The sequence below is a fragment of the Staurois parvus genome, unplaced genomic scaffold (assembly GCF_062004578.1).
Source record: "Staurois parvus isolate SC_StPar_1 unplaced genomic scaffold, SC_StPar_1.0 ptg000137l, whole genome shotgun sequence".
Classification (NCBI taxonomy): Eukaryota; Metazoa; Chordata; class Amphibia; order Anura; family Ranidae; genus Staurois; species Staurois parvus.
The window spans coordinates 13,526,860-13,648,755 of record NW_028317933.1 but is presented as its reverse complement, the minus strand read 5'-3'; the positions used below and the strand labels follow the sequence as shown (position 1 = coordinate 13,648,755).

At 43.7% G+C, this 121,896-nt stretch overlaps 2 protein-coding genes and 1 non-coding gene across 3 annotated transcripts; 1 reads left to right on the top strand and 2 right to left on the bottom strand.

Moving 5' to 3' along the window:
* Positions 1 to 3,028: 3,028 nt before the first annotated feature.
* LOC149465839 (lipopolysaccharide-binding protein-like) lies at positions 3,029 to 71,108 on the bottom strand. Its single transcript, XM_089673375.1, has 7 exons — positions 70,975 to 71,108; positions 28,730 to 28,850; positions 23,948 to 24,073; positions 21,089 to 21,247; positions 13,536 to 13,599; positions 9,252 to 9,312; positions 3,029 to 6,348 (listed from the first exon to the last, which is right to left on the bottom strand). Exons 1-7 carry the CDS (start codon positions 71,075 to 71,077, stop codon positions 6,326 to 6,328), a joined length of 657 nt encoding a protein of 218 aa, XP_089529501.1. The 5' UTR covers positions 71,078 to 71,108; the 3' UTR covers positions 3,029 to 6,325.
* Positions 71,109 to 112,744: 41,636 nt separating this feature from the next.
* On the bottom strand, positions 112,745 to 113,962 carry LOC149465838 (chemerin-like receptor 1). Its single transcript, XM_089673458.1, has one exon. The coding sequence runs from the start codon at positions 113,960 to 113,962 to the stop codon at positions 112,745 to 112,747; it is 1,218 nt and encodes a 405-aa protein (XP_089529584.1).
* Positions 113,963 to 118,898: 4,936 nt separating this feature from the next.
* LOC149465837 (U6 spliceosomal RNA) lies at positions 118,899 to 119,005 on the top strand. Its single transcript, XR_016312219.1, has one exon. It is a non-coding gene; the product is annotated as a U6 spliceosomal RNA (small nuclear RNA).
* Positions 119,006 to 121,896: the final 2,891 nt, after the last annotated feature.

The following is a 121,896-nucleotide window of genomic DNA, read 5'->3' as shown; positions in this document are numbered from 1 at the left end:
ATCTGGCCCAAAATATTTTAATTTACTATACAGCATTACCATCTACTGCTACCGATGCTGGCCTGCTACCATTACTATTTCCTGCCACCATTATGAGCTTCTACCTCTGCTGGCCTGACTCCATAATCATCTCCTGCCACCATTGCAGGTCTACCAGCATTACTATCTTGTGCTGCTTCTAAGCTCTAGTCTGGTGTTTCATCACTGTCACAAGCGCCACAACTAACGTTTATACAGCACTCCTCGGTTGTCAAATATGGGCAATATTTTCTGCAGGGTATTTGCTGTGTTGCACCTCAAAGTTTTCATTGTATCCTCCTGCTCTGGTATTGTTAAGGTGCCACACCCAATGTTTCTGCAGCTGCTCCTCAGCAGTGAAATGTGTGTTTGCTGCAGGCAGGGGCGGACTGACCATTCGATCACTCGGGCACTGCCCGAGGGCCTAGAGTCAGTAGGGGGCCCCATGAAATGCCCCTGGTACCTTTTATAGGCTTTTTGGGGTGTGCTTTGAGTGTGGTCAAGGACCCCAAACCACATCACCCCAAACCCTAGATGAAATTCTCTTCACCTAGCAATCTGGAGATTTTCCAGAGCAGGGGATCTGGCTCCTGTCCCTTTAAATAGGTGAGCAGTCACTAGTAGGGGACTAAGCTGATTTTCCACCAGAGTGCTCCTTCTCCTATCCACCCAGGGTGTGTACGTGTACTCACTCAGATCCTCTCCTGTACCACTTGTGGGTGGACTGCTGCTACCAGGCCTATCAGCTGGGCTGCTCCTTCCCTGCCATACAGGTGGTCGGTCCTCTCTCAGGGGGCCAGTGAGTTCCAAGATTTCCACCTCTCCAACTCCAGGTTTGCAGGCAGACCCCATCCCACTAGGCCTCCTAGCAGTCCTGGCCTCCTGGCTTCTTCACAGCCTCACTCACTCATCTTCCTCTCTCACTCTTCCACCTCTTCTTCACACTCCTGCCACTGAGCAGGCTCCAACACTTATTAAGGGTGTCCATCCCCTTGCCAACCTCTTGTTGGGGATTGGCTAGGACCCCTCAAAAGTGTAGCCAGCCACTTCTCAGATCCACCGTCTGCATCCAAGGCCTTCCTCCAAAAGCCCCAGAGCAGAGGGAATATCCAGAGAGGCTGGCCTGCACAGCCTCTCAGCCCTGACCACAATCTGACCCCTCAGGCTTTTACACCTGAGCTGCTATTCAGCTCCTGTCTAACCATTAGGATCTAGCTCCCCCTAGCTAAACTAGAAGGGTGCTACATACAATATTTGTGGTTATTACCTGTCTTATATAATGCAGTCTAGGGACTTGTTCAGATTAGCAATGCCCTCTGAAGAGTGATCCACATTGGAATCGCTCTTCAGAGAGCATTCGGACAAGCGGAAAGCAGGCATTGTATCGCCTTCGTATTGCCTGCTTTAACCTCTTGAAGCCCGCACTAACACATCACAACTGCATGCATTGCATGCAGTTGTGGGGCAATTGCAGAGTTGCCCCATTAAATTGAATGAGTTATGCCTACCGGAAATGACAGGGGGCATAATTTCTGCTGCAGCCACAAAGCATCTTGGCAGCAGGATATGTACACCCTCAGCCGCTTCCTCTGCAGCTAAAAGGAAGTAGCAGATGGGGGCAGCAAAAGTAATGCTCAACTTTGGGATTGTACTACCCCACCCCCCTCTGATCTCCTAGTGTGAAGGAGACCTAAGGCCCCATTCACACTAGGCAAAGTGGAAATATGCATTCCCGACAGCATTTTTTTTTTCTGTTACAAGACATGCATAGGGCAGCCCATTCACTTGTGACAAACGCTCTAAAGAAGCTTCTGCACCTTTACAGGGGGTTCCCGAATGCAAAGCTGTGAATGAGGCCCAGTTGGGAATCCTAGTGTGTGCATGCTCTAAGACTACTTTCACAATGAGGAGTTTTTGAAGCGTTTCTGCGTTAAAAAAAAGCACCTGAAAAGCTCAAGAAAAATGCTTCCCTGTGTATGTGAATGTATAGTTATGTGTTTTCACACTGAGGCGTTGCGCTTGTGATGGGGTGTAAAAACTCTTGCATGTTTGGTGAGTTAAAAAAAACGCCCCAAAAAACCCTCTTCCCATTGAAATCAATAGAAAATGCCTGAAAAGTGTTTTGGTGAAGTTTTTAAGTCACATGTCCTTTAAAAACTCTCAGAAAGTGCAGCAAAACCGTGATAAAAATGCCTATGTGTTTTTGCTGTGTTTTTGGGGTGGGTCAGTGTAAAAGTAGCCTAATAGAGATTTCCTCATTAAAAACTACTTTGTTTCTCTTCACTAAAATGCTGCGCACACTGTGTGCATGGAGTCTGACAAATATTTTGCTGATAGTTTTTGGTTATATAATACAATCAGGGGCGGACTGACAACTCATGGGCCCCCGGGCAATAGGGGATCATGGGGCCCCTGTGTCCTTGCCCAAACAAAAAAGCCTATGAAAAAAGGTACCAGGGGCATCTCATGGGGCCCCCTACTGGTCAGTCCGCCCCTGAATACAATCTAATGTTGATGTTTTTATTAAAAACTGACTGGTTTGTCTCTTGTTCAAAATGTAACCAATTAAAATTGTAGGAGAAGAATGTCAGAACTGAGAGTGGGTAAATGCTGACCGTGGCTCCTCCTGTTCCAAATGCAGTCTGCCAAAAGTGCTTAATGTGGTTGTAAAGGCAGAAGGTTTTTTTTTTCTACCACATTGTACAGGGAAGCAGGTAAGTATGATATGTTTGTTATTTTTTCAAAAATAAACATTTTACCTTTAGTGATTTTAAAGATATTTAAAAAATAAATAAATATTCTCTATTAAGTAATTGATTTTATATATGTGTGTATATATATATATATATAAAGTATATACACCCCCTTTAAATGTAGATTTTTTGGCTGCAAAACTGCATGCAGTCATTCATTTCCAATGTGCAGCTTAACAGAAAAATAAACAGCCTTCTGCTGAGAGAATCCTAAAAAATCCCCCATTTCTATATGTTCCCAAAAAGCAACACAGTACTGTCAATGATAATTTTATTTTTATTAACAGGAAAATTTCAGGACAAGCTCTTGGGGTATACGATTCAAGCAGTACTGTGTATACTTGCACTTGCAAGATTGCCACCACCCAATCACCTTTAAGACCCAATCACCCAATAAGCTTTAACAGACAATGATTAAAAACAACAAAAATGAAAATCAAGAGCTATACCATGCATATTTTTAAGATGCATATTTTGCATATTTTTGCCTATTTTTAACATGATACTACTAATAAAGGGTCCTTAATCATTTCTTGAAGGGGATTATGTACTGAAAGAAAATACACAGAGGAAGAAAAAAAGAGAAATGGGAAAGAGGAGGGAGAAAATTGTGCACACTGCAGCCAACATTTTACAGCTCATTCATAAAATGTAATTTGTGGAGTCTGCAGTGCCCAAAGGAGTTCTCTCTGCTTAGAGCACCATAGAGAACTCCTGGACTGGAGGAAAGTTAGTCATGTGACTTTTTTCCCCTGACTTCCATTTATTTCTGTTGTGCTTTGAACTCCAAAGCCAGCTAAGAGCAATACACATTTATGAAACACACCACTGAGCTTTATAATTGTGCTCTTTTTTTTGTTTGGCCATAATGCTGCTTTTTAAATGTATCCCCCAATGGCCAATTACTAGGCCTTGAGAATAGTCTTTTTGCTGTCACAACAATGGTAAAGTGAGAAATGTTCCAGGATGACAAAACTGATGGAGATAAATATACACTCCCTTAGACATTAGATCCTCTTCCAGTCTGTATGAAAATTGCCACATTAGGAGGCTGACACTAATTCTCTCTGTAATCCTAATACTTCTCCCTAACCATCCTTTTGTGTCCTAACATTAACCCACCTTTTAACACTAACATACCCTGTAGCTGCAACCGTTATAGCCACTTCACACCAATTTTGGTGCGGGAAATGAGTTCCCTTGTTAGATGCATGTGGATGTCATTAATTGTTAATAGTACCCCAAACATGTTCCAGCCACCAAGTCGGACCAGAGTACCATGTGTTTTGCTGTGGGGCACTTATAAAAGTCACACCTGCTGTAGTTTCTTGAGCATTCATGTGATTTGGCAGCCCATTGAAATATATAGGCTGTCATAAAATCTCCTTGTAACCCTGACACTAACCATCACTACAATGTCTGCCTTAACCCACCCTTGCTATCCTTGCTTCTCTATGTTTGGGGCAATGCAATTAGGAAAAAGGTTGTTTCCTCTTACCTGGTCCCCATGACCCCAATCATGGGAAACCCAGAGTTTCCACCTGGGATGGACTGTAATGGCAGGTATCAAACCCTTCCCCTATCCAACAAGCAATTGGCTCTACTGGGTTGAAACTCTTGTGGGAAATCATGGCCCATCCCCCTTATGCCAGGGACAGCGGCTATGCTACTTTCAACTCCAACACTTTTATGACAAGCACAAAGCTGTAGGACTTTATAGGGACCTGACCCCATTTGAGGATTTCTGTTTATCTGACATACACCGCATCCAAACTATATGCTTTCTTACTAGAGTGCCTTCCCTATTCATGCATTTTATGTCTTAGACTGGGAGCCAGAACTGGGACATGTCCTTCCTGTAGAAGCCTGGGATGACGTTTTTTTATTCCCTTTAAACTAACCATGGACTCTCAGAAACAAGAAAGGAACTTTAAAATACTGACTGGGTGGTACAACAGTCTGGTCATGTAACACAAGATTAACCCGTCAACACCAGACCAATGTTGGAGATGCAGAGAGCCAGGTGGTATGCATCTCCATGTGTGATGGTCTTGTCCTAGGATCTTGGAGGGCTATTTTCCAGTTAAATCATCTCATGAAGGTAGAACATGGTAGCCCTCCTGTCTATGATCCCACGGTCCATAAAAAATATCAAGAAGGGAGTGTTTCTAATCTTGACAGGCCATGCTTTGATCGCCAGGCACTGGAAATAGTACCTACACTCCGGGAATGGGTGACTGAGCTAAATTTCATTATGAGGATGAAGGAGCTACTTGCTGATGCCAATGAAAACTTCACCAAATTCAAGGACCTGTTGTTCACCTTAAGTCTTAACTTTCCTCAGATAATGAGGCACTCTGACCCCTTTTAATGGCCTAACTAGGTTAACCCTCTTGTCGGACACATCTTTCCTCCCCTTTTCCTCTCTCTCCTTTCCAGTCCTCCCTCTCTTCCCCTCATCTTTCCTTTCCTCTCAAATGGTTTTTGAAAAATGGTCTTCATCGAAGACTAACACTAGGCCGCTTTTGGCACATTGTCACTTTGGAGATACACATCTTCCACTGTCTATCTAGAGCCTGAGAAGGTATCGGCATGGCTTCTCTTCCCTATATCTATCTTGAATTACGTACTGATGCCAACCAAGTGATTGCTTGAGCCTGACACCTGTAGGATTTTTTTCTATGTTTCAGTTCATCTCCCCTAATGTTCATACATCTTTTACATTACTAATGGAAAATTGTAACTACCTTTTATTTTGACATGGATGCCAAAGCTGTTTGTCTTCTATTGCTTACGTGTCCCAACTTTATTAAAATGTTATTCTTTAAAAAAAAATCCCTGTAATACAAATCTTCCCTGTAACACTCAAATTAACCCTCCATGTTACCCCAAAACTAACCCTCCCTGTAAGTCTACTGTGACCGTCTTTGCAATCCTAACACTAATCCATCATGTTATCTTAACAGTAGCCCTCACGCTGACCTTCCCTGTAACCCTAATATTAACTTGTACCCCTAATTCCTTATCAGTTATTACCTAAACTTCATCCCCTTCATATCCACTTTTATTTTGCTGGTATCCTCTGTGTGGAAAGACAATCCTTCTTATTCAAAAAAGATGCCAGGTATCAAAGTCCCAATTGCCAGAATCCTAGTGAATCTACAGAATCTACTAAGTATGTCAAATCTAAAATGCCAGAATCTACTGTATTATTTCTGGAACTGAATTTTAAAAGATCCAAATAAACTATTTGATTTGTCCCCCTAAAGTGCACCTTTTACTAAACCTCCCCCCCACTCCACTATTTACACAATCATGAATATTTGCAGTATTTTTACTACAGATTAGAAGACAATGCTGGTCTCCATGGACTAGGAAGTATGTTTTTTTATATCATGCAAGGAAGTAATTGGAGCAGTGAGTTATAGTTTTTGGTGAACATGTGGAAGTTCCTCTTTAAAGACAAGCCTATCAGCAGGCTGGTAAACAGCACCCAAAGCATTAAACATATAATTTGCATCCAGAGCTTGACAACATATGGAGACGTTGTTCTTTCATAGTGGTTGTTGGCTTTCCCCTGGAAATAGAAATTATAGTTAGTTCCTATGTTCTTTACAAGAAAAAAATTTTTGTTAGCTGGAATGAATGTATATGGTATTGTGACTTGGAAATTAAAGTGTCAAACAAACATAGAATTATATACTTTGTTATATGCAATATCAACAAATACACTCACCGGCCACTTTATCAGTTACATCTGTTCAATTGCTTGGTAACACAAACTGCTAATCAGCCAATCACATGGCAGCAACACAATGCATATAGGCATCTAGATGTGGTGAAGACGACTTGCTGAAGTTCAAACTTAGTAGCAGAATGGGGAAGAAAGGGGATTTAAGTGACTTTAAATGCGGCATGGTTGCTGGTGCCAGATGGGCTGGTCTGAGTATTTCAAAAACTGCTGATCTACTAGGATTTTCATGCACAACCATCTCTAGGGTTTGCAGAGAATGGTCCGAAAAATAAAAAATATCCAGTGAGCGGCAGTTGTGTGGACGAAAAATGCCTTGTTGATGTCAGAGGTCAGAGGAGAATGGGCAGACTGGTTGCTGTGTCATTCAGATGGTAGGGTCAGAATTTGGTGTAAAGCATGGATCCATCCTGCCTTGTATCAACGGTTCAGGCTGGTGGTGGTGGTGTAATGGTGTGGGGGATATTTTCTTGGCACTAGCAAGCTGTACCTAGTAAAGTGGCTGGTGAGTGTACATTTAAAGTGTACCTCCACTTTTGTGGAAAATATAGGAAATAAACAAAAATATATACTATACAATTACTGTGTAAGACATTGGGGTTGATTTGCTAAAGGCAAATAGATTGTTCACTTTGCATGTAGATGAGGGGAAGCTCTGTTGGCTTCCAATCATGTGCAAGCAAAATGCTGTTTTTTTATTCTCCTTGCATGTGATTTTGTATTCTTTGCAAAGTGAAGCTTTGCCCTATTTACTAAGCTCTAGAGCAGGGTTTACCAACTAGGGTTCCTCAAGACCTTGCTAGGTGTTCTCAGATAAGTTCCCACTGACACCATTGATCTTTTTAGTTATCTGTAAGACGGAAATTCTTTCCAATGACCACAAATATCACTGGCCACTGACTATCACACTAATGTATCATGTGTTCACAAACAAACATAAAGTCCCCTCCACATCATTATCAAAAGACTTAAGAAGATATAAAAATCATTAGAAAGAATATTTATAAATATTGTAGTAGTTAGTTTGTATTTTTTTTTTTTGCAACATTGTTTATATTTTGGTTTGGATTGTTTTGTGTGTTAGCATTCAGCTTTGTACATGTGGGAGATATTGGTTTCACAGTCCTCATATATTGACACATTGTGCGAGGTTACTATAATACGGGAGCTGAGTGCCGTTTCACATTTATGCGGATTGGATGCGGTTTGAACTGCATCCAATCCACATGACGTGAAATACAGCGACATTGCTTCCTATGGTGTTCACATTACATCCGATGCACTGGCATTGTGGATTCAGTGAGGATTGAAAAAGAGTCCTGTCCAAATTCTGAGCAGTGCGGTCCAGTTCAGGTACAGATTACAGGCATTGACTTCTATGGGGGTCGTTTCTAAATCGCACATGTCATCAGCTGTAAACAGGATAAAATCCTGACCTGAACCTGATCTAAACCTGTACTGAATCTGATCTAAACCTGACCTGAACCTCTGAACAACTACTATATTAATTAGCTGTAAAACCTGAGCTACAATCCGCACTGCATATGTGTGAATCGGCACTGAGGGGAAGATTTCGATTTTATGAATTGGTATACAGTATATGAATTTTTATTGGGAGGGTTTACACAGCTAATGATTGCTACCATAATGCCATGCAGATTGCGCATACTTCTATACAGCCTTGATAAATTACTGCCACAGTACTTTTCAGCAGCTTTTCTGGTTTTGGAAAAAAAAAAAGATGTATACCCAACAGAAAACCACATGAACCCAGTGGAAACTAGGCATGCGCAGAACGAAAAAAAAATGTTTGATTTTGATTCATTATTTAAATCAATGTGCTTAGTTAAATTTGTTTAATTCATTTTTGGAGTTTGTTTAGTTTCATTTAATTTATTCATTTTCAAATCTGAATGGAAAAGTATCAAATTGGAATTTGAATTCGAATTTATTCTATTCAAATTTTGAATTTCAGAAAACAGTTATATTTTCTATTTTGTTCTATTCTATTGTCATTTCTATTATTTTCTATTCCATTCTATTCTTTTTTATTCCATTCTATTTTTTTCTATTCAAATTTATTCTATTTGAAACTAAATTTATTCTTTGAAATTTGAATTTTGGAAGATGGTTATTTTTTTCTATTTTATTCTATTATTTTGCTTTATATTTTCTATTCTATTCTTTTATATTCTTTTTTCTATTCTATTATTTTATATTCTATTCAAATTTGAATTTATTCTGTTAGAAATATGAATTTTGGAAGACAGTTAAATTCAGTTTTTATTCTAGTCTATTCTTTTGAATTTTTTTCTTTTTTATTACTTTATTTTCTATTCTATTTTATTCTATTCTATTATTTTATATTCTATTCTATTATTTTATATTTCATTCCTTTTTTTCTATTCTATGTTATTCTATTTTTGTTTTCAAATTCAAATTTGAATTCGATTTGAATTTGATACAAATTTTGGATGAATTTTGTTTCATTATTTCAGATTAGATTAAATTTGTTACTATTGTAATTTGTGAATTTCCGAATAACAAAAAATTTGGAAAAATTTTGATTTGGAACAAAATGAACAGCACACGTCTAGTGGAAACACAGAAGCAGATGGTACCTTTGGTGGGAAATTAATGCAGGATCCAGCACTGCAAGTCAAGAATACTAATCAGATAGCCAACGTACCAATAACGTCTTTATGCTAAAGCAAAATAAAGTATCATACCTGATAAAGGACGGATACATTCCTCCAGTAATGGAGCAGATTCATAAACCTTACTGCAGATCTAAATGGAGGAAGAAGGAGATTTTAAGACTTTTAAACAGTTCACCTTCACTCAAACATTTGCTGTACAACAAAAACATTAGCGTTAGTATGCTGTAGCAGTCCATGAGAGCACAGTGGGGCTTTGATCTGCATTCCTTGGTCCCTCAAGTGTTCCGGACAGTGAACCCAAAGAAGCTGTACTACTGGGACTGGTGAGAGGGCATTGTTACCATTGACCTGTTGTTGCTAGCAGAGACTGAGCACATATGGACTGGACATCTAACTAGCAGCCTTTATTACTGCATTCAGACTTTAATGGACTGTCCTCACATGCACCACTGTAAAGATTGGGCCCTAATGATAGCCAGCTGAAGAACCAGGGCAGAGGACTGTCCCCTCAGATAGCCACACATACAGTTGTGTTCAAAATAATAGCAGTCGGACATCACTAACCTGATCAATCACTGTTTTTGGTAGAAATGATATTTCTACATGGCAAATAATTTACTAGCAGGTGTAGTAGAGTAATAGAAATCCAACAGACCCAACAGTCATGACATGCATGCTGCTGATTCTGTGTAATTGAATCACTAATTGAAAGGGGCATGTTCAAAATAATAGCAGTGTGGAGTTCTATTAGTGATGTCATTCATTCCTTGAAAAACAGGTGGCAATTATTGCCCTTATTAAAGGAAAGAAGGCAGCAAATGTTGTACATGCTGGTTTCAGTGCATGTCTCTCTGAAATTCTGAGGAAAATGGGTCATTCCAGACATTGTCCAGAAGAACAGCGTACCTTGATTAAAAAGTTGATTGGAGAGGGGAAAACATATAAAGAAGTGCAGAAAATGATAGGCTACTCAGCTAAAATGATCGCAAATGCTTTAAAATGGCAACCAAAACCTGAAAGATGTGGAAAAAAGCGAAAAACTACCATTCAAATGGATAGAGGAATAGCCAAAATGGCAAGGACTCAGCCAACAATCCGCTCCAGGAAGATCAAAGAAGGTGTAAAGTTCCCTGTGAGTACTGTTACAATTAGAAGACGCCTATGTGAAGCCAAGCTATCTGCAAGAAGCCCCCGCAAAGTCCCACTGTTGAAAAAAAGACATGTGCTGAAGAGGTTACAATTTGCCAAAGAGCACATTGACTGGCCTAAAGAGAAATGGCGTAACATTTTGTGGACTGATGAAAGTACGATTGTTCTTTTTGGGTCTAGTGGCCGGAGACAGTTTGTCAGATGACCCCCAAACACTGAATTCAAGCCACAGTACACTGTGAAGACAGTGAAGCATGATGGTGCAAGCATCATGATATGGGGATATGGATCAGTTTGAATACATCAGAATACTTGAAGAGGTCATGCTGCCTTATGCTGAAGAGGAAATGCCCTTGAAATGGGTGTTCCAACAAGACAACGACCCCAAACACACAGTAAACGTGCAACATCTTGGTTCCAGACCAACAAGATTGACGTTATGGAGTGGCCAGCCCAATCCCCGATCTTAATCCAATAGAAAACTTGTGGGGTGACATCAAAACTGCAGTTTCTGAGGCAAAACCAAGAAATAGAGAAGAACTGTGGAATGTAGTCCAATCATCCTGGGCTGGAATACCTGTTCACAGGTGCCAGAAGTTGGCTGACTCCATGCAACACAGATGTACAGTAGTTCTCAGAAACAGTGCTTATACAACTAAATATTCATTAAGTGATTCAAAGGAAAGCAAAATCTTCAAACATTTTTCAGTTTATATAGTGAATGTTTGAGTTTGTAAAGAAGAATACAAAAACTGCTATTTTTTTTAAGTCTAATATTCACTTTTCTTCAATTTTTTTAGAGGAACAACACAAATTTGATATATTTTTCTTCATGTTTTGATTTGGAATAGCATATGTAGTGTTCCCAATGCATTTGTGTGTATGGAAATAAAAGCTATTAGAAGGATTTTGAGCTTTATTCACTTTTTTCAACACACTGCTATTATTTTGAACACAACTGTAAGTGCCCCACAAGAACTTCACTTGCTGTTCATAAATAGGTCATTTTACACTACTGTTGCACTATGGGCTTGTATGTTTGATTTAATATGGTAATCGAGAGTATATGAAGAATCATTGAGGAGAGGAGCAGAGTGAAGTATTGAAAGCACATATCGATGTATGCAGGGTAAGGTGCATGCCTACAGGAGAAGGGAAGAGCATGTGAATTTGTTTGCACACTGGAGGTGGATGGTGCATGGTTCCACTTCAGTCAAGAGTTTAATATATATTGATAGGGAGTCATATGGACATTTTCACCCTGTGAGGGTAAGAGTAATTAGTGTGGATAACGGTGGATACTATTCACGAAGTGTTTCAAATTTACACGGTTTTTGTTATGCATAGTTGGTACACGGGTGTATCACGTATGATGTTATGTTTGGAATTACTACTATGTGGCGGAACCAGTCTGCCTGGGCTTCCTCTGGCGAAGCGATGCAGCATCCATGGCACAGTCTCAGCTAATGGTCCTCTTTTCCGGCAAGTCTTCCAGCGCTCTGCCAAGGTGGGTATTAAAGATCAAAGACAATCCTTCCCAGATATCCCAAACCACTGTCGGAACTTCGTGTAGGGTGAATGAATGCATCGCTTTATTGAACACAACTCAAATTATACAGTACATATCGGCAGTAATCCCTGCCCCCTCCACCCCCACCAGAATGTCTAAAGTCTGGTTCCCCACCCATACCCAAAACTCTACGGTACAATACAGCAGTAATCAGCACAGTATGAAATCTGGATAAGTGAAAGGCTACAAGTCCCCATTACCCAAGCAAACTGCAGAATGCCTGTCTACATAAGAGCTGCTAAACATACAGTTGTGCTCAAAAGTTTACATAGCCTAGCAGAAATTGTGAAATTTTGGCATTGATATTGAAAATATGACTGATCATGCCAAATAATGCTCTTTTATTGAAGGATGATAATCATATGAAGCCATTTATTATCAAATAGTTCTTTGGCTCCTTTTTAAATCCTAATGATAACAGAAATCACCCAAATGGCCATGATGAAAAGTTTACATACCCTGGAATGTTTGGCCTTGGTACAGACACACACGGTGACACACAGGTTAAAATGCCAATTAGAGGTTAATGTCCCACATCTGTGGCTTTTTAAATTGCAATTAGTATCAGTGTATAAATAGTCATTGAGTTTGGTAGCTCTTACGTGGAAGCACTGACTAGGTTAGATACTGAGCCATGGAATCAGAAAAGAACTGTCAAAAGTCATGCGTAACAAAGTAATGGAACTTTATAAAGATGGAAAAGGATATAAAAAGATGTCCAAAGCCTTGAATATGCCAATCAGTACTGTTAAATCACCTGTTAAGAAGTGGAAAGTTTGGGGATCTCTTGATACCAAGCCAAGGTCAGGTAAACCAAGAAAGATTGCAGCCATAACTGACAGAAGAATTGTCCGGGATTCAAAGAAAAACCCACAGGCAACCTCAAAAGAAATACAGGCTGCTCTGGAAAAAGATGGTGTGTTTGTTTTTAAGGAGTACAATACGGTTACACTTGAACAAAAATGAGCTGTTTGGCCGAGGTGCCCGAAGCTTTTACTGCACCAATGCCACAAAAAAGCCCAGTTACAATATGCCTGACAACACCTTGACATGCTTAACCAGACCTTTTGAAAATTTGGATTTTTTTTTACCAATCAATGCCTAATGATGCTTGCTTACATGTGAGCACAACCATACTTTAAATAATTGTTGTGATTGTGGTTTTACACTATGTGGGGCGTTCTTTCTTTGCATGTTTTCCACTGTGAGTCCAAGCCTTATCCTGAGTAGTTTAGCTACTCTAATTAAGGTCCATTGTTTGGAAGACCCTTATCTGCTCTTTTGGTGATCTGGAGGAGGATTCAAGTGTCCGTTTTTCTGGATTTTTTAACAAAGCGTGATTGACCACTCTAAACAAGGGATCATGCCTTTCTGGTAAGCCTTCTGTAGTAGCGGTTGGTGACACAACAACTGTCCTTGGATTTCTTTTGTTTCATCACAGACTCAGGGACTTTTCTTTCATTTTTGGATGGACTATTTTTTTACACACTTTTCACTGTTTTCTTATGATTATTTGTCACTTTTTATTTAAGCGCTGCACTCTTATGTATTTAAAGATTATTATCATTGCAGTAACTTGTCCTCCCATGTGTTTTTAACTTATTGCAGATTTTTGAGAAATAGTTTAAAAGTACCTCGTCCTCTATGGATTTCCTGAGAGATTTATCAGCTCGTGTCCTGAAAATATTTTTCAGCCATCTATAATTATAAAACATAAAACAAAAAGAGCAAATTAGAACAAAGTCACTTTTTATTGCCTTTCATAAATTGTAAATAATATGGGAGAACCAAACATAGAATAGATTTGCAGGAAGAGATTAGGCTAGATCATTCCCCTGCAAGTTACAATCCAGAGCAACCATTCTCAACCATAGTTCCTTTGACTGACTAATCTCTCAATTGATGGTACCTGCATATATCGCATAGTTAGCATCAGGATGGCAATTACCTTTTTAGCTATCTGTAAAAGTGACATTCTGTGGAAATTGTTCCCACTGACCCCTGGTGAATTGGGGTTATTAGGGGTACCCCAAGACTTGGAAATTATTTCCAGGGTTCCTCTGGGATAAAAAGATTGAAATTGGGGTAAGAAAAAAATATGTTTTTTGTTTGTAAACCCTGCCAACACCTCAATAAAAATCTATCTGGTAAAAAAAAAGGTTGAGAAAGGCTGCTCTAGAGGATCAACATTGTATGAATATTCCATGTAGACCATCCTGAGTACCTACTGACACCCTTTGTTTCCTCCACTTGATTCTTGATTCTGAACATTGTACCATATATTGATATGAGTAAGAAATTAGTCTGGTGATCAGTAACGACTATTTATAAATATACAAATTGTAATTTGTCCCCATTTTAAATCTGCTTTTTTATAATAAAAGCAAAATAGATCCCAGGAGTAATAATTAGAAAGACACCAAAAAGTCATTTTCTGTTACTGTAGAAGGCTGACAGGAGTAGTGACAGTGGGAGTGATTTTGTTAAGCGAGTGATTGCTGGGTGTAATATCCCCTAAGCTTGCTCAGTTTGCAATCTTTGCCCTGGGAGCTGGATGACCTTGTCCTGGCACTGTGTCTGATTTATAAAACACAAGTCTCAGTTTTAATGTAGCATTTGTGCTGGATAGTTTGGGCTCGCTCCAGGCATATCTGTCCTCAGTCTATCCAATATTATATATGTGCTCCAACTTTGAAGACTCTCAAAATGTATAGAGTTAAGACTGCCATACACTGAGGTGCCATGACGTGGCCTCTGCAGCCTACACATATATTTGCAAAAGTAACCCCCTTGTTTTAATGTGAACTGTTAGACATGGTTATTTCAGTTTGTTTCAGGCTGGCTGGGAATTTTCGTTTGTTGTTTTTTGACTAGTTTGGAGCACTCCCCTCAGCTCTGTGCTGTGGACCATAACAGAAGTTGGCATCTGCATAAGTTGCCTTTCTGAAGGTGGTTATAGCGGTGGCCAGATAGAATGAATCTTTGCACTGCAACTCAGTCAGGACGTTATCCTCATCATGTTGCACAGAATATGACAGCACAGCAGGCCCCATTCCCTTTACACACTTGGTGGTTACCCCAGGAAGCATGTAGGAAAGGTGCTGCATGACAGATGCCCCCATCCCAACAAGTTGAACTACCTCATTAATGGTAAGAAGTAAACACAGCAATCACCTAATTGCTGTTTTCCTCTGGCACTAAGGGAACTTTGCAGAGGACTATGTGTCCTCTGCATTGGACTCCCAGTGGTCAAACTGGGGGGATACAGAGCTTTCCTGAAATATTGGCAGCCATTGGACCCTGCTGGGTTATTCTGGTGCATCATGCATTGTAGGGAGTAGAATTAGTGTAGTGAGAGGTATGTAAAGAGCAGGGACAACTTTGGGAGTAACTCTGGATGCTTCTTGGAGTTTTGGGACACTTTTATCAAGCCTGCTTTTGAATTGGTGCAAACTTGCGCCCTATATTGACAGCACAGCACCTTATCTGGAAGCCTAAGGGGACCTGTTTAAGAAACAATACTCAAGCATGATGCACATCTACGTTTTGCATATTTATACATCCTTTCTGATGAACAGTCTAAACATGTACTTTGAGATTAACACCATATTGTTATACTGTTTATTATTAATTACATTAACCAGAAATTTCTTATGTTCTTTACTTAACTGGCAGGAGAGGATCCCTTTGGAGATACCTTGTTGTTCAGATGAGGACTATTTTTGTGTCATTTAATTTGTTAATCAGCTCCTTTTTCTGTGTTTTATGTTATAGCAGATGCTAGCATCTGCCATGTGGTCATTGCATATATAGTGACTTGAAAAAGTATTCATATCCCTTGAAATTTCTCCACATTTTGGACACGTTACAACCACAAACGTAAATGCATTTTGTTGGGATTTTATGTGATGGACCAACACAAAGTGGCACATAATTGTGAAGTGGATGGAAAATGATAAATGGTTTTCAAAATTTTTTAGAAATAAATATCTGAAAAGTGTGGCATGCATTTGTATTCAGCCCCCTTTACTCTGATATCCCTAACTAAAATGTAGTGGAACCAATTGCCTTCAGAAATCACATAATTAGTAAATAGAGTCCACCTGTGTGTAATCTCAGTATAAATACAGCTGGAACAAACAGCATCATGAAGGCCAAGAAACACACCAGACAGGTCAGGGATAAAGTTGGGGAGAAGTTTAAAGCAGCGTTAGGTTATAAAAATATCCCAAGCATTGAACATCTCATGGAGCACTGAATATGGCATAACTGCAAACCTACCAAGACATGGCTGTCCACCTAAACTGACAGGCCAGACAAGGAGAGCATTAATCAGAGAAGCAGCCAAGAGACTCATGGTAACTCAGAGATCCACAGGGCAACTATTAGTAGTGCACTCTACAAATCTGGCCTTTATGGAAGAGTGGCAAAAAGAAAGCCATGGTTGAAACAAAGTCCTAAGAAGTCCTGTTTCCAGTTTGCGAGAAGCCATGTGAGGGACACAGATGAGACCAAAATTGAATTTTTTGGCCTAAAAGCAAAGTGCTATGTGTGGCGGAAAACTAACACTGCACATCACCCTGAACACACCATCCCCACCGTGAAACATGGTGGTGGCAGCATAATGTTGTGGGTATTCTTTTCTTCAGCAGGAACAGGGAAGCTGGTTAGAGTTGATGGGAAGATGGATGGAGCCAAATACAGGGCAATCTTTGAAGAAAACCTGTTAAGAGTTTGCAAAAGACTTGAGACTGGGGCAGAGGTTCACCTTCCAGCAGGACAACGACCCTAAACATACAGCCAGAGCTACAATGCAATGGTTTAGATCAGAGCACCAATTGACAAGACTTGAAAATTGCTGTTCACAGACACTCTCCATCCAATCTGACAGAGTTTGAGCTATTTTGCAAACAAGAATGGGAAAACATTTCACTCTCTAGACGTGCAAAATTGGTAGAGACATCCCCAAAAAGACTTGCCTCTATAACTGCAGTGAAAGATGGTTCTAAAAAGTATTGACTAAGGGAGAGTGAATACAAAAGCACACCACACTTTTCAGATATTTATTTGTGAAAAAATTTGAAAACCATTTATCATTTTCCTTCCACTTCACAATTATGTACCATTTTGTGTTGGTCCATCACATAAAATCCCAATAAAATACATTTATGTTTTTGGGTGTAACATGACAAAAATTGGAAAATTTCAAGGGGTATGAATACTTTTTCAAGGCACTGTATCCCCCTCAGATTTTTTGACCTCTCAGGCTCTATGGTATTTACAAACCACAACTGTTTCTATGGTCATTTTTTTCTGGTTTAATGTTTGTTGGTTTTGAATTTTCATCCTTTCATTTATTGCCTTCTCACACCAGGGGTCAGATAACATTCAGGTGGTTGGCTTTGAAGGAATTTAAAGTCTATTGTGCTGATGTGATATTTGTACAGGAAATACATTTTCTTTTGTATACCCTTCAGGTATACAAATTGCTATTTTGATTAAAAATGCCTGCCTTTAAAGGGTATCTCACCCAATTTAGATCCTCAGGAGAGATTCAGCTCTTTGGATTGCAGACTTGTGGATACCCCCCTCACTTTATTGAATGTATATGTACCTAATTCTGGACAAATTGAATTCCTATATCCAGGGCTTTTTTCTCAGACAATAGGTGCAGGAACTTCCCTTTTTTTAGTCCCCCCTTGTTTCCACCCCCTACCCTCCTCTGCCTACTGTCCCTTGTTTCGACCCCCTACCCACCTTCCAGTACTGCCCCTTTTAGAGAAAACAGAACCAAGTATAATTTTGGGATGCTAAATAATTTGTATGGAATGTGTTAATTTTAAAAAGAAAAGTAGTAAAATATATCCCCTTCAGTGAGCAACAATAGATACCCCAGCAACAATAGACAACACCCCCAGAACAATAGATCCCTCACACAACAATAACCCCCCCCCATCAACAATGAAGCCCACACCAGCAACAATAGATCCCCCAACAATAGATCCCACTCCAGCAACAATAGATCCCTTGCAGCAACAATAGGCCCCACCCCAGCAACAACAGACACCCCCACAGCAACAATATACCACCCACAACAAAATGTCACCCCAGAAACAAAAGATCCACCCCAGCAGCGGCAGATTTCCCAGCAACCAGCAACCTCTCCATCAACAGTAGATCCCTATCAGCAACATAAGACCCCCCAGCAGCAATATTCCACCACCAGCAACAATAGACCTTTACACAAAAAGAGATCCCCACCAGTGACAATAGATCCCCCATCAGCCAGCATCAATAGACCCTCCAGCACACCCCACACTCCTTGCCAATACATACATACATTCAGTGCTGGAGGTGCTGGAACTGCATTCCTTCGCGTTCCCGCTGAAAAAAAAGCCCTGCCTATAGTGGGATAACACTTAAATATGATTATGTCACCCCGTAGACATAGGAAGGCCCTTGTATGGGGAACTCAATCATCCCAGTTTTTTAAAACCTCCATCTCTTTTTTGAAAATAGATGAGGGAACATAGTCTGATTCCTGGAGGGTCAAACACCCCCTGTAGAAAACAATTAACCTTCCTTTCATCATCACATAATACGTTTTTCAGGTTAGATTACTTTTTGGTGTCTGCACCTTTACTGTACTGCATGGTTGGCTCTAACATTAATCCAAGAACGTGGTCAGACCAGGCTAGGGGCGGACTGACAACTCATGGGGCCCCCGGGCAATAGGGGATCATTGGGCCCCTGTGTCCTTGCCCAAACTCAAAAAAGCCTATGAAAAAGGTACCAGGGGCATCTCATGGGGCCCCCTACTGACCCTGGGCCCCCGGGCAGTGCCCGAGTTTCCAAATGGTCAGTCTGCCCCTGGACCATGCTACTGTTGTCTTAGACTTAGCTCTTGCTGCGAAACCATCTATAACATGTCACCTCTACTTATAGTATAACCTTAAAGATCTGGACATGAAAACGTTGAAAAATCTCTTCTTTGGACAAAACAAAAATTCTATGAGTATGCAAACAAACCTCATAGGATGCTAGCCAATAGATTGAAAGCCCAGTCCATGCCTGATTATGTCTATCAATCTAATGGCATGGCAACATATTGCCCAAATATGATAGACAAAGCTTTTGGGGATTACTATAGTAAAGGATACAATGGTCTGCCTCTGGATAGTCAACCCCCTCTTTCAGCAGGATAAATTTGATACTTTTCCCCTGAGCTCCCTAAGCTATCGGCGGCTGATTTAGCATCCCTAAACAGGTACATCTACCCCCTCATAAATCCCCATGGCCAGACAGTCTGCCCAACTTGTACTATAAACAGTATCTGCCTGTGTTAGCCATTTATTAGGTTTTCTTTTTTTTTTTTAAGTCCGCAAACGTGCAAACTACAATGAAAAAACCCGTAAGTGAATCACAAAAAAAGTGCAAGTGCAAAACACCACACGAAAAAGTGCACTTAGGGGTGTGCTTGTGTCCTACCGCTAAAGGGGCTTGGACCGCTTACCCTGATCCCCCGGGGGACAAAGCTCCTGACGGGGACAAGGTTCCCAATTGGTCCTCCTGGCCAAAAGGCCTGGTGGACCACCGTTCCTTGTGTCCAGCCGAAGCCGGACACTCATTAGGTTTCTATAGTTCATTATAAGGGGAAACACCTTGTCAGGCTACCACAGAGGACTAATTTATCCCCATTATGAACTCCAGGTAGATATCTTGGGGAGACTGGCATACCTTATTGGATGCCAAAATCTTTTGAGATTTGGGTGGCCCTCTTGGCACAGAAGTGCCTGAAATAGCAATGTCTAGGTCATCCAGGCAGTGTGGGAGTAGGTGACAATGGTTTGGGATCACAAAGTGACTCAGTAATTTTATACCTCTTCCAAAGGAAGTGCTCTTCAGGCTTTCTGATATCTGTAGGTTCATGTTATGTCACTATTGAAAAATATAAACCAAACCTAATTATCAGTCAGAGCAGCCACTACGTGATTACCCCTTAGACCACAAAAATCATCCAGAATATAAACATAAGATTGCTAATGAATCAATAATTAAACATAAGGTTGCTGCATGCACCATAAAGTGGTTTCACTCCACCCCTCAATAAATTATGCAGCAAAAGATGCCACACAACCCTCAAACCTTCACTATATAATAATAATGTCCAAAACATAAAGTCCAATGTAGTAAGATCTTCCACCAAATTATCCACCTGTCCCAATATCTCTGTGCACTAATATCTTCAATAACTGATCACCAGTGCTACTCATGCATACACCTCCCATGAACAATATATACTCACCTCCAGACTAGACCCTGATGGCTAGTCAAGGGTCACATGTGCTTGTGCCCGTTTCACAAGCTACAAACAGGATGGCTTCAGATTCACTCCACCACAGATGGCTCCCACTGTTCCACGGCTCCTCCACTCACATAAGAAGCATTATTTCATTCATGAAAGAAGAATAGGAACTGATAGTGGCCTCTGTACAGTTAAAACATTTAGTCAATATTTAAAATGACACTCACAAGCAGGGGCGGACTGACAACTCATGGGGCCCCTGGGCAATAGGGGATCATGGGGCCCCTGTGTCCTTGCCCAAACTCAAAAAAGCCTATGAAAAAGGTACCAGGGGCATCTCATGGGGCCCCCTACTGATTATGGGTCCTCGGGCTGTGCCCGAGTTTCCAAATGGTAAGTCCACCCCTGCTCACAAGGCTGTGCACACACAGTGCTATGTACAGGGCATATCAAATACAGGCGGCTCTCTGTCTTACCACCTCCATTGCCGACATCAATATGGCCGCAGACTGACTCCACTCCATTCCTTATGTGTTGTGCCCAATCAACAGGCTTCCTCAGTAGGCTACTACTTTCAAACGGGAGCTTTCTGATCATGTGACAGCTAGTCACGGCTGTCACATGATTATAAATCCTGCCTCTCACCATCAGAAACCTCCTAATGGGTCAGGAGGCGCAGGTGTTAAGGGGTTAAGTATCCATTTCTGTTGACTTCTTCCAATTCTCAGGTACCTTGGTTAGGCCCCACCTACACATTTACTAACAGGTATGCAGTGCAAGGGCTCACCTGACTGGCCTGGAAATTGAATGGATGATACAGGTAGAACCTTATACTGCATAGCTGTCAGTAAATCTAAAGAAGATCGTACAAAGTTATCTTACTGATATTTTCCGTAGAAATCGACATTGGTGGTCGTGATTTGGCTTCTGCATTGAGAATTTATAAATATTGGTCTGCCATCTGTATCGGTTGTTATATCCAAGCTTGCTGATATTTGGATTCCCATGACGTTCAAATTATAGTTTCCAAATATGGGTGTGCTAAAACAGAAAAAAATATATATCACTTAAAGGCTTCATTCATACGCATATTTTCTGTATGGAATGCAGGCTCTTCTAGGCAGAGATAACAGAAGATCCTGTATAATATGTGCACCTACAGTACTTGCATTCGAATGAGTACAGTTCTATTATTACTATACAGGATTTATATAGCACCAATAGTTTGTGCAGCACTTTACAATATAAAAGGGAACAGTACAAGAACAGTACAGTTCAAAACAGAAGGAATCGGAGGACTAAAGGACTTGTCAAAGACTATCTCTTGTCATTTTTACACTGCACTTTTTTTGTGAATGGGTAGACAGACACATAGCTTGACAGAGGTTTTAACCCTTCTACACTTATTCAAAGAATAAAAACAAATTTGGCTGGGGTTTCACTTCAAGAGTCTCCAACTTTCCAGCACACCAATTGCCTGCTATGACTGTCACATAGTTACTCTAGCTGAAAAAAGACAAAAGTCCATCTCGGGCGGACTGACAACTCATGGGGCCCCCGGGCAATAGGGGATCATGGGGCCCCTGTGACCTTGCCCAAACTCAAAAAAGCCTATGAAAAAGGTACCAGGAGCATCTCATGGGGCCCCCTACTGACCCCGGGCCCTTGGGCAGTGCCCGAGTTTCCAAATGGTCAGTCCGCCCCTGGTCCATCTAGCTCAACCATAAAAAAAAAAAAGTTAAAATCCTATACCCACAGTGGATCCAGAGGAAGGAAAAAAAACACAGCAAAGCATGAACCAATTTGCTCCTGCAGGGGAAAAAAAATCCTTCCTGATCCCCTGAGAGGCAATCATATACTCCCTGGATCAACTTTACTTTTACATGTTAATATCCAGTTATATTCTGTGTATCCAAGAAAGAATCCAGGCCTTTTTCAAAGCAATCCACTGAGCTGACCAAAACCAACTCTTGAGGGAATATATTCCACATTTTCACAGCTCTTACTATGAAGAAACCTTCCCATATTTGGAGATTAAATCACTTTTTTTCCAGACGTAAAGAGTGCCCCCTTGTCCTCTGTGATGACCTCAGGGTGAATAGCTCTACACCAAGTTCACTATATGAACCACTGATGTATTTATATATGTTGATCATATCCCCCCTTATGTATTATACATGTTGATCATATCCCCCCTTATGTATTATACATGTTGATCATATCCCCCCCTTATGTATTATACATGGAGATCATATCCCCCTTATGTATTATACATGGAGATCATATCCCCCCTTATGTATTATACATGGAGATCATATCCCCCCTTATGTATTATACATGGAGATCATATCCCCCCTTATGTATTATACATGGAGATCATATCCCCCCTTATGTATTATACATGGTGATCGTATCCTCCCTTATGTATTATACATGGTGATCGTATCCCCCTTATGTATTATACATGGAGATCATATCCCCCTTATGTATTATACATGGAGATCATATTCCCCCCTTATGTATTATACATGGTGATCATATCCCCCCTTATGTATTATACATGGTGATCATATCCCCCCTTATGTATTATACATGGTGATCATATCCCCCCTTATGTATTATACATGGTGATCATATCCCCCCTTATGTATTATACATGTTGATCATATCCCCCCTTATGTAATATACATGGTGAACATATCCCCCTTATGTATTATACATGGAGATCATATCCCCCCTCATGTATTATACATGGAGATCATATCCCCCCTTATGTATTATACATGGAGATCATATCCCCCCTTATGTATTATACATGTTGATCATATCCCCCCTTATGTATTATACATGGAGATCATATCCCACTTATGTATTATACATGGAGATCATACCCCCCCTTATGTATTATACATGGAGATCATATCCCCCTTGTGTATTATACATGGAGATCATATCCCCCTTATGTATTATACATGGAGATCATATCCCCCCTTATGTATTATACATGTTGATCATATCCCCCCTTATGTATTATACATGGAGATCATATCCCCCTTATGTATTATACATGGTGATCATATCCCCCTTATGTATTATACATGGTGATCATATCCCCCCTTATGTATTATACATGTTGATCATATCCCCCCTTATGTATTATACATGTTGATCATATCCCCCCTTATGTATTATACATGTTGATCATATCCCCCCTTATGTATTATACATGTTGATCATATCCCCCATTATGTATTTATACATGTTGATCATATCCCCCTTATGTATTATACATGGAGATCATATCCCCCCTTATGTATTATACATGGAGATCATATCCCCCCTTATGTATTATACATGGTGATCATATCCCCCCTTATGTATTATACATGGTGATCATATCCCCCTTATGTATTATACATGGAGATCATATCCCCCCTTAATCTCCTCTTCTCAAGAGAGAATAAATTCAGTTCCTCTAATCTTTACTCACAGCTGATCTCCTCCATGCCTCTTATCAGTTTGGTTTCCCTTCTCTGTACTTTCTCCAGTTCCCCAATGTTCTTTTTGTGATTTTTGTTAACTGTAATACAGTGTGCAGTACATAGCTTATGCCAAGGAGGATTCTAGTTTGGTCTTGGTGTTCTGTAGGTCCTGGCCTATTTCTGTATCTTTTTGCATTGAACCAAGAAAAGTGTAGATTACAACAGCAGGAATTTCATATACAGTAAACAAGTACCTTACCCTGTGCCAATGATAATAATATACTGTGCATTCATGCTCATAGATCCTTGTGACACTGACAGTATTAGGCCATCTTCTGTGGGTGTCACATCCATATCTGACAACATGGCTTGTTCTACTCTAGCTCTATAGTAAGACAGAAAAAATGAAACATAAAACATCTTAGTGATACATCAGGTAGGAACATGTGCAGTACTAGTCAACCTTCTGCAATTGTATAAGGAATACGAAAACCTGTGGTTAGGGACAGGTGTCCGAGCATGGTCACATCTGACTGCGATCAGGCTTGGACACCGATCCCTAACTGCAGGTAACTGCTTGGTGTGTGGCTACATGCAAACAGTGATGGCCACCATAAGCCTGTCATTACTTTATACTGACTGAGTGGCCTCTGCTATTCCCATGTACCTGTCATTCCAGGTGAAAGAATCCACTGATTCTTGTTACTGGAATCTGGTGTATGAGGCTAAATAAAACAAAATTGGTGATAAAAATTGTGCATCCCAGTATCCAGAGAAGGAGCCTCCTGCACATCCTAAGAGCAGCAGCCACTCATCCCTTAAGGGGAGCTCTGGCTGATTTGGATCACCAGTAAAAGCCCCAGGATCCATTTGATGTAGCATTCCACCCTTCAGAGGGAAGTTACCCCAGTACCTGGCTTACCCTGATGATACCCTGATGACATCTGGATTTATGTTTACGAGCGCAATTACATTGCGCGTCTGGTGAGTGCTGTGGGTAGAACCGCCTGGCTGCCTCCTGCACCCACGTGTTCTTTGTGTCTGCTCCCAGCATGGAGCATGGAGCAGGAGGCAGCCAGGCGATCGTTTATTGATTATGTTGCCCATTTGTTGCAATTGATTTCAGAGAGATATGATTACGTCACTTTCTCCAAACCTCTGTGTCACTTACTACTGACCCCTGAACTCTGTCACTTAATACTGACTCCTGTCTTTTCCATCACTTACTATTGACCCCTTACTTTGCATCACTTATGCCTGATAACTGAACTCTGTCTTACTTACTACTGAACCCTTTAAGCCACACCCAATATTCAGTGCAATGAAAACCACAATCATTTGTTTGCAGTTTAACCGCTAGCCTACAGGGCACTTACACCCCCTTCCTGCCCAGGCCAATTTCCAGTTTTCAGCGCTGTCGCATTTTGAATGACAATTGCGCAGTCATGCAACACTGTACCCATATGATATTTTCATAATTTTTTGGTGACAGATAGAGCTTTCTTTTGGTGGTATTTAATCACCTCTGGGTTTTTAATTTTTTTCTTAGTTTTTGTTATAAGTTTTGTAAATAAGTGATTTTCTCCTTCACTGAAGTGCCCTAATGAGGCTGCAGTGATGGGCACTGATAGGTGGCACTGATGGGCACTGATGAGGAGGCACTGGTAGGTGGCACTGATGGGCATTGACAGGCATCACTGATGGGCACTGAAAGGCAGCACTGATACATGGCAATGATATATGGCACTGATATATGGCACCGATAGGCGGCACTGACTGGCACTGATAGGCGGCACTGACTGGCACTGATAGGTGGCACTGATTAGCATTGATAGGTGGCACTGACTGGCACTGATGGATGACACTGAAAGGCAGCTCAGATGGGCACTGATATGTGGCATTGATGTGCACTGGTATGCACTGATATGTGGCATTGATGTGGCACTGCTAGGCACTGGTACGTGGCACTGATTGACAATGACAGCTGGCACTGATGGACTTTGACAGATGGCACTGCTGGGGCTACACAGATTATCAGGGCACACTGATCATCAGTGCCCTGATGATCAGTGTACATGTCCCCTCCATGGAAAGCCGATTACTGGCTCTCCTCTCTTCTCGAGCTGTCAGCATAACAGCTCGAGAGGAGAGAAATGCCCATAACCGAGATTTCCCTGTTTACATGTGGTCAGCTGTGATTGGACACAGCTGATCACATGACCAAGCCGACATCTTTGACTCTTTCCGTGATTGGTGATCCACGTGTCCGAGGGACACAGCGCCCGCCGATCGCCACGCTGCACACTCCCTCAGCCGCGCATGCGTGGTGAGAATGGGAGGATGTCATATGACGTCTTTTCAGAACGAGAGAACCACCTTGCGCCCGTCATTGGACTATATGGCGGGCGGGAGGTGGTTTAAATGATAGTGACGCGCTCCTAAAATACTAATAAAACATTTTATAAAAAATTATTTCATATCTCTCAAGAGAAATATATAAAACAATACAAATATAAATAATCCCTATACGTGTAATTAATAGTGATAAACGTCCATTGTGATAATGTGATAAACAACCGATAAAAAAGTGATCAAAAAAAAAGTCTCTAGTGATGAAAGTGACAAACCCAAAGTGAGAAATCACAATTCCCGGTGACTCTTATTGTATTCTCAATATGCGCTCACCTCATTTAAAGCCTACTGAAAGGCTCAACTAGCTTTTGTTCCCCAAATGGAACTATAAATCATATATTGCTCCATAGCAGTAGTGGTGAGTATCTCCCAATTGCTGTTCCAACGTGGCTCTCCTCTCCTAACACTATCACTGCAGGGATCTCTCGCTCAATCTAGGATATTCATCAGTACAGAGACATAGACATAGTGCCTTATCCTTCAAATATAACAAACCTTTAATATGTGCCCATATGCACTCACATGTAATATAAAATATCAAGCGTTTTAAGTATAACATCCACGATAAATAACAGCCAGCGTGTCCGCCGTTCACTGTGTATACTTGCCGTCCTCGGGAGCCGGGTGACGTCGTAGCTCCTCCCCTACGCGTTACGCTGCAGGTCATGCAGCTTCATCAGGGGGATTCGATTCAAAGAGATACTAACCACTACTGCTATGGAGCAATATATGATTTATAGTTCCATTTGGGGAACAAAAGCTGGTTGAGCCTTTCAGTAGGCTTTAAATGAGGTGAGCGCATATTGAGAATACAATAAGAAGTCACGGGGAATTGCGATTTCTCGCTTTGGATTTGTCACTTTCATCACTAGAGACTTTTTTTAATCACTTTTTTATCGGTTGTTTATCACATTATCACATTGGACGTTTATCACTATTAATTACACATATAGAGATTATTTATATTTGTATTGTTTTATATATTTCTCTTGAGAGATATGAAATAATTTTATAAAATGTTTTATTAGTAATTTAGGAGCGCGGCACTATCATTTAAATTGGTTTATGTTTTATACACATTGCTTGAGTATGTGTTTGGTGCTGACGAACCTTGTTTAATTTAGGTAGTGGCTCACAAGTTATTTAATTATTTTATTTCATTTGTTTGCAGTGCTGCATGCACCGCACTTTCATTGTCTTGGCCAGATGGGCTCAGCTTATGGTCTTGCACACAGGCCCACTTCTTGCAGAAAACTCCCCTGCCTTTGCGTTTACATGCACTTTAACTGCTTCCTGACCGTCCTATAGCCAGGCCCGGATCTAAGGGGGTGCTGGGGTGGGCTGTGCCCCTCCAGATTTTATTTGTGCCCCCCCCAGGTCTCTTAAAGTGCATCCAGTCTAATTGAGACAATTGATGTAAGGGGGCACTCAGAAGAGTACATTTGGTGTAAGAGGAATCTCTGATAGGGACAGTCGATGTAAGGGGACACTATGATGTCAACAGATGATGTAAGGGACACTCTGAGGGGGGAAATTGATGCAAGGGGGCATTCTGATGTTGACAATTGATGTAAGGGGGCACACTGATAGGGACAATTGATGTAAGGGGGTACTCTGATAGGGACAATTGATGTAAGGGGGTACTCTGATAGGGACAATTGATGTAAGGGGGCACTCTGATGAGTGGTCCTGATGTAAAGGGGGACTCCCTTGAGGACTCCTGATGTAGAGGGACACTGATAGGGACACCTGATATAAGAGGGTATGGGGGTAATCCAATAACAGCCTAATACGTAATGGCATTGCTTCTGCACTACCTGTCAGATGTTACTTCTGGGTAGCACCTCATGTGACAAACTGTTAGTCAGTGTTATCATTATGCCCCCTTACTTTTTTTTACTGCACCCACAGATCAAATAAGCTAGATCCGACCCTGCCTATAGCAGAACTACTGCTACAGAGTGGCAGGGCTGCGCAAAATCACATATATATATATATATACGTGAGATTGTATTTCCAAGTAGGGGGAGCGCCCTACCCGTGTCGCCATTGGCGGCTTCAGCTGTCGATCACCAGGTCCTGGCCGGTGATTCCCCGTCAGCACCCAGTGATCCCCGAGGAACACTGATGGGGTAGAGACCTGTATGTAAACAATACAGTACTCTCCCGTCAGCTCAAGCACACTGCTTTGTATTGCTCTGCATAGCAGAGGTATATAAATAAGTGTGATTACATAGTAAAGCACACACACAGCACGCAGTAAAACACATACAGCACACAGTTAACCCTTTGATCGCCCCAGATGTTAACCCCTTCCTGCCCAGTGTCATTAGGACAGTGTCAGTCAGTGCTTTTTATTAGCATTGATCACTGTATTGGTGTCACTGGGGATGTCAGTGATAGATAGTCAGTTCCCCCCCAGTGTCAGAATGCCCGCCGCAGTCCCGAAGTCCTGCTATAAGTCGGTGATCACCGCCATTACTAGTGTAAAAAAAGAAAATTCCAGTATACCGCCATTTGTAGATGCTATAACTTTCACGTAAACCAATAAATTTACACGTATTGGGATTTTTTTTTAATGATTACTGTTACCACCTATCTTAGCATGTGTGGTCAGCATCATACTCACCTTGAGAATTTATAAAATACATTTCCCACAGAAGGGATAGTAATCTGACCATTGAGCCATGGTGTTCTCAGGTCTATGTCATCCAGCTGACTCTCCAGGTCAGCTTTGCCTTTTGGACAAGCTGTATGTGACAAAGGAAATATTTAACATTATTTTATGATACTTGTTTAGTTATATGCCAAGCTGGACAAGTATTTTTTTAGGCCTCATTCACACTATGACCCACAACGCCAGACATAGGGCATATACATGTTTCTGCATGTTGCCAAGTCATGTACATAGGGTAGCCCATTCGACTCAATGAGCTGCTCTATGCATGATAAATGCAAAGTAGCTACTGTACCTTTTTTGAAGTGTCAAGAGGCATTTTTCAACCACACAGCTTTCTGTGTTTATCGCAGATTTTTTCAACATGAAAAAGCAACTCATTATTTTTAGGATGAAGTTTCATGTAGCATATATGTTGGAGACATTGTAATATTTGACTGCATTATGTCATTGTAACGCACTGCACTGCATTAAAGTATACATGTCATCTTTTAGATATACTAGTGCAGGTGAAACTCGAAAAATTAGAATATTGTGCAAAAGTTCATTTATTTCAGTAATGCAACTTAAAAGGTGAAACTAATATATGAGACACATTACATGCAAAGCAAGATAGTTCAAGCCTTGATTTGCCATAATTGTGATGATTATGGCTTACAGCTCATGAAAACCCCAAATCCATAATCTCAGAAAATGAGAATATTACATGCAATCAATAAAACAAGGATTGTACATAGAACAATATCGGACCTCTGAAAAGTATAAGCACGCATATGTACTCAGTACTTGGTTTGGGCCCCTTTTGCAGAAATTACTGCCTCAATGCGGCATGGCATGGAGGCTATCAGCCTGTGACACTGCTGAGGTGTTATGGAAGACCAGGATGCTTCAATAGCGGCCTTCAGCTCTTCTGCATTGTTCGGTCTCATGTCTCTCATCTTACTCTTGGCAATGCCCCATAGACTCTCTATGGGGTTCAGGTCAGGCGAGTTTGCTGGCCAATCAAGCACAGTAATCCCATGGTCATTGAACCAGGTTTTGGTGCTTTTGGCAGTGTGGGCAGGTGCCAAGTCCTGCTGGAAAATGAAGTCAGCATCCCCATAAAGCTCATCTGCGGAAGGAAGCATGAAGTGCTCCAGAATCTCCTGGTAGACGGCTGCGTTGACCCTGGACTTAATGAAACACAGTGGACCAACACCAGCAGATGACATGGCTCCCCAAATCAACACAGACTGTGGAAACTTCACACTGGACTTCAAGCATCTTGCAGTGTGTGCCTCTCCATTCTTCCTCCATACTCTGGGTCCTTGTTTTCCAAATGAGATGCAAACGTTGCTCTCATCAGAAAAAAAGAGGACTTTGGACCACTGACCAGGTCTGTTTTTCTTTAGCCCAGGTAAGACGCTTCTGACGTTTGTTGTTCAGGAGTGGCTTGACAAGAGGAATACGACATTTGAAGCCCATGTCCAGGATCCGTCTGTGTGTGGTGGCTCTTGATGCACTGACTCCAGCCTCAGTCCACTCCTTGTGAAAGTCCCCAACACTTTTGAATGGCCTTTTCCTGACAATCCTCTCCAGGCTGTGGTCATCCCTGCTGCTTGTGCACCTTTTTCTTCCACACTTTTCCCTTCCACATAACTTTCTATTAATGTGCTTTGATACAGCACTCTGGGAACATCCAACTTCTTTTGCAATTACCTTTTGAGGCTTTCCCTCCTTATGGAGGGTGTCAATGATGGTTTTCTGTACAACTGTCAGGTCAGCAGTCTTTCCCATGATTGTGATTCCTACTGAACCAGACTGAGACCATTTAAAGGCTCAGGAACCCTTTTCAGGTGTTATGGCTTAATAAGCTGATTGGAGTGGGACACTTTGAGCCGAGAATATTTCACCTTTTCACAATATTCTAATTTTCTGAGATTGTGGATTTGGGGTTTTCATGAGCTGTAAGCCATAATCATCACAATGATGACAAATCACGGCTTGAACTATCTTGCTTTGCATGTAATGAGTCTATCTCATATATTAGTTTCACCTTTTAAGTTGCATTACTGAAATAAATGAACTTTTGCACGATATTCTAATTTTTGGAGTTTCACCTCTATGTATGGGAAATGTAATACAAGTAGTCAAAGGTGCTGGTATATATAGCTGCAGTTTTTTGAGGTTTTTTTCAAGAGAGTCCCAGGAGACCCAAAATCCAGGATATGCTGTTGTGCAAATTCTGACATCAGCTAGGAAGCAGGGGCGGACTAACCATTCGGACACTCGGGCACTGCCTGAGGGCCGTGCTCAGCAAGGGGCCCCATGAGATGCCCCTGATACCTTTCATAGGCTTTTTATGGGAGTAGTTTGAGTGTGGGCAAAGACAATGGGGCCCCATGATCCCCTATTGCCCGGGGGCTTATGAGTTGTCAGTCCACCCCTGCTAGGAAGTCAGTACTTGATTCTCCCATGAGCAAGAGCACTTCCATTTAAGGGGCCAATCACACTTTTGCATTGTGGTACCTTGCAGTAACAGGCGGTTACATATTTTAACATGTTGTGGTACCATCCATTTGGAACTTTTGACGTCTCCTTTATGGCACTAAGGAAAGAAGCTTGCAAATGCATTGCAGCCGTCCACAATCTTCATCTGAAAAAAATGCTGGATGTCTGTTTTTTTTTTTTTCGGATGCACTGGAAGACCATTCAAAATTTACACTAATGTAAGGAGCAAATGGGCAATATAAGTTGTTTTAGGAAGAGTATTCTTAGGGCACATTCACACCATGAATATTGTATTGTTCAATGCAGGTCTAATTCAACAACAAGCCAAAATCCACTGTTTCCAATAGGCCCAATTCATCCTAATGTAGTGAGTGAAGGTGGAACACACTGCATTTAAATGGTTACTAAACCCTGGAACCTGCATTCACTATATCTGGTCTCCCTGGAACCTGCATTCACTATATCTGGTCTCCCACAGTACACAGAAAATGGAAATGCAATTATTTTAGTATAAACTGCTAAATACCTTTTTTCATCAGCAGTTAGAGTAGTATTGTGATTTCTTTTTTTTTTTTTTTTTTTTTTCAAAAAAAGTTTTATTGAAGTAAGAAAGACAAAACAGATCATAGACAGATACGGATCGCAGTCCGTGCACATCTTCATATATGTTCTCCCGTATCGCAGATGGGAATAGGACATTAGAATAGATTTTAGATCAACATGCATCCAATTCCCACAGTAAAGCATATGCAAAAAGTATAACCATAGTAAAACTATTTACCGTCTGTAATTTTCGATAAATATGGTATACATTAGTCTCTATGTAGAGAGAGCTCAAGCATCAAGACTATGCGGTGCAAGACAAACGTATTATCTCAAGGCACAGATGTCTGCTATATCCGTATCCAAAAATCGTGGGTTAGTTTTCTAAAGTATTATCACACTTGTACATCTAGGAGTGTTCTGATCCTTGTAAAAAATATTGCTATTTAGAATATGAGAAAAAGGGTTGCTAAAGGGAGAAAGAAAAGAAAAGAAAGAGACTCGAGTGGAAATGGAAAAGGAGTATGGGAAGTAATATCAGAGTGAGGTGGAGTGGGACAAGGAAGACAAATAAATAGGGGGAAAGAAGAAAAAAAAAAAAAAAAAAAAAAAAAAAAGGGGGGGGGGGGGGGAGTTGAGGATTAGAATCAAATAAGTATAACTAAGCCAATCACACCACATAGTATCGGCCTGGTTATAACAGATGCTGTCTTAAATTAAGGTTATAATCTCTTTAAAGTCCGGTAAAGTCCAGTAAAGGAATTATTCCTGAGGTGAAAGTTCTAGAGGCTTTCCAGGTTTCCAAATCTTCTCGCTCATTCCTTCATTAAGCCATGATAAGTCTCAGTAGATAGGAAGTGAGTCCAACATGCCCATGTCTTCCTGAATCGCTCGGGGTGTTCTTTAGCCACTGAGATCAGCTCCTCCATTTCCGCGATCTTATTGATCCTAAGGATCCACTCTCGCACGGTGGGAATATGGTCTGATCGCCAATGAACAGGAATACACTGTTTTGCCGCATTTATCATGTGTAATGCAAGCGACTTACGATAGGTCTTCACAGGAAGAGAGGAATGATGGAGTAGACATTGTGCTGGGGTAAAGTCTAGGGCGTATGTAGTAACTTGTGCGATTATGTCCAAAACATTTATCCAGAAGGGCTGCAGTTGCGGGCAATCCCACCATATATGCAAAAGAGTACCTGTTGCCTGGCAACCTCTCCAGCATAAGTTAGGAACGTTAGGATCAAATTTATGAAGCACAGATGGAACTCTGTACCACCTGGAAAATACTTTGTAGTTGCCTTCTTGTGTAGAAACACACATGGAACCTTTATGTATGTGGTCATAAATCTGGTCCCAGTCCTCTGGAGAGAGTGGGATTTGTAGATCACGTTGCCAGGCTATACAAGCCCTCTGCAAATGAGAGGCATTGGAACTTTCCAAAAAAGAATATATCTTAGATATTACATGCCTCTGAGGGGAGTCTGTAAAGCAGAGCTTCTCAAATGCAGTAAGCGGTCTTGAAAAATCCTGTAAATGTGGGGAGTTACGCAAAAAGTGGTGTATTTGTCTATACATCCAAGGCGTTAGAGTGAGGGAGGGCCACGCCCAAGTAATGTCTTCTCTAGATAAGAGCTTAGAATCTTTGAAGAGTTGACGTACTGTTAGGTTATCCTCACGGTTATACCCAGCGAGAAATGTTGGAGACATCCCTGGAACAAAGTCTGGATTCATTTTGATCGGAGTGAGAGGGCTCGGAGAGGAAGAAAGTTCTTTTTTCTGGAATAATTGTGAGCTACAGCGTAATGTGGGACCTATAAGTGGGTGATTCCGAAACTCAGAAGGGACGTGGGAAGTTTTCAGCCATGGGGAGGTAGAAAGAGGTGTCTGAGAGAAATCAGCCTCCAAACCAACCCAGACCTTAGGAATGTGATTCGTGGTCCAGTCTACTAACCTAGCTAGGTGGCAAGACCTGTAATAACGGTTAATATCTGGTAATCCAATACCTCCATTCTTCTTGGGCATAGTGAGTTGGGCATAGCTAATTCTTGGACGTTTATTATACCACAGAAAGGATGAGCAGAGCGTTTTATACGATTGAAAGAACGAATTTGGCAATTGAATTGGTATTGTCTGTAGTAAATATAATATTCTGGGGAGCACGTTCATCTTAAGAATTGCTGCTCTACCAAACCACGAGAACCAAGGTTTGTTCCATGTCTGGAGGTCTTTGGAGATGTTACGTAAGAGGGGTAGAAAATTTTTTGTATACAGTTCTGTAAGATGGGATGGTAGTTGGATACCTAAGTAAGTGATAGCTTCACGTTGCCAGGTAAAGGGAAAATTTAATGTCGCCTGTCTAATCACATCTGGAGTCAATGATATATTAAGCGCTTGGGATTTAGAAAAGTTGATTTTAAAATTAGCCAAATACTGAAACAATTTGAAATCTTGTAACAAATTAGGTATCGTGATATGTGGGTCATTCAGGAAAAGTAGTACGTCATCAGCAAAGGCTGCCACTTTATGCATTTTGCCATTGATCAAAATCCCCTTAATGTTATCATTATCTTTTATGCAGTTCAAGAAAGGTTCCAGTGTAAGAATGAATAAGAGGGGTGATAGTGGGCATCCCTGTCTAGTCCCATTGCTGATTGAAAAGGAATCCGAAAGGCATCCATTCACTCGCACTCGTGCTGTGGGGGCATTATATAAAGACAGAATAAATGTCAAAAAGCGCAAAGGCAGTCCAATGCCAATCAGAACTGCCTCTAGGTAATCCCATGCTAGTCTGTCAAATGCCTTTTCGGCGTCTAACGAGAGAAAGAATCCAGACTGTTGATTTTGGGTTAACCAATGATGTATATTTATGGCCCTTATTGTGTTATCTCTGGCCTCTCTCCCTGGAACAAAGCCCACCTGGTCCGGTGATATGATGGAATCTATTACCTGTTGTAAACGGTTAGCCAGAATCTTGGCAAAAATCTTTAGATCAACATTCAATAGAGAGATCGGACGATAATTCGCTGGTGATGTATGGTCCTTATTCTCTTTGGGTATAACCGTGATGTGAGCCTCAGAAAGATGGCGCATAGACTGCCCTGGCGTGTCTAGTGAGTTGAAGGCCTGTAGAAATGGAAGCGCCAAAACGTCAAGAAAAGACTTGTAATAAGAATTGGTAAAACCGTCAGGTCCTGGACTTTTACCCGGTTTCAATTGCGTAATAGCTTGTTGTAGTTCAAGCGACGTCAGAGCTCCCTCTAAATCCTTCACTTGTGATCTGGAGATCGATTTAGGAAGATATTGTTTAAGGAATTGCTGTATAATGGTCTTACGTGGCCTAGTATCACCTGTTGGTTTGGATGGTAGGGGTAAGTTATAAAGGTTAAAATAATACTCCTCAAATTCCTTCGCAATATCCGACGACGATTTCAGTGAGTGACCAAATTTAGAATGGAGCAGATATACGTGCCGAGCAGCTTTTTTAGATTGTAAAGCCCGGGCAAGAAATTTGCCACTCTTATTGCCATGTTCATAGAAAAGTTTTTGTTGTAGAGTAAAATTGCGTTTCGTTTTCTTTTCCACTAACTCGCGGAGTTGTTTACGTGCGTGCTCTAGCTCAGTAGCGTATCTTAAGGCCATTGATCGTTTATGAGAGCACTCAAGTGTACGAACTTTATGCAATAAAGAGTTGAACGATGCTAGAGCCTGACGTTTTCGTGCCGCTGAGATAGACATTAGAAGACCACGTATCACACATTTGTGTGCTTCCCACCGTATGAGAGGGGACGTTTCCATGGATGTGTTTTCCTGAAAATAGTTCTTCAGGGCATCACGGATCTGGGGGACAACTGATGCATCCGTAAGGAGAAATGGGTCTAATCTCCATATTTTGGATATACCTGGTGTATCCGGAAATTGCAAGGTTATCATAATTGGATGATGATCCGAAAGGATCTTTGGTTCGATCGAGGCAGACTTCAGGGTATATAGATCGTTTTGCGAGAGGAAGAAATAGTCTATTCTAGAATAGCGGTTGTGAGGAGCAGAATAAAATGTATAGTCTTTGCCCGATGGGTGAAGAGTACGCCAGGTATCATGTAGGAGAAGATCTTTCAGTTAAATTTTTATTTGTTTAAGTGCTTTGAATGGAATGGATGAGACCCCTGAAGAGGTATCTTCCAATGGATTCAGAGCTACATTAAAATCACCACCAAAAATCAAAATACCCGATTGAAATGTAGCAAGTAACTTGGCGATTTTACGAAAAAAACATACCTGTGCTGTATTGGGACTATAAATGTTGACTAAGGTAAGTGGTTTATTAAAGAGGGTGCCTTTGAGAAAAAGGAATCTCCCCTCAGGATCCTCGAGCGATTCAGTAAGTTCAAACGGGAGCGTTTTAGAGAGTAAAATGGATACCCCTTTGGCTTTCACCTCCGCATTAGCTGAATGATATGCCGTGGGATATTGAATATTTGAGAATCTAGGGACTTGGTCTGCCCGAAAATGAGTTTCTTGGATAAAGAGCACATCTGCACGAAGGCTTTTCATATAAGTGAGAAGTTGCGAACGTTTTTCAGGTATATTTAGGCCCCTTGCATTAAGAGAGGCCACGGAGAGTGTACGAGTCGACCGATTAGATATGTGGTTAGTAGTCATTATGTCATCTACCCAGAAGGGTTGCTTAAGGGCTATAAGTATACCAGATGAGTATCACAGCAGCAGGGAGAGAGAGAGAGAGAAAAAAAAAAAAAAAAGGGGGGGGGGAGGGAGGGGGGTAGAGAGGGGGGTGGGTTAGGGGAGGGCAGGGAAGGTGATGAGGAGGGGAAAGAGACTAGTAGAAAGATTAGAAAAAGGCTAGTATAAAGTTTCAGAATATTGGAGTAGAGAAATTATAAAGGAAAAGATTCAAGGAATGTGGCAAAGAAGAAGAGAAGTGTCAGGTGTATGTCATATAAACCCATATGCATATATTGAGCTATCTTCTTTCAACTTCCTGTAAAGACTAGAATCCAGAGGCAGAATAGTCCAGCTACTCTTTCTCATAATACAGCTCCCAATACTTAGTTGTTAGCAAGACGTTATCTGGGAGTCTGAAATTACAGTCGGAGAAGTGTCAAACCCAGAGACGGCCGAATTGGTAATGTTAAGTACAATCTGAAAGAGGCCAAACTCTCCTGAATAAAAAGGTTCAGAGGGGAAATAATCCAACATGAGATGTCCTTGACACATATACGTAGGTGGGAAGTAGCTAATTTGTATCGAGAGATGAGAGGTGTGTAACAGGGGGAGTATGCAGACTAGAAGTAATAGAAGTAACAGCATATTAAGCAAAATATTATAGGGTAAGCACCTAGACCACATCAAGGCTCATAAACAAAGACGTGTAATGTTAGGTATGGAAGAGAGTGCGTGTCAAAGGATAAGACCTGTACGTTATGGATGTACAGCAGAAAACTTTGGCCAGATCCTGAAAATGTAAAATTCAGTTGCGCGAACCATAAATTTAAGTATAGATAAGTTATGTTATCAGTTAACCATAAAGTAATCTGTAATCTGTCTTATCCTGAAAGGTACATTAAACCGTGCCTATTAAGTAATTGAGTCACTCGAAAGAGGTCATCATAGGCCATATTCATTTCAAATACTGATATTTACTTTACATGAAACAGTGCATAGCAGTAGCAATAATATCACTTATGATTGTTCTAGGAAGTAGGTCACCGACCAAACATTGTCAGTAACCTTTTCCCAGATACAATGTAAATCTTAGTCCCAACCGAGGAAACTTGTATAGTGCCTCACTCCCCGCCACCTACTAAACATAGATAGGTTATTAGAGGGGAAGAGTCCACGATCCGTGACCCAACATGAGCTCCAAGTCAAAGCAGGTAACTGTGTAGGGCCAAGTTGGACCCGTCTACATAGTGAATTATAAACGAGAATATCAAATAGAACGATCCCAAATTTCAAATCTAAAATACCATCATAGTCATAGCTAGATAGAGGGTATGTAACCTGTCAGAAACCACATTGACAATTAAGGTATTCCAAATGCTATGTAGGGAGAGAACAATTTAGGAAGAGCGAAGGAATAGTGCGAGTAACAAACGAATAATTTGTCTACCTTGATCCAACTATAAGATAAGGGTCAGAGGAAGGTATGTATAATGGTACAAGAAAATGGCATTGAATCCTAGGAATCAACCCCATTATATCATCTCTCAAGGTACAGCAGGAGCGAGAGACACAACATAGTACGAGATTGATCTGCGTAAGCCAATATCCCCTGCCACCTTAAGGATAGGTAAAATAAATGTAAAGGCTAGTCCGGATATCTCAATGCTCCCACAGAACCTGTTTCCAAGATCATGACAAGGAACGTTGCGAAACCATGATCCTAAGAAACACAAAACCTAGGATCCAGGAGACTCCCCATCCAAGTGCACCATTTACCCCTACATTGGGATTCGGAGAGGAAGGCAACAATCCAAAAAAGGGGCCTAGCCCATGTCCCCGGAACCCAAGCCTAACTTCACTTCTGTAACCGGCAGGGTTCGTAATGTGTTAGACCCTTACCGACCAAGCAAATAATCTTCAACACCCATAGGGGCACAATCAAGGCCTCCAGTAAACTTATCCCCACCTCGGTCTTCTTTATCACACACGAGGATACCTTAGCTAATATATGCCAACAAAACCAATATTTACCACTGATAGACAGTATACATATAAAATTTGACAATGTGATGCGATACACATACCCTTAAGTCCAGGCTTCAGAAGTATGAATGATGTCAAATAAAGCGTATAATGGAACCTTGGATAAAATAAACAGAAAAGAGAAAGAAAGAAAAAAAAACAAAAAAAAAAAACAATTCTTTCTTTCTCTTTTTTCTTTCCCCTAAACGCATACGATCCACCAGTAGAGCAGCTTCAGGGTACGGGGGAGTTTTTACTCAGAAGCATTGAGAAGTGAGAACAAGGAGAAGTCATTCATGACGTGCCTTGCGGTGCGCAGGTGAAGATGGTAGACTGTCGCCGCTAATGAGCCTTCTACGTACCGGAGAAGTTGAAGCTTGGTGAGATGATTTGCGTCGTCTTTCTCCGGCAGAAAGGCCATTAGACTGTGGCTCCATGGGGCCTTCATCTAGTTGCACTTGTCGAAGAGAGTCATTGGACCAATTAGGTATGACCGGTAGTGGGATATTCAAGGTTTCACAGAATGGTGCAAGATCTTCCGGAAATCTCATGAGAGCAGATGTCCCTAAATGTGTTGCAGAGAGGCCAAACGGGAACTTCCAACGGTAGGCAATACCTTTAGAGCGAAGTAGATCTAGAAGAGGGCGCAGGTCTTTCCTGCGTTGCAGGGTGAGATGGGAGAGATCTTGAAACAATTTGATTTCAACGTCTTGGTATAGCAAGCGTTGTTTGTCTCGAGCTCTGCGTAAAATATCCTCTTTAAGGCGGAAGTCGACGAGACAGCAAACTATATCTCTCGGTGGGTCAGAATCTCTGCCTTTAGGACGCAAAGCCCTGTGTAGGCGCTCGATCTCAATTGGAGATTCATGCGGTCTTTCTAAAAGATCATTAAAGATAGATAAAATAGCTTGGGCTAATTGGCCAGGCTCTATTGCTTCAGGCACACCGCGTACTCTTAAGTTATGTCGTCTTCCCCTATTGTCCAGGTCTTCAATGTGACGATCGAGCTCTCTTAAGTGCAAGGTGTGCGTGTCAACCTGCCTGCGCATATCATGAATAGCAAGACCTTGCATATGAACTGTGACTTCTACTGCGTCCAGTCTGTGAGCCACTGCCTGCATGTCGATATGTAACTCAGCTATCGCCGCAGAAAGGGTCCCTTTAATATCTGATGCAATCGCTTTCAAATCCCCTATGGTGAGAGGGGGAGGATCAGAGCGTCCAGTTGCAGTAGCTGTTGACAAGCTCATTGACTGTGAGGGAATTTCTTTTGCAGGCGAATGTAGTGGGGAGGCAAGGGTGGAAGAATCTGTTTGATCCGGAGTGAGAGAACGGAATAATTCCGGGATGCCTTGATTAGCAGGACCACCTGTACGGCGTGGGGATCTGGAGTGAGGAGTGTTAGCTTTCCTGTCTGCTTTCCCCATTTTAGCAGCAATTCCTTGTCATGAATGCGTAGCCCCACCTACGTGTGTCAAGGCTCAGGGTATTAAGTTGCCATTTTCTTTGGGGTCATGCTGGAACCCCCAAAACAGGAAAATGAAGATGTGGGTAGGTAGATGAAAACAAGCCCTAAATTGCACTGAAAGCCTCTATTGGCTGGAGAGGATAGGCAAATCAGGGGAGACACTGAATATTGCTGTGTGGATATAGTGATTATCACTGTCGTCTCTTTATATGAATCTACAGGGGAAGAATCTTCAGTAGGCCTAACCTCAACACAGCTCCCTGCTGTGTGGGCTATAGCAAGGCCTCTATCATGTGCCGGTGGTCCCTGGGTTTGTGTGGGGGATGCCCCGATGGGCCCTGGAATACTGACAGATGTCTATGGGAGGAGGTATAGGTGCTTGGGTAGTGAGCTGTCCTTGATTAGGATCACCTCCAGCCCGTGCTCTGGTGGTAAAGGACCTGGGCTCACTAGGCCGCACTAGGCCTCACCACCCCTGTGTCACTTATGGGGGGGAGGGAGGGTGATGATGATGCTCCTCCGGCGCGGATCGCCAGACCCAGAGGGGAGACAAGTTGGCCGCTCCCTGAACGCGCGGAAGGGGGGGTGACCAGCCGTCCCCCTTCCCACTCCCGTCTCACCACCACCAGCTGATCCGTAGGCGGATTCCGCGGCTGCACCCGGCCACAGCAGGCCGCACCGGGTCGTCACCTCAGGACGGCGCCCGAAGCGCTCAAATCTGCCCAGCAGCACTGCAGCAGGGACGGGTGAGCAACCCGCTCGCCCCCGCCCTCCTATACGACCTGGATGCCCGAGGTTGGAGAGGAATACCGCCGGAGCTCCAGGTCATGCGACTCGTCCGGTCGCCATCTTGGACACGCCCCCCAGTATTGTGATTTCTATCAGTGTTCAGCAGAGCTCATGTTAAAACTTGTAGGAGGAGTTTTCTTTCTGCTCTAGGAGTCATGATACAGAATCCCAGACCTCTGTCTGGACAGTGCTGATTGGTCCTGTGCTGATCACATGCACTCTCCAAGAAAAAAAATAACCTCTCTAGCAATACACACTAAACTGAGCATGTGCAGAATGACTCTGCATGTTATGTCTTATCAGGAGATAAGAGGGGGGCACTGGAAGCAGAGGAAAATCATAGACGTCAGGATCAAACAGAATTTTAACACAATGCAGAGGATTATCTCCTTGGGTTCCACAGTGATTATAACAAGCATGCTTTACTGCATATACAGACTGATTTTACTGTTGTTAGTTTAGTAACACTTTACTTGGCGACCAGCCCGTTGTAGCTTTACTGCTACAGGCAGGTGGTCTGTGCAGAATCACATATATATACTGTATATACTCAATGGCCACTTTATTAGGTACACCTGTTGAATTAAGAAAAATTAATAATCGCGCCTATGGTCAAAATTATATAACTTACTAATAATGTACCAGCTGCAAAAAATCACCATATATAAAGTGTACCAATAAATAAATAATTTGCGCTAGTAAATGTGTATAAATATATAAATATATATGAAGAAATCATCAAATCATAAGTCCAGAAAAAAATATATATATATATGCCAATACCACAAAAAAATATAAATATAAAAAAACTTTTAGGTGCAAAAAACTTTTGTGCAGAAAAAGTGTCTGAATATGAAAAATTTCACCAAAAAACCTTGATAATATAATGGCAGATCATCCATAAATATATCTTCAGAAACGGAAACTCTGCAGCACACCGATCCTCATCGATCGAAATAACAGGATGAAAAACTTTGTAGTTAATCGAAAATCCACTTCTCCAATAGGTAAAGGACCACCTTCAAACGTATCCATAGGGGGAAATGCCAAGCACTCGGGAGAAACAGAAAGACTTCATGGTGCAATATTATAAAAACCAATTCCTTTATTAGGTACTCATTGCACTTACTCAAGAGGTGTCCCAGCCGACACCAGCATCAACAGCATAACAGCAATCACATAAACGAGCCTGGCTACTCAGCACATGCGCAGTAGCTGGCAGCCAAAAACGTAATAACGTCACATCAATCAAGCCCCGCCCTACGCGTTTCGTCATCGACGTCCTCACGGAGCGGATAGATGTGAGACGTCTCAACCTCCTTAAATATTCACTCACAGGAAACGAACAGCTGACATCAATGGGGAATCAAGCAAAGCAAGCCGCCCCATCGATGACAGGAGTCCACAAAGGATATAAAATGTATCCAATATATTTGCCATCACAAGCAAAAAAACTTTAAAACAAGAGAACAAAAATAAAATAAAAAATTAAATAAACAATAATAATAAATAAATTAAATGAATACAATAACGGGCCAGTACCCTCTAAGACTGTGTTTCAAAAAGGGAACTTAAAGGGCCAGTAACACTTTAAACACAAATAAAGGGGAACTCTAGTAATAATACAAAAATAATACAGAAATTGTACAAAAAGCATACAATCTCCCATATGTCATCTTTAAACAATTGCCTATATAAAAATATACTTAAAATAGCATAAAAATTAAAAATTTGTGAGAAAACAATTCAAATCTATATCGACATTTAACCCAAATGGTTGCAAGGAATTTAGTTCATAAATCCAAAACGTCTCTTTTTTGGAAATCTCATTAACCAAATCCGAGCCCCTCCAATGGGGTTTTACCATCTCGATCCCATAAAAGGTAAGTAAGCTCGGATCACAATTATGTACCAATTTGAAATGTTTGGATACACTATGTTTATCGAATCCTTTTACTATGTTTCTTATATGTTCGCCTATTCTTGTTTTTAAACATCTCCCAGTTCTCCCAATATATCTCAAATGACATGGACATTCTAAAACATAAATCACATGTGTAGAATTACATGTAATCAGGGATTTATCATATTCTTTTTTGGAAAATGAAGAGCAGAATGACTTTCTTTTTTTATTATTACCAACTTTTACAGTCCTACAAACTTTACACTTCCTACAAGGAAAAAAACCCTTTAAATTTGGAAACAGATCGAACTTTTTTGGGGGTTCGATGACATTGCGAGCCAGTTTCATCCTAAGAGACTTATTTTTCTTATAAATGAATTTAGGAGTTTTAGATAAGAATTTATTTAGTATATCATCTTTTAACAAAATGGGCCAATATTTTTTAAAAATTCGTTCAATATTTTTGTATTGCATATTATAGTTAGTAATAAAGGGTACATTATTTTCAAATCCCAAATGAGCCTTTCTATTTCCAAGAAACGTCTCCCTATCTTTAATACTAATCAAATTTCTCTCTTTAATCAAAAAGGTCTTATCATACCCTTTCTCTATAAATCTTTCAATTAACACCTCAGATTGATCGCAAAAATCTTTGTTAGCGCTACAATTTCTTTTTAATCTGGTAAACTGACTTTTTGGAGTGCTATATAACCAATTTGGATGATGTCCACTAGAAATAGGTATATAGCTGTTTTTGTCCACTTCCTTGAAGTAAGTTTTGGTGCAAATTTGGCCATTATCTTTATATAGGACCAGATCCAAAAAATTTATTTGCTCAAAATCACTAATAACAGTGAATCTCAATCCATAGCGGTTCATATTAATATATTCCATAAAGGAATCGAGCTTTTCTCTGGATCCATCCCATACCATTATAATGTCATCAATATACCTCTTGTATAGCGCCATCTCTGGCCATTTATTGAAAATACTTTCTTCCTCCCATTTATCCATTACCAGATTTGCCACACTGGGAGCATACTTAGCTCCCATGGCAACACCCTTACATTGCTGAAAAAAAGTGTTGTTGTACCAAAAGAAATTGTTATTCATCGCAAATTCAAGTAATTCAACAACAAACTTCCTCTGCGATCTTTTCAGGAGTGATTTATGTTTAAGGGCCCATTTTACCGCATTAATTCCATCATTTTGATCGATGTTAGTATATAAAGATTCTACGTCTATAGTAACCAACATACAATTATCAACATTATGTAATTCTTTAAGGATGTTAATAAGATGTCCACCATCTCTCAGAAAAGCCTTATTTGTCATAACAATGTTTTTCAGAAAAGTATCAACATATTCACCAACTCTTGCAAATAAAGAATTTATCCCACTCACAATGGGTCTCCCCGGTGGGTTCTCCTTATTTTTGTGTATTTTTGGTAAATAGTATATAGTAGGTATTTTCGGATGTTTAATCAATAAATATTTTGCTTCTTTTTCAGTTAATACCCCCAACTTTTTTCCTTTGTTAATAATACACTTAAGTAGTAATTTAAGTTTTTTAGTGGGATTTTTTTGCAAAATTTTATATGTATCTTCAGATTGTAATAATCTCTTCATTTCTTTTTCATAGTCATTCTTATTTAAAACAACAATACTTCCCCCTTTATCAGCACTTCTAATTACTATATTCTTTCTCTTTTCAAGATCCTCAATACCTAATTTTATATCTGGTGGAATACAGTATGAATTTTTAACATTAATACTCTTAATCTCATTTTCTACCATATTTTTAAATACCTCCAGAAAAGCATTACCAGAAATCTTAGGGTTAAATGTAGAAGCATTTTTTAAACCACTATTTTGAAAACCATGAGAAGATAAAGTAGGATTGTTTCCTTGCGATTTATTCAATTCAAAAAAATTTTTAATATTAAGTTTTCTCACAAATTTTTGCAAATCAATAAAAACATCGAATTTATTTAAATTTGTCCTAGGTATATATTTCAACCCAAGATCCAAAACTTTAATTTCTCTTTCAGAAAAAGTAACATCACTCAAGTTATAAATTCCTGCCCCTATTATTCTCTTTTTGTGATTTTGAGCAAATTAATTTTTTGGATCTGGTCCTATATAAAGATAATGGCCAAATTTGCACCAAAACTTACTTCAAGGAAGTGGACAAAAACAGCTATATAACTATTTCTAGTGGACATCATCCAAATTGGTTATATAGCACTCCAAAAAGTCAGTTTACCAGATTAAAAAGAAATTGTAGCGCTAACAAAGATTTTTGCGATCAATCTGAGGTGTTAATTGAAAGATTTATAGAGAAAGGGTATGATAAGACCTTTTTGATTAAAGAGAGAAATTCGATTAGTATTAAAGATAGGGAGACGTTTCTTGGAAATAGAAAGGCTCATTTGGGATTTGAAAATAATGTACCCTTTATTACTAACTATAATATGCAATACAAAAATATTGAACGAATTTTTAAAAAATATTGGCCCATTTTGTTAAAAGATGATATACTAAATAAATTCTTATCTAAAACTCCTAAATTCATTTATAAGAAAAATAAGTCTCTTAGGATGAAACTGGCTCGCAATGTCATCGAACCCCCAAAAAAGTTCGATCTGTTTCCAAATTTAAAGGGTTTTTTTCCTTGTAGGCAGTGTAAAGTTTGTAGGACTGTAAAAGTTGGTAATAATAAAAAAAGAAAGTCATTCTGCTCTTCATTTTCCAAAAAAGAATATGATATTAAATCCCTGATTACATGTAATTCTACACATGTGATTTATGTTTTAGAATGTCCATGTCATTTGAGATATATTGGGAGAACTGGGAGATGTTTAAAAACAAGAATAGGCGAACATATAAGAAACATAGTAAAAGGATTCGATAAACATAGTGTATCCAAACATTTCAAATTGGTACATAATTGTGATCCGAGCTTACTTACCTTTTATGGGATCGAGATGGTAAAACCCCATTGGAGGGGCTCGGATTTGGTTAATGAGATTTCCAAAAAAGAGACGTTTTGGATTTATGAACTAAATTCCTTGCAACCATTTGGGTTAAATGTCGATATAGATTTGAATTGTTTTCTCACAAATTTTTAATTTTTATGCTATTTTAAGTATATTTTATATAGGCAATTGTTTAAAGATGACATATGGGAGATTGTATGCTTTTTGTACAATTTCTGTATTATTTTTGTATTATTACTAGAGTTCCCCTTTATTTGTGTTTAAAGTGTTACTGGCCCTTTAAGTTCCCTTTTTGAAACACAGTCTTAGAGGGTACTGGCCCGTTATTGTATTCATTTAATTTATTTAATATTATTGTTTATTTAATTTTTTATTTTATTTTTGTTCTCTTGTTTTAAAGTTTTTTTGCTTGTGATGGCAAATATATTGGATACATTTTATATCCTTTGTGGACTCCTGTCATCGATGGGGCGGCTTGCTTTGCTTGATTCCCCATTGATGTCAGCTGTTCGTTTCCTGTGAGTGAATATTTAAGGAGGTTGAGACGTCTCACATCTATCCGCTCCGTGAGGACGTCGATGACGAAACGCGTAGGGCGGGGCTTGATTGATGTGACGTTATTACGTTTTTGGCTGCCAGCTACTGCGCATGTGCTGAGTAGCCAGGCTCGTTTATGTGATTGCTGTTATGCTGTTGATGCTGGTGTCGGCTGGGACACCTCTTGAGTAAGTGCAATGAGTACCTAATAAAGGAATTGGTTTTTATAATATTGCACCATGAAGTCTTTCTGTTTCTCCCGAGTGCTTGGCATTTCCCCCTATGGATACGTTTGAAGGTGGTCCTTTACCTATTGGAGAAGTGGATTTTCGATTAACTACAAAGTTTTTCATCCTGTTATTTCGATCGATGAGGATCGGTGTGCTGCAGAGTTTCCGTTTCTGAAGATATATTTATGGATGATCTGCCATTATATTATCAAGGTTTTTTGGTGAAATTTTTCATATTCAGACACTTTTTCTGCACAAAAGTTTTTTGCACCTAAAAGTTTTTTTATATTTATATTTTTTTGTGGTATTGGCATATATATATATATTTTTTTCTGGACTTATGATTTGATGATTTCTTCATATATATTTATACACATTTACTAGCGCAAATTATTTATTTATTGGTACACCTGTTGAATTGCTTGGTAACACAAATTGTTAATCAGCCAATCACATGGCAGCAACTCAGCGTATTTAGGTATTTAGATGTGATGAAGACGACTTGCTGAAGGTCAAACCGAGCATCAGAATGAGGAAGAAAGGGGATTCAAGTGACTTTGAGCGTGGCATGGTTGTTAATGCCAGACGGGCTTGTCTGAATATTTCATATAATGCTGATCTACTGGGATTTCCATGCACAACCATCTCTAGGGTTTACAGAGAATGGTCCGAAAAAGAGAAAATATCCACTGAGTGGCAGTTGTTGGACGAAAATGCCTTGTTGATGTCAGAGGTCAGAGGAGAATGGGCAGACTGGTTGCTGCGACATTCAGATGGTAGGGTCAGAATTTAGCGTAAAGCATTGATCCATCCTGCCTTGTATCAACAGTTCAGGTTGGTGGTGGTGTAATGGTGTGGGGGATATTTTCTTGGCACTAGCAAAGTGTACCTAATAAAGCAGTCGGTGAGTGTACGTGATTCTGCTTTTCTGCGTAGATGGCATGCATGCGTGTGCCTACCCACGCTGTCATTGGCTCCCTTGATGTCAATCATTGGTCCCAGCCAGTGATTCATGGCCAAGACACCAGCAATCAGCAGCAACTGACACAACACAGATCTCTCTCCTGTCAGCAAGAGAGGGGAATAAAAACCAGTACATCCCCTAGTAAAACAGCACACTGCACAAACAATAACAGTCCCTGGCACACAGTTAACCCTTTGATTGCCCAGTGTCATTAGTACTGTGACAGTGCTTTTTATTAGCACTGATTTCTGTATTAGTGTCACTGGAGATGGGAGTGGCAGTTAGTCAGTTCCCACCCAGTGTCAGTTATTGTCAAAGTGCCTACTGCACCATCACAGTCCCACTATAAGTCGCTGATTGCTGCCATTACTAGTAACAAAAATAAATTCCAGGATACCATTGTTTGTAGATGCTATAATTTTCCTGCAAACCAATCAATATACACTTACTGAGATTTTTTTTTCTTACCAAAGAATACATTTTGGCCTAAATGTATGAAAACATTTTATTTTTTTTATTGGATATGTTTTATAGCAAAAATAAAAAATCTTGTTTGCTGTTTTTTTTTTTTAATTTTGGTCTTTTTTCATTTATAGCGCAAAAATAAAAAAAAACAGTGATGACCAAATATGACCAAATTTAAGCTCTATTTGTGAGAAAAAATTATACAAATTTCATTTGTGTACAGTGTTACATGACCGTGCAATTGTCAGCTAAAGTTGTGCAGCACCGTATAGGAAAAAAATGTAATATGTAATGTAAATCTTCCAATGGCAAATGGTTAAATACAATGAAACTTATTGCAACACGTACTAGTGCAAGAAAAAAAAAGAAAAATGAACAGCAATACATGGCAACCAAAAACAAAATGCATTTCAACACAGAGCAAGTGCATTTAACGCATGCTAAATTAAACACAGATTATGTGAATCTAGTCTGAGAAAGTGACAGAGAGAGTGGAGGGAGGGAGTGTGTGTATGTGTCTCCTCTAGGAAACTGAGTATCCTGCAAGAGAGAGTATTTCTCCCATGAGATTGAGAGGGTAGTCGGAGATAGGCATTAGCTTGGGCTGGGTATAAACTTACATATTTAGTCTGCCTGAAAAAAGACAAAAGTCCATCCAGTTCAACCATTAAAAAAAAAAGTTATAATCCTATTCCCACAGTTGATCCAGAGGAAGGCAATAAAACCTAGCAATGCATGATCCAATTTGCTCCTGCAGGGAAATAAAACCTTCCTGATCCCCCCAGAGGCAATCGGATATTCCCTGGATCAACTTTACCTATAAATGTTAGTATCCAGTTATATTCTGTGTATCTAAGAAAGAATCCAGGACTTTTTTAAAGCAATCCACCGGGCTGGCCAGAACCAACTCTTGAGGGAGTCTATTCCACATGTTCACAGCTCTTACTGTGAAGAAACCTTTTCCGTGTTTGGAGATTACATTTCTTTTCCTCCAGAAGGTAAAGACTGCCCCCTTGTCCTCTGTGATGACCTCAGGGTGAATAACTCTACACCGAATTCACTATATGAACCACTGATGTATTTATACATGTTGATCATATCCCCCCTTATGTATTATACATGGAGATCATATCCCCCCTTATGTATTATACATGGAGATCATATCCCCCCTTATGTATTATACATGTTGATCATATCCCCCCTTATGTATTTATACATGTTGATCATATCCCCCCTTAATCTCCTCTTCTCAAGAGAGAATAAACTCAGTTCCTCTAATCTTTCCTCATAGCTGAGCTCCTTTAGAAACCGCAGCTTGGCATTGCATGCCATTATTAAGCATGTGATCTACCAGAACTCCCAGATCCTTCTCCACCAATCATTCCCCCAGTTGTACTCCCCCTAGTATGTATGATGCATGCATATTCTTAGCCCCCAAGTGCATAACCTTACATTTATCAACATTAAACCTCATTTACCACATAGTTGCCCAATTAAACAGTACATTGAGGTCATCTTTTAAATTGGAGACATCCTGTAAGGATGTTATTCCACTGCACAGCTTGGTGTCATCTGCAGAGACAGAAATGGTATTGTTAATCCCAGAACCTTTATTGTTTAGAAATATATTAAAAAGTAACCTGAATGGAACCTGTCCCGCTAAACTGCTGTATGGTCTTGGCCACCATTCTGCAGCTCAGTTTCAGGGTCTTGGCAATCTTCTTACAGCCTAGGCCAGGGGTGTCCAAACTTTTTTCAAAGAGGGCCAGATTGGATGAAGTGAACATGGTGGAGGGCCGAACATTTTTCCGAACATTCTTTGAACCATTACAATTAAATGCAAATAAATTATTTTATGCCAAGTTAATTGCAAACGACATACTTTTCATTTCATAACATTAAGATCAACTGACAGCTGAGTTTTCACAATGTATTGAAAATAAATAAAAAAAAAAACTTACCTGCACTAATGTGAAGGGTGAAAAAGGTAGCTGGAGCTGAAGTCTCTGCTCGGCAGCCGGGAGGGGAAGAGAAACACACTTCACGCTGGAAGCCCGGCCCTGACGTCACCGCCCTCTGTCGCTCCCAGCGCGGCACAGTCACGCATGCGCACTGCTCTCAAGCAGAAGACTGTCTGCCACAGAAGGGAGGGCCGTGCGACAGCCGCATTTACACAGACCAGGGAGAACGCGCCGCGGTCAGGCATGCGCACTGCCCTCTGCTCTCAAGCAGAAGACTGTCTGCCATAGAAGGGAGGGCCGTGGGAGGGCCACATTACACAGAGCAGGGAGGGCTGTTGGAGGGCCGTATTAAACCGACCCCCAGGCCGTAAATGGCCCGCGGGCCGGACTTTGGACATGCCTGGCCTAGGCTATCTTTATGTGGAGCAACAATTATTTTTTTCAGATCTTCAGAGAGTTCTTTGCCATGAGGTGCCGTGTTGAACTTCCAGTGACGAGAGAGAGAGAGAGAGAGAGAGAGAGAGAGAGAGAGAGGGCACCAAATTTAACACACCTGCTCCCCATTCACACCTGAGACCTTGCAACACTAACGAGTCACATGACACCGGGGAGGGAAAATGGCTAATTGGGCCCAATTTGGACATTTTCACTTAGGGGTGTACTCACTTTTGTTGCCAGGGGTTTAGACATTAATGGTTGTGTGTTGAGTTATTTTGAGGGGACAGCAAATTTACACTGTTATACAAGCTGTACACTCACTACGCCACATTGTAGCAAAGTGTCATTTCTTCAGTGTTGTCACATGAAAAGATAGAATAAAATGTTTACAAAAATGTGAGGGGTGGACTCACTTCTGTGAGATACTGTATATACGGATTTTTCCAAACCTGTAGACTTTACCTTACACATTAGCCATGTGTGGGGAACTGTGTCAAACGCTTTTGCAAAATCCAAGTATACCACGTCCACCGCCACCCCTCTGTCCAAGGTTTTGCTCTCCTCCTCATAAAAAGAAATCAGATTTGTTTGACAACTTCTGTCTTTCATGAATCCATGCTGTCTGTTGCTTAAAATATTTTTTTCCAGCATGAACTCATCTGTGTGGTCTTTTATTTAACTCTCCAGTATCTTCCCAGCTAAAGAAGTTAAACTAACAGGTCTATAATTACTTGGTGATTTTAACCCCTTTTTAAATATTGGCACCACATTGGCCTTACACCAGTCCAGTGGTACTATGCCAGTCATTGAAGAGTCCCTAAAAATTAGAAACAATGGCTTTGAAATGACAGAGATCAATTGTTTAAGGATCCATGGGTGTATGCCATCCAGTCCAGGTGCTTTATTCACCTTTATTCAGTCTAAATATTTCTGGGTCATATCAATTGTGGTTCAGCTGGAGTTGTGTCAATACTATGCCCATTATGGACAAGAGCTCCCCCATGCTCCTTTGTATACACAGAGCTGAAGAAGGTATTTAATAAATTTGCCTTCTCCTTGTCCCCAGTCTTCCACTCTACATTATTTTATAAAGGGCCTACATGCTCGGACCAAACCTTTTTATTATTAATATATTTGAATAATTTTTGGGGGTTTGTCCTGGTATCCTTTGCAATCTGTCGTTCATTTTCAATTTTTGCATATTCTGTTATATTCTTTGTGATGTTTAAGCGATAACGTTCCTTCATTTTCATATTTTATAAAAGCTCTTTCCTTATTATCTATAGCTTTTTTAACTTTGGCCGTAAGCTACATAGGTTTTATTTTTAGCCTTTTAAACTTGTTGCCCATGGGAATATATTTTGTAATTTGTTCGCATAGTCTCCCATTTCTGTGTTGTGCTCATTGATGCCAATACTCCCTCCCAGTCTAAGTCTTGGATAGCAGCTCTCAGCCTTGGAAAATTAACTCTCTTAAAATTGAGTGTTTTTTTTCCCCGTATGTGCTTGTTGTTTACAGCTAACAATAAATTAAATCATGTGTCAGGAAGATGCTTGAAATAAGCCTCTGGGCTTACACAGTGGCACAGGCGCAGATGCTGGGCCCGTTCTGCGGTGCATAGTTGTGTGCATTTGCGTTTGCGCATGCGTGCACCCGTGACTGCCCGTTGCTAATGTTGGCACCAATCAGACTTTTTAAACCCAGCAGCACTATTAGCCTGTGCTGTCTGATCTGCAGCTCCCCCTACCGTATTCATGTGCCTGTTTCTGTGAGTGATACCTGTGATTGACCCCGGCTTGCTTCTTGAACTCCTCTAGAGATGAGCGAAGTATTCAAAAATTCGATTCGGCTGATTCGGCGAATTCGAGGAATAAATTCGATTCGAGCCGAATATATTCACTGTGAATTTAACTTATAAAAAGGGTGTTTCTAGGCTTCAGAGAGCCTTTATATTAGTGCAGAACACTGTACCTTTAATTTAAATGCCCTTGGAGTCTGCTGGGGAAGAGAAATAATACTGTCAGTCAGTATGACATGCAGATGAGTGCCGTCGATCTTAGAATCACCGCACACTTAACTCATTTGGGCAGTCACGGGGCCAAAACCAGAGTGTGGAGCCACAGTGTGGCGGTGGAGGCAGCAGCAATGGGAGGCCATACAGCACCCTATGACAAAATGGAACCCACCAGCAGTGTGAGGAGACCTTAAAGTGGCACATGGCAGAGTGTGGCGATGGAGACAGCAGCAATGGGAGGCCGTACAGGGACCCATGACACACTCTGGACCTGGCAGCAGCATGAGGAGGCGGTACAGGGGCCCATGACAGATTACGGGCCTGGCAGCAGCATGAGGAGGCGGTACGGGGGCCCATGGCAGATTAGGGGCCTGGCAGCAGCAATGGGAGGCCATACAGCACCCTATGACAAAATGGAACCCACCAGCAGTGTAAGGAGACCTGAAAGTGGCACATGGCAGAGTGTGGCGATGGAGACAGCAGCAATGGGAGGCCGTACAGGGACCCATGACACACTCTGGACCTGGCAGCAGCATGAGGAGGCGGTACAGGGGCCCATGACAGATTACGGGCCTGGCAGCAGCATGAGGAGGCGGTACGGGGGCCCATGGCAGATTACGGGCCTGGCAGCAGCAATGGGAGGCCATACAGCACCCTATGACAAAATGGAACCCACCAGCAGTGTGAGGAGACCTGAAAGTGGCACATGGCAGAGTGTGGCGATGGAGACAGCAGCAATGGGAGGCCGTACAGGGACCCATGACACACTCTGGACCTGGCAGCAGCATGAGGAGGCGGTACAGGGGCCCATGACAGATTACGGGCCTGGCAGCAGCATGAGGAGGCGGTACGGGGGCCCATGGCAGATTACGGGCCTGGCAGCAGCAATGGGAGGCCCGTAATCTGCCAGCACCCTATGACAAAATGGAACCCACCAGCAGTGTGAGGAGACCTGAAAGTGGCACATGGCAGAGTGTGGCGATGGAGACAGCAGCAATGGGAGGCCGTACAGGGACCCATGACACACTCTGGACCTGGCAGCAGCATGAGGAGGCGGTACAGGGGCCCATGGCAGATTAAGGGCCTGGCAGCAGCAATGGGAGGCCCGTAATCTGCCAGCACCCTATGACAAAATGGAACCCACCAGCAGTGTGAGGAGACCTGAAAGTGGCACATGGCAGAGTGTGGCGATGGAGACAGCAGCAATGGGAGGCCGTACAGGGACCCATGACACACTCTGGACCTGGCAGCAGCATGAGGAGGCGGTACAGGGGCCCATGGCAGATTACGGGCCTGGCAGCAGCAATGGGAGGCCCGTAATCTGCCAGCACCCTATGACAAAATGGAACCCACCAGCAGTGTGAGGAGACCTGAAAGTGGCACATGGCAGAGTGTGGCGATGGAGACAGCAGCAATGGGAGGCCGTACAGGGACCCATGACACACTCTGGACCTGGCAGCAGCAAGAGGAGGCGGTACAGGGGCCCATGGCAGAGTGGCGAAGCGTAAGCAGCTTAAATTGAAGGCCATACAGAGGCCTATGTTAAAAATAATAACATGTTTGGGGCATGATTCATGGCGGATTTAGTCAGTTGTGTCAGGAACTGGTGGTTTGAAATCCAGACTAATCCACGCCTGATTCATTTTCACAAACGTGAGTCTCTCCACACTTTGGGTGGACAGTCGTGTCCTCCGCGGAGTTACAATACCTCCTGCCGCACTAAACACGCGCTCCGATGCTACGCTACTGGCCGGGCATGACAGCCTTTCAAGGGCAAATTCAGCTAGTTGGGGCCAAAGGTCAAGTTTCATTGCCCAGTAGTCAAGGGGATTGTCTACCTCGGTTGGCAGGGTGCTGTCCAAGTAGGCCCAAGCCTGTTGTTTGAGGTCCTGCTCCAGGTCCACCTGATGCTGCTGCTGCTGCGGCTGGTTAGTAGTTTCCTCACTGCGCTGGTGAAGAAAGCTACTCATCATCGACTGCAGACTGAGGCAGCCGCTGCTGGTGGAGCTGCCACTGCTCCTACCACCCCACCCCTCCCCTGCTGCCATGGCAGCGGAACGCGAGCGCACAGGGCCCACAGTGTCTGAGGATGGACGTTGGCGCAGAAAGTCAGAGACCAACTGACTACATAGGTGATTTTTATAGTACGTTATTTTGGCCTCCCTCTCAGCAGGTGTGAAAAAGGCCACCATTTTTGAACGGTAGCGAGGGTCCAACAAGGTGGACAGCCAAAAGTCATCCCTCTGTCTGATGGTTATTATTCGGCTTTCGCTACGCAAGCAACCGAGCATGCTATGGGCCATTTGTGCCAAGGAATGCGAGGGACTCCCTGCCTCCATCTCCACAGCATACTGCCACGGTGCGTCTGGGTCCTCTGTCTCCTCCTCCTCCTCTACCAGATGCTCCTGCTCCTCCACTCCTGTCCGCTGAGTGGAAAAACCACCCATTTCACTCAATAATTCCTGAGCACCAATGTCCTCCTCTACCTCCTCCTCTTCTTCCTGTCCTGCCCCCACAGGGGTCATGTGGCGTTGAGATCTGTGCGCCACGTCTACCGCACCCTGACCAGCCATTGTTAACAGCATTTGTTCCAGGACGTGCAACAGAGGAATGACGTCGTTCATCCCATAGTCCTGCCGACTCACGAATAGCGTGGCCTCCTCAAAGGGCCTGAGCAAGCGGCAGGTGTCACGCATGAGCTGCCAATGGCTGACATCGAAGTTACACAGGGGAGTACCTTTATCCGCTTGTAACATCAGGAAATCGGTGATGGCCTTTCGCTGTTCGTAAAGGCGGTCTAACATATGTAGGGTTGAATTCCACCTTGTTGCAACGTCGCAGATCAGGCGATGCTGTGGAATTCCGTTCTGCCGCTGCAGCTCAAGGAGGGTGTGCTTTGCGGTGTAGGAATGGCTGAAATGCATGCAAAGTTTACGTGACATTTTAAGGATGTCTTGCAGTGGGATGGTGGATTTTAGGAACCGCTTGACAACCAGATTGAACACGTGAGCCATGCATGGCGCATGGCACAACCTTCCTTGACGCAGAGCAGACACCATGTTCTTTCCGTTGTCGGTCAACATGGTTCCGATTTTCAGTTTGCGCGGAGACAGCCATCTGTCGATTTCTCTGTTCATTACACTCAGAAGTTCCTCCCCTGTGTGACTACGTTCGCCAAGGCATACCAGGTGCAGCACAGCGTGACACCGTTGCGCCCTGCACATGTGATATGCCGGTCGGGTAATGGGACTTGGCACGGGGGTGGCGGCTGAGGACACGGCGGAAGAAGAGGTGGTAGAGGCGGACATCTTTGCTGGACCAAGGACGTGCAAACGTGGAGGCAAAAGCGGCGTGACCTGTCCAAGTTGCTGGTGCGGCTGTGCCGGCACCACGTTCACCCAGTGGGCCGTAAATGACATGTACTGTCCCTGACCGTAGTTACAGCTCCACACGTCGGCGCTGCCGTGCACTTTGGCAGAGACCGACATGCTCAAAGACTGGCCCACCATCTCTTCTACATGTGAATGCAGGGCTGGCACTGCCTTTTTGGCGAAGAAATGCCGGCTTGGCACTCTCCACCGCGGCGCGGCACAAGCCATCATTTCTCGGAAAGGTGCTGAGTCCACCACTTGGAAAGGGAGGGACTGCAGCACCAGCAACTTGGACAGGAGGACGTTCAGCTTCTGCACCGTCGGGTGCGTGCTCGCAAACTGTTGTCTCTTGGAAACGGATTCCAAGAAAGACTGCTGACGGAATCCGTGAAGAGGAGTAGCAGGAGAAGGAGCATCTGAACGAGCGGAAGATGCCAACGAGCGACAACTCCCCTCAGCAGAGGTGTTGGAGCCTTGACTGGCTGATAGAGGGCGATTGACGTCGGGTGACGGAGCAAGTAACGGAGCGGGTGATGGAGCTGGGGCTGGGGCAGGCAGAACCGCCGTATCTTTATCACGGTTTTCCCAGGCCACCGAATGGCGACGCTGCATATGCTGATGCAACGCTGTAGTCCCAACATGGGCCCCCTGGCCACGCTTGACTTTCTGGCCACATAGTCGACATACGGCTACGTTTACTTCCTCGGGCGGCTTGACGAAAAATTGCCACACCGCCGAGTAGGAAACTTTGCCCCCGATACTCCTCACTGGCTGACTGCTACTTCCTCTGTGCACACCGGCACCACTACTGGCCGTGGTGGTAGGCTGCAGTGGAGCTGGTGCTCTACTCCGTGGCCGTTTGCCTCCACTGACACTGCTGCGACCCTGCTGCCTCCTGGGCAACCCACCGACTGTTTTGCTCGCTGCCAAGCTGGCACCCTCTTCTCCTGATGATGCGGAAGCAATAGCCTGATGACGACGAGGCTGCCAAGTGCGATCAGCCTCATCATCATCAATTAGGGTCTCCGCCTCACTACTAGCCCCCTCGGCTGCGTGTGGGTCAGGAGACAGACCTGTCTCTAGACCGGCTACCGAGCCACTCTCCTCGCCAGTACTTCTTCACCTGGCTGCTGAAGAGGCGGATGTCTCCCCCCGTTCCTGACCGCCCTCTGTTAGCTCTTCCTCACTGTACAGTGGGGCTGAGCCCACAGCATGCGATACTTCGCTTGGTGAGGGAACACCAAAGGACAGGGGCAGGTAGAGGACACGTGATTTCAGTGGGCTTGCTCCCGGGCCATGCCAACTAATGGTTGTGTCTGACGTACACACCGACCGTTGGCTGTAGGTGTCAGAGGTGACCTGGGAAGAGGAAGACGACCGAGCCAACCAATCGATGACGGCAGGGTTGTCGGTGGAGACACGACCGCTGGATGACACCGGGAGCACTGGCCTCTGGCTGCGACTAGTGCTGCCTCGACCCCTTCCTCTGCTGCCACGTCTGCTCGCTCCTGAAACATTGCCTCCTCTGCCACTCCTCTGCGTGTTGTCTGACATACTCTTTAATTCAACGATTCTGTGTCCCTGAGTAATGACTCTGTGTCCCTGAGTAACAGTTCTGCGTCCCTTAGTAACAATTCTGTGTCCCTGAGTAACAATTCTGTGTCCCTGAGTAACAATTCTGTGTCCCTCAGTAACAATTCTGTGTCCCTCAGTAACAATTCTGTGTCTGTCCCTGAGTAACAATTCTGTGTCCCTCAGTAACAATTCTGTGTCCCTCAGTAACAATTCTGTGTCTGTCCCTGAGTAACAATTCTGTGTCCATGAGTAACAGTTCTGTGTCCCTGAGTAACAATTCTGTGTCCCTGAGTAACAGTTCTGTGTCCCTGAGTAACAATTCTGTGTCCCTGAGTAACAGTTCTGTGTCCCTCAGTAACAATTCTGTGTCCCTCAGTAACAATTCTGTGTCCCTCAGTAACAATTCTGTGTCTGTCCCTGAGTAACAATTCTGTGTCCCTGAGTAACAATTCTGTGTCCCTCAGTAACAATTCTGTGTCCCTCAGTAACAATTCTGTGTCTGTCCCTGAGTAACAATTCTGTGTCCCTCAGTAACAATTCTGTGTCCCTCAGTAACAATTCTGTGTCACTCAGTAACAATTCTGTGTCTGTCCCTGAGTAACAATTCTGTGTCCCTGAGTAACAGTTCTGTGTCCCTGAGTAACAATTCTGTGTCCCTGATTAACAGTTCTGTGTCCCTGAGTAACAATTCTGTGTCCCTGAGTAACAATTCTGTGTCCCTCAGTAACAATTCTGTGTCTGTCCCTGAGTAACAATTCTGTGTCCCTGAGTAACAGTTCTGTGTCCCTGAGTAACAATTCTGTGTCCCTGAGTAACAGTTCTGTGTCCCTGAATAACAATTCTGTGTCCCTGAGTAACAATTCTGTGTCCCTCAGTAACAATTCTGTGTCCCTCAGTAACAATTCTGTGTCCCTCAGTAACAATTCTGTGTCTGTCCCTGAGTAACAATTCTGTGTCCCTCAGTAACAATTCTGTGTCCCTCAGTAACAATTCTGTGTCTGTCCCTGAGTAACAATTCTGTGTCCCTGAGTAACAGTTCTGTGTCCCTGAGTAACAGTTCTGTGTCCCTCAGTAACAATTCTGTGTCAGTCCCTGAGTAACAATTCTGTGTCCTTCAGTAACAATTCTGTGTCCCTCAGTAACAATTCTGTGTCTGTCCCTGAGTAACAGTTCTGTGTCCCTGAGTAACAGTTCTTTGTCCCTGAGTAACAGTTCTGTGTCCCTCAGTAACAATTCTGTGTCCCTCAGTAACAATTCTGTGTCCCTGAGTAACAGTTCTGTGTCCCTGAGTAACAGTTCTGTGTCCCTGAGTAACAATTCTGTGTCCCTCAGTAACAATTCTGTGTCCCTGAGTAACAATTCTGTGTCCCTCAGTAACAATTCTGTGTCCCTCAGTAACAATTCTGTGTCCCTCAGTAACAATTCTGTGTCTGTCCCTCAGTAACAATTCTGTGTCCCTCAGTAACAATTCTGTGTCTGTCCCTGAGTAACAATTCTGTGTCCCTCAGTAACAATTCTGTGTCTGTCCCTGAGTAAAAATTCTGTGTCCCTGAGTAACAGTTCTGTGTCCCTGAGTAACAATTCTGTGTCCCTGAGTAACAGTTCTGTGTCCCTGAGTAACAATTCTGTGTCCCTGAGTAACAGTTCTGTGTCCCTGAGTAACAATTCTGTGTCCCTCAGTAACAATTCTGTGTCCCTCAGTAACAATTCTGTGTCCCTGAGTAACAATTCTGTGTCTGTCCCTGAGTAACAATTCTGTGTCCCTGAGTAACAGTTCTGTGTCCCTGAGTAACAATTTTGTGTCCCTGAGTAACAGTTCTGTGTCCCTGAGTAACAATTCTGTGTCCCTCAGTAACAATTCTGTGTCCCTCAGTAACAATTCTGTGTCCCTCAGTAACAATTCTGTGTCCCTCAGTAACAATCCTGTGTCTGTCCCTGAGTAACAATTCTGTGTCCCTCAGTAACAATTCTGTGTCTGTCCCTGAGTAACAATTCTGTGTCCCTGAGTAACAGTTCTGTGTCCCTGAGTAACAGTTCTGTGTCCCTCAGTAACAATTCTGTGTCTGTCCCTGAGTAACAATTCTGTGTCCCTCAGTAACAATTCTGTGTCTGTCCCTGAGTAACAGTTCTGTGTCCCTGAGTAACAGTTCTGTGTCCCTGAGTAACAATTCTGTGTCCCTCAGTAACAATTCTGTGTCTGTCCCTGAGTAACAATTCTGTGTCCCTGAGTAACAGTTCTGTGTCCCTGAGTAACAATTCTGTGTCCCTCAGTAACAATTCTGTGTCCCTCAGTAACAATTCTGTGTCTGTCCCTGAGTAACAATTCTGTGTCCCTCAGTAACAATTCTGTGTCCCTGAGTAACAATTCTGTGTCAGTCCCTGAGTAACAATTCTGTGTCCCTGAGTAACAGTTCTGTGTCCCTGAGTAACAGTTCTGTGTCCCTGAGTAACAGTTCTGTGTCCCTCAGTAACAATTCTGTGTCTGTCCCTGAGTAACAATTCTGTGTCCTTCAGTAACAATTCTGTGTCCCTCAGTAACAATTCTGTGTCTGTCCCTGAGTAACAGTTCTGTGTCCCTGAGTAACAGTTCTGTGTCCCTCAGTAACAATTCTGTGTCCCTGAGTAACAGTTCTGTGTCCCTGAGTAACAATTCTATGTCCCTCAGTAACAATTCTGTGTCCCTGAGTAACAGTTCTGTGTCCCTGAGTAACAATTCTGTGTCCCTCAGTAACAATTCTGTGTCCCTGAGTAACAATTCTGTGTCCCTGAGTAACAGTTCTGTGTCCCTGAGTAACAATTCTGTGTCCCTCAGTAACAATTCTGTGTCCCTCAGTAACAATTCTGTGTCCCTCAGTAACAATTCTGTGTCCCTCAGTAACAATTCTGTGTCTGTCCCTGAGTAACAATTCTGTGTCCCTGAGTAACAGTTCTGTGTCCCTGAGAAACAATTTTGTGTCCCTGAGTAACAGTTCTGTGTCCCTGAGTAACAATTCTGTGTCCCTCAGTAACAATTCTGTGTCCCTCAGTAACAATTCTGTGTCTGTCCCTGAGTAACAATTCTATGTCCCTCAGTAACAATTCTGTGTCTGTCCCTGAGTAACAATTCTGTGTCCCTGAGTAACAGTTCTGTGTCCCTGAGTAACAGTTCTGTGTCCCTGAGTAACAGTTCTGTGTCCCTCAGTAACAATTCTGTGTCTGTCCCTGAGTAACAATTCTGTGTCCCTCAGTAACAATTCTGTGTCTGTCCCTGAGTAACAGTTCTGTGTCCCTGAGTAAGAGTTCTGTGTCCCTGAGTAACAATTCTGTGTCCCTCAGTAACAATTCTGTGTCCCTCAGTAACAATTCTGTGTCTGTCCCTGAGTAACAATTCTGTGTCCCTCAGTAACAATTCTGTGTCCCTCAGTAACAATTCTGTGTCTGTCCCTGAGTAACAATTCTGTGTCCCTGAGTAACAGTTCTGTGTCCCTGAGTAACAGTTCTGTGTCCCTGAGTAACAGTTCTGTGTCCCTCAGTAACAATTCTGTGTCTGTCCCTGAGTAACAATTCTGTGTCCTTCAGTAACAATTCTGTGTCCCTCAGTAACAATTCTGTGTCTGTCCCTGAGTAACAGTTCTGTGTCCCTGAGTAACAGTTCTGTGTCCCTGAGTAACAGTTCTGTGTCCCTCAGTAACAATTCTGTGTCCCTCAGTAACAATTCTGTGTCCCTGAGTAACAGTTCTGTGTCCCTGAGTAACAGTTCTGTGTCCCTGAGTAACAATTCTGTGTCCCTCAGTAACAATTCTGTGTCCCTGAGTAACAATTCTGTGTCCCTCAGTAACAATTCTGTGTCCCTCAGTAACAATTCTGTGTCCCTCAGTAACAATTCTGTGTCTGTCCCTCAGTAACAATTCTGTGTCCCTCAGTAACAATTCTGTGTCTGTCCCTGAGTAACAATTCTGTGTCCCTCAGTAACAGTTCTGTGTCCCTGAGTAACAATTCTGTGTCCCTGAGTAACAGTTCTGTGTCCCTGAGTAACAATTCTGTGTCCCTCAGTAACAATTCTGTGTCCCTCAGTAACAATTCTGTGTCCCTCAGTAACAATTCTGTGTCTGTCCCTGAGTAAAAATTCTGTGTCCCTGAGTAACAGTTCTGTGTCCCTGAGTAACAGTTCTGTGTCCCTGAGTAACAATTCTGTGTCCCTGAGTAACAATTCTGTGTCCCTCAGTAACAATTCTGTGTCCCTCAGTAACAATTCTGTGTCTGTCCCTGAGTAACAATTCTGTGTCCCTGAGTAACAATTCTGTGTCCCTGAGTAACAGTTCTGTGTCCCTGAGTAACAATTTTGTGTCCCTGAGTAACAGTTCTGTGTCCCTCAGTAACAATTCTGTGTCCCTCAGTAACAATTCTGTGTCTGTCCCTGAGTAACAATTCTGTGTCCCTCAGTAACAATTCTGTGTCTGTCCCTGAGTAACAATTCTGTGTCCCTGAGTAACAGTTCTGTGTCCCTGAGTAACAGTTCTGTGTCCCTGAGTAACAGTTCTGTGTCCCTCAGTAACAATTCTGTGTCTGTCCCTGAGTAAGAATTCTGTGTCCCTCAGTAACAATTCTGTGTCTGTCCCTGAGTAACAGTTCTGTGTCCCTGAGTAACAGTTCTGTGTCCCTGAGTAACAATTCTGTGTCCCTCAGTAACAATTCTGTGTCTGTCCCTGAGTAACAATTCTGTGTCCCTGAGTAACAGTTCTGTGTCCCTGAGTAACAGTTCTGTGTCCCTCAGTAACAATTCTGTGTCCCTCAGTAACAATTCTGTGTCCCTCAGTAACAATTCTATGTCCCTCAGTAACAATTCTGTGTCTGTCCCTGAGTAACAATTCTGTGTCCCTCAGTAACAATTCTGTGTCCCTCAGTAACAATTCTGTGTCTGTCCCTGAGTAACAATTCTGTGTCCCTGAGTAACAGTTCTGTGTCCCTGAGTAACAATTTTGTGTCCCTGAGTAACAGTTCTGTGTCCCTGAGTAACAGTTCTGTGTCCCTCAGTAACAATTCTGTGTCTGTCCCTGAGTAACAATTCTGTGTCCCTCAGTAACAATTCTGTGTCTGTCCCTGAGTAACAGTTCTGTGTCCCTCAGTAACAATTCTGTGTCCCTCAGTAACAATTCTGTGTCTGTCCCTGAGTAACAATTCTGTGTCCCTGAGTAACAGTTCTGTGTCCCTGAGTAACAGTTCTGTGTCCCTGAGTAACAATTCTGTGTCCCTCAGTAACAATTCTGTGTCCCTCAGTAACAATTCTGTGTCCCTCAGTAACAATTCTATGTCCCTCAGTAACAATTCTGTGTCTGTCCCTGAGTAACAATTCTGTGTCCCTCAGTAACAATTCTGTGTCCCTCAGTAACAATTCTGTGTCTGTCCCTGAGTAACAATTCTGTGTCCCTGAGTAACAGTTCTGTGTCCCTGAGTAACAATTTTGTGTCCCTGAGTAACAGTTCTGTGTCCCTGAGTAACAATTCTGTGTCCCTCAGTAACAATTCTGTGTCCCTCAGTAACAATTCTGTGTCTGTCCCTGAGTAACAATTCTGTGTCCCTCAGTAACAATTCTGTGTCTGTCCCTGAGTAACAATTCTGTGTCCCTGAGTAACAGTTCTGTGTCCCTGAGTAACAGTTCTGTGTCCCTGAGTAACAGTTCTGTGTCCCTCAGTAACAATTCTGTGTCTATCCCTGAGTAACAATTCTGTGTCCCTCAGTAACAATTCTGTGTCTGTCCCTGAGTAACAGTTCTGTGTCCCTCAGTAACAATTCTGTGTCCCTCAGTAACAATTCTGTGTCTGTCCCTGAGTAACAATTCTGTGTCCCTGAGTAACAGTTCTGTGTCCCTGAGTAACAATTTTGTGTCCCTGAGTAACAGTTCTGTGTCCCTGAGTAACAGTTCTGTGTCCCTCAGTAACAATTCTGTGTCCCTCAGTAACAATTCTGTGTCCCTCAGTAACAATTCTATGTCCCTCAGTAACAATTCTGTGTCTGTCCCTGAGTAACAATTCTGTGTCCCTCAGTAACAATTCTGTGTCCCTCAGTAACAATTCTGTGTCTGTCCCTGAGTAACAATTCTGTGTCCCTCAGTAACAATTCTGTGTCTGTCCCTGAGTAACAATTCTGTGTCCCTGAGTAACAGTTCTGTGTCCCTGAGTAACAGTTCTGTGTCCCTGAGTAACAGTTCTGTGTCCCTCAGTAACAATTCTGTGTCTGTCCCTGAGTAACAATTCTGTGTCCCTCAGTAACAATTCTGTGTCTGTCCCTGAGTAACAGTTCTGTGTCCCTCAGTAACAATTCTGTGTCCCTCAGTAACAATTCTGTGTCTGTCCCTGAGTAACAATTCTGTGTCCCTGAGTAACAGTTCTGTGTCCCTGAGTAACAGTTCTGTGTCCCTGAGTAACAATTCTGTGTCCCTCAGTAACAATTCTGTGTCCCTCAGTAACAATTCTGTGTCCCTCAGTAACAATTCTATGTCCCTCAGTAACAATTCTGTGTCTGTCCCTGAGTAACAATTCTGTGTCCCTCAGTAACAATTCTGTGTCCCTCAGTAACAATTCTGTGTCTGTCCCTGAGTAACAATTCTGTGTCCCTGAGTAACAGTTCTGTGTCCCTGAGTAACAATTTTGTGTCCCTGAGTAACAGTTCTGTGTCCCTGAGTAACAATTCTGTGTCCCTCAGTAACAATTCTGTGTCCCTCAGTAACAATTCTGTGTCTGTCCCTGAGTAACAATTCTGTGTCCCTCAGTAACAATTCTGTGTCTGTCCCTGAGTAACAATTCTGTGTCCCTGAGTAACAGTTCTGTGTCCCTGAGTAACAGTTCTGTGTCCCTGAGTAACAGTTCTGTGTCCCTCAGTAACAATTCTGTGTCTATCCCTGAGTAACAATTCTGTGTCCCTCAGTAACAATTCTGTGTCTGTCCCTGAGTAACAGTTCTGTGTCCCTCAGTAACAATTCTGTGTCCCTCAGTAACAATTCTGTGTCTGTCCCTGAGTAACAATTCTGTGTCCCTGAGTAACAGTTCTGTGTCCCTGAGTAACAATTTTGTGTCCCTGAGTAACAGTTCTGTGTCCCTGAGTAACAATTCTGTGTCCCTCAGTAACAATTCTGTGTCCCTCAGTAACAATTCTGTGTCCCTCAGTAACAATTCTGTGTCTGTCCCTGAGTAACAATTCTGTGTCCCTCAGTAACAATTCTGTGTCTGTCCCTGAGTAACAATTCTGTGTCCCTGAGTAACAGTTCTGTGTCCCTGAGTAACAGTTCTGTGTCCCTGAGTAACAATTCTGTGTCCCTCAGTAACAATTCTGTGTCCCTCAGTAACAATTCTGTGTCCCTCAGTAACAATTCTGTGTCTGTCCCTGAGTAACAATTCTGTGTCCCTCAGTAACAACTCTGTGTCCCTCAGTAACAATTCTGTGTCTGTCCCTGAGTAACAATTCTGTGTCCCTGAGTAACAGTTCTGTGTCCCTGAGTAACAGTTCTGTGTCCCTCAGTAACAATTCTGTGTCTGTCCCTGAGTAACAATTCTGTGTCCCTCAGTAACAATTCTGTGTCTGTCCCTGAGTAACAGTTCTGTGTCCCTGAGTAACAGTTCTGTGTCCCTGAGTAACAATTTTGTGTCCCTGATTAACAGTTCTGTGTCCCTCAGTAACAATTCTGTGTCCCTCAGTAACAATTCTGTGTCTGTCCCTGAGTAACAATTCTGTGTCCCTCAGTAACAATTCTGTGTCTGTCCCTGAGTAACAATTCTGTGTCCCTGAGTAGCAGTTCTGTGTCCCTGAGTAACAGTTCTGTGTCCCTGAGTAACAGTTCTGTGTCCCTCAGTAACAATTCTGTGTCTGTCCCTGAGTAACAATTCTGTGTCCCTCAGTAACAATTCTGTGTCTGTCCCTGAGTAACAGTTCTGTGTCCCTGAGTAACAGTTCTGTGTCCCTGAGTAACAATTCTGTGTCCCCCAGTAACAATTCTGTGTCCCTCAGTAACAATTCTGTGTCCCTCAGTAACAATTCTGTGTCTGTCCCTGAGTAACAATTCTGTGTCCCTCAGTAACAATTCTGTGTCCCTCAGTAACAATTCTGTGTCTGTCCCTGAGTAACAATTCTGTGTCCCTGAGTAACAGTTCTGTGTCCCTGAGTAACAGTTCTGTGTCCCTGAGTAACAGTTCTGTGTCCCTCAGTAACAATTCTATGTCTGTCCCTGAGTAACAATTCTGTGTCCTTCAGTAACAATTCTGTGTCCCTCAGTAACAATTCTGTGTCTGTCCCTGAGTAACAGTTCTGTGTCCCTGAGTAACAGTTCTGTGTCCCTCAGTAACAATTCTGTGTCCCTCAGTAACAATTCTGTGTCCCTGAGTAACAGTTCTGTGTCCCTGAGTAACAGTTCTGTGTCCCTGAGTAACAATTCTGTGTCCCTCAGTAACAATTCTGTGTCCCTGAGTAACAATTCTGTGTCCCTCAGTAACAATTCTGTGTCCCTCAGTAACAATTCTGTGTCCCTCAGTAACAATTCTGTGTCTGTCCCTCAGTAACAATTCTGTGTCCCTCAGTAACAATTCTGTGTCTGTCCCTGAGTAACAATTCTGTGTCCCTCAGTAACAGTTCTGTGTCCCTGAGTAACAATTCTGTGTCCCTGAGTAACAGTTCTGTGTCCCTGAGTAACAATTCTGTGTCCCTCAGTAACAATTCTGTGTCCCTCAGTAACAATTCTGTGTCCCTCAGTAACAATTCTGTGTCTGTCCCTGAGTAACAATTCTGTGTCCCTGAGTAACAGTTCTGTGTCCCTGAGTAACAATTTTGTGTCCCTGAGTAACAGTTCTGTGTCCCCCAGTAACAATTCTGTGTCCCTCAGTAACAATTCTGTGTCTGTCCCTGAGTAACAATTCTGTGTCCCTCAGTAACAATTCTGTGTCTGTCCCTGAGTAACAATTCTGTGTCCCTGAGTAACAGTTCTGTGTCCTTGAGTAACAGTTCTGTGTCCCTGAGTAACAGTTCTGTGTCCCTCAGTAACAATTCTGTGTCTGTCCCTGAGTAAAAATTCTGTGTCCCTCAGTAACAATTCTGTGTCTGTCCCTGAGTAACAGTTCTGTGTCCCTGAGTAACAGTTCTGTGTCCCTGAGTAACAGTTCTGTGTCCCTGAGTAACAATTCTGTGTCCCTCAGTAACAATTCTGTGTCTGTCCCTCAGTAACAATTCTGTGTCCCTCAGTAACAATTCTGTGTCTGTCCCTGAGTAACAATTCTGTGTCCCTGAGTAACAGTTCTGTGTCCCTGAGTAACAGTTCTGTGTCCCTGAGTAACAATTCTGTGTCCCTCAGTAACAATTCTGTGTCCCTCAGTAACAATTCTGTGTCCCTCAGTAACAATTCTATGTCCCTCAGTAACAATTCTGTGTCTGTCCCTGAGTAACAATTCTGTGTCCCTCAGTAACAATTCTGTGTCCCTCAGTAACAATTCTGTGTCCCTCAGTAACAATTCTGTGTCTTTCCCTGAGTAACAATTCTGTGTCCCTGAATAACAGTTCTGTGTCCCTGAGTAACAATTTTGTGTCCCTGAGTAACAGTTCTGTGTCCCTGAGTAACAATTCTGTGTCCCTCAGTAACAATTCTGTGTCTCTCAGTAACAATTCTGTGTCCCTCAGTAACAATTCTGTGTCTGTCCCTGAGTAACAATTCTGTGTCCCTCAGTAACAATTCTGTGTCTGTCCCTGAGTAACAATTCTGTGTCCCTGAGTAACAGTTCTGTGTCCCTGAGTAACAGTTCTGTGTCCCTCAGTAACAATTCTGTGTCTGTCCCTGAGTAACAATTCTGTGTCCCTCAGTAACAATTCTGTGTCTGTCCCTGAGTAACAGTTCTGTGTCCCTCAGTAACAATTCTGTGGCCCTCAGTAACAATTCTGTGTCTGTCCCTGAGTAACAATTCTGTGTCCCTGAGTAACAGTTCTGTGTCCCTGAGTAACAATTTTGTGTCCCTGAGTAACAGTTCTGTGTCCATGAGTAACAATTCTGTGTCCCTCAGTAACAATTCTGTGTCCCTCAGTAACAATTCTGTGTCCCTCAGTAACAATTCTGTGTCTGTCCCTGAGTAACAATTCTGTGTCCCTCAGTAACAATTCTGTGTCTGTCCCTGAGTAACAGTTCTGTGTCCCTGAGTAACAGTTCTGTGTCCCTGAGTAACAATTCTGTGTCCCTCAGTAACAATTCTGTGTCCCTCAGTAACAATTCTGTGTCCCTCAGTAACAATTCTGTGTCTGTCCCTGAGTAACAATTCTGTGTCCCTCAGTAACAATTCTGTGTCCCTCAGTAACAATTCTGTGTCTGTCCCTGAGTAACAATTCTGTGTCCCTGAGTAACAGTTCTGTGTCCCTGAGTAACAGTTCTGTGTCCCTGAGTAACAGTTCTGTGTCCCTCAGTAACAATTCTGTGTCTGTCCCTGAGTAACAATTCTGTGTCCTTCAGTAACAATTCTGTGTCCCTCAGTAACAATTCTGTGTCTGTCCCTGAGTAACAGTTCTGTGTCCCTGAGTAACAGTTCTGTGTCCCTCAGTAACAATTCTGTGTCCCTCAGTAACAATTCTGTGTCCCTGAGTAACAGTTCTGTGTCCCTGAGTAACAGTTCTGTGTCCCTGAGTAACAATTCTGTGTCCCTCAGTAACAATTCTGTGTCCCTGAGTAACAATTCTGTGTCCCTCAGTAACAATTCTGTGTCCCTCAGTAACAATTCTGTGTCTGTCCCTCAGTAACAATTCTGTGTCCCTCAGTAACAATTCTGTGTCTGTCCCTGAGTAACAATTCTGTGTCCCTCAGTAACAGTTCTGTGTCCCTGAGTAACAATTCTGTGTCCCTGAGTAACAGTTCTGTGTCCCTGAGTAACAATTCTGTGTCCCTGAGTAACAATTCTGTGTCCCTCAGTAACAATTCTGTGTCCCTCAGTAACAATTCTGTGTCTGTCCCTGAGTAAAAATTCTGTGTCCCTGAGTAACAATTCTGTGTCCCTGAGTAACAGTTCTGTGTCCCTGAGTAACAATTCTGTGTCCCTGAGTAACAATTCTGTGTCCCTCAGTAACAATTCTGTGTCCCTCAGTAACAATTCTGTGTCCCTCAGTAACAATTCTGTGTCTGTCCCTGAGTAACAATTCTGTGTCCCTGAGTAACAGTTCTGTGTCCCTGAGTAACAATTTTGTGTCCCTGAGTAACAGTTCTGTGTCCCTCAGTAACAATTCTGTGTCCCTCAGTAACAATTCTGTGTCCCTCAGTAACAATTCTGTGTCTGTCCCTGAGTAACAATTCTGTGTCCCTCAGTAACAATTCTGTGTCTGTCCCTGAGTAATAATTCTGTGTCCCTGAGTAACAGTTCTGTGTCCCTGAGTAACAGTTCTGTGTCCCTCATTAACAATTCTGTGTCTGTCCCTGAGTAAAAATTCTGTGTCCCTCAGTAACAATTCTGTGTCTGTCCCTGAGTAACAGTTCTGTGTCCCTGAGTAACAGTTCTGTGTCCCTGAGTAACAATTCTGTGTCCCTGAGTAACAATTCTGTGTCTGTCCCTGAGTAACAATTCTGTGTCCCTGAGTAACAGTTCTGTGTCCCTGAGTAACAATTCTGTGTCCCTCAGTAACAATTCTGTGTCCCTCAGTAACAATTCTGTGTCCCTCAGTAACAATTCTGTGTCCCTCAGTAACAATTCTATGTCCCTCAGTAACAATTCTGTGTCTGTCCCTGAGTAACAATTCTGTGTCCCTCAGTAACAATTCTGTGTCCCTCAGTAACAATTCTGTGTCCCTCAGTAACAATTCTGTGTCTGTCCCTGAGTAACAATTCTGTGTCCCTGAGTAACAGTTCTGTGTCCCTGAGTAACAGTTCTGTGTCCCTGAGTAACAGTTCTGTGTCCCTCAGTAACAATTCTGTGTCTGTCCCTGAGTAACAATTCTGTGTCACTCAGTAACAATTCTGTGTCCCTCAGTAACAATTCTGTGTCCCTCAGTAACAATTCTGTGTCTGTCCCTGAGTAAGAGTTCTTTGTCCCTGAGTAACAGTTCTGTGTCCCTGAGTAACAGTTCTGTGTCCCTCAGTAACAATTCTGTGTCTGTCCCTGAGTAACAATTCTGTGTCCCTCAGTAACAATTCTGTGTCCCTCAGTAACAATTCTGTGTCCCTCAGTAACAATTCTGTGTCTGTCCCTGAGTAACAGTTCTGTGTCCCTGAGTAACAGTTCTGTGTCCCTGAGTAACAATTCTGTGTCCCTAAGTAACAATTCTGTGTCCCTAAAGTATCTGTGGCCCTAACTCTGTCCCTAATACAGAGAGGTCTGTCTCTCTTGAATGACCGGAGGCAAATGGAGAATTGTAAGATGGCCGCAATTTATATCTCCACCATTACACAGTGCTGGCTGGCTGGCTGCTGATTGGCTAATGCGATCACATGTCATGAATGAATGCATTATGGGTCAGCGCGCCTTGTCTGCGCGCCTTCCCAGAGATCCCCGCTCCGTCGCCACACATGTCGCCGCCATTTTTGGGAAAATTTCGATTCGCGCATCCGAAGTTGGCTAATCTTCGGATTCGTCGCGAATCGAATATTTCCCAATATTCGAAACGAATTCCACTTCGCCATGTTCGATTCGCTCATCTCTAAACTCCTCCTCTGCCTTCTGTCTCTGCTTGATCTGCTCTCACCATTATTGACCTTGGCTTTTGACCCAACTATTCTTCTGCCTGCCATTTATGCTTGATCCACCTATCCATTACCGACGCAGCCTGTCTAACCCAGCATACAGTCTGCTGGCCTGCTCTGCAACCAACCTGACCTGTTGTGACATCTGCCTGCTACCAGCCTGCTCCACTGCCAGCCTGCTTTGCTACCAGCCTGCCCCGCTGTGACGTCTGCCCGCTGCCAGCCTGCTCTGCCACCAGCCAGTCAAGCTGTGACGTCTGCCTGCTACCAGCCTGCTTCGCTGCCAGCCTGCTCTGCTACCAGCCTGCCCCGCTGCGATGTCTGCCCGCTGCCAACCTTCTCTGTCACCAGCCAGTCCAGCTGTGATGTCTGCCTGCTACCAGCCTGCTTCACTGCCAGCCTGCTCTGCTACCAGCCTGCCCCGCCGCGATGCCTGCCCGCTACCAACCTTCTCTGTCACCAGCCAGTCCAGCTGTGATGTCTGCCTGCTACCAGCCTGCTCTGCTGCCAGCCGGTCCAGCTGTCCCATCTGCCAGCAAAGTGCCAACAATTCCCGCACAGACTACAGGACTGACCAGGCACTCATACCCCACTGTGCTCTTGTGGTTGCTGTTCCACCTTCAGTGGCCCTCGAGCCGGAGCTGTACGATAGGCCTTCCTCTACCGTCAGGCTCACAAGCAAGGTGAGTGACATCATATTATGGTCACTGCTACCCAGATGTTCTTTTATATGGACATTCGTAATAAGCTCTGCATGGTTTCCCCACAGTGTCTTCTGTGAGAGATAGGCTAGGTCTACTTGTCTTTGGGAGGATACCATATATTTACGACACCCAACCGCTCTGCTTTAAACAAGCAAAAACAAGATCAGTGGCAGTTCTGCTGCCAAATGTGGCACATACTGTACAACTGAATGGGACTGATCTGCAGCTGCATACAATGCATACACTTGCAGCACACTGGTGCCAATTTATAGGGGTTAAAACAGGCAGTGAGTGTATCCTTTGTGTAACTCAGTGTTTCTTGTGAGAGCTACAGAGAAAGAACAAATGACAGTGTTACAGAAAATGAAAACTTACGGCTGTCCGCTTCCATCTTATGTTGTCTGAAAAATAGAGACCGATATTCTGCAGCAGCAAGATGACAGGTCAGAGCAATAGCCAGGATCCGTGTTAGCGCCATCCTTGTACTGTAACTGCAGACTGTGAAATGACTGAACCATCTGCCAGGTGTGTTTATTTAGGGTGACTGCGGAATGAGGAAAAGAAGACATTTTTCAAGTTTAATTCTTCTTTTCCAGAATAACTTGTTTTTTCTAGGTCAGGTATTTATTGTTATTTCAGCAAATGTGAGTTTCTTTATTTCAGACCCTTATCTGCTGGTGTATGGAACTGAAACTCACAAAGATGGCTGCCAGACCATAGCATGGACTCGGCGTTGTGACGCTGCCGGGTCCATGCGATGGTCCGGCAGCTATCTTTGTGAGTGATCTGTTGCTTGTCAATGTGTTTATGCTCTACGTGGCTGCAATAATTTTTAATAAAATGCTACACTATATCACGCTGTCTTCGGGCTCTGTATGTGAGCTCTTTCCTTAGGAGGCACTCCACCTTTGTTGGATCAGTGACTGGCGATAGGAAGTGGACGGATGCATTCTTAGGAGTGATTTCCATTCAATGCTGATTTGCTTCTTGCTTCTGGTGAGTGCACAGTGGAGGAAGATTATCGCAGAAGTCACTTTTTATTACTGATCTCTATCGGTTTACATAATATGTTAGACATTTTTTATTTCTTGTCATCATTGGCACACAGATTATTTTTGGGAAACTGTATAACCATATGAAAGTGAATAATATTCACACATCTTTATTTATGTGTTTATACAGTGGAAGCAGAGGGTTTGCCACATTGTGCTAGCTGCTCATATACTCCTTTGCGCTCACTGTTCACATTTTTTACATACACACACACATATATATATATATATATTGTAACGGAAGCGTAGGCAGGACAGAACACACAAAGAAGATGGGGAACACACAAAGCTTTATTGAACTATGAAAGGCACTCAATCAGGACAGTTCATGGCACTTCGCAACATGCGGCTTGTAGGGACACCCACGGTAAGCGGACTCACGGGGACTCAACGGGACCTTGGCGATGGGGTCTGACCTCAGCACAACCTCCACACAGCTTTCTAGGGACAACATCGGGCTCACTGGGACTCAGCGGGACCTTGGCTGTGGGGTCTGACCTCAGCACAGCTCCCACACAGCTTACTAGGGACAACATCAGGCTCACAGGGACTCAACGGGACTTTGGCTGTGGAGTCTGGTCTCAGCACAGCTCCCACACAGCTTACTAGGGACAACATCCGGCTCACGGGGACTCAACGGGTAGCGATGGCTCAAGCCCTCAGGGGCAGCCCAGGTAGCTATACTCCGGGCACGCCATGGGGCGGTTCAAATAAGGGTGGTCTGGGAGCGCAATAGGGGCAGCTCCTGACAAGGGTGGTCTGAGCGCACAATAGGGACAGGTCATGACAAGGGTGGTCTGAGCACACAATAGGGACAGTTCATGACAGGGGTGGTCTGAGCGCACAATAGGGACAGTTCATGACAGGGGTGGTCTGAGCGCACGATAGGGGCAGTTCATGACAAGGGTGGTCTGAGCGCACAATAGGGACAGTTCATGACAAGGGTGGTCTGAGCGCACAATAGGGGCAGTTCATGACAAGGGTGGTCTGAACGCACAATAGGGACAGTTCTCGACAAGGGTGGTCTGAGCGCACAATAGGAACAGTTCATGACAAGGGTGGTCGGAGCACACAATAGGGGCAGTTCATGACATGGGTGGTCAGAGCGCACAATAGGGACAGTTCTCGACAAGGGTGGTCTGAGCGCACAGTAGGGACAGTTCATGACAAGGGTGGTCTGAGCACACAATAGGGGCAGTTCATGGCTTCTAGGGGCACTCACGATAGGCGTCTTGCAGATGCTCAGCAGCAGGCGGCTTCCAGGGGGGATAGGCAACTTGCAGACGCTCAGCAGCAGACAGCTTCCAGGGGCGTAGGTGGCTTGTGGACGCTTGGCAGCAGGCAGCTTCTAGGGAGGTAGGCGACTTGCGGACACTTACGGCTCCGGCAGGTAGGTCCTGGCTCACAGCAGGCGACAGGAACAAAAAGGGGGGGGGGCGAACCTCCTCAGAACATTAGGTAGGGTATCATGGGGCCCATGGCAAAACAGTTCTAGCCCACATGACAGCGGGTAATCCGGGTCCCAGAGTGTTAGGCAGGGTATCATGGGGCCCACAGCAAAACAGTTCTAGCCCACATGACAGCGGGTAATCCGGGTCCCAGAGTATGAGGGGGATGGCAGCGGATCCTCCCACCCTGAGGTATTTAGCAGAGGGCAGCGGGTACTCCCAACCCTGGGATATTGCAGAGTGGCCGCGGATAGCAGTCCTGACCTTTGGGGGGTCTCCTGCAGAGGGCTCAGCGGGGATGGCTGTGGATACTCCCACCGTGGGGTATTTAGCAGAGGGCAGCGGTACTCCCAACCTTGGGGTATTGCAGAGTGGCCGCGGATAATAGTCCTGACCTTTGGGGGGTCTCCTGCAAAGGGCTCAGCGGAGATGGCTGCGGATACTCCCACCCTGGGGTATTGCAGAGTGGCAGCGGATAATAGTCCTGATCTTTGGGGTATTTCAGAGTGCTCAGCAGGGATGGCTGCGGAGGCCCAGTCCCCCCACCCGGGCCTCCCAGCGGCTTGTGGCTCCAGCAGCGGAACAGGAAAAAGAGGCCGGCCTGGACCCGCAGCAGCCTTTTTAAAGCCATGCGGGACTGTTCTGGGTTGCCCCGGCAACGGCCGGCCCAGGGTCGCATTGCCGGGGCAACGAGGCACGCCCCCTTGACTCAGGCCATGCTCTCATGACCGCGGCCTTTGTCACTGGTGGGCGCAGAGCGCGGGAAGCGGTTTTCACCAGAGCACCTAATGGTGGGGATGGATTTAGCTGCGTGTTAGTACCAGGTCGCAATACTCAGGATCACCCCACCAGGGAATGAGCAAGCCAGAATCCATTAGCAGATAGAGCAGGTAGGGATCTAGCAGAAGCAGAGTCAGTCAACAAGCCAGGGGTCAGTAACAAGCAGTATGTTATAGAGTTATTATACAAATACTGTGACTCTACTTGCATATGGTAATATTGCATTGCCTTATACTTCCTGTTTCCTGTTCTATGCTGACCTGGATGCAGTTCTGTTGTACAACATGATTCCTCACACCAGCATCTTGTGTTGCCTTCATTCCTGTACATGAAACATGGTCTCAGAAGTGACTTGAATCAGGACTGAGCCTCTTGTTTGGAGCACAGCAGCTTTGGGAAACACAGGTTTGTGAACTACAGCCTGAGACTGAGGATTTTCTGATATTTGATAGCTCAGAGGCTTACTGACAATATGGCTGCCATGAATGGCATACCTCCCCCAGAGGGGATGACAATGAGTGGGGATTGGAGCAGCAATTGGGAATGTTTCAGAGCTGAATTTGAAGATTATTCTCTGGCTACAGGCTTGAATGAGAAATGTGCAGTAGTGCAGGCAGCAACTCTGAGAAGAGTCATGGGCAGTGAATGCAGGCATGTGTATAAACACAATCTGACCCTCACAGCAGATCAGCAAGACAATGTTACAGCCATTTTAAATGCAATGGAAGCTTATTTCAAACCTGCTAAAAATGTCATTTATGAAAGGTATGTGTTTGGATGCTGCAAACAAGAGGAAGAATCTTTTGATAACTTTGTTACACGCTTGAGAGAAAAGGCAGCAACTTGTGAATATGGTATACTCAGAGACGAATTGATAAGGGACAAAATTGTTGTTGGTATAGCTAGCGAGAGCACACGCAGGCGCCTCCTAAGAGTACATGAGTTAACTCTACACACAGCCATTGAGACGTGCCGTACAGCAGAGCTCACTGACAGACGTCTGAAAGTTATGGAACAGGACAGACAGCAGACCGCCAGCATAAACATTGCAATGCAGCATCGCAACATAAACAAACTTCAGCAACGCCTCCTGATTAGCACAAATACTGCCAACCCTACAGCTTGCAAATACTGTGGGACTGTGCATCAAGGAATTAAAGAGCAATGTCCAGCTTATGGAAACTCTTGTAATTCTTGTGGAAGAACAAACCTTTTTGCCAACGTTTGCTTGTAAAATAAACGATGGCCATCAATAGGCAAATTACACAACGTGAAGAACACATCCGCATATGAGGAAGAGACACACACCACTGAAGTTATACACAGCAGTGAATTAATCGGCGCTGTGCAATCCAGAGGAAAGAAATGGTTTGTCACTTTACATTTAAATAATAAGCCCCAATCCTGTCAGCTCGATTCAGGAGCAACGTGTGATGTAATGTGCTTAAGAGACAAAATGGTGTTAGCACCAGAAGCACGTCTACTGCCAAGTGACACCAGGTTAAACTTATACTCAGGTGCGATTGTGAAATCTCTAGGGCTCTTCAAGACAGAATGTGCCATACCTGGACTAACACACAAGCTGGAGTTTGAAATTGTGGAAGCCTGCCAAAAGCCACTGTTGTCTGGCTCAACCTGTGAGCATCTAGGGCTGATACGTTTCTCCGTCCCTGCAGAGCTTAATGTGATGGACAATCTATCCAAGGGGCCCTTGACAAAACAATTGCTGCTAAAGGAATTTAGTGATGTGTTTACTGGGCCAGTAGAATCTGTACCAGGGGAAGTTCATTTCGATCTTGATGTGAGACAGTTAAGGCACAGCTTGACCAGCATGAGTCTAATGGACACTTGGCACCAGTGACTGACCCAACTGACTGGATAAGTAACATGGTGATTGTAAGGAAGCCAAATAAGCTACGAATATGCATAGATCCCAAATTCTTAAATATTGCACTGAGATGATCTTACTACATCATGCCAACTCTCGAGGATGTTTTGTACAAGTTGCCTAAGGCACGTCTGTTCACGCTTGTTGATGCCTGGGATGCATTTTTACAGTGTAAGTTGGATGATGCAAGTAGTTACATGACAACCTTCTGGACTCCGTGGGGCAAGAAAAGATAGCTCAAACTGCCTTTTGGAGTATCAGTTGCACCAGAGGTGTATCAACATAAACAACATGAACTATTGGCTGGACTCAGTGGTATTGAACCAATAGCTGATGACATCCTTGTGGTTGGCTGTGGGGACACAGATAAGGAAGCAGAGCAAGATCATGATGGCAAACTGCTGGAACTGATGAAACTTTGTAAGCAGGTAAAATTAAGACTTGGCATAAAAAAGATGCAATTCAAGGTCAAAGAGGTCCACTTTCATGGACACATTCTAACCTGGGAGGGTTTGAAGGCTGACCCAGAAAAAATCAGAGTCATACTGGATATGCCGCTTCAGTCGATCCTGAATACGGCTGCCAGACTCATTCACCTTTCCAACTGCTCTGTTTCCGCCAACCCCCTCTGTTAATCCCTCCACTGGCTTCCGATTGCACAACGGATCAAATTCAAAATCCTAACACTGACGTACAAAGCTGTCCACCATACTGCCCCGAACTACATCACTGACCTAATATCAAAGTACCGCCCAGCACGCACACTCCGCTCCTCACAAGACCTCCTTCTCTCTAGTTCCCTGGTCTCCTCCTCCCATGCCCGCCTCCAGGACTTCTCCAGGGTGTCACCCATCCTCTGGAACTCCCTGCCCCAACCCATCAGATTATCACCTACTCTCCTCTCCTTTAGGCGCACCCTGAAAACCCATCTCTTCAGGGAAGCCTACCCCACCCCCTGCTAACATGCCGACCTCCTCCACTCTTCCTACCACTCCATCCCCCACAGCTATCTCCTCCTGTACCACTATCCCCTCCCTCCTAGATTGTAAGCTCGAAAGAGCAGGGCCCTCAATCCCCTCATGTTTTGCATTGTATTGGTTTTGTTCTGTCACATGTTCTGTCCCCCTTTGTAATGTACAGCGCTGAGCGAACTATTGGCGCTTTATAAATACTGTATAATAATAATAATAATATGCCACAGCCAGCAAATGTGAAATCCCTGCATCGCTTCATTGGATTTGTTACCTGCATAGCAAAATTCCTACCACACCTCTCAGAGGTCTGCGAGCCCTTGAGAAGGCTTCTGGACAAGGACGCTGTTTGGCATTGGCTTCCTAAGGTGATAATGCAGTGCAGGACATCAAACTCTTGGTCACGGACACACCTGTCCTGAAGTACTATGACGTTACAAAACCTGTAACTATTCAAAGTGATGCAAGCAAAACTGGACTGGCCAGCCTATCGCTTTTGTTTCAAGGGCACTGACTCTTACCGAGCAAAACTACGCACAAATAGAAAAAGAATGTCTGAGTATAGTGTTTGCCTGTCAGCGCTTTCACCACTACCTCTATGAGCGCGATGAGATCACGGCAGAAACTGACCATAAACCTCTGATCTCTATTTTCAAGAAACTACTTTTGTGTGCACCCAAACGTCTACAGAGCATGTTGCTCACGTTACAAAACTATTGCCTAAATGTTTTCTATAAACCTGGTCCTGAAATGTACATTAGTGACACTCTTAGCAGAACTACAGCAGCAGGTGGTACACCTGAGTATGCACAACACACAGTTTGCAATGTTCAACGGGACCTGGATGTCCTGTCACAGATTAATCATTCAGACTATTTAAACATCACGGACCAACGATTGCTCCAGATAAAACAGCACACTGAAACCGATGACAGTCTGCAGGCTCTTAAATATGTTGTTCTGAATCGTTGGCCTGATTCCAAGTTGGAAGTACCATTGCTTGTGAGAGAATATTGGACTTTCAGAGATGAAATCGCCATTCAAGATGGTATACTGTACAAGGGGCCAAGGGTCATCATTCCTAAATCTTTAAGATCGGAGATGCTGACTCGTATTCATGCCAGTCACATTGGCGGAGAAGCATTTTATAGGCAAGCATGTGATACCCTATACTGGCCCAACATGCAGAACGAGATTAGAGACTTTGTTAGCTGTTGCTCGGCATGCAATGAATATGCGCAGGCACAACAGAAAGAACCTATGATGTCGCATGTGCTGCCCACCCGGCCTTGGCAAATTGTAAGCATGGACTTACTGGATTATGCTGGGCAGGATTTTCTACTAATTGTTGATCACTATTCTGACTTTTGGGAGATTGAGCTACTTCCTGACCTGTCTGCTGATACTACCATCAAGCGTTGTAAAGCACAGTTTGCACGTTATGGCCAACCGAATAGAGTAATCTTGGATAATGGCCCTCAATTTGCATGTGAGCAAATCAGACGGTTCTCTACAGATTGGAGATTTGAGCATGTTACCTCATCCCCGAGGCACCCGCAAGCCAATTGCAAAGCGGAATCAGCTGTCAAGATAGTGAAGAACCTTTGTAAGAAGGCCAAGTTTGATGGTACTGATTAGAGATGAGCGAAGTATTCAAAAATTCGATTCGACTGATTCGGCGAATTCGTGGAAAAATTTCGATTCGAGTCGAATATATTCGCTGTGAATTTAACTTAAAAAAGGGTGTTTCTAGGCTTCAGAGAGACTTAATATTAGTGCTGAACACTGTACCTTTAATTTAAATGCCCTTGGAGTCTGCTGGGGAAGAGAAATAATACTGTCAGGCAGTATGACATGCAGATGAGTGCCGTCGATCTTAGAATCACCGCACACTTCACTCATTTGGGCAGTCACGGGGCCAAAACCAGAGTGTGGAGCCACAGTGTGGCGGTGGAGGCAGCAGCAATGGGAGGCCATACAGCAACCTATGACAAAAATGGAAACCACCAGCAGTGTGAGGAGACCTGAAAGTGGCACATGGCAGAGTGTGGCGATAGAGACAGCAGCAATGGGAGGCCGTACAGGGACCCATGACACACTCTGGACCTGGCAGCAGCATGAGGAGGCGGTACAGGGGCCCATGGCAGATTACGGGCCTGGCAGCAGCATGAGGAGTCGGTACGGGGGCCCATGGCAGATTACGGGCCTGGCAGCAGCAATGGGAGACCGTACAGGGACCCATGACACAATCTGGACCTGGCAGCAGCATGGGGAGGCGGTACAGGGGCCCATGACAGATTACGGGCCTGGCAGCAGCATTTGGAGTCGGTACGGGGGCCCATGACACACTCTGGACCTGGCAGCAGCATGAGGAGGCGGTACAGGGGCGCATGACAGATTACGAGCCTGGCAGCAGCAACTTGGACAGGAGGACGTTCAGTTTCTGCACCGTCTGGTGCGTGCTCGCAAACTGTTGTCTCTTGGAAACGGATTCCAAGAAAGACTGCTGACGGAATCCGTGAAGAGGAGTAGCAGGAGAAGGAGCATCTGAACGAGCGGAATATGCCAACAAGCGACAACAGGGGCCCATGACAGATTACGGGCCTGGCAGCAGCATGAGGAGTCGGTACGGGGGCCCATGGCAGATTAGGGGCCTGGCAGCAGCTATGGGAGGCCCGTAATCTGCCAGCACCCTATGACAAAAAATGGAACCCACCAGCAGTGTGAGGAGACCTGAAAGTGGCACATGGCAGAGTGTGGTGATGGAGACAGCAGCAATGGGAGGCCGTACAGGGACCCATGAGAGACTCTGGACCTGGCAGCAGCATGAGGAGGCGGTATAGGGGCCCATGGCAGATTAGGGGCCTGGCAGCAGCTATGGGAGGCCCGTAATCTGCCAGCACCCTATGACAAAAAATGGAATACACCAGCAGTGTGAGGAGACCTGAAAGTGGCACATGGCAGAGTGTGGCGATGGAGACAGCAGCAATGGGAGGCCGTACAGGGACCCATGAGAGACTCTGGACTTGGCAGCAGCATGAGGAGGCGGTATAGGGGCCCATGGCAGATTAGGGGCCTGGCAGCAGCTATGGGAGGCCCGTAATCTGCCAGCACCCTATGACAAAAAATGGAACACACCAGCAGTGTGAGGAGACCTGAAAGTGGCACATGTTTGGGGCATGATTCATGGCGGATTTAGTCAGTTGTGTCAGGAACTGGTGGTTTGAAATCCAGACTAATCCACGCCTGATTCATTTTCACAAACGTGAGTCTCTCCACACTTTGGGTGGACAGTCGTGTCCTCCGCGGAGTTGCAATACCTCCTGCCGCACTAAACACGCGCTCCGATGCCACGCTACTGGCCGGGCATGACAGCCTTTCAAGGGCAAATTCAGCTAGTTGGGGCCAAAGGTCAAGTTTCGTTGCCCAGTAGTCAAGGGGATTGTCTACCTCGGTTGGCAGGGTGCTGTCCAAGTAGGCCTAAGCCTGTTGTTTGAGGTCCTGCTCCAGGTCCACCTGATGCTGCTGCTGCTGCTGCTGCTGCGGCTGGTTAGTAGTTTCCTCACTGCGCTGGTGAAGAAAGCTACTCATCATCGACTGCAGACTGAGGCAGCCGCTGCTGGTGGAGCTGCCACTGCTCCTACCACCCCACCCCTCCCCTGCTGCCATGGCAGCGGAACGCGAGCGCACAGGGCCCACAGTGTCTGAGGATGGACGTTGGCGCAGACAGGCAGAGACCAGCTGACTACATAGGTGGTTTTTATAGTACGTTATTTTGGCCTCCCTCTCAGCAGGTGTGAAAAAGGCCACCATTTTTGAACGGTAGCGAGGGTCCAACAAGGTGGACAGCCAAAAGTCATCCCTCTGTCTGATGGTTATTATTCGGCTGTCGCTACGCAAGCAACCGAGCATGCTATGGGCCATTTGTGCCAAGGAATGCGAGGGACTCCCTGCCTCCATCTCCACAGCATACTGCCACGGTGCGTCTGGGTCCTCTGTCTCCTCCTCCTCCTCTACCAGATGCTCCTGCTCCTCCACTCCTGTCCGCTGAGTGGAAAAACCACCCATTTCACTCAATAATTCCTGAGCACCAATGTCCTCCTCTACCTCCTCCTCTTCTTCCTGTCCTGCCCCCACAGGGGTCATGTGGCGTTGAGATCTGTGCGCCACGTCTACCGCACCCTGACCAGCCATTGTTAACAGCATTTGTTCCAGGACGTGCAACAGAGGAATGACGTCGTTCATCCCATAGTCCTGCCGACTCACGAATAGCGTGGCCTCCTCAAAGGGCCTGAGCAAGCGCAGATGTCACGCATGAGCTGCCAATGGCTGACATCTAAGTTACACAGGGAGTACCTTTATCCGCTTTTAACATCAGGAAATCGGTGATGGCCTTTCGCTGTTCGTAAAGGCGGTCTAACATATGTAGGGTTGAATTCCACCTTGTTGCAACGTCACAGCATGAGGAGTCGGTACGGGGGCCCATGGCAGATTACGTGCCTGGCAGCAGCAATGGGAGGCCCGTAATCTGCCAGCACCCTATGTCAAAAAATTCAACACACCAGCAGTGTGAGGAGACCTGAAAGTGGCACATGGCAGAGTGTGGCTATGGAGACAGCAGCAATGGGAGGCCGTACAGGGACCCATGACACACTCTGGACTTGGCAGCAGCATGAGGAGGCGGTATAGGGGCCCATGGCAGATTAGGGGCCTGGCAGCAGCTATGGGAGGCCCGTAATCTGCCAGCACCCTATGTCAAAAAATTCAACACACCAGCAGTGTGAGGAGACCTGAAAGTGGCACATGGCATGAGAGACTGTGGACCTGGCAGCAGCATGAAGAGGTGGTATAGGGGCCCATGGCAGATTAGGGGCCTGGCAGCAGCTATGGGAGGCCCGTAATCTGCCAGCACCCTATGTCAAAAAATTCTACACACCAGCAGTGTGAGGAGACCTGAAAGTGGCACATGGCAGAGTGTGGCGATGGAGACAGCAGCAATGGGAGGCCGTACAGGGACCCATGAGAGACTCTGGACCTGGCAGCAGCATGAGGAGGCGGTATATAGGGGCCTATGGCAGATTAGGGGCCTGGCAGCAGCTATGGGAGGCCCGTAATCTGCCAGCACCCTATGTCAAAAAATTCTACACACCAGCAGTGTGAGGAGACCTGAAAGTGGCACATGGCAGAGTGTGGCGATGGAGACAGCAGCAATGGGAGGCCGTACAGGGACCCATGAGAGACTCTGGACCTGGCAGCAGCATGAGGAGGCGGTATATAGGGGCCTATGGCAGATTAGGGGCCTGGCAGCAGCTATAGGAGGCCCATAATCTGCCAGCACCCTATGTCAAAAAATTCAACACACCAGCAGTGTGAGGAGACCTGAAAGTGGCACATGGCATGAGACACTGTGGACCTGGCAGCAGCATGAGGAGGCGGTATATAGGGGCCCATGGCAGATTAGGGGCCTGGCAGCAGCTATGGGAGGCCCGTAATCTGCCAGCACCCTATGTCAAAAAATTCTACACACCAGCAGTGTGAGGAGACCTGAAAGTGGCACATGGCAGAGTGTGGCGATGGAGACAGCAGCAATGGGAGGCCGTACAGGGACCCATGAGAGACTCTGGACCTGGCAGCAGCATGAGGAGGCGGTATATAGGGGCCTATGGCAGATTAGGGGCCTGGCAGCAGCTATAGGAGGCCCGTAATCTGCCAGCACCCTATGTCAAAAAATTCTACACACCAGCAGTGTGAGGAGACCTGAAAGTGGCACATGGCAGAGTGTGGCGATGGAGACAGCAGCAATGGGAGGCCGTACAGGGACCCATGACAGACTCTGGACCTGGCAGCAGCATGAGGAGGCGGTATATAGGGGCCTATGGCAGATTAGGGGCCTGGCAGCAGCTATGGGAGGCCCGTAATCTGCCAGCACCCTATGTCAAAAAATTCTACACACCAGCAGTGTGTGAGGAGACCTGAAAGTGGCACATGGCAGAGTGTGGCGATGGAGACAGCAGCAATGGGAGGCCGTACAGGGACCCATGAGAGACTCTGGACCTGGCAGCAGCATGAGGAGGCGGTATATAGGGGCCTATGGCAGATTAGGGGCCTGGCAGCAGCTATGGGAGGCCCGTAATCTGCCAGCACCCTATGTCAAAAAATTCTACACACCAGCAGTGTGAGGAGACCTGAAAGTGGCACATGGCAGAGTGTGGCGATGGAGACAGCAGCAATGGGAGGCCGTACAGGGACCCATGACAGACTCTGGACCTGGCAGCAGCATGAGGAGGCGGTATATAGGGGCCTATGGCAGATTAGGGGCCTGGCAGCAGCTATGGGAGGCCCGTAATCTGCCAGCACCCTATGTCAAAAAATTCTACACACCAGCAGTGTGAGGAGACCTGAAAGTGGCACATGGCAGAGTGTGGCGATGGAGACAGCAGCAATGGGAGGCCGTACAGGGACCCATGAGAGACTCTGGACCTGGCAGCAGCATGAGGAGGCGGTATATAGGGGCCTATGGCAGATTAGGGGCCTGGCAGCAGCTATAGGAGGCCCATAATCTGCCAGCACCCTATGTCAAAAAATTCAACACACCAGCAGTGTGAGGAGACCTGAAAGTGGCACATGGCATGAGACACTGTGGACCTGGCAGCAGCATGAGGAGGCGGTATATAGGGGCCCATGGCAGATTAGGGGCCTGGCAGCTGCTATGGGAGGCCCGTAATCTGCCAGCACCCTATGTCAAAAAATTCTACACACCAGCAGTGTGAGGAGACCTGAAAGTGGCACATGGCCGAGTGTGGCGATGGAGACAGCAGCAATGGGAGGCCGTACAGGGACCCATGAGAGACTCTGGACCTGGCAGCAGCATGAGGAGGCGGTATATAGGGGCCTATGGCAGATTAGGGGCCTGGCAGCAGCTATGGGAGGCCCGTAATCTGCCAGCACCCTATGTCAAAAAATTCTACACACCAGCAGTGTGAGGAGACCTGAAAGTGGCACATGGCAGAGTGTGGCGATGGAGACAGCAGCAATGGGAGGCCGTACAGGGACCCATGAGAGACTCTGGACCTGGCAGCAGCATGAGGAGGCGGTATATAGGGGCCTATGGCAGATTAGGGGCCTGGCAGCAGCTATGGGAGGCCCGTAATCTGCCAGCACCCTATGTCAAAAAATTCTACACACCAGCAGTGTGAGGAGACCTGAAAGTGGCACATGGCAGAGTGTGGCGATGGAGACAGCAGCAATGGGAGGCCGTACAGGGACCCATGAGAGACTCTGGACCTGGCAGCAGCATGAGGAGGCGGTATATAGGGGCCTATGGCAGATTAGGGGCCTGGCAGCAGCTATAGGAGGCCCATAATCTGCCAGCACCCTATGTCAAAAAATTCAACACACCAGCAGTGTGAGGAGACCTGAAAGTGGCACATGGCATGAGACACTGTGGACCTGGCAGCAGCATGAGGAGGCGGTATATAGGGGCCCATGGCAGATTAGGGGCCTGGCAGCAGCTATGGGAGGCCCGTAATCTGCCAGCACCCTATGTCAAAAAATTCAACACACCAGCAGTGTGTGAGGAGACCTGAAAGTGGCACATGGCAGAGTGTGGCGATGGAGACAGCAGCAATGGGAGGCCGTACAGGGACCCATGAGAGACTCTGGACCTGGCAGCAGCATGAGGAGGCGGTATATAGGGGCCTATGGCAGATTAGGGGCCTGGCAGCAGCTATGGGAGGCCCGTAATCTGCCAGCACCCTATGTCAAAAAATTCTACACACCAGCAGTGTGAGGAGACCTGAAAGTGGCACATGGCAGAGTGTGGCGATGGAGACAGCAGCAATGGGAGGCCGTACAGGGACCCATGAGAGACTCTGGACCTGGCAGCAGCATGAGGAGGCGGTATATAGGGGCCTATGGCAGATTAGGGGCCTGGCAGCAGCTATGGGAGGCCCGTAATCTGCCAGCACCCTATGTCAAAAAATTCTACACACCAGCAGTGTGAGGAGACCTGAAAGTGGCACATGGCAGAGTGTGGCGATGGAGACAGCAGCAATGGGAGGCCGTACAGGGACCCATGAGAGACTCTGGACCTGGCAGCAGCATGAGGAGGCGGTATATAGGGGCCTATGGCAGATTAGGGGCCTGGCAGCAGCTATGGGAGGCCCGTAATCTGCCAGCACCCTATGTCAAAAAATTCTACACACCAGCAGTGTGAGGAGACCTGAAAGTGGCACATGGCAGAGTGTGGCGATGGAGACAGCAGCAATGGGAGGCCGTACAGGGACCCATGAGAGACTCTGGACCTGGCAGCAGCATGAGGAGGCGGTATATAGGGGCCTATGGCAGATTAGGGGCCTGGCAGCAGCTATGGGAGGCCCGTAATCTGCAAGCACCCTATGTCAAAAAATTCTACACACCAGCAGTGTGAGGAGACCTGAAAGTGGCACATGGCAGAGTGTGGCGATGGAGACAGCAGCAATGGGAGGCCGTACAGGGACCCATGAGAGACTCTGGACCTGGCAGCAGCATGAGGAGGCGGTATATAGGGGCCTATGGCAGATTAGGGGCCTGGCAGCAGCTATGGGAGGCCCGTAATCTGCCAGCACCCTATGTCAAATAATTCTACACACCAGCAGTGTGAGGAGACCTGAAAGTGGCACATGGCAGAGTGTGGCGATGGAGACAGCAGCAATGGGAGGCCGTACAGGGACCCATGAGAGACTCTGGACCTGGCAGCAGCATGAGGAGGCGGTATATAGGGGCCTATGGCAGATTAGGGGCCTGGCAGCAGCTATGGGAGGCCCGTAATCTGCCAGCACCCTATGTCAAAAAATTCTACACACCAGCAGTGTGAGGAGACCTGAAAGTGGCACATGGCAGAGTGTGGCGATGGAGACAGCAGCAATGGGAGGCCGTACAGGGACCCATGAGAGACTCTGGACCTGGCAGCAGCATGAGGAGGCGGTATATAGGGGCCTATGGCAGATTAGGGGCCTGGCAGCAGCTATAGGAGGCCCATAATCTGCCAGCACCCTATGTCAAAAAATTCAACACACCAGCAGTGTGAGGAGACCTGAAAGTGGCACATGGCATGAGACACTGTGGACCTGGCAGCAGCATGAGGAGGCGGTATATAGGGGCCCATGGCAGATTAGGGGCCTGGCAGCAGCTATGGGAGGCCCGTAGTCTGCCAGCACCCTATGTCAAAAAATTAAACACACCAGCAGTGTGTGAGGAGACCTGAAAGTGGCACATGGCAGAGTGTGGCGATGGAGACAGCAGCAATGGGAGGCCGTACAGGGACCCATGAGAGACTCTGGACCTGGCAGCAGCATGAGGAGGCGGTATATAGGGGCCTATGGCAGATTAGGGGCCTGGCAGCAGCTATGGGAGGCCCGTAATCTGCCAGCACCCTATGTCAAAAAATTCAACACACCAGCAGTGTGTGAGGAGACCTGAAAGTGGCACATGGCAGAGTGTGGCGATGGAGACAGCAGCAATGGGAGGTCTCCCATTGTCCCAACATGGCCCAAATAGTCCCAACATGGGCCCCCTGGCCACGCTTGACTTTCTGGCCACATAGTCGACATACGGCTACGTTTACTTCCTCGGGCGGCTTGACGAAAAATTGCCACACCGCCGAGTAGGAAACTTTGCCCCCGATACTCCTCACTGGCTGACTGCTGCTTCCTCCGTGCACACCGGCACCACTACTGGCCGTGGTGGTAGGCTGCAGTGGAGCTGGTGCTCTACTCCGTGGCCGTTTGGCTCCACTGACACTGCTTCCACTGACACTGCTGCGACCCTGCTGCTGTCTCCTGGGCAACCCACCGACTGTTTCGCTCACTGCCAAGCTGCCACCCTCTTCTCCTGATGATGCGGAAGAAATTGCCTGATGACGACGAGGCTGCCAAGTGCGATCAACCTTCTCATCATCAAGTAGGGTCTCCGCCTCACTACTAGCCCCCTCGGCTGCGTCTGGGTCAGGAGACAGACCTGTCTCTAGACCGGCTACCGGGCCACTCTCCTCGCCACTACTTCTTCGCCTAGCTGCTGAAAAGGCGGATGTCTCCCCCCGTTCCTGACCGTCCTCTGTTAGCTCTTCCTCACTGTACAGTGGGGCTGAGCCCACAGCATGCGATACTTCGCTTGGTGAGGGAACACCAAAGGACAGGGGCAGGTAGAGGACACGTGATTTCAGTGGGCTTGGTCCCGGGCCATGCCAACTAACGGTTGTGTCTGACGTACCCACCGACCGTTGGCTGTAGGTGTCAGAGGTGACCTGGGAAGAGGAAGACAACCGAGCCAACCAATCGATGACGGCAGGGTTGTCGGTGGAGACACGACCGCTGGATGACACCGGGAGCACTGGCCTCTGGCTGCGAATAGTGCTGCCTCGACCCCTTCCTCTGCTGCCACGTCTGCTCGCTCCTAAAACATTGCCTCCTCTGCCACTCCTCTGCATGTTGTCTGACATACTCTTTAATTAAACGATTATGTGTCCCTGAGTAACAATTCTGTGTCCCTGAGTAACAATTCTGTGTCTGTGCGAGTAACAATTCTGTGGCCCTAAGTAACAGTTCTGTGGCCCTCAGTAACAATTCTGTGTCCCTGATTAACGTTTCTGTGGCCCCAAGTAACAGTTCTGTGGCCCTCAGTAACAATTCTGTGTCTGTGCGAGTAACAATTCTGTGTCTGTGCGAGTAACAATTCTGTGTCTGTGCGAGTAACAATTCTGTGGCCCTAAGTAACGGTTCTGTGGCCCTCAGTAACAGTTCTGTGTCCCTGTGTAACAATTCTGTGTCTGTGCGAGTAACAATTCTGTGGCCCTAAGTAACAGTTCTGTGGTCCTCAGTAACAATTCTGTGTCTGTGCGAGTAACAATTCTGTGTCTGTGCGAGTAACAATTCTGTGGCCCTAAGTAACAGTTCTGTGGCCCTCAGTAACAATTCTGTGTCTGTCCCTGAGTAACAATTCTGTGGCCCTAACTAAAGTTTCTGTGGCCCTAAGTAACAATTCTCTGGCACTCAGTAACAATTCTGTCTGTCCCTGAGTAACAATTCTGTGGCCCTAATAACGTTTCTGTGGCCCTAAGTAACAATTATCTGGCACTCAGTAACAATTCTGTCTGTCCCTGAGTAACAATTCTCTGGCACTCAGTAACAATTCTGTCTGTCCCTGAGTAAAAATTCTGTGGCCCTAAGTAAAGTTTCTGTGGCCGTGAGTAACAATTCTCTGGCACTCCGTAACAATTCTGTCTGTCCCTGAGTAACAATTCTCTGGCACTCAGTAACAATTCTGTCTGTCCCTGAGTAAAAATTCTGTGGCCCTAAGTAAAGTTTCTGTGGCCCTGAGTAACAATTCTCTGGCACTCCGTAACAATTCTGTCTGTCCCTGAGTAACAATTCTCTGGCACTCAGTAACAATTCTGTCTGTCCCTGAGTAACAATTCTGTGGCCCTAATAACGTTTCTGTGGCCCTAAGTAACAATTATCTGGCACTCAGTAACAATTCTGTCTGTCCCTGAGTAACAATTCTCTGGCACTCAGTAACAATTCTGTCTGTCCCTGAGTAAAAATTCTGTGGCCCTAAGTAAAGTTTCTGTGGCCGTGAGTAACAATTCTCTGGCACTCCGTAGCAATTCTGTCTGTCCCTGAGTAACAATTCTCTGGCACTCAGTAACAATTCTGTCTGTCCCTGAGTAAAAATTCTGTGGCCCTAAGTAAAGTTTCTGTGGCCCTGAGTAACAATTCTCTGGCACTCCGTAACAATTCTGTCTGTCCCTGAGTAACAATTCTCTGGCACTCAGTAACAATTCTGTCTGTCCCTGAGTAAAAATTCTGTGGCCCTAATTAAAGTTTCTGTGGCCCTAAGTAACAATTCTCTGGCACTCAGTAACAATTCTGTCTGTCCCTGAGTAACAATTCTCTGGCACTCCGTAACAATTCTGTCTGTCCCTGAGTAACAATTCTCTGGCACTCAGTAACAATTCTGTCTGTCCCTGAGTAAAAATTCTGTGGCCCTAAGTAAAGTTTCTGTGGCCCTGAGTAACAATTCTCTGGCACTCCGTAACAATTCTGTCTGTCCCTGAGTAACAATTCTCTGGCACTCAGTAACAATTCTGTCTGTCCCTGAGTAAAAATTCTGTGGCCCTAAGTAAAGTTTCTGTGGCCCTGAGTAACAATTCTCTGGCACTCCGTAACAATTCTGTCTGTCCCTGAGTATGAATTCTGTGGCCCTAACTAGCGTTTCTTTGTCCCTAAGTAACAGTTCTGTGGCCCTGAGTAACAATTCTGTGTCTGTGCGAGTAACAATTCTGTGGCCCTAAGTAACAGTTCTGTGGCCCTCAGTAACAGTTCTGTGTCTGTGCGAGTAACAATTCTGTGTCTGTGCGAGTAACAATTCTGTGGCCCTAAGTAACAGTTCTGTGGCCTTCAGTAACAATTCTGTGTCTGTGCGAGTAACAATTCTGTGTCTGTGCGAGTAACAATTCTGTGGCCCTAAGTAAAGTTTCTGTGGCCCTAAGTAACAATTCTCTGGCACTCAGTAACAATTCTGTCTGTCCCTGAGTAACAATTCTCTGGCACTCAGTAACAATTCTGTCTGTCCCTGAGTAAAAATTCTGTGGCCCTAATTAAAGTTTCTGTGGCCCTAAGTAACAATTCTCTGGCACTCAGTAACAATTCTGTCTGTCCCTGAGTAACAATTCTCTGGCACTCCGTAACAATTCTGTCTGTCCCTGAGTAACAATTCTCTGGCACTCAGTAACAATTCTGTCTGTCCCTGAGTAAAAATTCTGTGGCCCTAAGTAAAGTTTCTGTGGCCCTGAGTAACAATTCTCTGGCACTCAGTAACAATTCTGTCTGTCCCTGAGTAACAATTCTCTGGCACTCAGTAACAATTCTGTCTGTCCCTGAGTAAAAATTCTGTGGCCCTAAGTAAAGTTTCTGTGGCCCTGAGTAACAATTCTCTGGCACTCCGTAACAATTCTGTCTGTCCCTGAGTATGAATTCTGTGGCCCTAACTAGCGTTTCTTTGTCCCTAAGTAACAGTTCTGTGGCCCTGAGTAACAATTCTGTGTCTGTGCGAGTAACAATTGTGTGGCTCTAAGTAACAGTTCTGTGGCCCTCAGTAACAGTTCTGTGTCTGTGCGAGTAACAATTCTGTGTCTGTGCGAGTAACAATTCTGTGGCCCTAAGTAAAGTTTCTGTGGCCCTCAGTAACAGTTCTGTGTCTGTGCGAGTAACAATTCTGTGTCTGTGCGAGTAACAATTCTGTGGCCCTAAGTAAAGTTTCTGTGGCCCTAAGTAACAATTCTCTGGCACTCAGTAACAATTCTGTCTGTCCCTGAGTAACAATTCTCTGGCACTCAGTAACAATTCTGTCTGTCCCTGAGTAAAAATTCTGTGGCCCTAAGTAAAGTTTCTGTGGCCCTGAGTAACAATTCTCTGGCACTCCGTAACAATTCTGTCTGTCCCTGAGTAACAATTCTCTGGCACTCAGTAACAATTCTGTCTGTCCCTGAGTAAAAATTCTGTGGCCCTAAGTAAAGTTTCTGTGGCCCTGAGTAACAATTCTCTGGCACTCCGTAACAATTCTGTCTGTCCCTGAGTATGAATTCTGTGGCCCTAACTAGCGTTTCTTTGTCCCTAAGTAACAGTTCTGTGGCCCTGAGTAACAATTCTGTGCGAGTAACATTTCTGTGGCCCTAAGTAACAGTTCTGTGGCCCTCAGTAACAGTTCTGTGTCTGTGCGAGTAACAATTCTGTGTCTGTGCGAGTAACAATTCTGTGGCCCTAAGTAACAGTTCTGTGGCCTTCAGTAACAATTCTGTGTCTGTGCGAGTAACAATTCTGTGTCTGTGCGAGTAACAATTCTGTGGCCCTAAGTAAAGTTTCTGTGGCCCTAAGTAACAATTCTCTGGCACTCAGTAACAATTCTGTCTGTCCCTGAGTAACAATTCTCTGGCACTCAGTAACAATTCTGTCTGTCCCTGAGTAAAAATTCTGTGGCCCTAATTAAAGTTTCTGTGGCCCTAAGTAACAATTCTCTGGCACTCAGTAACAATTCTGTCTGTCCCTGAGTAAAAATTCTGTGGCCCTAATAACGTTTCTGTGGCCCTAAGTAACAATTCTCTGGCACTGAGTAACAATTCTGTCTGTCCCTGAGTATGAATTCTGTGGCCCTAACTAGCGTTTCTTTGTCCCTAAATAACGATTCTGTGGCCCTCATTAACAAGTCTGTGTCCCTGAGTAATGGTTCTCTGTCCCTAAGTAACTTTTCTCTGTCCCCAATTATCGTTTCTGTGGCCCTAACTCTGTCCCTGTCCCTAGTACAGAGCGGTCTGCCTCTGTTCAATAACTGCAGGCAAATGAAGAATTCCAAAATGGCCGCTATTTATAGCTCGACCATTACACAGTGCTGGCTGGCTGGCTGCTGATTGGCTGATGCGATCACATGTAGTTGAGGAATGCATTATGGGTCAGCGCGCCTTGTCTGCGCGCCTTCCCAGACATCCCCGCTCCGTCGCCGCACATGTCAGCCGCCATTTTCTGAAAAATTTCGATTCGCGCGTCCGAATTAGGCTATTTTTCGGATTCGGCACGAATCGAAATTTTTCCGATATTCGACTCGAATTCCACTTCGGATACTTCGATTCGCTCATCTCTAGTACTGATCCGTGGAAGGCCATTCTACATTGGAGGAACACCCCATCTGAAGGCATAGACAGTAGTCCTGCACAGCGCTTGATGTCTAGGAGAGTGAAGACTTCATTGCCTGTGGCCAACAAATTACTTGATCCTTGTGTAGTCGCAGGTGTACCGGCGAAACTGCAGTGGAGGAAACAGATTGCCAAACTGTCATACGATGTGTCTGCTAAAGACTTACCTGAACTAAGCATTGGAGAGCCAAGCCGCTTCCAGGTGACAGGACCGGTCGCTGGAGACTGGGTTCCTGTGTTTAAAGGGTTGCTCCTCGATCATATCTTGTGGATGTACAAGGCAGTCTTTACCACCGCAATCGAGTGGACCTGCGAAGGGCAGAACGATTCACCGCACAAGCCTATGAGCATCCTGCACGTGATCCTCCTGAGGTGCTCAATGCCCCAAGTCCTATTGGACCATAAACTCAAGCAAAGAGAACTCTGCTGTCATATCGGGATACAATGAGGATGACATAATGCAGCCACATATCCCGTCAAGTTCTTCTCTGCCAAACACATCAGCCAGGAAAGAGGGTAGCTCCTTATCAACACCTTCTGGAGCTGAACGGATTTCCCAGGCAAAATCCCTGTGACTTTGCGTAGTGGTCGAGTTTCAAGACCACCAGATAGACTCAATCTGTAGTGTATCTACCAGTAACACAGTATGCCATGTTCAAGACTGTTCAGGATCTGTTTTAGTTTAATTGTTTACAAGGTTTGAATTGAATGTAAAAAAGGGAGATGTTATAGAGTTATTATGCAAATACTGTGACCCTACTTGCATATGGTAATATTGCATTGCCTTATACTTCCTGTTTCCTGTTCTATGCTGACCTGGATGCAGTTCTGTTGTACAACATGATTCCTCACACGATCAGCTTGTGTTGCCTGCATTCCTGTACATGAAACACAGTAGTAGATGGGGATGAGGCAGAATCGTAGTCCAAAAACAAGCCAAAGGTCGGTAGCGAAGGTCTAGACGGCAGCAGGAGAGACAAGCGAGATACTGGCTGGAGAAGGCACAATAATCTGGCAAACAGGAAATGCAGAGACATGGCTTTTATCAGGAAGTTCATGGGAGGAGCATGGGGTTCAAGGTTCAAGACAAACAAGGTCAAGGCAGGATCATCCAAATAATTGTCAAGCAAGCTGTCCAGCATTCCAGGTGGCTCAGCAAGAAGAAACATTATCTTTCACCACAGAGGACCCAGGTTCGGACCCAGGCTCTGACAAAATGAATACATGAAATACATTTATACATGTAAATGAATACACCCCTTTTGAAAAGTAAGATTTTAATCAATATCTTAGTGAACAATTTTCAAAATCTTGATAAAAGTGTGTTTTACAGAACATTTGTTTAGCTCATTACATGAAAGTAAGGTTTATAATATAACTTAGATTACAAAATCATCTGTTTTACTCACATTAGCTGATGCAAAAATGAATACACCCCACAACAAGAACTACTGCATCTAGTATTTAGTATGACCTCCATGATTTGTAAGGACAGCGCCAAGTCTTCTAGGCATAAAATGAACAATTTGGCGACATATTGCAACATCTATCTTTTTCCATTCTTCAAGAACGACCTCTTTTAGAGCCTGGATGCTGAATGGAGAGTGATGCTCAACGTATCTCTTCCAAATTCCCCATAGGTGTTCAACTGGGTTCAGATCAAGAGACATCTTTTGGCCTCCTGTTCTTCCTCAGAAACGCAACAGTGGCCTTAGATGGGTATTTTGGATCATTGTCCACTGGAAAAGTGTATGACAATTAAAGGCACGGAGTGGTGGTAGCATCTTCTCTTTCAATATAGAGCAGTACATCTGTGAATTCATGATACCATTAATGAAATGCAGCTCCCCGACATTAGCAGCACTCATGCAGCCCCACAGAAGGGCACTTCCACCACCATGTTTCACTGTAGGCACTATGCATTTTTTCTTTGTACTCTTCACCTTTGTAACACCATACAGTTTTAAAGCCATCAGTTCCAAAAACATTTATCAACTCTTCACATCAGAAGACGCTCCTGTTGAGGTGTTAACTTCCATGGACGGTCTGGCCGTCTCTGTGAGATGGTTGTAGTTCCATCTTTGTTACATTGCTTTAGCTACAGTATTCTTACTGATAAGTAAAACTTTGCTGATCTTCTTGTAGGAAATGAGTGTAGATATCCTCCTGCACTTTAATGGGTGATAGTAAATCTACTTATAGCTGCTGCCACTCAACTTAGACCAATAAGTGTATATCAAAATATATGTGAATAGTGAAGCACTATAACAATCTGATCTAACGCTGGTGCAATACTACCATGCTAGATTAATAAAATCGTGCCAATATAATAGCGCTCAGTGGAAAATCCAAATTGAATTAATTTTGAACAATGCAAAGTGAACAAACCATTAAATATAGTGAACATCCAAATAGTGAAAGGATAGCATCACGTGCTATTTTACCAATATATATAACCACACAATTATAAATAATACAGTTGCAAGAGTATGTGAACCCCTTGGGATTACGTGGAGTTTTGCATGAATTGGGCATAAAATGTGCTCTGAACGTCATCTAAGTCACAACAATAGAAGAACACAGTCTGCTGAACATAATACTACACAAACATTAGATGTCGCCATGGTTTAATTGCACATAACATGTAAACATGCACAGTGCAGGGAGGAAAAAGTATGTGAACCTTTGGACTTAATAACTGGTTGACCCTCCTTTGGCAGCAATAACCTCAACCAAACATTTCCTGTAGTTGCAGATCAGACCTGCACAACGATCTGGAGTAATTTTGGACCACTCCTCTTCACAAAACTGTTTCAGTGTAGCAATATTCTTGGGATGTCTGGTGTGAATCGCTCTCTTAAGGTCATGCCACAGCATTTCAATCGGGTTGAGGTCAGGACTCTGACTGGGCCACTCCAGAAGGCGTATTCTGTGCTGTTGCAGCCATTGTTTTGTTGAATTACTTGTGAGCTTCAGTTGGCTGACTGATGGTCGTACGTTTTCCTGCAAAATGTCTTGATAAACTCTGGAATTCATTTTCCCATCAATGACAACAATCCGTCCAGGCCCTGAGGCAGCAAAGCAGCCCCAAACCATGATGCTCCCTCCGCCATGTTTTACAGTGGGGATGAGGTTTTAATGTTGGTGTGCTGTGCCTTTTTTTCTCCACACATAGTGTTGTGTGTTCTTCCCAAACAACTCAATCTTGGTTTCATCTATCCACAGTATATTTTGCCAGTAGTGCTGTGGAACATCCAGGTGCTCTTTTGCAAACTTCAAACGTGCTGCAATATTCTTTTTGGACAGCAATGGCTTCCTCTGTGGTGTCCTCCCATGTACTCCATTCTTGTTTAATGTTTTCCTTATTGTAGATGTGTCAACAAAAATGTTAGCATGTGCCAGAGATTTCTGTAGGTCTTTAGCTGACACTCTGGGATTCTTCTTTACCTCATGCAGCATTCTGCGCTGTGCTCTTGCAGTCATTTTTGCAGGACGACCAAGCCTAGGGAGAGTAGCAACAGTGCTAAACTTTCTCCATTTGTAGACAGTCTGTCTTACCGTGGACACATGAACATCAAGGCTTTTGGAGATACTTTTGTATCCCTTTCCAGCTTCATGCAAGTCAACAATTCTTGATCGTAGGTCTTCTGAGAGCTCTTTTCTGCGAGGCATGGTTCACATCAGACAGTGCTTCTTGAAACCAGTAAACCCAAAACAGGTGTGTGTTTTTTAAGGGCAGGACAGCTGTCAGCAACACATCCAATATCATCACACTGATTGGAGTCAAGGTTGGCTCACTCCTGGCTCCAATTAGCTCTGGGAGAAGTCATTAAGCTAGGGCCTCACATACTTTTTACTGCCTGCATTGTGAATGTTTACATATGTGCAATTAAATCATGGCAACATCTAATGTTTGTGTAGTATTATGTTCAGCAGACTGGGTTCTTCTATTGTTATGACTTAGATGACGTTCAGAGCATATTTTATGCCCAGTTCATGCAAAATTCCACGTAACCCCAAGGGGTTCACATACTTTTTCTTGCAACTGTTTATAACAATATATGATGCAGCAAAAATTATCTGTGAAATTCCAAAGCATAAAAGTCCATGCAAGTGTAATTGTGCCCACGTGATCTTCACTCTAGTGAAAAAGAAAAAGGGATCCTTTAATGGCAGCAATGCCTGCTCACCTCCACACCCTGACCCACACAGGGCCAAAAGGCTATAATTCACAATATCAGGTCCTCTCAATTCCGCTCCTCATCAAAGGGACCATGGAATGTGATAAAGACTTCTCTCAAGCGCACCTTATCCACTCCACCTCCACTCAAGGTTGTATGTATAGGATACAAAACAAAAATCTGTGACGTCCGTTCACCTTCTCTCTTCTAGTCTTGCTTTGCACATCAATAATACATGTGTACCACAACATAATACGATTAACACAACCTACAATACAATATGTGCCTTAAACTATTCCAAAATAAACAATTTAAAAAAATTTATTAAAAAATAAATAAGGACTTAGCAGTTCAATATCCCCAATTGTGACTCCCAAGACCAGGAGAAATAATGTTCTCTGCCAGAATATGCTTCACTGAAGCACCCGTGCTCTCCACCATGTGATAGTAGAATCTGCTCAACCTATCATTTGACATCTTGTCATCTCTGAGGTCATGTAAAGCATGAACCACTAAAATAATTGCACTTCCATGTTCTGTGTACTGTGGGAGACCAGATATAGTGAATGCAGGGTACCTGGTTCAGTAACACCTTAAGGTAAAAAAAATCTGACTTTAAAAACATTTTGATTAATTTTTAATATTCAAAGCAAACTCACTCATCCATCCAAGTCTCATTGCTTTATTTTGTTGAGAAATCACTTAAAAAAAAACACCTCCCTAGCATTTCTAGCTGGAGCCATCTTGTGAACGGGCAGAAGATTCATGTAGCATTTACTTCCTGGAATTACTCTTCCCTTAGCTCAGGGATGCAGGTAGGAGGGTGTGCTAATCTGAGAAAACAACACCTCCCTTCCTGCGGATATATGACATTTCATTTGCCTAGGCATGGTTACCAGGAAGTAACTGAAGAAATAGATATAAAAAGTTTAAAACAAATAAATACACCTTTCTAGCTATTTACTAATATTAGCAGCATAAGAAATAAAATAGTTAATGTTGATAGAGAGTTTAGTTTCACTTTTAATACCTTTCTTCTCTTACTGGAAATGCTTCTGTTACTGGAAATGATGAGTGCTGCATGCTGGCATTGTTGAGTGATGGCCACATTTTAAGTATTTTTACACAGACATGTAATGTGAGGAATGAGAGGAGATTTTTTTCTGAGCAGGTCTGATATAAATGTACATGTATGAAAAAACGATGTAGAGGGCCCTTACACATCACAGTGTAACAAAGTTCTCAGAGGAAAGCCAGTTTGTTAGCATTTTCACTTCTCTTCTCCGACGGATTATCTATTATTCGAAAATTCAGATGTATCCGAATTCTGAATTACAATAGTAATGAATTTAAATGAATCTGAAACAACGAAACAAAATTAGGCCGAATTTAAATCAATTCAAATGCAAAAACGCATTCAAAAACAAATACGAAAACAAATTTGAAAACGAATTCAAATTTGAAAACAAGAATAGAATAAAATAGAACAGAACATAAAGAAATAGAATAGAATAGAAAATAAAAGAATAGAGGAAAAAAACAGAATAGAAAATAAAAAAACAGAACAGAATAAGGTAGAAAATTATTAGAGTAAAATAGAACAAAATAGACTAGAAAATAAAGGAATAGAAAAGAATGGAATCCATTAGAATAGAATAGAAAAGATTAGAATAGAAAATCAAAGAATAGAAAAAAAATAGAATCAATTAAAATAGAATAGAAAATCAAAGAATAGAATAGAAAATAATAGAGTAAAACAAAGCAAAAAAGACTAGAAAATAAAGGAATAGAAAAGAATGGAATCCATTAGAATAGAATAGAAAAGATTAGAATAGAAAATCAAAGAATAGAATAGAAAAAAAATAGAATCAATTAAAATAGAATAGAAAATCAAAGAATAGAATAGAAAATAATAGAGTAAAACAAAGCAAAAAAGACTAGAAAATAAAGGAATAGAAAAAATGGAATCCATTAGAATAGAATAGAAAATATTAGAATAGAAAATCAAATAATAGAATAGAAAAAAATAGACTCAATTAGAATAGAATAGAAAAGATTAGAATAGCAAGTCAAAGAATAGAGTAGAAAATAATAGAAAAGATTAGAATAGAGAATTAAATAATAGAATAGTGTAGAAAAACAATAGAATAGCATAAAATAGAAAAAATATAATTGCCTTCTGAAATTTAAATTTTGAATAGAATGAATTTGAATTCAAACAGAATACATTAGAATAGAATATAAAAAAAAAGAATAGAACAGATTAGAAAAGACTAAAATAATTTCCAAAAAATTGTGAGCTGCACTATGGTGACGTGAGTAGTGATCAAAGACACTGTGAACATTTTGCTGAAATTTCCAATATGGTCATGCAACTCTTCATATAGCCCATATACCATCAAAAACACATATGGATTGTGGATTATGAATTGTAACATTAGAATTATTATCAAATCCGTTAAAATTCTTTTCAAATCCATTAGAATTCTTTTCAAATCCATTAGAATTCTTTTTGAATCCGAAATTTTGAATTCTGTCGAATTCAAATAAGTGAAAAGAATTCCAAAAAACAAATTAAACAAATGTAACTAATTGAACAAAACGAATGTAGGCTGATGTAGGTGGATGTAGGCTGATGTAGGTGGATGTAGGCTGCCTCAAATCCTTTGATCCCTTCATGTAATTCCAGACAGATAATATGAATAAATATCCCATACAGAGTGACCAACTGTAGGGGCATATAATAGGCTCCTATGTGCCACGTCCTATAACATTAAATATAATAATTCAAACACAAAAAGCAAAGGCCAATTGCGGAGTTTAGAGGCACTGCGAGAAAAATATTTTTAACACTTTATTATAGGAACAGCAATCTGGCTGTTTATGCTCCCTGCAAAGCAGAGAGAATAAACAGTCATACAGTAAAGTAAAAGCAGCATGTCTGACACACATTACACATTGTTAGGCACACAATTAGTGTCATTAGTACAGTGACAGTGTACAGTATTCGTACTGATCACTGTATTAGTGTCACTATTGATGTCAGTCAGTTAGTGTACCTCCCAGCCAACGTCAGCCAGTAACAGATTGCCTGCCATACTATCACAGACTCATTATAAGTCGCTTATCACTGCCATTACCAGCACAGTGTTATAGCTGTGTAAATTCCAGTATATACTGTACACCATGATTTGTAGATACTGCTCCATTGCATGGGAAAATATTTTTTCCCCCAGAGTTCTTCTTTAATATACACTTAGTGGGATTTTTTTTTAACCAATGATATTTAGCAAAATATATTTTGGCCTTAATATATGAAAAAATTTGATTTTTAATTTTTTTTTATTGGATATGTTTTACAACAGAAAGTAGAAAATGTTTTTTTTCCGTTTTATATAATAAAAAATAAGAAAAACCCAGTGGTGATCAAATACCACCAAAACAAAGCTCTATATGTATGAAAAAAATGATATAAATTTAATTTGGTTACAGTGTTGCATGACTGCGCAATTGCCACTTAAGGTAGCACAGTGCCAAACAGCAAAAAATGGCCTAGTCAGGAAGGGGATAAAAGGTTTAGGAGCTCAAGTGGCTAACTAGCTCCCATCTGGCTGAATTCTGACATTTCTCTCATGCATGGAAATTTTGTCTTTTTTTTTCCCTAGGAAATTACTTAGAACTCCCAAACATTATATACATCATATTATATATTTTAATGAGTTCAGGTGAACACAAACACAACATAACACCCAATTTTTTCATAAAACGTAAAAGAAGATGTTATGTCAAGCAAATAAATACCAAAACATGTCACACTTCAACATGGCGTACACCCATGGAATAGCTCCAGACTATGGTATCCAAAAATTTCCATAGGCAACATTTTAAAAGCCTTTACAGGTTACAGATTTAGAGCTACACAGGAGATCTAGCCAGTGGTGTATTTTGGTTGTGTGCCACCCTAGGCAAGGGTATAATCGCCCCCCCCTTCCACATGTGGGTTGGGGAGAGAGAGAGATTCCAGCACTCACCCGCTGGCCAACCCAGAAGCCATGATCAGGAAAGCCTTCTGCGCTGATCTCTTAGGGCTAGTTCACACTAACGCTCCCGTTTGAACAGCACCATGTGCTGTAATGTGCAGAATTGGCAGAGGCACAGGTGTGCACAGGTGTTCTGTGAAATCTCACTCACATATTAGTGAGCACAAAAGAGATCCTCCTCTATGGCCGCCGGATCACTTCCTGCGGCCATTTTAGAATCTGGCAAAACCTCATAGAAGTCCATGTGGAGGAACCAGGGAACTCTGAGAGGTTTGGTTATTCTTATAAAGGATATTTTAAAGAGGAATCATGATCCTCTTTCCTCGGTATGCCGATACGCAGCTTCCGGTTTTGAAGTGACGCACTTCCGATACGGGACGCCATCTTGGAACTCCCAGGAAATACTACATGCATGCAATCTACTCACATAGAGGAAAGAGGCTGTAAAACAAATGTGAGTTGCCTTTTAATTTAAATAAAAAGATCTGTAAACTTGATTTACTACACTATGGAGGATCTCTTTTGTGCTCACTAATATGTGAGTGAGATTTCAAAGAACACCTGTTTGGAGGGTCCTAAAGGACACAGAGGAGAAATTTGGAAGGAACAGTTTGGGAAGGAGGGTTACCAGTCGGTGCTGTTGAGGATCCAGGGTGATCCTGAAGGCCTTCTGGCCCTTAGGGGTCACAGAAAGGAGGTGAGGAGGCACTGCAGCTGGAGTGGAAAAGTGTGCTGGCACTTGCACGATTGAGCACCAATTTGCACATTGCATATATATGTGATATCACTCACTTATTCAACTATTGGACTTATTTTGAGATTTGTGGTGGCACCTATCACAGTATTCATAAAATTTTTTTATAGTAATTATGTTTAATAATGTGTTGGCACTTGTTTAGGACACTAAGATGACCCTGTCACTTTAGGTTGTGTCACAATTATATATATATATTAATATTTATTTTAATTGTTTATCACCAATCACGTTATGGTTTGATCTTTTTATGAATTAATTATTATGGTCATGTAGTTTAGTAGCGCTACACTATTTTTTATTTATTTATTGCACTGTTTTGGTATCAGTTTGAGTGTTAGCAGCTGTATGGTAGGGTTGGGGTCCATAACAGCGCAGGAGGAACCTTTTGATTTTTTATCTTTTCTATAGCTGTGGCTGCCCCAGCATACCTACACAGGTAGAGAGTCCATTAGTGGCAGAGTCCATTATGGCAGTATCCAGAACACTTTTGTCCTCAGGGTGGACTGCAGGTCCCAGCAGTCCCCCTACACGTAGAAGGCTTCAGATGCGGATCTCTGGCAGGACAGGATGGGCCAAAGCAGGTTTCAGACTGTATGAACTTTAGCACGCTCTGATTCAGACCCATGTCCCTTTTATATCAGCACAGGACCAATGGAATAGTGGCATAAAGGTTTAAACCTTGCCCCCCTGGCCAAGGCAACAACTTGTTAACTTTCAGTAGGCAACCTGCCTACACAATTACTGTGGCTCTTTTTTATATGAAGTAAGCAAGCAAGGACTGGTAACTTCCAGCATGGTGGGAAATACAATCAAATTGTTTTTCTACAGATATTCCAGTCTACATACAAATGATAGTGTAAAAAGTGAGAATGTACAGCACAGCGTATAGAATGGGTCAGTATAAAGCTATTCCAAGCTTTTGCAAATAAAAGGGTTTTCTTTTTAAAAAATAAATAAATAAAACCACCTATCTCTAAGTAGCAAATGATTACTTGTAGAAATCTTCTCAACTCTTCTCTATTCTGTTACTGCCCATCTCTGACAAAATCTCTCCCTTTTTCTGTCTTAACCCAGATCTCTGTCTACAACAGTTCACTTTCATCTGCACTGGATGCACTCACTCCTCTAACTACATGAAGAATCTGGCCTTGACTGTTACAACCCTGGCAAACTGACAACACCAGAAATCTCAAGAGACATTGCCGTGCTCGTCAATGACTGGCGTTAAACCAAATCCCTGCAGGACTTCACATTATATAAATCTGCACTCCTAAAATACAATTGCTGCCTCCATACTGCCAAACAAACCTACTTTGTCATTCTTAATATTACCTTGTCATCTAGTGCTCGTCGGCCTTTAACTCTCTGCTTTTTCCCCCACCCCCTCTACACACCAACTCATTCACTGCCCAAGAGATTGACAATCACTTAGAAAACAAGATTGATGCAATTCGTGAGGACACCTCTGTAAGCCGTGTACCGGGGTGGGCTTTCCAGGATACAGTGAAGTCACGAACGAGGAAAGCAACCCCAACACCAGCTTTTGTCACAACAGAATTTTACTTAGATGTGGTAAATAAACACAACCACAAATGCTGGAAACATACAATAAATTTACATACACCCAGCCCAAAGGCTGAGACCCTTGTGCTGCACAGCACGGCGCCTTCTGATGGATGAAGGTAGAAAGTGAAGTAATTTATCTACTGGCGGGCACAACTAAGCTGCCACACCTTACCTGTTATTACCCTAAAAGAGCAGGAATCAGTGTATGGGTGTATGGTATGGGCTAGCCTGCGGTGCAGCACAACAGCTTACAATCTTACACAAATCTACAGTATTCCCCCTCCCATAACTGGTCCTGTAGCACATGCCTGAGTATTCCTTCTGAGCAAAACGTCAGTCCGGCTTGATTTTGTGGGATGTTATCAGCTCTCCAATGTGAAATGTCACTTTAAGTTGTGGAGTCCTTCCAATAATCAGTAACAACACTTGTGGCCTGACACAAACAGAGACCCTAACTAACTAACTATAGGCCTGGCCTCAGTCTATAGGCGCCATCACTGAAATGAGGTGCGTGCACGATCTTACCGACCTGGGTCTGCTTTGTATCCACTGGTGACTCTGAACAGAACAAATGTCTCTCCAACAAGCATGCGGTATCGCAGCATATGCTGCTTAGTTCCTCTGCTCTCATCAGCATTCCTGGCAGCAATCTTCCTTTCTCTGAACAGGATCAGGGTCTTGGACACAATCAGCTTCACTTAGCTGCAGCTCTGGTTACTGAGGGATGCTTTCACACCTGGATGTCATCAGATTCTCAGCTCACAGGGCCCCTAATTCACCATGTTCCAAAACATGGCTTCTCTCTCTCTTTCCTGTTCTCTCTCCACTCTGTGTGAAAACCCCACCTCTTCATGAATATACAAATATCTATGCAGTCTGAGGCTGTGTTAGAAAAACAGTGACATCTTGTGTCTAAACCACAGAATGTCAGTCAAAACATTTAATTTTATATACTTATAGTGCCGCGCTCCTACTGTAAATCCTTAATCACATAGTGTGTAGCACTCTTATAAATAGATAAACTAATAAATTAATAACAAAATTAATTTTGTTATTAATTAATTAATTCATTTATTAGTTTATCTATTTATAAGAGTGCTACACACTATGTGATTAAGGATTTACAGTAGGAGCACGGCACTATAAGTATATATAATTGGTTAATAGATACACAATTAAGTGGGTTTGTGGAAGTGTCAGCGCACCTAGCACATTATTTAGGCAGTTTATTATTATTATTATTAATATTATATTGAACACCTCATTCATAGTAGCTCACAAGTATTCACTTTTAAACAAAACATTTAATTTACTCCACACAATAATTTACTTCCACACAAACAGTGTTCAAACAATGAGAGCTGTTTCCCCATCTCACACCTCCACTGTACAGATATATTCCCCATTTAACATACTTTGTCTAACAACACAATCAACACTTTCCTCTTTTGAACTGACTACTACTGAAGAAGATACCAAACTTTTCTCAGATGCCAACTAACCAATTGTCCCCTGGATCTTGTTTCCTCGCAATTACTTTTGTCCCACTCAAATCTTCAATCTTCGTCTCTACTGGCACCCGCCTTAACCTCCCCTATAAAGCTTGCACAGATCACTCCCATACTTTAAAGGCCCACACTGGACGCCACCAACCGGACTAATGTAATAGAGAAGTGGGGCTTTTCTCCCCTATTTATAGTTACCTAGGTGGATGCTGCATCTGAACCCTAGGTTCACATCTGTGCAGGTGGTCCCGCTGCAGATCCGTATGAAAATCCATGCAGCCGCACCATCCGCACAGAGAAATGCGGACCCGCAGGCGGGTGCCATTAGTTCTAATGGCACGCCACCCGCACTGGAAAACGCAACCGTACTGGGAACTGAGGTTCCCGTGCGGGCTGCGTTTTCCAAAGAAATGCAGGGACTTCTTCCCTGCGTGTCACGGGCACGGGAGTCCATTCAAATGAATGGGCTCTCATGCCCATGCAAAACGCGGTCCGCACGGCCACATATATGTGAACCGGGGGTAAGGGTCAGATCTCACAGCTTTTCTGAGCAGAGAGCAGGACTGTCAGTCACCGCTATCTGCTCTGCCCCCCCAGTGCTTACTGGGGTGATGAGCTGTGGAGGGGTAGGGAACGGCTGGCTCAGCCTGTTTGAAGTCGGGATCTTTACCCAGCCTGGACTGGCTGAGTGATGTCAGCTGACAGCAGACTTCAGCGCACTGTTCGCTGAAAACGGGTCAAAGGAGTGCAGAACGAACTACATACCTGTGATACACAGAACTACAGCCAAAAGAGCTTGGTTGTACTTCTCCTTTAAGACCCATCTTGTTGCTCCCATTCACCTTTAAACTTTTAGAACGCTTAGTCTACATCTGTCTTAGCTCCTAACTCACTGAAAACAACCTTCTTGACTCCTTAGAGTCTGGCTTTAACTCGCAATCTCTAATCCCAGAGGATACCTGTTATAGGGAAAAGTATCAGGTGGAGTTGGGGCACACAGTGATATCAGCGCGTACGAGCGAGACGGAGGATCCCACGACAGCTCCATGTTTGTTAATGCCGCTTGATTTTTCTGTTGTTTGTAAGTGTAATTCTCATATAATACATGTTTAAAGTTTTTACAAATTTACATAGTTAATCTGGCTGTTAAAAAGACAAAAGTTAAAAAGACAAAAGTCCATCCAGTTCAACCATTAAAAAAAAAGTTATAATCCTATACCCACAGTTGATCCAGAGGAAGGCAAAAAGCAAAGCATGATCCAATTTGCTCCTGCAGGGAAAAAAATTCCTTCCTGATCCCCCGAGAGGCGATCGGATATTTCCTGGATCAACTTTACCTATAAATATTAGTATCTAGTTATATTCTGTGTATCTAAGAAAGATTCCAGGCCTTTTTTTAACCACTTCAAGTCCGGACACTTTTACCCCCTTCCTGTCCAGGCCAATTTTCAGCTTTCAGCACTATCACACTTTGAATGACAATTGCGCGTTCATGCAGCACTGTACCCATATGAATTTTTTTGCATTTTTTTGAGACAGATAAAGCTTTATTTTGGTGGTATTTATTCACCACTGGGATTTTAATTTTTTTTGCTATGTAAATGAAAATGTCCAAAAATTTTGAAAAAAAGTGTTTTTCTTATAAAATTTTGCAAATAAATAATATTTCATCATAAATCTTGGCCAAAATTTATTCTGTTATCTTTTTAGTAAAAAAAAAAAAAACAAATTAGTTTATAACCAAAAGTTATAATTTTTAAACATTTGTTTTACATTTTATTTTTTTTAATTTTATTATTTATGTTTTTTTGTTGTTTTTTTTACATACTGTCACTCTAGCAGTACAGTGTCACCATGGTGACACTGTACTACTTGTGAGGGGTGATGAAGATTTTTTTTTTTTTACACTGATTGTTTTTACACCCATAAAGGCTGTATAAGCAATTATTTCTCCTTCTCTCTGGCTGCATTCTTGTAGCCATTGAGAACTACTGTGTGAGCTGTGATTGGTCACAGCTTGTCACATGGTATGAGGCTGTTGTGAATAGCCTTGTACCATGTGATCATTCACAGATTTCACACGTAGTAAGCAATAATATCAGAAGTGACATCTTGCTTACTACTCTGCATGTGATCACTGATTGGCCAATCAGTGATCACATGATCGGGACCTTGCACAGAGGTCCCATATGACGATAGGTGTTCCACTGTGTCCAGAGGACACAGTGGGCACCGGATCGCGGTGCTGCATGCTTGCAGGGAGCGCACACAAGTAATGGGCGGGGAGGCCATTTATAAACGGCCACCCGACCCTGCACTGCCACAATCCGGCTGTTTATATACTATGGCCGGACTGGAAGTGGTTAAAGCAATCCACTGAGCTGGCCAGAACAAACTCTTGAGGGAGTCTATTCCACATTTTCAAAGCTCTCACTGTGAAGAAACCTTTCCATGTTTGGAGATTACATTTCTTTTCCTCCAGATGTAAAGAGTGCCCCCTTGTCCTCTGTGATGACCTCAGGGTGAAATTGGGCAATGAGATCTCTTCTTCCCTATACAAATGGAATGGTTGCACCAATTATGTTTGACTCGAACATCATGCCCAACACTACTTAAGAGTTAGGATGGAGAACTGTCACTGTTGGAGTGTCCAAGACATATAAGAACACTGGGATTCAGTTCACCAGGCTAGTCTGTTAATATTGGATAGACTGATCCTAATACATTGTGTTAGCTCAATTTCACACCAGACAAGAACATCCCACCAGACTAAACTATCACATATTGGGTGAACTGAATTTTAGTAATTTCCTAGTACTATAGCTGTATCTTTACACATAAAATGTAGTTTTCTAAAAAAAAAAAAAACAATACAGCATATATAATTTCCAAACAATCTGTTGTTTTGCAGGACAGCCAAATACATTTCTAATGTTTTTCTGTTCTGAACTGGGGAAACGTCTTATGTTTTGTAGTCGTAACCCCAAGAATCCTTATTTTCCATGTCTTTTTTAACTAAAAAAAAGTGATTGTAAACCCATATTTTTTTTTTAATACCAAGCACGTCATACTTACCATACTTACCAGAGTAGCCCCAATCCTTCTCTTCTGCGGTCCCCCACCAGTACTCATGGCTCCACCCCACTGAGTGCTCTTATAGCAAGCCCCTTGCTATGAGGGCACTTATACCTGCTCGCTTCTGAGATTGCTTGCTATGCTTGGCCCTGCCCCTCCCTCCTCACTGGCTGTGATTGACAGCAGCAAGAACTAATGTCTCTGAGCCTATGAGGAAGGAGAGAGTGGAGAGAGCCTCTGCTCTTGCGCACAGCGCTGGATCAAAGTCTGGCTCAGGTCAGTATAAGGGGATGAGCTGCACTCAGAAGGTTTTTTACCTTAAGGCAGAGAATGAATTAAGATGAAAAAAAAAAAACCTTCAGCCTTTAGAACCACTTTAAATGTAGCTTATTGAATGAGATATGGCATTTCCACCAGACCTTCTGTTGTGCATATATGAAGGCACAGTGCACCATAACGTCCCCCCCAGAATTATTCCTAGAGCTGGAAATCAGATTATATGCAGGTCTTTGTAAGAAGTTGGTCATCCTCAGGATGCCTTTGGATTTGTTATTGGTTTGTACAAACATCTAAACAGGGGCGGACTGACCATTTGGAAACTCAGGCACTACCCGAGGGCCCGGGGTCAGTAGGGGGCCCCATGAGATGCCCCTTGTACCTTTTTCATAGGCTTTTTTGAGTTTGGGCAAGGACACGGGGGCCCCATGATCCCCTATTTCCCGGTCAGTCCGCCCCTGCACCTAAATAAAATGCCACATGGAATACAAATAGGACTGTTATATTTCTACAACTGAAACTTACAAGACAGTGGAGTTTATAAAATAAACCTATATTCCACATAGTCCATATGTAGAGTTTTGCTTTTATATGTATATATTCCACAAGACCAAAGGTAGTATAATATATAAAAAAGTCATGCTTACGTGATACCACAATGCAATATAAAAGACAAAAATTAATAATATATTGTAAAACTGAATGGTATAGTAATTAAACAAGTCTTCTACAATGGCACTATAGCTCTATTAATAAAGTATATTTCTACTAAAATATACAGTTGTGCTCAATAGTTTTCATACCGTGGCAGAAATTGAGAAATTTTGGCATTGATATAGAAAATATGAAGAAAATAAGAAATAAGAAAAAAAAATGTTTATTTAAAAGGCTCTTTTTTAAATCATAGTGATAACAGAAATTAACCAAATGCAACTGATCAAAAGTTTCTATACCCTTAAATGTTTGGCCTTGGTACAGACACACAAAGTGACACACACAGGTTAAAATTGCAATTAAAGGTTAAAGTGATACTAAATCTTTGTTTTTTATTTTTTATAAAATAACAAACATGTAATACTTGCCTGCTCTGTGCAGTAGTTTTGCACACAGCTGCCCCGATCATCTTCTTTTCATGTCCACCATCATTGCTCTGGCTCCTCCCCCTCGAGCAGTGCCCCCAGAGAAAGCTGCTTTCCCTGAGGGCACCACTCCATGCTCACTCCCGAATCGCTGTCCATAAGACACATAGAGCCATGGCTTCCTTCTCCACTATCTCCTCATTGGCTCACTGGCTGTGATTGGCAGTAACGGGAGCCAATGGGCTCCCGCTGCTGTCTCAGCCAAAGAGGAGGGAGAGTCCCCATACAACGGAGGCTATTGTGAACATTGTTGGATTAGAGTAAGGATTGGGGGGGGGACTGGGGGGGTTGCTGCACACAGAAGGTTTCTGTGGCTTTTAAAATTACAATTATTTTCTGTGTATAAATAGTCAATGAGTTTGTTAGCTCTCAAGTGGATGCACTGAGCAGGCTAGATACTGAGCCATGGGGAGCAGAAAAGGACTGTCAAAAGAGCTGTGTAACTAGGTGAACTTTATAAAGATGGAAAAGGATATAAAAGGAGATCCAAAGCCTTGAATATGGCAGTCAGTTCTTATTAAGACGTGGAAAACTTACCAAGTCAAAGTCAGATAGAGCAAGAAAGATTTCAGCCACATCTTCCAGAAGAATTGTTTGGAATACAAAGAAAAACACATAGGTAGTCTCAAGAGAAATACAGGCTGCTCTGGAAAAAAGAAGGCATGGTTTTTCGAAAAGCACAGTCTGGAAACAAGAAGGCGTGGTTCTTTCGAAAAGCACAGTACAATGATAAAATGAGCTGCATGGTCGAGTTGCCAGAAGGAAGTCTTTACTGTGCCAATGCCACAAATAAACTGGGCTACAATATTCCAGACAACTCCTTGACATTCCTCACAGCTGCTAGCACAATGTAATCTGGAGTGACGTGACCAAAATAGAGTATTATGGTCAAAACCATAAGCGCTGTGTTTTGAGAGGGGTCAACAAGGCTGAGAGCGACAAGAATATCATCCCCATTGTGAAGCATGGTGGTGGATCACTGACATTTTGGTAGTGTGTGAGCTCTAAATGCACAGTGAATCTGTAAATATTGATGGAAAGATGAATGCAGCATGTTATCAGAAAATACTGGCAGACAATTTGCATTCTTCTGCACGAAAGCTGCACATGGAATGCTCTTGGACTTTCCAGCACGACAATGTGGAGCTCCAGTCAAAATCTAAAAAAAAAAAGTCAGTAGTTACAAAAACTGTAGCTGCTGACTTTTAAATATCAGCCACTCACCTCTTCTATGATCAAGTGGTGTTCTCACCCCAGCCATCCTCTCTCCCCTGTGCCAGCATTCTAAGTGTGGGCACCTGGCTGTGCCAGCTTGCAGCTTCACAGTCGGGTGCCCACTGCACATGCGCGAGTAGCTCTGTACTTTGTGAATGGCCCCGTAGTCTTCTGTGACCTGTCATGCATCCCCGAAGACTACAGGGAGGGAGGGAGTGAGGACAGCCTAGGCGATCACAGCGGATGTGGGAGCCGGTACCTGTAAAAATCGGGTACCCGCCCCCCCTGCTCTCCAAAGGTGCCAATCCTTAACGGGAAGCAGGGGATGAGGCCTTAAACGGAGCTTCCCCTTTTTGGTGGTTACAGCAGAAAAAGGTGAAGGTTCTGGAGTGGTCATCACAGTCTCCTAACCTTAATATCATCGAGCCACTCTGGGGAGATCTCAAACGTGGGGTTCATGCAAGAGAACCAAAAACTTTACATGACCTGGAGGCATTTTGCCAAGACAAGTGGGTATTTATATCACCTGCATGAATTCAGGGCCTCGTGGACAAGTATTACAAAAGACTGCACGCTGTTATTGATGCTGAAGGGGAACTTAGAATTAAGGGTATGCAGACTTTTCAACAGGGGTCATTGCATTTGGGAAAATCCCAAATTTTGGGTTGGAACATTCGTTCCCTCTTCAGATCTGTGACGAATTGAAGAATATGTAAACCCAACATTTCATATGCCTGATATGCTCTTGCTGTACCATATACTTGTATGAAAAAGTATCCTGTTCTCTTTGTATTGCTTCCTTTGTGGGAAATCCCCAGTGTCCCTGTCAGTCCCCCTGATCTCCTATTAAAAGCTGACCACACTGGGCATGAGAGCACAGCATGGTCAGTTTTCTAGCTGTGATGAACTAAGCTTTCTCTCCTCCAATGATCAGACTTTCCTAACACACACACATACACACACCAGTGTTTCTCCTCCCCCAGCTCTCTATGCAGCTGAGAACAGTAAGTGATCACTTATAAAAAAGAGAAAAGGGTGTTTAAAAAGGCTTTTTTTATATCCATACACAAATGTTGTAACTTTCATTTATATTTTTAACTGTATGTGTTGTTTTACAAGGTAAGGGTTTACATATACTTTAAGCTAGAAGTGACAAGGATTTTACCACCTTCGGTTTCAGAGCTGACATTTCCCTGTTGCAGCCAGGGAAGCAGCTAATCAAACATAATCTTTGTTTGATCAACTGCATTGGAGGGCAGGGTAGACATCAGGGGTGTAATAGACACCTGATTTCTTCAAAAAGAGAAACTTGTCATCTGTCACTGCCCAAAGCTATAACAAGGGGGCTTGTTCACCCGTTTGTGATAGCAATACAGTTCAATGAAAATTTTTAAAACGGGTAAAAAAATAAAGTTAACTAAATAAACAAAGTAAAAGCACCCCCCCACACACACACATACAGTACATGCAAAGGCACATGCACATTACCAAAATGTAAACAGAAGAATGCTGGCAATTATCGGTTGTTAAGGAGCAGGGCCGCTGTGTCCTTAACAACTGATGACGTTTTAACTGTCAGCGGGATTCCTCTTCCCATCCATACCTCCTCCTCCCTTGCCACCAACTGTCACTTCTGCCCAATGCATTCCCGCCTCCTTTCCCTCCCGCCAGCTGTCACTTCTGTATGATGCATTTTCCCGCCTCCTCCTCCCCTCCCGCCAGCTGTCACTTCTGCACAATGCCTTCCCTGCCTCCTCCTCCCCTCCCACCACCTGTTACTTCTGCACAATGCCTTCCCTGCCTCCTCCTCCCCTCCCACCAGCTGTCACTTCTGCACATTGCCTTCCCTGCCTCCTCCTCCCTTCCCACCACCTGTTACTTCTGCACAATGCCTTCCCTGCCTCCTCCTCCCCTCCCACCAGCTGTCACTTCTGCACAATGCCTTCCCCGCCTCCTCCTCCCTTCCCACCAGCTGTCACTTCTGAACATTGCCTTCCCCGCCTCCTCCTCCCCTCCCGCCAGCTGTCACTTCTGAACATTGCCTTCCTCACCTCCTCCTTCCCTCCCGCCAGCTGTCACTTCTGCACAATGCCTTCCCTGCCTCCTCCTCCCCTCCCACCAGCTGTCACTTCTGCACAATGCCTTCCCCGCCTCCTCCTCCCCTCCCGCCAGCTGTCACTTTGGCACAATGCCTTCCCCGCCTCCTCCTCCCCTCCCGCCAGCTGTCACTTCTGCACAATGCCTTCCCCGCCTCCTCCTTCCCTCCCTCCAGCTGTCACTTCTGAACATTGCCTTCCCCGCCTCCTCCTCCCTTCCCACCAGCTGTCACTTCTGAACATTGCCTTCCCCGCCTCCTCCTTCCCTCCCGCCAGCTGTCACTTCTGCACAATGCCTTCCCTGCCTCCTCCTCCCCTCCCACCAGCTGTCACTTCTGCCTGTTGCCTCCTCCTTCCCTCTGTCAACTTTCACCTTTGCCCCCATGTCTTTCCTCCTCCCTCCTCCTCCCCACCACTCCCAACCCATATCAGCCTCCATCCCTCCCAACATTGTCCTCCAACTCCTAAAGCATTCTACTGTTATCCACTGTTGCAAATAAATAACTGGCCCAAATGACAATCCCTTATTATGTCCACAGCCACCAATACATAGCCCAGCCCTCATGCCCTATCCTCTAACACCCCAATTTAACACTCCAGAGGTCCTTTCCAGTTGTCCAGAGATCTCCCAATAGCCCTGCCATCCCCCTCCTCTCCCCTCCAGCGATAACAGCCTTTTCCATTCCAACCACCCCAGGCCTCCCACCCCACAACCCCTATCCCACCCCAACTAACCTACCCTCACTTAACCACCACCCTGCCCTCACCCTACTCCCTAACTCCTTCCCCCCACCTCCCAAACCATCCGTTTACCTACTCTTCCTAGGAAATAGGTATCGGTAGTTGGTATCAGCGAGTACTTAAAAAAGTATCGGTACTTATACTCAGTATTAAAATAATTGTATCGTTGCATCCCTAGTTTTAAGTAATTTTTTTGTAAAAATTCTGTGAAAAATGTCAAAATTGCCCCAAACAGCAAGCAGTTAAAGCCCAACTTCAGACAACATAAAAATGATCCCTTGCAGCTGAGCTGAACCTGCACTTGCTCATTTTCATCTAAGCGAAAAAAAAAGTTTTACTTACACAGTCCTCTTCTCCCTGCAGCTAGACCGCTCCCCACAGCTTCTTCTCCCCCATGCTCCAGCAGTCTAGGATCCTGATGTCATCAAAACCAAGGCAGGGTCTATAGCGCTGCATTGGACATGATGACACCAAGGGGCAGTCTACTGCTGGACTGAGGGAGAGCGCCACCTTCTGGAGGAGCGGAGGATCAGGTAAGTTAAGTGCTTCCCTCTCCCCTAGATAAAACAAGCTATTTACCCTTGCTGTGTTGTTACAGCCCCACTGCAAGGGATCACTTTTTTTGTTGCCCGGAGTTGAGCACTCATTGTTAATATGTGAAGGCGTGTTCTATTATAAACACTTTATAGAGTATTATGTGTTTACAGATTTATTTGATCTTTTGGAGCTTGATGAAAGTGTCCACTTATGGAATACACTCCTAACTAATAGACCCTTGGCTTTACTACCCACTAGCACAAACAATACTGGATTCAAACAGCTGCTTAGGTTCGCTATCACAAACAGAATAATCCTTATACCACGCATGTATTTCATAAAGGATATATCCTTAGTGTTAATGGCTTTCAAATAAATCATTTTAGCTACAGCAAATGGTGTTTTAGTTAGCACAAAAGCCCCGATGAGTATAACAATAAATGTATATAGTTTTTTGGAATTTATACAATGGGATTGTCTTACTTGTAGGACAATAATGAAGTTGGAGAAGATCATGACAAATAGAGGTATAAAATATCCAATAACTATGATGGGAATGAAAGACACATTACTAAAATCCTGTCCTTGTTTATACAATGCCACCGAAATGTCATCAGCACAGCACATGCTGCCTTTACACTCATTCCGGTGTTGCGGAAACCTCACAAAGCCAGCCGGCTCCCATGTGTCATTAATCTGGCTCGTCATTTTAATGGCCTTATAGGCAAAACTTATATACAGTATCTTTTCCGCAGTGCTATCGTTCTTGGAAGTATCATAGAGAAAAGGAGTGAATGCGCATTTAGTGTCATTTTCAACCATGTTTACGTCATTATAGTAGATGGCTGGTATTCCAAGAGGCAATACCACCACCCAAATCGCCGTGCAGATGCAGAAACAAATGCGCTGGGTGAAGACCTTATGGTGCCACAAGGTTTTGGCCACTGACAAGACACGATCAATAGATAAAGCTGTGATAAGGAAAGCGCTGCAGTATATATTACACACATAGGCGAAATGACTCAACTTGCAAATATGTGATCCCAAGGTCCAGTTCTTTGACAGTAAAATCATCAGTCTCATAGGAGTAGTCATCAGGAATAAGATGTCTGCCACTGCCAAGTTCAGGAACCAGAGTCTTGACTTTTGTTTCTTCATTTTGAAGCCAGTGATGTAGATGACAATGGAGTTGGTGAATAATCCAATCACGCAGGTAACAGTTGCCAGTGCTATGACCACATGGCTGACTTCTGTTGATAAGTATTTGAACTTGCTTGTGGCATTTTGATTTCTTGAGTCCCAAAAGTGGTAACACAGATTTTCAGAAAGGATCTCCTTTTCCGTCCTTGAGGCCTGTAAGGGGATATATAGCATTTGTATTATAGTATTAGTTACACTTGTAGAATGCTGTAAAAATCACATAATGACATAATGGGATCTTTTTTATAAAACATTAGTTGGACAAGTTTCATACTTCATACATGCTGCATTAATTCTGGCCACAAATTCTGTAATAAGTGTAGCTGGGTGTGCAGCCAGTTGGAGGAGTGGGCTGTGTGCTCCTGTGCCTGCTCTCCTTCACCCCCCGTCACTGTGCTGCTGGAGCTGTGGCATGTGTTTGTCTGCCTGTGTAGATGCTGCATTATTTCTAGCTGCAATTTCTCTAACAGGTGTAGCTGAGGTGTGCCGCTGGATGGAGGAGTGGGCTGTGTGCTCCTGTGCCTGCTCTCCTTCACCCCCGCCACTGTGCTGCTGGAGCTGTGGCATGTGTTTGTCTGCCTGTGTAGATGCTGCATTATTTCTAGCCGCAATTTCTCTAACAGGTGTAGCTGGGGTGTGCAGCTGGATGGAGGAGTGGGCTGTGTGCTCCTGTGCCTGCTCTCTTTCACCGCCCGCCACTGTGCTGCTGGAGCTGTAGCATGTGTTTGTCTGCCTGTGTAGTTGCTGCATTATTTCTAGCTGCAATTTCTCTAACAGGTGTAGCTGAGGTGTGCCGCTGGATGGAGGAGTGGGCTGTGTGCTCCTGTGCCTGCTCTCCTTCACCCCCCGCCACTGTGCTGCTGGAGCTGTGGCATGTGTTTGTCTGCCTGTGTAGATGCTGCATTATTTCTAGCCGCAATGTCTCTAACAGGTGTAGCTGGGGTGTACAGCTGGATGGAGGAGTGGGCTGCGTGCTCCTGTGCCTGCTCTCTTTCACCTCCTGCCACTGGAGCTGTGGCACAGATTTGTCTGTCTGTGTAGATGCTGCATTATTTCCAGCCGCAATTTCTCTAACAGGTGTAGCTGGGGTGTGCAGCTGGATGGAGGAGTGGGCTGTGTGCTCCTGTGCCCCCCCCCCACTGTGCCACTGATGCTGTGGCATGTGTTTGTCTGTCTGCTCTCCCTCCCCCTCCCTTCGGCCGATGTGTCTGCAGGTGTGGTGGGGTCTGTGAGGGAAAAAGGAACTCGCTAATGCAGCTGCTCATCTCCCGCTCCCACCTGGATGATGCAAGTGCACTGGACTCTGGGAGATGGAGTCCTGTGGAGGCACAGGGTTGTGGAGGTAGATAGGCTGTGAACTACAACATCCAGGGGAACCTTGGAGGAGGGGAGAACAGAGAGCGCATTTGAGCATTGGTGTGGGCTTTTGCATTGTGGGGAATTGGAGAGTGCAGGCCTGTTGCGATGTGTGTCTGGACTCACACAAGAGAGAGAGACACTGAGGACCTGTATGATGACCGGATTCCTGAGAACAGATCCAGAGGGACTGCCAAACAGACAAGAGTCTAGAGCAAGACTTGCTGTGCTGCCAGGACTGTAGTTTAGAGAGTCATAGCAGAGAACAGAGGACCCAACCAAGCAAGTCCTTTGGGGGTAAGTGCTACTTAGGATAATCCCTAAACTCCATCGAATGGGCAAAATGCATTATAGTTTTCTGAAATAATGCACTGTAAAAATAGGCCACATTTTGGCTACTAGATGGAGCTAATAATGATAGGGATTACTCTATTATAGAAATTACAGCCAGAATTTCAAAACTTTACACTCATAATGAAATTTTAAAGGCAACCTACTGAGAAAAAATTTTTTCTTTAAAATAACAATATTTATTTGTACAAATTTTAAAAAGTGTACCAAATATATGTGTAACCCATTGAAATGTAATAACTTGCAGTATATTAAAATGGACATTAGATGGCGACAATCTGCTATGCAGTGTTACTCACATTGATAGAACAGCACTCTGGAACTTGTATTTCTGAATAGCAGGACTTGGCTGATAAGCAGAGGGTCTGAGACTACATTTCCCAGGAGAGGTAGCGTGTGGGCAGGGGTATATAAATATCAAAGCCCTGGAGATTGGCCAGGAGAGTTCGGAGGGAGACTGAAGGAGAAGGAGTTGTGGTGACCGCTGAAATACTGAACTAGGCTGTAGAGCCAGAGTTGAAGAGAGAGAGAATGGAAGGAACTCATTGACTGCATATCTTGCCATGCTGCCAAGCAGAACACTCTGAGATCAGGAGACAGAGCGGGACACCAAGTATGGACCAGAGTGCCCGTGGACTGTTCCTATTCATTGGGAAAGATGGATCACGGCAATCTGCTGAACTACATTAATCGGGTGAGAGAGACCCATGGATCCACTAACAAAGTGAACATTGATAGTTCGCCACCTCAGTTATCTACCTGCACATAGTTGTGAACATATCATACAGTTACCCCAGTTTGCGGTCTAGTTATATCAGCACTATTGTTGGAATACATCTGCAGTACAGGTATCATTAAAGCTGACCACAGGATATACAGTTAGGCCCCATGTACACAGGACACTGGAAAATGTAGGTTAAAAAACGTCTGTTTAGCTGGGTTTGCATAACGCGTTTATGTGCGTTTAGAAGTGTTTTTTAAAGATAAGCACAGGAGAAACTCCCAAATGCCCAGAATGCACTGAAAAGTGGTAAATTATTAACTATTTCAGACTGTTTCAGAGAAATACAGAGAGTAGAAGCAGAGACAGAAGTATGTGTTGAGATTAGTTTAGGTATGAGTTGCTCATTAACATTTCTTTTGTTCCCAAGGGTGGGAAAGGTGTCTGGTGGAGGGAGTTATTAAGGCCACCTGGCAGGGGGTCTTCATGAGGAATTTGAGGTGTGAATGGTCATTAACATATCTTTTGTTTCCAAGGGTGGGAGAGGTCTGAGTGTGAATTGGTCATTACAATGTGTGACAAGCTTGGTAGGAACATCCTGTGTTCAGTGTTTTGTCCATCTGAGTACCTTGAAAATGCTTTGCATGCATTTTTCATGATGAAAAAAGGCTTTGGACAGCATCGGGAACTGGAAGAGTTAAAAAAAAAAATTAAACCGCAAATGCTTATAAATGCGATTTGCCTGATAAAATCGACTGCTGCACGTAAGTTTTCTGCGTTCAAAAAAACTACTGTAAACTCAAATGCCTGTAAACGACTGTAAAGGAAGATGTATACATGGACACATAGGAAAACATTAGGGAGAGTTCAGGGGATGCTGAAAAAAACGCTGAACAGCTCCTAAATGTGAGTTTTTTAGCTGCAGTGTACATGAGCCCTTACAGACCAAGATACAGCAGTGCCAACTGAACCAACCAGTCTATGTCCTTTTCTGCAGAGCAGGATTCCTACTACTGCTCACTTTTTGCCTTTGGCATTCAGAGGGAGTTGTCTTTGTCTATAGACATTTATGCCAATTGTTGCTATTTACTACTTCAAGCTTAATTCATGGTTAAAGCTATTAAAGGGAACCTGGCACTAATCCTTAAAGCGGAGTTCCAACTGAAAAAAACAAAGTAAAAATCAGCAGCTACAAAAACTGTAGCTGCTGACTTTTAAAATACAGCCACTTACCTGTCCCTTGGTCCAGTGGTGTCCTCACCACCGCTGGTTTCACCGGCCATCTTCTCTCCCTGGTGCCGACATCTTCAGTGTGAGCACCCGGCTGTGACAGCTTGCGGCTTCACAGCCGGGTGCCCACTATGCATGCGCGAGAAGCACTGTTCTTTGTGAATGGTCCCATAGTCTTCTGGAACACGTGACAGGTCTACAAGACTATGGGAGGGAGGTGTGGAGGACAACTTTCACTTCCGATTGCCTAGCGGACGTGGGAACGGGTACCTGTCGAATTCGGGGTGCCAAAGGTGCCAATCCTTAATGGGGAGCGGGGGACAAGGGCTTAAATTGGTACTTCCCCTTTTGGGTGGAGCCCTGCTTTAAGTAATACTTATAGTCCTCTAGTATTGCATGGAATGAACAGTCGTGCTGTTTATATATTTGGTACACTTTTTAAAATTGTACAAATAAATATTATTTAAAAAAAAAACTTTTTTTGTCAATAGGTTGCCTTTAAAATCCCATTATGAGTGTAAAGTTTTGATGTTTATAAAAATAGGGATGGTGGCAACCACACCCTGAGTCACACTAATCTATATTAAAGCCATCATTTGTGCAGTATGCACATATGTGTGTGACTTTGGTCCAACAAATGTTTTATTACTAGACCCCAGAGTGTATCTAAATCCAAGCACCCGAAAGTGAACCATCTTTCCTCATAACCACACCCCCCGAAACTGCTGTAAATGCTGATGGAAAGAAAAGGAGCAGTGCCTAGGACCAGGAGAAGTGAGTTTGCTGGGGACAGAGCCAGGGAGGAGGTGAGGTTTTCAGCCAAACCTGTTTTTTTTAAATTAAAGTGTTACTAAACCCACAACAGGAAAATCAGTCTGTATATGCAGTAAAGCATGCTTGTTATACTTACTGTTGAACCTAAGGGGTTAATCCTCTGCGTTGTTTAAAAATGCTGTTTGATCCTGACTTATCTGATCCTCCCCTTCTTCCAGTGCCCCCCTCTTATCTCCTGATAAGACATATCATGCGGAGTCATTCTGCACATGCTCAGTTTAGTGTGTATTGCTAGAGAGTTTTTTTTTTCTCTTGGGGGAGTGCATGTGATCAGCACAGGGCCAATCAGCACTCTCCAGACAGAGGTCAGGGGTTTTGCATCCTCCTAGAGCAGAATGAAAACTCCTTCTACAATCTTTAACCAGTGCTCTGCTGGACACTGATAGAAGTCACAAGACTGCTCTAACTGCTGATAAAAGGTATTTAGAAGTTTATATTTACTGAAATAATTGTATTTGCATGTTCTGTGTACTGTGGGAGACCAGATATAGTGAATGCAGGTCTGGGGTTTAGTAACATTTTAACAAGTATGGGCTAATGTAAATTTTAATTGAAAACTAAAACTGGTGATCTGCTTTAAGCTAAATATGTCCCTGTAATATAAAAAAATATAATCTTGTGCTTGCTTCGGCAGCACATATACTAAAATTGGAACGATACAGAGAAGATTAGCATGGCCCCTGTGCAAGGATGACATGCAAATTTGTGAAGCGTTCCATAAAAAAAAAATGTGTGTATATATATATATATATATATATTATCTTTGTTTTAAATGTCCGGCTTTTAGTTATATCATATCAGTAAAATCTATTCACACACACTCTCTGTCTTACCCTAGGTTCACATCTAAGTGTTTTCTGCAGCGGTTTTCAGAAACACACTACAGTCCATTTAACATGATTTCCTATGGGACACGTTCACATCTCCGCGTTTTCACTCGGTGCGGTTTTTGGAAAGGGTCAGGGACTTTTTTGAACGTTTTTGGTTCTATAGACTTCAATGGAAACGCTGCAGAAAAGCAGGTAGTGCTTTTCTGCTGCATTTTTTATGCGTTTTCAATCTGCCTAGCAGCAAAAAAATTAAAAAAACAAAAAGGAAAACGCATTGAAAATACGACAAAAGTGCAAAAATGTAAAACGCAAAGCGCACTGCAGAAACTGATCAAACGCAAACTGCATAGGTGTGAACCTAGCCTTAGGGTGACAGGGCTTACTCAGTTCATCTTCACCATTGTCACTTTTTCCTGCACACCCCTGGCTGCAACAGTGTTCTGGTAAATTCTGCGTGGTCACCTTACTGAAATCATGATTGTAAACCTATTGCCCCAGGGCCCCATGTGACCTTTTAATCCTAATTTTGCAGCCATTGAGCCCAGTAACTAAAATGAGGAGCGTTAATTTACAAAGCACAGACTTTAGGAAGTACAAACATACTGCCCTTCTACTGGCCTTGTATGGCCCTATTGACCAGCCTTTTGCCCTAAGGCCATCGGTGACCCATTGGTCTGAATTATGCAGTCCTCAAGCCCAGTAACTAGTACATTGGTTTGTAAAGAAGCTGTAATGATTAGTGATCTCTGGCAGTCCCATTAACCATGTCCCCAATATCTGACTGTTTGCTAAAACATGTCCACGGTCTCCAGTCATCCTGGTAGTCCAGTCTCTGGCTGTCTTCTGTAGTATTTCATAGATATGCGCGATTCATTTCGTTACAATTTGAAATTCACCCCAAATTTTTGTTATTTGAAGAATCGGATGTATCCGAATTTCTGAATGACAATAGCAACGAATTTCAATGAATCCAAAATAAATTATAACAAAACAAATTATCTGAAATCGTATAAAAAAATGAGTCTGAATTGGAAAATGAATTCTAATTTGAAAGAGTCTGAATTCCAATTCGAAAAGGAATTTTAATGTGAAAATGGTAACATATTGCAATAAACACAGTAAGGTGTAAAAGTGAAATAACATGATGATTCCTACTTAGGCTGCTTTACAGAATAGAAAAAAAGAATAGAATTTAAAAGAACAGAATAAACAGAATAGAAAATAAAAAAATAGAATATAATAAAACAGAATGAATAGAACAGAAAAGACATGAATAGAATAGAAACAAAATGGAATAGACAAAAGAATATAATAGAGTCAAATAAAAAAAGAATAGAAAAAATAGAATAGATTAGAATAGAATAGAATAGAATAGAACTAATAAAGCTGTCTTCTGAAATGTTTAATTGACTTGAAAATAACAAAAATATACAAAATGAATCAGAATATACTGTACAAAACCAATCATTCTAACATAACTAATATGACGAAACAAAATGATTAACTTCATGAATGAATCTGAAACGAAACAAAACACATTTTTCCGTTGTGCAAATCTCTATTATTTCATATACTACTATAATATATATACATAATATAGTAGTGGTAATATATTATTTAAATATATATATAATACTAAATATTAAAGGATAAGTTCACCTTTGAGAACATCTTACATGTTCCAACTGTTTTTAGGGTGGAACATGTAACATGTTCCCATAACCGCAGCCGCGCCAGCCTCTGACAAATAGTCACAACTCCCTCTGACAAATAGTACGGAGAAAACAGCGCGGCCATGCGGGGCTCCACCCCACATGGCCGTGTCGCTCATTCACAAAGTTCAATGAATGAGTGCCTACAAGAAGGGCTGCTGTTAGAAACCACGGGGGCCCCATACAGCCAACCTTACAGCCCCCCCAATAAAAAAAACCCCACAGTTTACTATGCTTCACTTATGAATGAACACAGTGAGTGATCAATACCAATCACTCATTGTGTTCATTCAGAAAAGGAAGGGGCTGGTAAATGTGACATATTTACCAGACCCTTCCCCCACTCTCTATCCTGAAAGATCATATTGTGTGCTTGCAGCTCCTGGTGGGAAGAAGAGGAGGGAAGCCGGCAGCACTGTGGGAGCAGGGGCACACAGGGGGGTCTGGGCAGCAGGGAGAAACGTATGGTGCACAGGGAGGGTGATGGGTGTGGTGGGGGGGGCAATTACTGGAAACAATCCCCTGTTTGGCTCTTTCTGCTGCAGCTGAAAGCCAGCAGGAAGGAGAGGAGAAGAAGCCAGCTTTCAGCTGCTGCAGAGAGAGCAATACGGGGGATCAGTTCCAGTAAATGCCGCCCCCCACGATGTGCGGATCACCCTCCCTGTCCACATCTGGGCCCCGTACAGGAGGACTGGTGGCACCCCCTTATCCACGGCCCTGCCTACTAGTCCTGGCAGCCTTAGCGGCTATCGGCTTGTAGTTTTCAATGAACTATCTTGGTGCTGTGTAGCTCTGTGGTAGTTCATTGAAGCTTCCTGTCAGAATATCTGCTTGTCTGTACATTCCGTACGGCAAACAGATATTCTGACAGGTCTGCAGGAGACCTGCATGGCATCAGCGATCTACTGATCACTGGTGCAATGCTTTACAGGCTCCTGCAGGCAAAAATAATAAATGCACATTTTTTTTATGTTCACAAAAATGCACATTTCTTATTTTTGTGCAAAAGGTGAACTTATCCTTTAAGGTCCGCTACGTCTACCATGCTAGTTACCTGTTCTCTGTGGAATAATG

What these genes read in the sequence shown, in the direction of transcription:
- LOC149465838 (XM_089673458.1), bottom strand. Translation starts at nt 113,962, where the DNA reads ATGCTATATATCCCCTTACAGGCCTCAAGGACGGAAAAGGAGATCCTT.
- LOC149465839 (XM_089673375.1), bottom strand. Translation starts at nt 71,077, where the DNA reads ATGGCGCTAACACGGATCCTGGCTATTGCTCTGACCTGTCATCTTGCT. An exon ending in TAAGATGGAAGCGGACAGCC is followed by an intron (nt 28,851 to 70,974) that starts GTAAGTTTTCAT and finishes TGTCACATACAG; the next exon opens with CTTGTCCAAAAGGCAAAGCT. An exon ending in ATGTATCCGTCCTTTATCAG is followed by an intron (nt 6,349 to 9,251) that starts GTATGATACTTT and finishes TTCTATTTCCAG; the next exon opens with GGGAAAGCCAACAACCACTA.